The sequence below is a fragment of the Malania oleifera genome, chromosome 12, assembly GCF_029873635.1.
Source record: "Malania oleifera isolate guangnan ecotype guangnan chromosome 12, ASM2987363v1, whole genome shotgun sequence".
Lineage (NCBI taxonomy): Eukaryota > Viridiplantae > Streptophyta > Magnoliopsida > Santalales > Ximeniaceae > Malania > Malania oleifera.
The window spans coordinates 49,533,351-49,677,529 of record NC_080428.1 but is presented as its reverse complement, the minus strand read 5'-3'; the positions used below and the strand labels follow the sequence as shown (position 1 = coordinate 49,677,529).

Here is a 144,179-nt window from a genome sequence, read left to right as displayed (position 1 = left end):
CTTTCATCTCCTCGGATTTGGTGTCGTACTATAATGTCTAAAATAGTAAAAAAAAAAACTTTACATTTGGAAGAAAAAATTTTAGATTTAAATTTGTATAGATTCAAATAAATCTTAATGTAAAATTACATCAATTTTTAATAAAAGTTTTACATTAATATTAATTTAATTCTTAGAATTTAAATTTTTTTTTAAAAAAAAACACTACTAAAAAGAGAATAATGTTTTTTCTATGGAGAGATTAGTAATTTTGTACGCTAGTAAAGAGTCTTTTCCTTTGCAAATATCACCTTTTTTTTTAAATGATTCAACGGTTTGTCCGTGACCGGTAAACCTGACGACTTACCAATCGCGGAGAATAAATTTCTTTTACACAAAAAATTAAATTTAAAAGTAAAACAATAGCGCGTGACTGCAACGTCATTACAAAAGAAAAACACAAGCAAACTGTGGTCTCTCTCTCTCTCTGCTTAACCGCGCCAGTGGCGCCACTGTAGGCTAAAGTAAATCTCTCTCTCTCTCTCTCTCTCTCTCTCTCTCTCTCTCTCCACAATTTTCGCCGTCCTCCCTGGCGACAAGCGACTAGGCGGTCACCCTCTCGTTCTCCTCCTCACGGAGTTACAGGTATCTTTTTGATTTTTTTTTGATTTTTTGGATGATCGCTGGCATGTGATTATTCATGATTTTGATGAAACATCAAGAACTTGGAGCAAGCTGTTTGGATTTCTTTTTTTATGCTAAGTCTGGATTTTTGTGTAGGAGGTTCTTGTTGATTTTTGTTCCTTTTTTGGTGAAAAAAATTGTGGGACTGAGCGCCTTCTTGGGTATGGATGCAGTTGGTTTTTTTTAGTTTCAGTGGACCTGTTTTATTTTTATTTTTATTTTTATTTTCCCGATCGGACGTTAAGATCCCATTTGAACTTTTTGATATAATCGAGTTTTCGACTGATTGCTTTGGAGAGCGGAAAATGTTCTTGAAGAAGTTTTTCGGTATAAACAGCTAATCCTTTGGTAATTCTACGTTTTTATGTAAATAAATAATTCTGCTTATTTCATTAGTGAATTTTATTTAATTATTCCCACTTCAACGAGTATTAGGAATTTGACTCATTTTCTAAGGTTTTTTTTTTGGTCAAATTATTTGGTATCATGCGTTATCCCGTGTTTGGTAGCTGAGAAACCTGAGATAAAGGAAAGTAATTCCAAGTGCTGCAGTTTCTGCTCCTCAGGTGTGAAATTGTAATTCATATTAAGCCGATTACTTCATTTTTTGGGGCGTCTAACGGGAAAAATTAAGGTGTTGTATTTTCTTTTTGTTTATTTTCCTTCACTTTCTCAGCAACCAAATAAAAGTCCATACCCATGACTGTAAGTACTTCTGTTATCAAGTGTTTTCACTTTTCATTTTAGTGCGTGGTGTTTTGGGGCAAAAATTGCTCTGTTTTCTATTTAAATTTATTTTTAGATCAATTGTTCATGTGTTGTTTCTCCCCTCGCTTAAGCAGGCAATTGGGTATTTAGATCATTTTCACAAATATATGTGTGTGTGTGTGTGTGTGTGTGTGTGTGTATTCAGATTTTAGTGGAGAATTGGGATTGGGAAGGATCTGTAATTATCTTCAGTTGTCAAATTTCTCTCTTTGCAGATTTCGCTTTGTTGTTGAATTCAAATAATAGTCGAAGTATAAAAAAACCTAGCTCACTGTAAAATCCAATGGCGGAAAAGAAGCTGAATTTTAATGCACCACTTATGTCTGTGAGGCGTTTTTCATCACCACAGCATACTTCTGATAGGGAGAACAAGAGAACAACAGAAAGGTTGCCACCCAGCAGGCAACATTCTCTTCCTTCACGTAAACCAGGCTTGAAACTGGAAGAGTTGACAGAACCAGCTGCCGTTCCATTTACATGGGAGCAGATTCCTGGAAAACCAAAGAGTGGGAGCAGATTCCTGTCCAGTCCCCGCAAAGAACGTTCAATTACTCCAACGCTACCACCGGGGAGGGCTTTAGAAATTGTGCAGCAACATTTAGAGAGAGAAACTGAAGATCAAAATGTATTGACATCCCGAAAGGAAGCATTTCCCTCAAATGTCAGTATGTCAAAATTGGAGGGCTCAAAAGAGCAAAACAATGAGGGTGATTCTGACATGGAGAGTTGTGATGCTTATTCTGATGCACTCGACACACTGTCACCTGCAGAATCATGCTCCTTGAATTGTAGTGTTAGCGGTTTGAGCGGGTCTGATGGTCCAGATGTGAAGCCTTCTGGATCCTTTTCTACAGACCCACAAACCATGGACTTCATGATGAGACGCTTCTTGCCTGCAGCCAAGGCAATGACACTAGAGCCACCTCAGTATGCTTCAAGGAAGCAACTTGTCCCGCCTGTGGAAAAGGTGATCGGTGGAGATAGGACACCTCCACTGAATCAATATGGATCTAATATCGTATCACTGTATCATCAGGATGTAGGACAAGAACAGAGTGAAGATGAGGATAATGATTATGATGTTTCTGGACAGAGATCGGCTAAATCCTGTGGGCTAATTCCCCAATTTTGGTTGAAGAATTCTTTGGCCCTTTTAAATCCAGTGCCAGGGGTGAAATCTAGGCTCCATGTTCCAAAAGCTGCACATATAAGAGATAAGAGTCAAAATTTCCACAAGGTAGTTGGAGAAATTTTATTTATTTCAATTTTTATTTTTAATCTAAAATTGTTGCTATATTAGAAGGGATTGTAGTTCTTTGCTGACAATCCTTTTGCCATGCAGCATGCTTGGAATCCTGCTTATAAGCGCAGCTTAGATCATGAAGCCCAATCAGCCAAGCTGGCTGAGATTGAACATAAGCTTAATACTAAATCCAATCAACTTAATTACTCTAACATTTCAAGGGCAAGAACTGGATCATCACCCTATAGGCACTTGGGGGTTGGTGTTGTAGCTCCTTACAAAAATGAAGCACCTCCAACTTACACTGATGCTAGAGTGGGGCTTCTTAATGCATCTAAAGAAGTTGAGGATTTCAAAGCTGACAGATTGAACTTGTATGGTGAAGGTTGTAATGACTTTGAAGAAGTGTGTAGCCATCAAAGTAATACATTTGGTTCTAGTTCATTTAATCCTCCAGTTGAGAAAACATTGTACATAGATTCTATAGATATGGTTGGAAGTCCACATTGTTATTCAAGTTCTTCCGATACCAAGGGTTTGATTTGCTCTGCTGATGAGGATTCTAAGGCTTGGGAGGAAAGCAAAGGGATGAAAAAGACTACTGCTGCAATGTCTCCTATTCAAGATATTGAATGTATGAGTGCTACAGAGGAAAAGAGGGGCACACTGAATCCTAAAGTCTCTAGGCTTGTTGATATGCATCGATCTTCATCCTTGGATGGGTCACATCTTGGTGGCCAAACAAAAATAATGGAGGGCAGGCAGGATGGTGGTCCTGAACAGGAATCTAGGTCCTTGGAATGCTTGAAAGGACCTGCCGGTGGAGACCATAAGAGTAGCAAGCAGGTTCCAGAAGCAGCTGATCAAGAATGCACTAATGTCAGTTATTTCCAGTCTGTAATTCCTCCACCTCTACCTAAATCACCATCTGAGTCTTGGCTCGGACGAACACTGCCTTCAATTTCCACCAAGAATTCATTTTCGAATTCACATCTTGGAACCCAGTTCCATCTCAGAAAGCAGGCTCCCAAGACACCCCCGGCTGGTTCCAAGTGGGAAACCATCGTAAAATCTTCAAAATCACATTATGATCATGCACGCTATTCTGAGGTAAATTCATCAGTCCTCAATTTCTAATTTTTTATGATAGAAGGTGTGCTTGCTTGTACAGAACCAAAATGAACATTTGTTTTCACTGGCAGGAACTGATTTCTCATGTTTCCCAGCAATCCAAAACTTAAAAAAGTACAAAATGTCCCTTACAAAGTACGTGGACTTTTGCACATACATCGGGAATTTTTGTTCTGGTATAGTTAAATGGTAAATAAAAATTTCCAGCCTATTTTAAGTCAGTTTTTGTTTAGGCCTTGCACCCGTTTTTACTCATTTGTTATATTAAGTCTGTGGAATGTGGTGTGCTCATTTCCCTTTTTACAAGCACAAGTTTGCAATGAACTGTTAATACCTTGTCTTTACAATGGCAATGAGGTGATTGCCAATTCGGCTGGAATTTAATCTCTTGTAATGTTCATTCATTTTGGAATATCAGTTATGCAATTGAGGCAGATCCTACAAGTTTGTTAGTCTGCTAAATTTCTTGTACATTTAAATTGAGGTGGCTGTGCAAGATGAATTTGTGTTCAATTGGATGTTTTCACCTTGTGTGGCACCTTTTTTGCTCAACTGCTGTGTCATGAGGCCGAAGGCCTCCTGTCTGGGGTTGCTTTGTATAAAGAAACTGAATATACTTCCAGATTATCAAGATGAAGTTGCAAAAGGAAATTGTAAATTTTACATATGCCCAGCCAGCTTTATATACAAGTGATGGCTAACGAATAAAACAATTTCTGTTAAAAAAAAACTGTTATAGATATTTTTACTAAAGCTACCAATGGTTATAAGAATTATATCACAGGCAGTAGTTCTTCGTCTTCCATGCTCTGTTCTTGAGTTACTGATTTTTCTTTCACTGAGCTTAACACCCCAACATTTCCAGTAATATCAGCATTAGTGATTGGCTCATTAAGTTTAACACCCCCCCTCAAGAGCAAAGCTCTTGCTGCTTGATCATCCAAAGTACAATTCGGATATTCAACTTGATGAGCAAAGATATTAATCAAACCCAGCTTCTTGATCATTCTAATATGGTTGTCTACGCCAAGTGCCTTAGTAAAAATATCAGCCAACTGATTTTTAGATGCAAAATGAAAAGTTTTGATCGTACCATCTAGAACTCTGTTTCTAACAATATGACAATCCTCTTCTATATGTTTTGATCGTACATGAAATACTGGATTTGCAGCTATATGCAAAGCTGCCTGGTTGTCACAGTAAAGTAGAACTAATTTTTCATGCTTAACTTGTAAATCTCTTAGTAAAAATAAAATCCAAGTAATTTCACAGGTAGTGCATGCCATAGATCTATATTCAGCTTCAGCTGAAGATCTTGATACCATTGATTGCTTCTTTGATCTCCAAGAAATCAAAGCATCTCCAAGAAAAAATACAATATCCAGTAAGAGACTTCCTTGTATCTGGACATCCAGCCCAATCAGCATCACAATATGCCTTCCAACTGTAAATCTGAACCACTAGGAAATAAAATTCATTGTCCATGTGTCCCCTTGATGTATTGCAGAATTCTTGTTGCAGCTTGCATATGAGGAACTCTCGGTTTGGCCAAAAACTGACTTATCCTATTCACAGCATATGTAATATCTGGTCTGCTGAGTGTTAAGTACATTAATTTTCCTATGAGCCTTCTATACTTGCCTGAATTTGATAGAAGTTCACCATTGTCCTTTGACAATTTTAATTGTTGCTCCATTGGAGACTTAGCAGGTTTACAACCCATCATACATGTTTCCTTTAAAATGTCTAAAGCAAACTTTCTTTGATTTAAGCTTATTCCCTTTTTTCCTCTAGCAATTTCAAGTCCTAAGAAGAACTTAAGTGATCCAAGATCTTTAATTCCAAATTTAGCATCCAGAACAGACTTTAAATTTGCTACACAAATGGGATCATTTCCTGTTATGATCATGTCATCCACATAAACCAATAAAGCTGTGAATAAAGAACCTTTGGCATGAACAAAAAGAAAATTATCAGCAGTCGATTGAACGAAACCAAGCTGCTAAATAATAGATGACAATTTCGTATACCATTATCTTGAAGCTTGTCTCAGACCATAAAGAGATTTAAGCAACCTGCAGACAACAGTATTAGATGATTGTGAAGAAGAAGAAGCAATTGAAGGCCCCCCCTTACTGTGAAAACCAAGAGGCAATGACATATATACTTCTTCATGTAAATCCCCATGTAAAAAAAGCATTGTTTATATCTAATTGGTGAAGAGGCCAACACCTGGCAGCTGCTAAAGTAAGAAGTACTTGAACAGTTACTGTCTTAGCAACTGGAGAAAATGTTTTAAGAAAATTAATGCCTTCCTGTTGTGTATACCCTTTAGCCACAAGTCTAGCCTTGTACCTTTCCACTGTTCCATCAGAATTCAGTTTAATCTTATATACCCACTTACAGCCAATAGGAATTTTTCCAAGAGATAATGTGGTAAGTTCCCAAGTTTCATTCTGTTCAAGAGCCTGAATTTCCTTGTCCATTGCTGATCTCCATAAAGGATTTTTAACAGCTTGAAAGAAAAATTGTGGCTCTTGAGGTAAAGAATTAACTGCCAGTAGATATGAATAATAGGGAGATTCTAAATGGGAATAAGTGAGTCCATCAACCACATCATAAGCTGCACCAGAAACATGAGTTGCAACACAAGCATAATCCTGCAAATATGTTGGTTTAGTAGATTGTCGAGATGATCTTCTGATAGGTGTTGATGGTGATTCATGAGCTGATGTAGAAACAAGTATTGAAATGATAGGAATAGGAATTGTAGGCACAAGCAAAGAAGGAACTGTAGTAGATACCTCAGAATCCTAAACTGGAGCAGAATTTAAACAAGGAATATACTCATCTTGGATAGGAATAGGAGTGACAAAAAATTCATTTCCTGAGCTGGAAGATGCAAGATTATTAATTTCAGTAACTGAACCGAAAGGATTTGAAATTGAAGCTTTACCTTTAATGTAAGGAAATATGTTTTCATGAAAAACCACATCTCTGGATATGAAAACTGAATTTGTAGACAAGTCTAAGACTTTGTAACCTTTTATGCCAAAAGGATAGCCTAGAAAGATACATCTCCTTGCTCTTGTTGCAAATTTAGGTCTGTTATGTGCTAATGTAGAAGCATAACAAAGGCAACCAAAAATTCTTAGATGATCATAAGAAGGAGGACTACCATAAAGAACCTCATAAGGAGTTTTGTGTGATAGAGGTGTACTGGGAATCCTATTGATCAGATATACAGCAGTTAAAACACAATGTCCCCAAAGATGTAAAGGTAAATGTGAATTGAACATAAGTGACCTAACTACATTTAAGATATGTTGATGTTTCCTTTCTACAATTGCATTTTGTTGAGGAGTCTCAACATAGCTTAAATGATGCAAAATGCCCCTTTTAGCAAAAAAATCACTCATGATGAATTCAGTTCCATTATCAGTTTGAATTATCTTCACTCTTCTAGAAAATTGAGTTTCAACCATGGTACAAAATTGTTTTAATATGGATTGAGTTTGTGATTTGTGCTTTAACAAGTAAACCCGTGTACATCTAGAATGATCATCCACTATAGTGAGGAAGTATTTGCAAGAATCAATAGTAGATATAGAAAATGTACCCCACAAATCACAATGAATCAAGTCAAAACAATTCAGGGAAGTATGTAAACTTTTATTAAAAGGCAATTGTTTTTGTTTGGCAAGAGGACAAACATCACAAAAGAAATCTTCACTTGAATCACAAATTTGTACATTATTTGACTTGAGTAAAGACAACTTGGTATTGGAAGGATGTCCCAACCTCAAATGCCATATATGTGGTAGAGTTTTATTAACAGAAGAAACAGATGGAATAAAAGAACAGAATTGCTATCTTCCAGCAGGTATAAGCCATTGCACTCTTTACCCCGACCAAGTGTGTTCTAGTGAGCAAGGTCTTGGATGAAACACAAATTACCAAAGAACATAAGGCAATAAGAACCAGATTTGGTAAGTTGACTAACTGATATAAGATTGAAGTTAAAGGATGGAACACAAAGAACATCATATAAGATGAGATTTTTTTTAATTTTGACAGTCCCAATATGTGTGACTAAAGCTAACTCACCATTTGGCAAATTTACATAAGTATTTATCGTGGCTATTACAGTGGTGAAACAAGACACAGAATGTACCATGTGGTCAGTAGCACCTATGTCTATGACCCAATCAGTGGTCTTGAAGCAGGTTGGATTAACTAGTTTGGCTGAAAAAATGGAATGTGTTAAATTTGGATTTAAGATAGGATTAGAAACAACACCTGACATAGTTTCAAGGTAATTATTAGCTTGAAAATGTGGTTTAGTATCCATCACACCAGCAATAGAAAAATCATCAGCAGATGAACACACATCAACAGCTCTAGAAGCCAAATTTTGCAATCCATTACCAGTACTCATATTGGCTGCACGATAATTTTTACCACAATTATTCCCAGTTTTGAGGAAACCTAGCAATTGCTCACATTGAACTTTAGAAATAGGACATTGAACTGACACATTTTCAGTTGCTGCTCCTGGATTGCAAGTAACTTGATTAACACTTGATCTTCCTTTTGATTTATATCCTGGTGGATAACCATGTAACTTGTAACATTTATCAATTGTATGTCCAAGCATGTTGCAGTGAGTGCATAATAGTCTCTCCCTTTTGTTATTTCCTTTGTTCCAAGAATTTCCAGAATTACTTCCCTTTGAATTGGCATACATTGCTACTGAGTCAGACTTGGCAGTGTAATATCCTCAATGTTTTACATTCTTGTGAGATTCTTCTTGAAGAACCAAAGCATAAATCTTGCTAACTGAGGGAAAAGGCTCCTGCATCATAATTTGAGTTCTTATAGTCTCAAAATTCTCATTCAAACCCATCAAAAATCTCATAGCATAAGTCTTGTCATGAGAAGCATTTAAGGTTTTGATTGCTCCACAAGTACACTCTGGTAATGGCTCCAGATTTAGCAATTGATCCCACAATTTCTTGAATCTTGTGAAGTATTCTGTAATTGTCCTCTGATTTTGAGATATATTAGAGATCTCTTTCTGAAGATTGTAGAGTTTGGGACCACTACCTTGTGAGAAAAGTTTCTGCAATTCAAGCCACATCTCTCCGGAAGTTTGACAATACATCATGCTGCTAGATACATCAACGTGCATGGAATTGATCATCCATGAAATCACCATCGTGTTATAGCTTAACCAATCTTCATAGAAGGGAGATTCTGAATCTGGCTCAACAATTTTGCCATTAATGAAACCTATTTTCTTCTTTGCAGTGAGAGCTAAGATCATAGCCCTGGACCAAGAATGATATGGTTGTGTAACCAAGATGTTGCCTGGATTTTCATTCGAATTGAGAAAATATGGTTTGTAAGATTTGAATAACTGGTTTCAACATTTGGATTACTCGATTCAGGAAATGCCATGAATGACCTTCGAGAATTCAGTTGAAGAAAAAACAATTAGAAATAAGGAAGAAGAGAAAAATCAAGAAATGGAAGAACAGTTCGCAGCGCTCTGATACCATATAAAGAAACTGAATATACTTCCAGATTATCAAGATGAAGTTGCAAAAGGAAATTGTAAATTTTACATATGCCCAGCCAGTTTTATATACAAGTGCTGGCTAACGAATAAAACAATTTCTGCTAAAAAAAACTGTTATAGGTATTTTTACTAAAGCTACCAATGGTTATAAGAATTATATCACAGGCAGTAGTTCTTCATCTTCCATGCTCTGTTCTTGAATTACTGATTTTTCTTTCACTGAGCTTAACACCCCAGCATTAGCAGCATTTCCAGTAATATCAGCATTAGTGATTGACTCATTAAGTTTAACAGTTTGCGTAATGTGTGAACTTAACCATATGTTTTTAATATGGTAGTTCCCACAATGCTGGTAATGAATTACGAAGAGAGCAATCCCAAGTGGTATCATAAGCACATTTGGCCAATCTCCTGCAAAAAATTCTATGATTATCTTTTGATAGTCTTTTGGTCAATGATAAGGCCATCTGCAATCACCCCTTCAAATTTAGGATAAGTTTGCTTTTTGTGTACTGGGAGGAAGTGCACAACTTTGTGTAGAACCACATTGAGATAGATGTTGGCAGCAGACCCTTTGTTAGAATCACAACAAAAAATGTTATGCAAATTTATATCTGCTACAACATCAATCAAAATAATCATTTGTTAATGCTCATGGACAAAAAAACCTACCTTCCGTTTTGGGTATGTGGCTATGGATATTTTCTATTTATTCTCTACCAAGCATCTTCTAGGCTCAGTTTGGTGCTTCAAAATTGAAATAGGGAAAGGAAATTACTTATTAGAGAATATCTACACTTTCCATTTTTCAATTATTGTATAATTATTATAGAGGAGATATTTAGGAGTAATTTGGGATCTTATTCCTTGACTCATGTATATATATGTATACCATTGTAATGTTGAATAATAATATAGAAAAATGTCTTTCTCCAAATTTAACATGGTATCAGAGCCTAACCACGCTGCTGCCGCAACCCTAATCTCATGTAACCCCTGCTTCTCTTGCTTGCCGTCGTCTTCATCATCAACGACCCTAAACCATATTCATCCGCTGGCCTCTGTTCCCATCACCGATCTCTCTGCTTCCCGACGACTGTCACCACCCTCAAACTCCATCACTGTCGGTTCTCGTCACCCAACTCTGACGACATCTTCGACGTCATTCTCCTCAACGTCGTCGCCATTCTCTCTCTCTCTCTCTCTCTCTCTCTCTCTCTCTTCCTCTGTTTTTAAATCTTTTTTCTCAGTTTTTTTACTCCTGCATCATAGTTATTCCTCAGTATTTCTTGATTTTCGACCGCGTAGTCTCTCTCTGTTTGATTATCGTTTTCGGCTCATTATTGTTCATGCTCAGTTTCCCTCCGGCGTTGCGGCTCTCTCAGTTCTCCCTCTCAGTTATCGTTGTTTCCAACGATCCACCTTCACTTATGTTTCGGTTGGTCTCCGACGTTGTCTCCGGCGTGTTTCAGACTCACATGCACGTGGTCCTCTCTCGGCTACATCTCTGTTTTCTAGAATCTTTCCACAGTTCTCTCTCAGCTCTCTCGCGGAGTAGTCGCCAACGTCATCGCTCTGATCATCTCCTTCAGGTGTCTCAGTTCATCTTAGTCTCCAGCAACTTCTAGGTAGTCTCTTGCCAGACCTGCCTTCTTTGGCCTCATCTTAGTGCACCGTTCAATCTCCGACGTCATCTTAGTAGGTTCTTGATTTTCTGGTAGTGTTTTTCCAGCGTCGTCTCTCTCTCCTTCTGATTGTCGTCTTCACAGTGTTCGCTGTCTCTGTCTTCTCTGGTAGGTCTCAAACCTTGGATCGTCTTCATTCTTCATCATCGTATATGTTCTCTGACATTCTCAGATTAAGCAATCGTTGAATTTGTCTTTCAGTTCTTACGATGAGATTATCAAATCGAAGGTTTATAATTTTTTTTGGCTATCCCAAAGATCGGATCTAACCCGATTCGGCTGTTTGATTCATGTGAACTAATCTGATGTTATGTCCAACTTCACATCTAGTTCTTCAATGGCTGCAAATACTGTCACAAGTTCTTTAACTTCTGCTAAGATTGTTGTCTCTGCTCTCACTAGCGAACAATATCGTCAACTTTTGAATCTTTTATCGCCCTTGAACACCAACTTTGCCAATTTTACTAGTAACCTTGCTTCTTGTCGTTCTGCTTCATTTTCTAATACTGAATGGATTGTCGCCTCTATTTTCCACTCTTAGCGTGTTTCTGATGCTACTCTTTGGCATCAACGTCTTGGTCACCATTCTATTTCATGTATTTCGAAAATTTTAAATATTTCTTGTTCTCATTTGCCTTGTGATGTTTGTGCTAGAGTAAAACACTCGTTTACCTTTTTCTTTGAATACAAATAAGAGCATATTTTATTTTAATCGAATTTATTGTGATATATGAGGTAGTTATCCTACAGCTCACTTTCTGGTGCACATTATTTTTTAACAATCGTGGATGATTACTCGCGTGTTATGTGGGTCTATCTTATGCACATGAAATCTTATACTTTCACTTGCCTTAAAAATTTTTGCGCCATGATTAAAAATCAATTCAATTGCACTATTAAGCATATGCACACTAATAATGGTAGAGAATTTCTATCCATTCAAGTTCAAACTTTTTTCCATGATCAAGATATTTTTCACTAGCGCACATGTGTGGATACACCTCAACAGAATGGTGTTGCTGAGTGTAAACATTGCCTACATTTTCAAGCTAATCTTCTCATCTCTTTTTGGGGTGAATGTATTCTCATAGCCACTTATTTAATTAACTGCACTCCTTCACCCAGCCTCAATTATAAGTTCCCTTATGAACTTCATTTTCAGAAACTATCATCATATACACACTTGCGAGTGTTTGGGTGGTTGTGTTATGCCCAAACCGCTCACCAACATCGTGATAACTTCTCTTCTCGTGCTCTTCGATGTGTTTTCTTAGGTTATCATGTTCATCATAAGGCTTATCGTGTATACGATCTTGAAAACAAAAAAAGTTTTATCTCCCGTGATGTTACTTTTGAAGAAAATATTTTTCCCTATCATCTCATATCTCTAACTCTTACATCTTCTTCAGTCCTTCCCCTTCCTATTCCTGATATACACACTTCCTACACTTTACCTACCCAACCAACCACACCTACCCCTAGCCTCTTATCTCTCCCTCCTCCTCCTTTGGTATCCTCATCGACACCCTCACCCTCACCCCCTTTCCCACCACCCCCTCCACCCATCTCGTCACGACCCAAACGCGTTGTCATACATCTGTATTACTTGGATGATTATATCTGCCCTCTTTTACCAAAGTTCTCCTCGGCTTCACAAGTTTCAAGATCTTCCTCAGGTACGATTCATTGTCTATCCTCTTTTTTATCTTATCATCGTTTTTTTAATCAACATTTGAATTTTCTTTCTGTTATGTCCTAACATCCCGAACTTACCTCATATTCTCAAGCTGTGCTACATCCACATTGGCGTGATGCCATGACTTCTGAAAACCAAGCTTTAGAAACCAATCATACATGAGTTCTTCAACACCTTCCACTTGGAAAAAAATCAATTGGTTGTAAATGGGTGTTCAAAACAAAAAATTCGGGCCGATGGATCCATAGAGTGACACAAAGCTCGCTTGGTGGCCAAGGGCTACACTCAGGTAGAAGGTTTGGATTATCATGACACTTTTGCTCCTATTGCTAAATTAGTTACTGTTAGGTGTGTTCTTGCAGTGATTGCAACTCGGAATTGACATCTCCTTCAATTGGACGTCAACAATGCTTTTCTCCATGGTGACCATAATTATATGACCCCCTCCACTAGGTTATTGCAAACAGGGGGAGACTCGTGTTTGTCGTCTTCAAGAATCACTTTATGACCTTAAGCAAGCTTCTCGCAATTGGTTCTCTAAATTATCTTTTGTTTTACTTGCTGAGGGTTTCACCCAATCTCACGCTGATCACACTCTCTTCACCTGCTCTCGGGGTTAGTCTTTTACTCTCATTCTTGTTTATGTTGATGACATTCTCATGACAGACAATTATCTCTCCAATATTAACACTTTCAAAGCCATGCTTGCTCAAAAATTCAAACTCAAGGATCTTGGCAAATTGAAATATTTCCTTGGCCTCGAATTTGCTCGCTCTCCCATTGGCATATTTTTTAATCGACGAAAATATGCTCTTGACATCATCACTGATAGCGGTCATCTTGGTGCTCGTCCTGTCAACTTTCCCATGGAACGAAATCTCATACTCAATAATACTGATGGTGATCTTCTCTCCAATCCAAGCTCGTTTCGGCGACTCGTTGGACGTTTGATATATCTCATCATCACTTGTTCCGACATTGTATTTCCAGTCAACATTCTCAGTCAATTTATGTACCAGTCCAAACAACCACATTATGATGCTGCTGTACCTATTCTTCGATACATTAAGGCATCTCCAGGCCAAGCTTTATTTTTTCCTACTGTCAATACTCTTCAAGTCTCAACCTATTTTGATTCGGATTGAGCTAGTTGTCCCCTCATGCGCCGCTCCACCATTGGTTTTTTCATTCAGCTGGGCACTAGTCTAATTTTCTGGCGCACTAAGAAACAAACTATAGTCTCTCGCTCCTCCGCTGAAGTTGAGTACCGGGCACTTGCTTCTACTACCTGTGAACTTATATGAATCAAAACTCTTTTAAATGATCTTGGTGTACCGCATTCCCAACTTATACTCTTATATTGTGACAACCAAGCGGTTCTTCAAATTACTTAGAATCTTGTTTTCTACGAATGTACAAAACATATAGAAATCGATTGTCATATTGTTCGTGAAAAGTTACGGGCCGGCCTCTTCTTCACTAAGCATATTCCGACCCACAGTTAGCTTGTCAATATCTTCACCAAAGCTTTAGGTCGCGAAGATTTCCAAAACTTATCACGCAAGTTGGGCATTACGGGTCTCCATGCTCCAACTTGAGGGGGAGCATTAGAGAAATATCTACACTTTCCATTTTTCAATTATTGTATAATTATTATAGAGCAAATATTTAGGAGTAATATGGGATCTTGTTCCTTGACTCATGTGTATATATACACCCTTGTAATGTTGAATAATAATATAGAAAAATGTCTTTCTCCAAATTTAACATTACTAAATACCAAGGAACCAAGTTCCATCATGTTTGGATGGTGAGGAAAATGAACAAGAAAATAAAACATATTATAAATCAATGGAGCACAATTATTTTTTTTCCTTCTATATATTAACGTCTGTCTCATTTATTTTAAGTCATGTTAATTCTTGATCCCCATAATGATTTCAATTTTATAAGAGCACTGAAGCCCGAAGGTAAATTATAAAGGAAAAAAAAAAGAGGAACAAAGTATGGTTGCACATTCTGGAAGTTTATTCCATGGCAACCAAACTTCTCGCTTGAAGATGAAGCAACACATGCTTCTTAAAATTTTTTGCATTTGATTATAAGCACCTTTATCTTCCCAGCCCAATTATGTTTTGTGCTTTCTATAAAGATGAAGAAATAGCTTCCCTTCCAGCATTGTCTTGGGAGAGTTCCTTACCTTTATTCTTATGTTAAGACTGTTTCTTTCTTATGTTGCATCTGCTTGTGTGTTAATGCTACATTCTTCCCTAACCCATGGACTGAAGTCCTGCACTACTATTATTTTCACCAAATTTGATTTATTCTCAATAATCTGTTCGACTTTTGCCGAGTAACCTGCCTCGACTATTTTCGTTATCTTCTAGTGACGTGTTTGAAAGATTCTAGCATCACGTTTGATTTTCGAAATAGAATGGACTACGATTGCAATAGAAATGAAAATTTAAATGATGAGTTTGAAGAAATCAAGTGACAGGCTCAATTCTACTCCATCCTATACACTAAATTTTCAAATATGAGCATTAAGGTATAGTTGTAATCTATATTAGTTCAGTACATGAACATGTTAGTATATAGATTTATACAACAATTGACAATAAATTATTGTAATCCAATATACTTGTAAGCCAAATCTGACATTTAAAAACAATAACATCAAAAGGGGGAAAAAAGGAAAAGAAAATTATACAGTACCCAAAATAGTGAGAAATAAAAGCAAGCAAAGTATTAAAAAATGGTGACGGGTCAAAAGTATTATACGGAAGCATATATTGTGTGCTTCAAAGGTAATATCTATTTGATTCACAGCAATAAAAAATATGAGGTTAAGTGCAATCTAAGGAAAGTTTAGAAGTTTAAAACTTGAACTTTAAATTTGAATTTGTATTTATTTGAACAAAAAGTATTGTAAAAATTAGGTTGAGTTCTATCTAAATTTATACAAATTTAAATTTCATGCCAAAAATTATTTCGTACCGTAAAAAATTATTGTTGAAAAAAATTGACTTATGCTATTATTCTACATGTGGGGGGCGGATACTAGCCCATTCCATCTCATTTCTATTGCAATGAACAAAAAGACTAAACACTAACCCCATGTTTGGAGAAGTATTAGATTTGAAGTTTTATTAAATTCAGATAAGATGATGTATAAAATTGTATTGAAATTTATCCAAATTCACTCAAATCCAAATTTAAGGTCTGAAATCCATATTCCCAAACACTACCTAAGTTTTCAAATCTTTCATGAACCAAATTGAAATGACTTAGCAAAATATAACATTAGGGATTAAAAGGAGGTGAAAGAGACAAATAGATAGAAAATTCTTCATTTCTCAGTTGCTGTTAGAGTGAGTCTAAAGGGCTTGTCTAGGTAGGAGTTTCGGATCATAAAAAAAAAATAGTAAAAAATTATGCATGATCTGATAGAATCAAAGAGAAGCAAAAGATTGGGAAAAGAAAAAAGTTTTCATTGAATCATTGGAGTTTTACAAGAGATAAAGATGACTTATATAGCCTATAAGAAAAAGGGAAAAGACTATTCTACCCTGATATAATACAAATAATTATTATCACTAACATCCCCTCTCAAACCCATGATGTAGCAACAAGAAGCATCGAGAAATTGTCAACCAAAAAACAAAAACGTTAGACGGTGTGGGACTTCGTAAAGAATTCAGTAACCTGTATGGAGGATTATAATTTTTATGTTGTGGTTTGTGTATTTAAGTTGAAGGATATTAATGGGTAAAGTGAGAAGAAATCTCAACGGGTTATTACCTGTCCAAAGAAACTTGATTTATGATTAATACAATTCTAGTGTGGAACGTGCGGGGTTTAGGCACGTCTAAAAACCGTTTACAAAAGTTAATAAGGAAATTTTCGCCTTTTATTTTGGTTCTTTTAGAGCCATTTTCTGATGAAAGTTTGATGTTGCAATGGGTTGACTTTCTAAATTTTTTGAATTTTTGTGCGAATGCATCAGTGGGGGGTAAACTTTGGATGTTTTGGGAAGAGGAAGTGCATTTTGAGTTACAACATATGTTTGATCAAGTTATTTTGGGTATTTTTAGTTCCATCGACCAGAATTTCTTAGTTTCATTTGTTTATGCTAAATGTCATCAAACTGATCGCCAAGAACTTTAGAATGATTTGGAGTTTGTAAAGAGGAATGATTTCCCTTGGTTAGTGGCGGAAGATTTTAATATCATCTGTTTAGATTCAGAATGTATTGGTGGTTATACGAGACCGTTATCGGCTATGGAGGAATTTAATACTTGCTTGGATGACTGTAGTCTTATGGATTTGGTTGTTTCTAGCAACAACATGTTTTGGTATAATGGTCATAGTGGACATTCTTGGAGTTGGACAAAATTGGATAGGGTCCTCTATAATTTGACTCTTCTCCAATCTTTGCCAAATATTTATTTTGAATATGGAAATAGGAGGACTTCATATCATAACCCATTAATTATTTGGTTTCATAGAGATTTGCATCGGTATGGTCCTTCTCCCTTCAGGTATCAGAATATGTGGAACACTCATCAGTCTTTTAAGTCTTGCGTGGAGGAAGCCTGGAGGGAGGAATTCCTTAGCACAAGTTTAGTTAGACTTGCTGCTAAATTGAAGCATACGAAAGTTGCAATCCGAAACTGGAACTAGCAGGTATTTGGACATGTGCATTATAACATTAAAAAACTGGAGGAAAGTATGGAGGTTCTAGAGGCTCAACTTTAGGAAGGGTATTCACCAAAAATTGAGGAAGATTTCTTCCTTTCTAAACTCGAGTTGGAAGCATGGGAAAAGAGGGAGGAGATTCGTATTTCTCAGCAAGCCAAAAAGAAGTGGTTGGAGGCGAGAGATAATAATACAAAATTCTTTCATACATTTGCAAACCAATAGAGGAAGAAGGCTATGATTCATTTATTGAAGCTTCCGAATGGAGAAGTGTTGGATTTTATGGAGGTTGTTCATGAGGGTGTTGTAAGGTATTTTCAAACTTTATTAATGGGTGTAGGACCTAGTCGAACAGCTTACCTTGATGATATTATATCTCCTATGGTTTCTAAAGAGGAGAATATTGCTCTATGTCGTGCACCATCCGAGGTGGAGGTAAGGGATGCTATTCTTTCTATCCCGAGAAATAGTAGCCCAGGTTTGAATGGTTTTGGTTCGACTTTTTTCCATGATTGTTAGGATATTGTAAAAGAAGAGGTAATCGATGCAGCTAGAGATTTTTTTACTGGGTCTCCTTTTCCTAGATTTTATTCTGCATCTTACATTGTTCTAATCCTAAAAGTTTAGAATCCCCAAAGTTTTGACAAGTTTAGGCCTATTAGTCTTTGTAGTGTTATCTAAAATAATTTTTCAAAAATTATTGTTGCAAGGATGACAGGTTTATTGTCTCCATTGATTTCTCCGGAGCAGGGAGCTTTCATTCCCAATAGAAGTATTTTGAAAATATTACATTGGCACAAGAAATGATTCATTCACTGCATAAAAAGTCTAATGGTGGTAACGTAATGATCAAAGTTAACATGGCTAAGGCATATGATAGGGTCGATTGAGATTTTTTAAACTTGGTTATGAAAATCTTTGGTTTCTCCTAGAGCTTCTGTGGTTTAGTGGGGGAATGTGTTTCCTCTCCTTGGTTGAATGACACTTATAAAGGTTTCTTTAAACCTTCTTGAGGGCTTCACCAAGAAGACCCTCTATCTCCTTATTTGTTTATTATTTTTCAAGAAGTTCTTTCTCAGCTTCTAAAGAAAAATTTTATGAAGAATAAGATAGGGGCTTGCTATCATCCTCGTGGGGCACCTTGTTAGGAACCTATGAGCATCTAGATCAAAGTGACACCAAGAATTTTACGTGGATCAGTCAATAACGACTTATGTCTACGGAGCACACACCAAAATTTACTATCTCGCCGGAAAATATTACAATTCTCTCTTTCTCTCTCTTTTTCTTCCTCTCAGCTCTCTCTGAGCTTCTCTGCTCTCTCTGCACTATTCTGTGCTGTGTTGTGCTATACACTTTCCACAACACTCTTTATATAGGCTTGGAATTTACATCATAATCAATACAAATCAATTACAAATTGGAAGTTTAAAACAGAGAGATTAATGGAGAATAAAAGCACGCGTTTTCTGACTCAGCAACGCGCTGTCTCTTGGCTGTCTTCTGTCTCCATATTTAACAATCTCCCACTTGGAGACAGAGATGCCTCCTCAACCAGTATCATGAATAAATGATGTGCTCATAATATGTGTCTTCAAGCATGAAGACCAACTGAAGTTGAACACAACTTCAGCTTCTCTATAGTCACCATCTTCCTGTCTGCTCGATTCCTGCGGACTAATCTGATGGTTGTCATCTTCACAACTGGTGTAAAAATTTCGGTGTAGTCAATCCCTTCCTTCTGCTCAAAGCCTTTGACTACCAACTGAGACTTGTACCTTCTGGAGCCATCATGCTCCTCTTTAATTCTATACACTCACTTGTTGTGAAGGCCTTTAGGTAACTTCCACATTCTGTTGGAGGTGAGGGACTTCATCTCATCCTTCATCGCAAGCTCCCACTTGCTCGTATCTGCCACCTGATATGCTTCATCATAGCATTCGGGCTCTCCTCCATCTATAGGAAGTAAGTAATCAATATACCTTCTATCTGGTATATGAGATTGAGTAGATCTTCTAAGCTCCGGTGCTGGAGTAGGAGACGGTGGTGCGACGATCTGCTCCACTGATTCCTCCACCTGAGGATTCTCGGTATTCTGCTGATGTGTCTCGACACATTCTGAGTGGACCAGTTCTAGTCCCTTCTTCTTTGGGGCATGGGTGTTTATATGGAAACTAACCCTATTCTGTTTCCTGACTATATAATCCTCACACATGTCAACCTGCACTGACTGTAGACCACTCAATTTTTCCTTTAAGTGCATCACCTTGAGTCCCTTCTCGTTCATCTGACCAAGTCGTTGGTGCCAGATGTTGCTGTCGTCATTTTCTACAGCAGTTGAAATAGACATGGAGACATTGGAGGTTAGAAAAAGTGTTCCGCTTTTCTTACCTCACGCAATCGTTGGTACACCCTTTGAAACTTTCCATTCATCGCCAATGAATTTCGTTGTGTATCCCTCATCTGCCAGCTGACCAATTGAGATCAAATTATTTCTTAGGTCTAGAATATACCTGACATCCTTTAGCTTCCATACTGACCCGTTTATATTGATCTTGACAACTCTCTTTCCGGTTACGTCGCAAGATTGATCGTTGCCAAGGTATACCTTACCAAAATTACCTGGTGTGTACTCCTCTAGGCAATCTCTGCAGCATGTGGCATGAAATGAGGCTCCGGATTCTAAGACCCAAGACTCCTGCTTGCTTTCCCAAAAGCAGATTAACATCTCATCATTCTCGGAAGCAATATTTGCTTCTGTCTTTGCCCTCGTCTCGAATTCTTTCTTTTGACTCTTGCATTGGTTCTTGTAATGACCAGTCTTTCCACAGTTCCAGCACTCAATAACTTTTGTACTCTAGGAACCTGTGTCCTAAGTACCTCTGGGATTTCCATATTTTGACCGTCTGGGCCTATATCTGCCTCGGTTGTTTGATCGTCCATGCCTATTTCCTTTGCCTCGACTCTCCATGTTCAAGGCTAAACTTGAATTGGAGCTATGGTTCAGCTGCATTCTTATTTCCTCTGTCAAAATCATGCTGATGACCTCATCGTATACAAGCTTCGATTTTCCTACGGAGCTACTGATGTCAGTGACGACACCATTCCAATTTTCAGGCAATAGGCTGAGAATCAGTAGAGCCCGAATCTCATTATCAAACGTTATCCCGACTGAGGCGAGTTGATTAGACAACTCATTGAAATTATTCAGATGCTTGCTGAAACTCTCACCTGCAAACATGTTCATCGTAAATAGTCTTTTCATGAGATGTACCTTGTTTGCGGTTGAAGGTTGCTCGTACATATTAGAGAGCGCATCCATCAGAGACTTGGTGGATGTTATATACTTGATATTAAACGCCACAGATTTCGACAACGTCATTCTGATGGCTCCAAGGGCTTTTCGATCAAGCAACTCCCACTTGTCCTCGTTCATGGATGTTGGCTTACTCTTCAACGGTAAGTGTAACATCCAATGAATATCTGCATCTTTCAAAAACCGAAATTATTTCCACTGAATATTTTGATTTTTGAGCTCTTTTCATTCGACATCTTGATTTGCTAATCTAGAGATGGAATTATCTTAAATGGATATCGTGGTTGGATCCGAAATGATCAAAAACCCTAGAAATGGTTCAAGTTGCTCAAAAAACGGACCCAAAACGATTCCGATAAGCTCAGTCAAAGTTTTAGTCAAACCTGGTCAAATTGGTCAAGCTTGCTGACGTGGCAACTGCTGATGTGGCAATGGGGTATAGCACAACACAACACAGAATAGTGCAGAGAGAGCTGAGAGGAAGAGAGAGAGAGAGAGAAAGAGAGAATTGCAATATTTTCCGGTGAGATAGTAAATTTTGGTGTGTGCTCTGTTCGAGCTCTGATGGACACCCTTCTCTTCTTCTCGGCGAGCTGAATGCGATGGTTGTCTCAAAGCACAGTTTTGATCTACTGGATAGAGTTCTGAATTTTGGGATCACTTCCAATCTGGCTTTTCTGTTCCAACCGGGCTCTGATACCACTTGTTAGGAACCTGTGAGCATCCAAATCAAAGTGACACCAAGAAATTTACGTGGTTCGGTCAATAACGACCTACGTCCACGGAGCACACACCAAAATTTACTATCTCGTCGAAAAATATTACAACTCTCTCTTTCTCTCTCTCTCTCTCTCTCTATTCCTCTCAGCTCTCTCTGAGCTTCTCTGCTCTCTCTGCACTATTCTGTGCTGTGTTGTGCTATACACTTTCCACAACCCTCTTTATATAGGCTTGAAATTTACATCATAATCAATACAAATTAATTACAAATTGGAAGTTTAAAATAGAGAGATTAATGGAGAATAAAAGCACGTGTTTTCTGACTCAGCAACGCGTTGTCTCCTGACTGTCTTCTGGTTCCATCTCTAACACGCCTTTGGTATCTCACCTACTCTATGAGGATGACATTCTTATTTTTGCCAATGGTAAGAGAAGTTCCATTCGAATGCTTATCAAGACTCTTAAGAATTATGAGGATTGATCTTGTTAAATGATAAATAAAGACAAGTCAAGGATGACTGGCTTTGCAGAAGGAGGGTTCCTTGCTACATACTTGGGTGTTCTTTTGGTATCGGATCGTCTTATGAACCGTATTTTAGAGCCTCTAGTTGCTAAATTGAGGAAAAAGATAGTGGGTTAGAAATTTAAGCTTTTGTCTCAAGGGGGCTTCTTAACTTTAATTAAGCATGTATTATCATCAATGACAATTCATCAATTGGCGGTAATTGACATTCCTAATATTGTCTTCACAAAGATAAATTCTTTGTTATCGAATTTTTTTTTGGAGTGGAGTAAATGATAAAAGGAAAAGAAAATGGTATTCCTGGCCTACTATATGTAAGCTTGTTTGTGAGGGTGGTTTGGATATTAGAGATTTTGAGGAAGTAAAAAAATCATTGCATATGAAGTTTATGTGGAGATTCTTAACTATGGATAATCTGTGGGCTCAATTCTTTAAAGCCAAGTATTTGAATAATAGACAACACTTGAGAAAAATGAAGCCAGATAAAGGAACCAGATTTTGGAGATCGATTGCATGTGTGATACCTGAAGTATTAGAGCATGTTCATGTTCAAATTAAAGAAGGATCGGCCTCTTTCTGGTTTGATCGATGGTTAGCCTCTAGTCCCCTTTGTGCTAAGGTTCAAGAAATCAGAAACCATAAGCTACGAACACGAGATTGTTGGGATAGAGATGGGTGGAATGTTGATTTATTAGTGGATCTATTGGGTAAAGAACAAGCTGAGGAAGTAATGAACTCTACTATTTCTTGCAAGAAGGGTCCAGATACAGTACTTTGGGAACCTTCAATAGATGAGAAATTTACCACGGCAAGTGCTTGGGAAATTATAAGGGAGCGTAAAGAGGAATTCTTAGTCTCAAAATAGATCTAGCATCCTATGTTGCCAAAATGGGTGTCAATTTGTATATGTAAGTCTTGGTTCTCTTGTCATCCGATTGATACTCGTATTCAAGAAGTAGGTGTTCAGATTGTTGTTCAAATGCCAAGATTGAATCTTTAGACCATGTGTTTTGCACAGGATCTTTTGCTCAGGAAGTAAGGAAATAAGCAGCAGTGGCGTTGGGTGTTAGTTGTATGGCAACGAATACATGGAAAGATAGAGTTAATTTTTGGTTTAGTTGTGCAAGACGTGCCTTACAGTTAGGCATTTTGGTAGGTCTCATACCTAGTCTCATCATTTGGAGACTTTGGACTCGTCGATGTAGAGTCAGGATGGAATCAATTCATGATTCGATGAGAACTGTGTGACTTGATATTAAATATTGGATGAGACCCATTTCAAACAAGTTAACTAAATGTGCACTTACTTCTTGCATGGATATTGCAGTCCTTCGTGCTTTGAATATTCAAGCAAAAAATGTGAGGGTTTGTTTTTCTCGTGTAGTCAGATGGTGTAAACTTGGGATAGGTTGGGTTAAATTGAATGTGGATGGAAGCTGTAGAGGTAACCCAGGTAATTGTGATGGTGTAGGCGTGATAAGAGATGAAAGGGGATTATTTAAAACAGTTTTTTCCTCATTACTAGGTTATGGAACCAAAAATATGGCTGAATTGAAAGCGATTATTATAGGGATTAATTTGTGCAAAGATCTTGGATTTTTTCAAGTGGAGATTGCTTGTGACTCAACTTTGTTGGTACAGTGGATTAATTCTGGGAAGTGTTCGGTTTGGAACTTATGAGAATTGTGGGAAGAGCTTGTGTTAGCATTAAGAGACATACATTACAAAGTGGAACATGTTTACAGAGAGGCGAATCAAGGTGCGGATTTCTTTACCAAGTAGGGTGAATTTGGTATATCTCGATCATATAGTTGTCAGGATGATCTTCCACAGCAAGTCAGGAGAATGATTCGATTGGATTTGTTGGGATTCCTTCCTTGCGCTCGTGATGCTTTGTGTTGGTAGTTGTGAAGGTTGCAAAGGATGGTTTATTTCTCGAGATCTTCCAGAGTTCTGTTTGTTTTCCACTTATAGTTGTATAGTTCTTATTTATTTGTCTGGTTGTCGGTTATTAGTTTATTGGTATTGAATAAGTTGGTTAAGTTAGTTTTTAAATCTTGCGGTTTGATTTTGTTAATCCCCAAGTCTCAAGGTTGTAACTATGGTATTCCTCCACCATATGTGAGAGTTTTTAATAAACTTTGGACGGGCCACTAAGTGTTGGACTACCGGCTCTTAAAAAAAAAAAAACACTTATCTCAATTATGTGCAAATATTTTTTAAAGCTCTTGTTTGCTACCATAATTGCTGAGCCATGAAAGGATTATAATCTTTTTGTTGTGGTTTATGTATTTATGGATTTTTAACTCATCTCAATCATGTGCAAATATTTTTTAAAGCTTCTGTTTGCTACCATAATTGCTGAATCAGAAATGGAAGGTTGAGATGGATGAATGCAAAAGTTGGGAGGCTATTAAATACATAGTTTTGAATTATTATTGAATATATAATTATTATTTTCCAAGTTAACTATTAAGTAAATTTATTTTAATTATTTATATTTTTAATTGATATAATTAAAGACTCATATTTATTAATTTTTGTAGTGATAAACCTTGTATGTGTTCCTAAGAAAATAAATTTGTCCATTTTTTGGGTCTCAAAGAAATGTGGAAAAATAGGCTTGTAAGAACTCTTGAATAGGATTAGATAAATTTCTTTCAAAACGTAGTCACATTTGTTTTTTTAAATTAGATCTGGTTAACATGTGCCATGGATTTGAATCATGGCGCCTGGTCAACTATTTCTACACTGCGCTGACTCCTAAATCGAAACAATTCGTTCATACTATATGTTCAAGATATTTCTTCGACAAGGAGCCTCATGAAGCATTGGATTTTCTAGATCATTTAGCTGATTATGCTTAGCAGTGGAACATTAGGATTGACAAGAAACAAATTGCAGATCAACCATTAAGAGCAATACATGGTGGAGAGTGGAATGAACTGAAAAATGATTTTTTTGTTGAAGCACGTCTGGCTGAACTCACCAGAAGAGTGGAGGCTATAGAGATGGAAAAGGAGAATAGTACAGAGCAATTTTGGAATCAACCTTCCTAGTCCTATGCAACTTCTTATCAGTCGTCATATCATCAAGCTACCTTTCAGCATCAGTATTAGCCGCAATAGATCTCTCAAAGCTATGCACCTTCAGGATTTCAATCTAATGCAGCACCTGCTCCGCCGAAGAATTCTTTTAAGGATGCCTTTCAGCAGTTCATGCAGATTCAAATCACAACTAAAAATCAGTACACTCAGGCCATAAATGAATTACAAGACACCATTAATGCGATGAACACGCAATTGGATATTTTAGAAAAAGGGGAATTACCAGTAGAACATCAATCTAATCCTCAAGAATACCAGCACTAACAACAACAAATACATAATGTTTCTTTTGAGACAGCGGATGCCGTTATTACTTTGGGAAGTGGAAAAAAAGTTCCCCAACCTTAGATATTCACTGACAGACCAGCAGTTGTCCCGACACCTAAAGTTACAATTGAGATAGCTGAGGTTAAAGAAAAATCAGAGGAAGTAAGCCCAGAATTGAAAAGATCAGTTAATGTGGATACCGAGACCAGTAAGGAGTACCAACCTGTGGTACCTTACCCTCAAAGATTGATAGTCATGGAACCATCATTCCCTACTAGATTAAATGTCAATGAGTACAATGTTGAAGCAAATCCCCGTAGTGGTAAGGTGATGGGTACACCCGATAAAGAGGGTGAGCAGACTGATAAGAATTTAACTTTCAAGGAACCAAGTAAAACTTTTAATGTTAATGCTTCTAACGAACTAAAGGTAACTGTTTTGACACCTTTGCCTCAAAGACCAGTTCGTAAAGAAGTGAAATCCGTAGAAAAGATACTGAATAAAGATCCTTTCTTGTTAAAACAAGGAAGGCAGTCTACACATGTTTTGTCTGGTACCCTAGAACGTATTGATTTATTTGAGTCTAACTTTTGTGCAGGTAACAAGACAGATTCGTTGTGGCGACTCAAATTCGGAGACTCGCCGGTTCAATTTATAGACCTACACCCACCAGATGAAATTCTTCCAGAGCTTCTACCAGATAGACTGTGATGTTTTTTTTTTCCCTTCTTTTCATTTTGTTTTACCTTATTTTATTTTTAGTTAATTGTCAGGTACATTTTTCTATAGTTTCAGTTTTTCTTTTCAATTACTTCTCCACCTAGGTATGCTCTACTTTTGCCGTGCACTTCTTTTCTATCTCTCTTATGCTTTTAAATTGAGAATAATGTTTCACTTTAGTTGGGGGGGGTGATAATTTTCATATGACACTGTGCGCGTCTACTTGCTGGGTTTCGTATTAATTAATAAAAAAATAAAAAAAATATATAAAATATAAAATATAAAAAAAAAGACCTGGAGTCTATTAGAAGTATCACTGGTTTTCCATTGGGGGATTTTCCTTTTCGGTACCTCGGTATTCCTTTAGCAGCCACAAGGCTTAAAGCTATGCATTTTTCTCCTCTCATCAACAAAATTGGCAATCTGATTAACTCTTGGCCAGGACACACTCTTTCGTATGCAGGTAAGCTGGAGCTGTTAAATTCAGTTGTTCAGGGAGCGAAGTGTTTTTGGCTCTCAATCTTGTCAATACCTAGTTCAGTGTTGGCCCATGTTATTAAACTCAGTAGGGTTTTCCTATGGGGTGGTAAGAAGAAACCTTTAACTGCTTGGAGTGAAGTTTGCTTACCCAAAAAGGAAGGTGGCTTGGGAGTGATGGATCTCAACAGTTGGAACTTTGCCTTACTCACTAGAACCTTATGGAACATCCAAGACAAAAAAGATTTATTATGGTCTAAGTGAGTAAACTATTTCTATTTAAGAGCTGGCAGTTTGTGCGAGGCTACGGCTAAACACGATGACTCTCCCCTATTTGAAAAAACTTATTGAGATGAAGAATAGATTGATAATTCAGTGTGGAGATAGAAGGAATTCTGAAGAAATGTTATAGAATTGGGATGATGGACAACATTTCCATTGTTCTGAAGCTTATCAGTTCTGGAGATCTAAGGGGAATATCGTACCACGGCAAAAGCTGATTTGGAAAAATCCTTGTGACCCGAAGCTCTCATTTATGTTATGGCTGGCTGCTAAGGGTAAATTGTTGACTTGTGATAGATATAACATGGAGGAGCTTGATGACACTTGTGTGCTGTGTGGAGTTAAAAAGGAGACAACTGACCATTTATTCTTCCAGTGTAGAATATCTACTACTGTGAGGGGCTAGTTAAAGAGTTGGTTAGGGCTAACCAGGGTGTTGTCTACAATTAAGGCTAGTATCAAATGGCTTATCAATGAAGCCAAAGGCACATGAGTACAGGCAGTGGCTAAAAGAGCATGTTTTGCCATTACCCTTTTTATTGGTTATGGCACTTCCTCAATAAAAGGAGGTTTGAAGGAGTAGTTACCCATCTGGATGCTATTATAAGGGTGTTCCAAACTCACACTTATAGAATAGTTTACAATAAATTTCCCTTCCTTTGTACTTGAGTAGTAGTTGTATTGGCTAATTAGCCCCTGTGTATGCCCAGGTTTGGTTGTATTTTGGATGTCTTTTGATGGCTTTGTTTGCCTGTAAGATGTACATACTTTTCTCTGGTTGTGTATGTGCTTTGGGCTCCTTCCCTGGGTTTGCCCAGAGTACTTATACATATCCATTTGATCTATATAATTATAATTTTCATATCCTAAAAGAAAGAGTAATGAATCTATGCATCTTTGAGACTATTAGGTGTGAGGTATATAGAGTGGATTAGTAAAACGAAGGAGACCTTGACAGCTTGTTTTCAAATTAGCTTTTTATTTTTTGTTTACTTCTTGATTGGTTGTTCTAGTAAGACTATTTGTATCTTGTATTCCTTTGAGATTAATATATTAATCTTATCTTCTAAAAAAAATAACAAATAATTTTTTGGCATAAAAGTAATTTTAACTCTTTTTTTTTAAACCTTATTATCTCGAGTTGTTTTTTATGGAAACATTAAAAAAAAAAAAAAAACATAAATACTAATGGGTGGGTAAAATTTACGGTTTTAAACTCAAGTGACTTTTGGAAAGTTGGTTGAGTATTTACAAAAAAAACAAAAAACAAAAAAACAAAAAGCAATAGAATACTTTTGGAAAGTTAGTTCTATGCTCAATTTTGATAGCACCATATTACCTACATACATTGCCCAAACAAAAAAGAAAAAGAAGGAGAACTGACTTTTGGAAAGTTGGTTCGATGTGACTAATAGCCCATTGATGCACCGTGCACATCTTGTGCACAAAAAAAATAGAAAAAAAGTAACTAGAACCGACTTTCCAAAAGTAGGTTCTAGTACGCCACACAACATGGCCTCCCCCCTCTACACAGTCCCTTCCCTACCCCACTTGCGCCCTCCCTCCCGCATGCCCCCTCCCCCTGCATGCCCCCCTTCCCCAACCCCAATTTATTCCCCCCATTTCCTTCTCCCTCCCCCTTGTACTTCTATTTTCTTCTTCCATTCTCTTGCAGCTTCCCCACCACCTTCACAAATTTTAGCATTTCCTTTGATTTTATACATTAATATTACGGCATATGATTATGCATCAAAGTTGCATAATTATGTGTTTAAATGCGTTAATTAGTTATTGCAATTTTAATAAATGCCTATTTATGTGCAATATTTTAATATTGTGCTCAATTGATAATATTAAGATAGTTATGCTATCTTTGTCGTAAATTTACGAACATTCGTGTTTAATTATTGTAGGGCAATTTTCAGGAATAAAGGGTGACGACCCAAGCATTTTAAAGTAATGAAAGTGGAATGCACATGGAGGAGCAACACTTGAAGCCAAAAACGAGAGCATGGGCCTAATTTAATAAAAACATGCATGAAGGCCAATGTCATGCGTAGTGGGCTGCTTTTAGAGGATTCTTTTTGGAAGGGCATGCATCAGCATAATTTTTAATTGTCTTTGGGGATAAAAAAAGGCAACATAGGGCAGCACATATACTAGAAGAAATAAATAAATAAAGGCTACATGTGTGTGGGGCTGGGCCAACATAAATAATTTAAGGAAGTGATGGTCGTGCATGTGTGTGGGGCTGGCCAGCATTAATAATTAAAGGGCTGGCTGGCCGTGCAAGTGTGTGGGCTGCAAGAGAGTAGTTGTGCAAGAAGAAAAACAAGTCTCATGGGCCTTACAAAGAAGGCCCATGCGCATGAAGGAAGCAATACACGGCTAGGGTAGATTTTGTGGAGGAAAATTGGGGTTTTTATGCGTGTGCAGCCGTGAGTTTGGGAGGTTTGGTGGCCGTGAGTTGAGGGCAGCGCATTCTAGGATTAGAAGCAGCCGGACCTATAGAGATATTCCTCCATTTGGCCATAGCCTCTTCTCTTCTTCTCTTCTCTCCTCCTCTCATCTCCTTTCTCCTAGTTTTTGTTCCTGTGTTCTTTACTTTGACAGTTATTTTGTGAGTGCAATTGAAGGAAGTTTGCAGCTGCGGATTGAAGGATTCTTAGACCAGCTGAACCTAAGAAGGAAGCCCCTCCATTCGGCATACTACACTCTCTTCTCTCCTCTCCTCTCATTCGTCCATCTTTTGTTCTTTGGTTATTTAATTTAATGTTTATTTCAATACCTTGTATGGATTCGATGCTCGATTGAGTTTATTTTGTTTAAGTTAATGTGGGATTAAGTTACTTTATGGTTGAATGTTTATTAGATTAATGAAGTTCTTATTTTTAGTTCTTTGTTTGAATGTTTAAACGTAGGGTTATTTTGTTCATTTAATTTCGTTATTGTTTATCTTATTATTCGAGTGAATCATTGAATGAGTTATATTTGTTGTGTTGGGTTTGCGTGGTTTGTTAAGCTTAATTTGTGTTTATGGGATGTTTTAAAACACAAAGGAGATTAAGATTTAGTTTAGTAATAAGGTTGCACACAGGGTGTTTGATAGAATGTACTTTAGAGCATGAACATTATTTTTGACCATTTATTGTTATAAATAGTGGATTAGATGATGTTGTTGAATGTGGTTTAATTCCTCGAAGAAAGGATAATCATTATTCATTCAACATATGTCCTCAATTTCTTATAATTTAAGGACAAAACTAGTGTTGGTGACAAGGACATCAGTGTGTGAATTTTGAACTTGTTACGTAACTATGTCTTGTGTCTTACTTAGGTTTATAAACATGTTGTGTTTTAATTTCATTTAGTCCATTGAGTAGATAATTTACCATCTCATACAAAAGTTACGAAAAGAACCATCTTCGGATCATGTCCGAAAATCCCATTCCATTGTAAATAACATGTTAGTTGGTCATAGAGTTTAATTTCCTTCATTTTTGGATAATAGTTAAATTTGGAATGCACATGCATCGTTCCTTATGGAGATGATTTAGGGGCTTTCTTAATTAATACTTGTCGACATGGAATTCGGTCCAACCGATCCTTCTGTCTTGACGTTGGGGGCCCTTCATCCCTCCTACAAGGCATGGGAGGATGATCATTCTGACACCTTTAAAGGGCGTCAATATGCGCACACATTAGATATGCAGTGACATGTTGATGCTAGAATCATTCCATGGATTCAACGAGCAGAGTTCTATTCACTGTACAAATTTAGTACATTTGGCTTAACCACCATTTAATTAACGCATTGTTAGAGCGTTGGAGGCCTGAAACACACACGTTTCACTTTCCCTGTGGCGAGGCGACGATAACACTACAAGATGTCACAATCATTATAAGTTTACCTTTAGATGACGATGTTGTTACGAGGATGACACAATAGGACTAGCTTAGCCTGTGTTATAGACTACTTGGATGCAATCCCTTCACTCGCTGGAGTAGACGATCTAGATCCTCCATGACAATATCATGGATGGACAGCAACCTATCAAGGCTTGCTAATAATGCATCAGAGGAGGAATTAATACAATACAATCAAGCATACATTTTACGACTCATATGAGGCTTGTTGTTCGTGAACAAGTTGTAATACTGTGTTATTGATGTTCCTACCTCTACTCAGCGACCTGGACATGACATTCAGGTATAGCTGGGGGTAGCATTGTACTTGCATGGCTCTATAGAGAGATGTGTTAGGTTGGTCGTGGGGAGCATACTCAGTTGGAGGTCTGTTGTTCCTTCTGCAAGTTTGGGCATGGGAGCACAAGCCCTTTCTTGCTCCTATTAGACTTGGCCTACCACATCTTCCTGCTAATGTCGACGATAGGCCGTACCCACTTGCGGTCAGGTTAGTATGTGTTTTACTTTCCATACATTTCCAAAATTTAAAATGTTGTTATATTAGTAAATAACAATAAGCTTTATCTAACTTTATATGAATATAATATATTACAGATGGCGAACTTCATTTCTTACCTCGCATATTCCTATGCATACTCTGCGGTCATATTGATATGACATTGATATGATGCATGAGGACCAAGTAATATAGCTTCATTTTCATTGGAATCATAAAATTTGATTACATAAAATTCAATATTGTTCTATCGTTTGTTAGCAGTTTATATCAATACTATACATAGTGGATGTGTACGCTAACTACCGCATATCTATTTCAATGGAGTACAAGTTTGGTTTATTCGCACTCTCCTGATTTGCTTTCAATTCATGGAATGACACTTGCCAGACCGAGTACTACAACAGTTCCGGCTAAGGTAGCAAATCCCCTATCCACCTCAGATAATGTACAACCCCGAAGGGAATTATGAGGATCTGCACAACTGTGACCAGTATGGGAATTATCATACTAACTGGCGTACATACTATAGTCATACCTTGCAGATGTGGCAATGGTGACTGGACCATGCCATCCACATACTGACTGAACTTCCACTTCCTAGGCCTACACCTCTATGGGCCGAGGATGGATATAGTTAGTGGTACCCGTCTATCACTATTCACTGTATTAACCGGACTGCCAGTGTGCATATGACACTAGTGAGTGAATAAATTATTCAATGCATACGCCATGCATTTTTCTTCGCTTTATAGAAGGGAGAGACCATTGTCTTGAGAGTGAAAAGCAAGCACAAATGATAGAAAGGAGAGTCCCTCGCACGAATTACTATAAAATGGTGAGATCATTAGTGAAAGAATTGTGGTGTAACATGTATCCCCCTTGTTCTGGTCATGGAATAGATGAAATAAATCCAAAAATATTTTCAATAACTTACTAATATTTTTATAACATTCTGTTACAAGAGCATATGATAAGGGAGATTAAGTTATTTAACTGTGTCTTGATATGTGCGACTATACCGATTGCAACGGCATGTATGCAGTTTATGGCTGATGAAACTCATCGGTCAGTTCACAGGTCTGCCTATGCCACAAAATGTTGAATAAGATGATGTCGCTGCAACTACTGAGCAAGCATCGCATAGGAGACGTTGTGCTGGATCTTATTGGAGCCGTAGGGGGGTCACGCTCGAGGTGAGGGGAAGCACACTGACCTAATCGGCATAGTGCACAGAGGTTGATGGGGGAACATTGGCACAACAGTTTATACTTGCGCATACCTCCCCCTAGAATGCTTCGACTTCTTCTTCCCATATGCCATATAGGACGTATCAGGATCCATATGGGGCATCCAGCAGTACACCATGTGTGTTGGAGCCACCACAATCCATTCCATCTTGCCCACCCCCAATCTACTGGGGACAACAACAATACCAGCAATTCCTGATTTCATCACCGATCCCATTCAATATGTTCAGAGGTCAGGGGTTGCATGATGCTGACTTGCAGCAAAAAATATATCCCACAAACATCACAAGTTAACATGGGTGCAGATGGATGTGGGAGACGAAAACGTGTTCAAGGCGTCCACTCATAGTAGTAGGAACGACGTCAACAACCGCAAAGACAGAGGAGACCGCGACCATGTGGGGCTTGATTATATTTTTTGGTTCATTATTGTATATTTTCTAAGATATTATTATATATCGATATGCTTATTTTTTTGTACAGTCTTTTTGTATACTAATTTGATTATTATTTTCAATTAATCAATAAAGAGACCATACCTTACCTTATTTATATCGAGAACTCATGCAAGTAAATTATTATTATTATTATTAAGAAAATGCACCCAAAATTTCAAGGCAATGTATTTACCCTTTCGCACTTCTTTATGTAGCCTCTCTTGTGATCTCTTGTAGTTACTCATGTTGGGCTTTTGTGGAGCCTAGTTGTGTCTTAATTTGGATGACGACCTGACCTCTGTTTAATTAGAGATTTCTATCCTAAGGCTTAGTCCATGGAGCGAAGGCTTGTTTTTGGAGCCCATTCGGAACGGAACCCTAGGCGCAACATATAAAAAGGGTGCTTTCGGGTGATTAGGGCTAGAGTGGTTGTATCCGCGAGAGAGAGCGTGAGCGAGAGAATTGTATCGCCACACTCTCTGTGCTTTCTTCCTGATAATATTGAAATCCCTGCAACTCCGTGGACGTAGGCAAAATTGCCGAACCACGTAAATATTGTCTTGTGCGTGTGATTGAATTTTTCTTTGGCGTTATTCTTTCTCTATTTGTTTCTCACAGGTTTCCGAAATTTGTTCGTATATTCCTAACAACTGGTATCAGAGCCTAGGGTTAGGTTCGAGTGGGAGCAATGGCAGAGGAAGTAGGAAGGGCGTCTGGAATAGAAAAGTTTGACGGAACAGACTTTGGATTCTGGAGGATGTAGATCGAGGATTATCTCTATGGGAAGAAGTTACATCTACCGCTTCTAGGAGAAAAACCTGCTACTATGAAGGACGAGGAATGGACACTCCTTGACAGACAGGTACTGGGAGTTATAAGATTAACTCTGTCCAGTTCTGTTGCACACAACGTCGTGAAGGAGAAAACTACAGCAGATTTGATGAAGGCTCTATCTGGTATGTATGAAAAACCATCAGCAAATAACAAGGTACATCTGATGAAGAAATTATTTAATTTAAAGATGACAGAAAACGCATCTGTAGCACAACATCTGAATGAGTTCAATACTATCACAAATCAATTATCGTCGGTAGAAATTGATTTTGATGATGAGATTCGTGCACTGATCGTTTTGGCTTCGTTGCCAAACAGTTGGGAGGCAATGAGGATGGCAGTAAGCAATTCTACTGGAAAGGAAAAACTGAAGTATAATGATATACGGGATTTAATTCTGGCTGAGGAGATTCGCAGAAGAGATGCAGGCGAAACCTCAGGATCCGGCTCTGCCCTAAATCTTGAGACCAGAGGCAGAGGTAATGACCGAAATTTAGATCGGGGTAGATCAAAATCCAGAAACTATAATCGAAACAGAAGTAAGTCTAGACCTGGCCAAAAGGGACAATGCTGGAACTGCAGGAAAATAGGTCACTTTAGGAGACAATGCAAAAGTCTTAAGAAGAAGAGTGAGGATGATTCCGCTAATGCTGTAACAGAAGAGGTACAGGATGCACTACTTCTTGCAGTAGACAGTACACTTGATGATTGGGTTTTGGACTCAGGAGCTTCATTTCATACTACTTCACACCATGAAATCATACAGAATTATGTAGCAGGAGATTTTGGTAAGGTATATTTGGCTGATGGTATAGCCTTGGATGTTGTGGGTATGGGAAACGTCCGGATGTCACTACCAAATGGGTCTGTTTGGTTACTAGAGAAGGTACGACATATTCCTGACCTGAGAAGGAATTTACGACTAGGGAACTAACTGAATTTCCAGTAGGGAAGAAGGCTCTGCATAACAAGTGGGTATACAGAATAAAGAACGAACATGATGGTAGCAAGCGCTACAAAGCCAGATTAGTTGTCAAAGGGTTTCAGCAAAAGGAAGGCATTGACTTTACAGAAATATTTTCTCCAGTTGTGAAGATATCAACAATTAGACTGGTACTGGGAATGGTGGCTGCAGAAAATCTACATCTTGAGCAGTTAGATGTGAAAACAGCATTCCTTCACGATGACTTGGAGGAAGACATCTACATGATTCAGCCAGAAGGGTTCATTGTCCAGGGACAAGAGAATTTAGTCTGCAAACTGAAAAAGAGCTTGTATGGTCTAAAACAAGCTCCAAGACAGTGGTATAAGAAGTTTGATAGCTTTATGCATAAAATTGAGTTCAAGAGATGTGAAGCTGATCACTGTTGTTATGTTAAGTTCTTTGACAATTCTTATATCATTTTACTGCTATATGTAGATGATATGCTTATTGCAGGGTCTAGCATTGAGGAGATTAATAATCTGAAGAAGCAATTGTCATAACAGTTTGCAATGAAGGATTTGGGAGCTGCAAAGCAAATCCTTGGAATGAGAATTATTAGAGACAAGGCTACTGGTACATTGAAGCTTTCACAGTCAGAGTATGTGAAAAAAATTCTCAGCAGATTCAACATGAATGAATCTAAACCAGTGAGCACACCCTTGGGGAGTTATTTCAAACTAAGCAAGGAACAGTCACCGAAGATAGAAGAAGAAAGGGACCATATGACCAAGGTGCCCTATGCTTCAGCTATTGGAAGCTTGATGTATGCTATGCTGTGTACAAGGCCAGACATTGCACATGCAGTGGGAGTCGGGAGCAGATTCATGAGTAGGCCAGGAAAGCAGCATTGGGAGGCAGTAAAGTAGATTCTGAGATATTTGAGGAGTTCATCAGATACATGTCTTTGCTTCACTGGTGCAAGTTTGAAACTGCAGGGTTATGTAGACGCTGATTTTGCTGGTGATAATGATAGTAGAAAGAGTACTACTGGATTTGTATTTACTTTGGGTGGTACAGCTATATCTTGGGCTTCTAATTTGCAAAAGATTGTTACTTTGTCTACTACAGAAGCTGAGTATGTTGCAGCAACTGAAGCTGGAAAGGAGATGATTTGGCTACATGGTTTCTTAGAGGAACTGGGTAAGAAGCAGAAGACGGGCATTCTACACAGTGACAGTCAGAGTGCAATTTTTCTTGCCAAAAATTCAGCTTTTCATTCAAAGTCGAAACACATACAAACAAAATACCACTTTATCCGTTACCTTGTTGAAGATAAGCTGGTAATACTTGAAAAGATATGTGGATCTAAGAACCCAGCAGACATGTTGACTAAGGGTGTTACTATTGAGAAACTGAAGCTGTGTGCAGCTTCAGTTGGTCTTCTAGCTTAAGGAGAGGAGGTTGAGTTGCAAGGATGAGGGATTGTTTTTCAGGAGGATTGCAGTTGATATTGGTGATTGAACTAGTCTCCAAGTGGGAGATTTGTTGGGCTTTTGTGGAGCCTAGTTGTGTCTTAATTTGGATGACGACCTGACCTCTGTTTAATTAGAGATTTCTATCCTAAGGCTTAGTCCATGGAGCGAAGGCTTGTTTTTGGAGCCCATTCGGAACGGAACCCTAGGCGCAACATATAAAAAGGGTGCTTTCGGGTGATTAGGGTTAGAGTGGTTGTATCCGCGAGAGAGAGCGTGAGCAAGAGAATTGTATCGCCACACTCTCTGTGCTTTCTTCCTGATAATATTGAAATCCCTGCAACTCCGTGGACGTAGGCAAAATTGCCGAACCACGTAAATATTGTCTTGTGCGTGTGATTGAATTTTTCTTTGGCGTTATTCTTTATCTATTTGTTTCTCACAGGTTTCGGGAATTTGTTCGTATATTCCTAACAACTCAGGGGTTTTAACTGCCCACCCATTTTTTTAGCTACTATGGTTGGTGGTTTTAGTGAGCCTCTCTAGCGTCTCACATTACCCATTTATGAACAATGAACTTAGAAAATAATAATAATTTAAATAGTAAAATGGACCCACATTTCAAAAGATAAAGTTGAAAAAAATAATAATTAGAGCAGCTTCATAATCATATAACAGTGGGAGAGTTTACAAAATAACTAGTTAATTTCTATAAATGTCACTTTTGAACTAAGGTTCCTTTGGCTTAGAGCATAAAAAATAGTTCAATAAAATAACATTCTTGGGAATCTCAATTAAAATGTTAATTGCCATAAATATTTATATTTTTAATAGGTATTTTAAAGATAATTTATATATTTAATTAACATTAATTTATATTTTTTCAAGTTAAAAATATTTAAAATTTATGCTAATTTAAAATTTTACTTTTATTTATGTTAACTTTGGTGCAATCCCAAGAGGGGGTGAATTGGTAATTAAAAACTTTATTCCCTAGGTCAATCCAATAATAACAATATTACACAAGTCTAAGGTCAATTTAGTGCATGTAAAATAAATCAATGTAAATATGCAACGGAATTTAAACTGCAATAGAAATTTAACCAAGCATGCACAATAAACCAATAAAGGAGACGATACCTAGAAATGTTATCGAGGTTCGGCAAACTGCCCACGTCCCCGCCTTGACTAACAAGCACAAGGATTACCACTATAGACTCACTTAACGGGTGAAGCGGCACCTAAACAATCAGGTCATTTAGCACAGGGCTAACCTCAACCTTTACAACCAGGTCAATTAACACAGGGCTGACCTCAACCTACACAGTCCTTCCGGGCTAGATTATCGCCCCCTCAGGCCACGCCTGAAAATACAATAGTAATATCTTAATCAAATGGTACAGTGATTATGTTTTCATGTAAAGCAGATATGTACCCAATACACACAGTATAATCAATACGCTACCAAAGTATAGGATTTGATAAGTTTAGTGTAGTCTAAATGTCTACTCTCAAATATTTATGCAAATATTGCAATCAATGTGTGAGAGTGTAAATGAAATAATCTTTGTGTCAAATAATGATTTCAATCACAATACACAAACAAAGATCACAAGCACACTTCAAATACCTCAATAAATAATTTTTCTCAATGTAAACCACAAGAGATATTCAAACAAAGGTTTGCAAAATTTATTTGATCTTTGTAATAAAATGATAATCTCAATCAAAAGGTATAACAAAGATCTTTAGCACGCAAGCAAATATCTCAAAATATTTCTCAAAGATAAGCACAAAAGATATTTGAAAAACGATTTGTAAAATATATTTGCAATCAAAACATAATATGAACTCTTGAGTATAGCAATGAAAATGCAAAACTTAGAAGCTCTAAGAAGTTTTTCTATGGAAGGCTTATTTACGAAGCCCCTTAGAAAAACTAGAAGCTTACTCTCTATGAAAAATAAATCTCAATCAGAACAAGTAAGAGAGAGTTTAAGCTTGATGAGATAAAACACAAGAATACTCTTACAAAGAAGTATTTCCAATATGAAAGTGTAAGAGGGGTAGTATATGGCTTAAATATGAGATTTTGGCTTTTTGAAAATCAGAGGATATTTCCTAATTATTATTACTAATCTCATGCTAATCTTTGCAAATGATGGGCTATATATAGAAGTTGGAAAAATTATAACTGTTAGGACATGTAGGGTATTATTATATTTGTTTTAAAATATTTTAACCCCATTAACCCCATTTAAAAATATTAACCACGATAAAAATATTGGGACAACCTGAGAGCACTGATCGACCAAAGGAAGTTCAGTTGACCAAATTGCTTTAAGTTAAGTCGATCGGGTATAAATTGAACTACAAGTTCAGTCGACCGGACATGGAGGTTCCAGGGCAATTTTTCTATTTAGCGTAGTTCGGTCGACCAGGAGGATTTGAACTACGTAGTTCGGTCGACCAGACAATTGAGTTCTACACGTGGAAACTTGGTCGACTAGGGCGTTGGCATGCAATTTGGGCACGGTCGACCGTAAGGTCAATTTGTTGATTCCTAGGGAGTTCAGTCGACCGGGTGGAAATGAACTGGCCGAGTACGGTCGACCGGGCTGTGGTCAAATAGTTGACCTGATCTCGGTTCGGTCAACCGGACAGTGGTCAAATAGTTGACTCGGTCCCGGTTCGGTTGACCAGGAGAAAATATGCTTTTAAGTTCGGTCAACCAAACATGTATTTTTCATACATTTCGGTTCTAAGTCTCTTATTCCTTAACCCTATTCATGATGATATATGTTTATGCATGCATATGAATCCTAAGGTTATTCTAGGTCTTTTTTATGACACCGAAAAAATCCGACGTCGGTCGACCGAAGGGTGTTTCCAAAGGTCCATCTATGGTCTTGAGCTTATTCACCCTACCATGTAGGTAAGACATTAATTATTACAGACCATTTTCCTATCTTACTATTACAGACCCAAAAAAATAAATATAAATTAGAATGAATAAACATTTTGAGTCTTCAGGTCTTCACTTCATGTGCCATGTGCGTGCACCATATGATACTTCTAATTGGTCCTACACACAAATTCATCAACCATTAAATATTAGAATATTTTTCATAATCAAAACAGGATATGACCAATAAGGTCAACAATTTAATTAAACAATTATTATTTTGAAGATAATTAGCATCACATTTTTTGGGAATCAAGTAAGATCCAAATTTATTGAAATTTTTTTTGGTAGTTTTGTATATTTTGAAATTTCATGTCCTATTTAGTACACAATAGTGATGAGTAGTGAATAATAAAGTCTTGTGAGAATAATTATGTTAGGACGAGTGAAAATTGACAATTTGAAAACACAAAGTTTATAATACTATCAACTATGTACTAAATGAATAAATAAATGTTATATAAATATTATAAATTTGGGAAGGAAGATGCAAATGTACTTAGTTTCTTTTTACCCAGTTCCAATATTAAGAAAATGGTATATCAGGTAGATCAATACATCACATATACAATACTAACAAATCATAGACAAATAGTATGCTACTAACATGTACAGAGATAAACAGATAAAATTAAACATACTATACACATTAAGTACACATCAATCTGATGATCTAGCTCCATCATGACATGTAGTTCTTCTTGGACACCAATTGCGGTTGTGACCTTCTTTATGGCAAAAACTGCACCACATTCTCCTACTGCCCTCTCGTACGTCCATTTCATTATGCAGTATGTAACTTTTCGGTCATCCTTTTTAACTGCCTAAGGAATTGTTGATTTCTGTATAATGTTGGTGTAACTGGATCTATCCAATATTCTTCCTGGAGGACAAGGATGAATTCCATCGCATACGTAGCACATTGCACATTTGTTGTGAAACAAGGGTCAACATAGAGACTATACCCTAATCTCCTCGAGCCACAGACAACTAACAAGTGTGAACAAGGGTAGTGTAGATTTTTCCACTTCCCACATGTACAATAACGTCCCTTTATATTAACAGTTTGAACATTCCGACCCTTATTTGGTTGGCGCAGTGCAGTTTGAATGCTAAACAATCCCCTTTCAATATTAAAGTTTATAACCTTATGTCTAGCATACGTCATTTCCCTCCTCTATATTTGAAACAACCAATGTGGGGTGTAACCATTCCTCGACTCTATCGCTTAGAGAGATGCCTATTGTCGAGCACTGAAGTACTATGCAATGCAATAAAATGTCATTTGTACAATGTATCAATGAATTGTAAGTTCCTTTCAGGATGACATTAAAACATTCAACTAGATTTGTGGTCATGCTTCCATACCTTCAACCACCATCATGGCATTACGTCCACATGTGAGGAGAGATCTCTTCAAAAAAAGATTTTGCAACCTACCTTTTGTTAGGATCCCTTCCATCAAATTATTGAATTTCCTAACTTGGTGTTCCCTACCAACTATTTCAATCATCCGCTTCAGCATGGTATTGTGCACCCTTTTATTGAAGTTACAAATGGCGTGACGCAAACAAAACCTATGATGTGCACGCAGCGGTTGTCAGTCAACATTATGACGAATGACACCAATAATACTGGGATGTCTATTTCATAAAAGGCACAAATTATCATGGTCAGTCACTCCATCTTGAATGCACTGAAGAAACCTTTGCAGACTTTCCTCCTCAACAATTGCGAACACCACAAAAAATATTTGTTGGTTTGCATCAGGGCCGTTGCAATTAGCAATTTACATTTATATTTCCCATATAAGTGTGTTTCATGGACACAAAGAATTGAAGGACAATGAGGAAATCCCTCAATTGATGCTGAAACTGACCAAAAAAAACATGTCAAAATAGCAAAGTTGTTAGCATTAGGAATTGATCTCCATACCCCCTTCACCTTTGTACCAAGATTTGATTCACACATAAGATGCATCCACTTTGGCAGCATTTGATATGAAATATACCAGTATCCAAAAGCCCTTGCAACTACCATTTGCTTCCTGAGTCATACCTATATAAGATACATGGTATTGGTACTTTGACCTTAGATGTGCTTGCAAAGATGCAATCGAAGCACCAGCATCACTCTTGATAATTTCTATGATTCCATTTGCAACAGAGGTTGACTTTGATTGCGGGTGGTCTTGAGAGAGAGTCTCATTGATGTATGTATGTGACCCTATGTACTGTGTAATTTCAAAGATCCCATGCTTTCTACATTGACAGACACACAACCTCCAAGTGCGGCTCTTATCTACATTGCACCTAACCACCTATGTTGTTAGGTTGGATTGCACCACCTTGAAGTTATGGTGTGTTTGCACATGGTGGACGGGCACAGAGTGGATCAAATCATCCTTTGTGTTGAAAATCATACCCTTACAAAATTTTGAGACACCATCCAATTGAGCACCCTTAAGGGAACTTTCAAATTAAGTTTTGACATGATTGGCTTCGACATCGATCACGTACTCTAATGGCGGCACATCGTGTACTCGTCTCTGACCCATATCTATATTCTCAAGAGGCATAATAACTTCTTCATGTTGAACCCCATAATCATTCGGTCCACCAACATTATTTACCACTACGTCTACCTCTTCTAAATCATCTTATTCCTCTAAATCACGACCACACTCAATATTAGGTTGCATTGGACGAATTGTGTATACCGCCCTCTCGTTCATAACAATGGATGGAATCATTTGGAATTCTGGTATAGACACTGCTCCAGCTGAACTTTGGTTATGCCCATACGCAGTTAATTGTTATGGTTTGTGATGAAAACTTCATCCTATATTGCAAATTAGTCTCCTTACGTCTAAACTCTATTGACAAGAATTCTGGTTGGAACGATGTACTAGGGATGTCATTAAAATCTAAATTTGTCGTCACCCGTGAAAGGTGATCAAATAGTCTGCTCATCTCAACAGTATCATATTCATTATATGATTATGGATAGAGAAATTCTTCCCTTTATATAGTTAGAGCTCCACCCATACTCCTACTTCTAGGAATGCATTTAACAAAAATCTCAACTATATACACGTCAAGATAAAAACTCTGCGCGTCCAACGCAATTAGGACATGTGCATCATCTTTTATTGGGACATTGATTCCACCACTCCTTCGTTGCGGATATATAGAACTCAATTCTAACATGTACTCATTCGGATCAATATCTAATACTTTATATATTTTCTATTTCAGGCTTTCTAACTTCATCATCCTTTTAACTCAAATAGCCTTCATTGGCCATGTGTTGTACTCAATACCGATTGAGCCATTTATAATCTCATCGTCAACGTATAATAAGACTGTAATTTTGTTAGTTGATGAACTTGACGCCAATCTGAAATTTCAATACAAATTAAGAAAGGGAGCAGTTGTAAGAGTAAATTTGCAACAAGTTAGCACAACACTTGAACATTTGAAGGTGGTGAGGGAGGCTGGAGGAGAAAGGAAGAAGAAGGGAAAAAAAAAAAAGAAGTAAAGAGAAAGGATGAATGAGAAGTGGGAGGGTAGCCCCTTTGTCCAACCTAATGATATAAGTAATAGCCTCTTCAGCCGGTGGAACTGCAAGAATGTCATCCTTAGGGTCGTTCAGCATACTAAACATATTGACAAACTTGATCCCTTTCTCAGTGGCCTAGGACACGGTATTCTATTTGACAGTGGAAGACTTTCCTTTCCCAACTCCTTAGTAGCATGCACTAAACTAAGATATTGCTCACTAAACGCCTGGTTTGTTTTAGGCTTCCAGACCTTGGGAGCAACACAATCATTCATAAAATGCCCCAATTTCTTGCACCCTGTGTAAATAGAAGGTTTCCATAAGTATTCGATGTCCACAATGTGCAAGGAGCCAGAGGGCATCTTGATGGAAATGCACTATAGAAGTTTTCTCTTCCTAACCACTTCTACACATATGCTGAAACTCTCCAAGTTTCTCATCAATTTGGTTCTTTTATCCATATACAGTAGAGCCCCAATGGCACTAGAAATGTAGCTTAACCCCTCTTTTGTCCAGTAGATAGAAGGAATTCCATAAATATTCACCCATTTTGGAATGCTCGAGAGCTGAAAGTCCTTATTCTCACAATCGAGGTTCCATTCAAATAGAAACATTGGGTTGTTGCCAACGAACCATGGCCCATTCTAAAGCACCCACTTCATTTTTTCTCTCTTGCTAAATTTGAAGATGTAAGATCTCGACGGAAAGGAGAAGATATCAATACCTTGGAACCTTCTCTAGATTTTCTCAACTACGGACTTCACAGATGAGAATGGTGGAGCTTTCCTAAGAAACTACCCTATAAGTGAATCGCTCAATTTCCTTTTACCAATTTCAAAGATTTCAAGAGGTGGAACAACGAGTGCCTTACCTTTGTGGACCTCAGTCCTAAAAAACTCCAAATCAGGGCTTATTCCCGACGAAGTAGAGAAGAGGCTACTCGATTTCACAGTCTCCCCTGCTTCCCGCCCTCTAGAACCCTATTTCTGATCGAACAACCTCCTCTCATCAATCCCAGCTTGTTCACTCAAGGAGCAAGATCCAAAACCGCCTTCCCCCTCCATCCACAAAATAGCAGCCAAGAAGAACCAAGATCAATTGGATGTTTAATGAAGAACGAAGACCACTACAACGATTAAGGGAAAGATCTTTCAAACCATCGGCGGAGAGCCCGATTGGCACACGATAGCCTCTCCTGCGTAACCTGCGCTGAGAGCATTGCAAATCCCTAATTCCCTATGTAATTCTAAATAGGGACTTAAAGATTTTTATTGTTATTGTTCTTTTTATTGTTTATAATTAAATTAGCAATGTTGTTAAGAAGGCAACTTACAGTCTTTATAACAAAGAATACATGGTACCAACATGGTTATACACTTATGCCCATTGGTTTTAGGCCTGGTTGCCTTGTTCTATATTTTTTTCATCCAAATATTCCAATTTTTAATTTCATGTTTAACTAGCTTAAGAATTGCACGAGTAAAAGGAATTAAAATATAGATAAATACAAACAAAAAAGAAATTAAGTTTCAAAAGATTCAGGAGTACCTATCTACATTTCTTTATCCATTGGATTCTCTCTCTCTCTCTCTTACCACTTTATTTTTATTCTTTTTAAAAAGAATATCGAGACTAATATCAATCACATGCAAAGAATTTGTACTAGATCTGTAAAAGAAAACTACATATATTATTTATTATTGAATGCACATGAATATATAACAACTTAACTAATATATATACCTTCGATATATTAATGAATAACATTGTTTTTAGTGTGATAAAAAACGGATTTCATGCCAAATGGTTAGCAAAAGAGACACCTCAATCCTTTGCAATGAACACTACGATTGACAAAGTGCTTACGATGATCTAACTTTTAGCCAGACTTGTTAACATGGTTAGATCCCAAGTACTTAGCCTCGTTAATGTAGCCTTAATTGCCACATTATTTTTTTTATAAAGCAACCAAAATTAAGCTTGAACATACATGTTGGTCGCTCACACTTATTTCCTCGAGGAATATGCAGGCAAAGAAAGAGAGAGCATTGTACTAATTTCCCCCATGTTGTGACGTCGGGCCTTCTTGCCATCGTTATCAACTCTTTCACTCATTCTCATTTGCAAATCAGGAAGACACTCCTTGCCTTTCAAACTTTTCTCTTGATTCAACTGCATTTTAATTTCAAAAATTAGTAATAAAAAAGTTATATAGACAAAAAAAAGTACTAAATGAAAAAAAAAAAAAAAAAAAAGTGAGAAACATGTAGTAATATATCTAAAACAATTTTAATCATAGTAACACTACCTCTTGAAATGAGTTCTCAAATTGTCGTTCAGAGCCACTACTAGAGGCAATGACACCATTGCAAGAATCATATTGAAATTCCCCAGTCTTGCTTTCTCTGTTCCCTTCAAATGGTTGCGAGTAGTGAGCTACCCCAGAATAAATTGGAGAATCGGTACTGTAAACTTGTCGCGGTAGAGGTAGCGAGCTACTAAAGGCCCCTGTAGTATTATTGCAAACCATCTGAGATGGAGGCCACCTTTTGTCTTCAAGAAATCTGCTAGGTCTTATTGGCGCATATGATCTCAGACTGGCATCCCTTACATGAATTTGGGTTCAAGTTAGTGACTTTTCTCATGTTTTGGAAGTGGTGGGAAGTGCTTGCTTTCCCACCCAAGCAAGTTAGGGATAAAGATCACTGGTCCAAAGAATAATAAAAAATCAATACAATAATGTTTCTAGCCTTTCTTAGAAAAAAAAAAAAAAAATCAATACAATAATGGGAGTTACAAAAATCAATCAAAAAAAAAAAAATCACATTAATATTTGCATAAACACTCTTGGAAAATGCACTAACCTAGAATCCACCAATTAATGAAAATGGGCATGCAAAAGGTTCACAGCTATAAAACCAAAGAGCACAAGACCACTAATAAGAAATACACAATATAGCTTCCAATTTAAAAAAATTGATGAATTCACATCTAATACACTTTTCAAAAACACCACCCTTGCATATGAAAAACATAAATAAATATTTTTATTTTTTTTTAAACCATGTGCTTTGACTAACAAAAGGAAAAAAAAAAAAAAAAAAAAACCTTGTCGGAAGCCTTGTTGCATAGGACTCCAAAGAAAACACATTTTTTCGTGTCTCCTACTCTCCTTATCAAACTTTTGTATTTGCTCCCACTTAAAGCAATATAGCTTGTAAGAAAGACCCATATTTAACATGAATTAAACATATGAATGCCCTATAAATCCAATATCAATCAATTGATTTTTTATTTCTATCACGTGCATAATATGGGAATAACTTAATTTTTTAGGTTAAGTTGAGTGTAGATTGTGTTGATGTGAAGATTATTAATTAGAAAAAAATGATGTTGTTGATTTCTTGTAATCTAACATGTGTTCACAACTTAGAAGTTGGTATTAAATAGATTCTTTATTAATGGTTCTCATATATATGTTGCACGAACATATATGATTAGGTTATTTGTCTTAATAACAAGAGTGGAGACTCTTAACAAATATGTGTGTGTACGGAATATGATTATGTAAGGCAACGACTACTAAATAGAATCACTAATATACTACTCTTATTCTCAACAATTTCAAGAAAAAGAGTAGTTCTACTTACATTGCACAAAAAGTCTTTATTGACCTAAGAATATTATTAAGTCTTATATACAGTTTGTATGATTTTAATATATATTGTTAACTGTGATAACTAATTGAAAGATACACAAAAAAATGCATGAAGATTTGTATACGTTCAATAAGAGATCCATGACTCTTATAGTAAGAGAGGATTTTTAAAACTACCTTACACTGATTTTAAAATTGGCTAGTAAAAATTTAGAAATTTATCAAATATACATATAGATTCATAAAAATAGATTTAGTTTTTGGAGATTTCCTAAACCATTTTAACAATCCAATAGTTAAAATAAGCAGACATGTGTCAGGGGTATGATAGTGACCTGAGTGGTAAAGGGAGCTCAAGGCTACAAATAAGTCGAGTTGAACCAAGTTAAGTCAAGTTTTACTGTGTTTAATCTTGTTTATTAAATTTTAGAACAAACTCAAACTAAGTTTGAATATACTTGTTCAATGGGATTGAGCCAAGTTGATTGAGCTTTATCATGCATGCTTAAATTTATTGATTAACAATAAGATTAGAGGTCGAGTAGTAGTTGAGCTAAGCTTGAATATACTTATGAAAGCTTGTTGATTAAATTATTAAATGTGTTTGATTCAAACTCGAGATTACTTATAATCTTTGGTTAAATTTAATAAGGTAATATTACTTGATAAATTTATGAAATAAACATACATGAACAAAAACACAAAGTAGTGTGGTCATACTATTATGTTCACATCCTTGTTTCCCAACTAGAATAGTGACTTCTAAGGTGAATGAGTTTGCAAATCCTAACTCCTAACAGTTAACTTGGTATTCAAAATGGATTAGGATTAGATTTAACCATATTAGAAATTAAGGAATGGGAAAAAAGTGAAAAATGAATCCAAAAAAGAGTCAAATTATATGTGTTATAAATTGATCTCTTTATCAACATTCATATTTGGGTCTTTAAAAATTGATTCCACTAAAAGGTTTCTAAATAGGCTTAATCAAAGCCTATAAGGAAGTCCTAATAAGCTTATAAATTTATGTTCATGAGCGTAAATGATTCGAGTTTTGTCTTACTTAAACTTAACTCGTTTAATAAATAAGTCTAAAATAAGCTTAGGAATCTTTCATTAATGAAAATGATTAATTTTGAACAAGCCCTCATTGAGCAAAGCAACCAACATATTGACCAATAAATTGGCTTATTAGCAGCATTAAAGGTTATGATAGTTCTTTGTCCTTCGGTTAAAATAAAAATTTGTTGATCAAGGTCTTATGTACAAGAGTTGCATCTTCTTGTTTTATTACATTAAAATATGCATGATGATAAGATACATAAATAACGAATTTAATCTAATTAAGGGGCCACAATTCATATATGTTGATTTGTCAAGTTCAAGTATAGTACTCTAAACTTATTGAACATGAGAATCCCAACTAATTCCCATGCTGCACACTTTCTCCTTAACCAACCCCTCAAAAAGGGGCATAGAAAACTCCTATAATTGAATCAAGCTAGATTAATAGTCCTATAGTAACGAGACTATCAGCTTTTGTCTTCTTTCTAGGTGGTTAATCTTGACAAATAGGAAGCATTGTATGTGATCTTCTATAGAGTTTTTCATATGCAAAGACAAATGAGGTAAATCTTAATCTTTATTTGGTTGATTTCATGAACTTAATTTTTTTTACTTTTGATTTATAAAATTATATCACCTTTTATTTGAACACTTACATGAAAATGAACACAACTTTTAATGTAGTGTATGCCACTTTTATGGAGCTAGACCAAACTAAAAGGTAAGTTCAACAATCTCATCTTCTAAACCCATGAGGTGGTCCATTTCTAAGTGAATCCGGCGCCCAACACCAAGACTCAACAAGTATCAACACTCACAAGTTCCTTCAAAGTCTCAATTTTTCTTTTATAAGAATCTTGGTCATCATACTCTATGGTAGGGGTGAGCATAATTCGGGGAAAACCGAATTAACCGACCGAAATTGGTCGGTTCGGTGCGGTTAAAAAAACCGGTTCGGTCGGTTCGGTTATGCATTTCAATTTTTCGGGGAATCGGGTTTCGGTTCGGTGAATAGAAAATATTAATTCGGTTAACCGATTAACCGAATTAATAATTAATTAAATTTTAACTTTAAATTAGTAAATAAAAATCCTGTTATTCTATTATCTATATTTCTAATTTTCCATTCCCTTCCACAGTCTCACTCCCAGTCTCACACTCTCAGACCCTCAGTGCTCTCAGAAGTCAGAAGGCCCTCCCTCTGTCCCTCATTGTCTCTCCCTCGCTCACCCGAGCTCAATCTACCACAGGTCGCACTTCGCACCACCATCTTCACGCGACGGCGATGCTATCGCCTGCGCCCATCGCCATCGTCGTCGCTGGTAGAGCAGTTCGCGCACAGAGCAGTTCACCGAGAATCACCCCGGCTCCTCCTCACTAGCATCAAGCTCGCCCGAGCCCAATCGTCTCCCTAACCAACCACCTTTCCTCCACATCAATCTCCACTTCTCAGTTCTCCGGTTCTCCCTCTTCGCGAATCGCCTCTTCTTGGCTTCGCCTGAGCCCCTCTTCCAGTCTTCCCAGTTCGTGACCCGTCCCGATCCCGAATCCCTCTTTGATCAACTCTTCCCTCTCGTGGGCGTGGTGATGGATCTACACTCAGGACTTCAAGGCTTCAACCTTCCCCCACCTTCCCTTGTTTCAGTTTGGATATAGATACACATACAGTGATACACCTTCCCTCCTTCCTAGTTTCGGTTAAAATGGTTAACCGAATTACCCAAAAAATAAATTCGGTCGGGTTCGGTTCGGTTTAGTCAAACGGTTCAGTCGGTTCGGTCAACAGTATTTTTTAACCAAAATTTTTGGTTAATTCGGTTAATTAACCGAATTTGGCCGAACCGACCGTTTGCTCACCCCTACTCTATGGATTGTGATCCATTGAAATTTTTACAAGCTTCACCTATTGTTTCTCTAATCTATCATAAATTTAATGGAATTGAACATCTATATGCTTGGTTTTAACATGAAAAGCTGCATTTTTTCCAACAAAAATTTTATTGATCCTAATAGCAAACCACAAATTCTTTACCTAAAATCCAATTCTTGTAACAATCCCTTTAGTCATAATATTTATTTATAAGCTTCAATAGATACTAAATACTTTGCCCTAGTAGTGGAAAGAGCAACTCACTTTAACAAATTAACTGCCATGAAAATGCTTCCCTCCAAAAGTTAAATCTCTGAAAGTATCTTCTAGAGCCAAGGTAGCCAATCATATCAAAATCATTTTAACCCATATAAAGTGGCTTTTTACATCCAAGGCACAAGCATAATCCATATATGCCTTTCATATATATATATATTCTCCATTTTATTGCTATTGTACTCTATATATAGGTGTGCAAAGAATATACATTCCATACGCTAATTCTTGTCTTGTACAAACTATAATATATGCATGCACACACACACACACACACACACACATACATATAAACCCTTATGATGCAAAAGTAGCTAAGAATATTCTTCATCTCATTATTTTCTATCTTATAAAGGATTTTTCTTTGAAATCAACTTGAAGTTTACTCTGAAGTGATGTTCATATCCATTTAGCTTTGTTTATATGTTGAACTTATTAACCACTCTCTCAATCTATTTTGTTTTTGAATCATAACTTTCTTACATTTTTTTTGTTTATGGTGTGACTCTTATACTTTATGGGTTTATAAACAAAGAGAAGAAAAACATATGGATGTGTTCTTGGTGTAAAGCAGCAGCAGGGACTCGTCGACGAGTGTCATGTCCTTGTTGAAGAGTAGATCCCGAGAGCAAGCAAAAACTCAGAGTTTTTGAGATACCAAGAAACTCACGATCGTCAATGAGTGGCTAGACTAGTCGACGAGTGTCCTTCTTTGTCTTATCGACGAATCCCCTGTTCTCGTCAATGAGTGTTTTTGGGCTACGAGCAATTTTTTGAATTTTGAATTTGAACATTAAGGTGGTTGGGTCATTGGAGGGAAACCTTTGAGAGACTGTTATATATGTCATTATACGCGTGTATTGACAGTGAAAGTGATCATTTATCAACTGTATTGTGTACTTTGAAATTTCCTTAGTGAAATTATTGTACCATTACTTCTATGAATGTAGGCTTTGCCAAACCACATAAATCTTGTTGTTGTGCTTGTTATTTCTTGTTAACTGGTTGTGATTGATTTGCTTATTATGTTTTTATTCCATTGCACATCCTATATCATATCCTTATTTACAACAAATTAGTATCATAGCGATTGTTGTTATGACATCGGGATCATCTTTTGCAAAATTTTACATTTTCAAATTCGATGGAATGAAAAATTTTGGTTTATGGAAGAGGAGAGTCAAGGATATTCTTGTGCAACAAGGAATGACTAAAGCTTTACTTGACAATCAACCAGAAGGAATGGATTAGGCAACATAGGGAGATTTGAAAGCAAAGGTTGCTTCTACAATATGCTTGTGTTTGGCCGATGAAGTTCTCTATCATGTGATGGAGGAGGATTCTCCAGCGGTTATATGGCGAAAGTTAGAAAGCCGGTACATGTCCAAATCACTAAAAAATAAACCTTTTCTTAAGCAACGTCTTTATTGGCTTAAGATGGTTGAAGGATCAAACTTAATCAATAAATTAATGCATTTAATCAAATCATAAGTGATTTGATGAGAGTTGATGTTAAGTTTGATGAAGATGATAAGGCTTTGATGTTGCTAAACTCCTTGTCATCGACTCATACCTATGAAAATCTGGTTACCAATCTTACGTGGGGAAAAGAGACTCTTGATTTAGAAGAAGTACCAAGTGTCTTACTGAATTTTCATCAAAGGCTGAAAATATATGATGAAGGAGAAGGACTTGTGGTGAAAGGTAATAATGAGCGTGGCAAAGGAAAGTTCAAAAGTGGGTCAAATCAGAAATTTTGCACTCAATCTAAGAAGAAAAAGGAAATTCGGTGTTATAAATGCGGTAAAAAGGGGCATGTGAAACCGGAGTGTATGGATTGGAAGAAGGGAAATGCTGAAAAGCATGAGGGGATTTCAAAGTCAGCGAATTTGGTTCAAGAAGGAGGTTCAGTTTGCAGTGATGGTGAAGTTCTTTCAGTTTCATCGAGGTCGGATAATTTTATGGACTCTTGGATACTTGATTCGACATGTTCTTACCACATGACTCCAAACAAAGAGTGGTTCAATACTTAAAGGTTAATGAATTCAGGTTCAGTTCTTATGGGTAATGATGTTTCTTGCAAGATTATTGGCATAGAAAGTGTTAAGATAAAAATGTTTCATGGTGTTGTGAGAACCTTAAGCAATATAAGACATATACCGGAGTTGAGGAAGAGTTTAATATCACTTGGCACTTTGGATTGTAATGGTTCCAATTACAAGTTCGAATATGGAGTTATGAAAGTATGGAAAGGAAATCTGATGGTGATGAAAGGACAAAAGTTAGATGGGAATATCTACACATTGCAGGGAACTACTGTTGTAGGTGGAGTTGTAGCCATAGATGCTGAATCTGATGAGACCGCCTTGTGGCATATTGATCTTGGGCATATGGGAAAACATGGTATGAAAGAATTAAACAAGAGGAAACTTTTGAACGGTTTGAAATCATGTCACCTAGTCTTTTGCAAGATTTGTGTTCTTGGAATACAAAATAGGGTAAAATTTAAATCAGCTACACATAAGACGAAAGGTATTCTTGATTATGTACATTCTGATATTTTGGGCTCGATTAGAGTTGCATCAAAGGGTGGATATGTGTATTATGTAAGTTTTATTAATGATTACTCATGAAAAGTCTAGGTATACTTCATACAGTATAAGTATAATACGTTTGCTAGGTTCAAGACTTGGAAGGCTGAAGTGGAAAACCAGACAGAGAGGAGAATCAAATACTTAAGGTTGGACAATAGGACCGAGTATGCTGAATCTTCATTTATGGAGTTTTGTGTGCAGCAAGGCATTAAGAGACACTTTACCATTCAACGAACACCTTAACAAAACAGTGTGGCTGAAAGGATGAACCGGACTCTGACTGAGAGAGCTCAGTGTCTCAAGCTTAATGTAGGCCTATCGAAGAACTTATGGGCCGAGGCAGTTAGTATGACTTGTTTTTTGATAAACTGATCACTAAAGGCATCACTAGAGAGTAAAGTGGCAAAATATATAATGACCCCAAAAATAATATACATGTAAGTGTAAAAAAAATTATTAATTTATTATTGAATTAATTAAATAATATAATATATTAATATAATATAATATATATATATATATATATATATATAAATGAAGAACGAACATTATTCCTGGGTCCCAATTCTACTATTTAAAGATTTAATCGAAAAAATTTCTTATTTTGCACGCCGTAGGCACCACTCTAGAGTTAGTGTAAGTGGACTAGATAAATATGCAGAGACCTAAAGAATTTTTAATATTTAAATAATAAAAGATGGAAAAGGAAATTTTAAAGGTGTCACAGCAAGTTCTCGTCGACAAACGCTAAGCGTTCATTGACGAAGCGGCTTATTGGGAACGTCGACGTAGACACGTGTCTTGTCTACGAGAAACTACAGAGAGGACTATTTTGCTGGGCTTGAAGTTCATCGATGATGAATAATTGTTCGTCAACGAACATTGCACTTGGCCTTGTCGACGAAGTGATGTGTCTCATCGATGAAGTCAGGTGTATAAATAGCTAAAAGTCAAATTTTTAGCAAGAAAATAGCATGCAAATCTTTCTTCTCTCTCTCACTTTGGTCTTTCCACCTTCTCTCTAGGATTTTGGGCAGGTTCTTCGCCGGTTCGATGATCCGAAGCTACCCCGTCACTTCTGGGAAGATTCTCTTCACATTTGCTAGAGTGATTTGTAGGTCACGCTAACTTGGGAACCATCCCAAAATTTGGGTAAGTTAGTTAATTTTAGTTTTATAAGTTTGTTTGTATTTCTGGACTGGGGAGAATATGTAGGGAAGATAATACTAAAATTTTGTTGGGAAAATATCAATTTCAAGGTGTTGAGCTGGGAAACACACAGGTGTAAGTTGGGTGTTTTGTGGGCTTCCCAGTAAGTCAGGTAAGGGGATAAATTAAGTCAACTTTCTTATGTAAATATATTTCTCATTTTATAGCATTTAATTTTAGGTAAATATGTATATTGTAGAATTATGTTTGGGAATACTGCTATTGATCAGGGATATGGTTTTAATGTATTTTATTAGAAATATAATTTTAGAACAAATTTTATGTTCTAAATGTTATCCTTTCTATGTGACATGAGTAACATTTACCATGGAAATAGTGTTAATGGAATATTAAGTTTTCTCATAATAATTATGTATTACTGTTTTTAGGAAAATATTAAAAATGATACAGGAATTTCAAACTATGAAAGTTATATGATATGCCGGCGTAAGGGCCGTGGATTTTATATGATATACTGGCGTATGGGCCGTGGTTTTTATATGACATGCTATGTTGGCATAAGGGTCGTGATTTACAAGATACAGAATGCCGACATAAGGTCCGTGAATTTTATATGATATGTTATGCAAAATTTTATGAAAGTATTATCATGACAGCTATTATTATGAAATAATCATGTATCATTATTTAGAAATATACTATATGTTATCAAAACCCGGATGACTTGGTTTAGGCTTTTAAAAAGTACGGTAATGTAGCTACATGTTCACAATCAAGTATATGTTAGTGCTACCACATGTCGTAAGGGACTGTGGGAGATCGGCAGTCGATGTGGTTTTATGGTAGTGCAGGCATCCCTCTACCATCCAAACAAGGAGGGGCAGCCCCATCATACTTACAAACTTATGTTGATCTAACGTGGTCGACCAGCCATTGCTAGGTCCCACCTTCGGACCCACAACCTAGTCATGTGGGGGTAAGACATGACACCAGCCAACTATCCATCCAGGGTGTTATTTCTTGTATAGTTATATATGATGATTTTATGTATAGAAACTCAATATATTATACCATGTTATGATAAATTATGTTTTAAACGGATATGATTCAAATAGTTTTTTTAGATAAGATTTATGTACTGTTATATGTATAACACGGAAATACTTATATTGTCACACACTAATGTTAGTTTATTTCCCTTACTGAGAGGTGTTTCACCCTAACTATATAAATATTTCAGGAAAACCAAGTAGAGGAGTAGATAGAGCTCCACGACAGTAGAGTCTGACTGAGCTACCCTGTCAGAAAGGTGAGTTGATGAGCTAGGGTTAGATTTATATTTGGGAAGTGACCCTAGGCTACTTTTGGTCTTTTTTTTGGATGATTGTATATATATAACAGTTTTAGTAGGACTCTGGTATTGTGGTTGGTTGCATGGTATGTTGTAATTTACGTTTCCTTCTACTTAAGTATCTGAGTTGTATTTTGGATATATCCCTGGAACCTATGGGTTCAGGTTGATTATGTTATTCAGTGGTATAGGATTATTATATTGAATGTTATCATGAAAACAAATTTCAAATTGGTAAATTAGGTAGGTCGTTACAGTTTGGTATCAGAGCAGAAACGATACTAGAGTATAGGAAAAGGATTTAAGGTTTTGTTCTACAGTCTAGAGGCAAGACTTCCGTGGTGGTTTCTGTATCTTTCCTGGGGTGACGATTTCAGGAAAGTCATAGTAAACTATTATCAAGTTGTGTTTCTATAGTGTAGGACTGAATCTTGAAATAAGATAAGGATGTCAAGATAGGGGATTTTGGTTAGACGTGTAAATTATAAGAATAGGGTCCTTGAGCCATGTTTATTTTCTTTTCAAGATGGACCCTAGAGGAGGTAGTGCCCATGTGAGCGGTTGTAACGGTGCAAGGCCCTCGAGTGCAAGCGGGGCTGATTCTGATGTGGTATTACGCAGTGTGGCTCAGCAGGTTATGGTTCAGATGGCTAGAAGCTCCATAGAGCAGGGAGGTCCGTCTGAAGGCAATGGGTGCATGATAGAGAAATTTACCAAGATGAATCCTTCAGCATTTTCAGGAGGAGTTGATCCTGCAGCCGCCGAAAATTAAATGTAGGAGATCGAGAAAGTTTTGGCAGTTTTGTAATGTATGAAGGAGCAAAGGGTCCTTTTCGCCACCTATAAACTGACAGGGGAGGTTGAGAGGTGGTGGACTGTTGTGAAACTTCTAGAGCAGCAGAGGACGACGCCGATAGTTATTACATAGGACCGATTTAAAGAATTATTCTTTGACAGATATTTCCCAGCCACTGTCAGGGAAACTAAAGTGGAAAAGTTCTTGAATCTGAAGTAGGGATCTAAGTAGGGTCAATGGAGGAGAGGAAACTATGGTAGAGGATAGGGGCAGGAGACTGGAGGTCGTGAGTTGTAGGCAGTGCAGAATTTTCCTGTCTATCAAACTTGTGGAAAGAGACACTTAGGAGAGTGTCGAATAGGAAGAGTCGTCTGCTATTGCTGTGGTAGGTAGGGACATCTGGTGCGAGATTGCCCAATACCACCTGGTACCGCTCATGCTCCCAGACCGTACCGGGGAGGCTATCAGGCACCCTATGGAGGCCAACAGAGGAATGTAGCTCTAGCGAGGGTATATGCTTTGACGCCTGGAGATGCTGAGACAGCCGGCGATATGGTGACAGGTATGATTAACATGCTTTCTTTTAAAGTTATTGTATTATTTAATTCAGAAGCCAAACACTCGTTCGTGTCTATGGGGTGTATTAGATTATGTGGAACAGAACACAGTTGTTAGATACCGAACTGTTAGTAACTACACCGACAGGGTCGGTAGTGAGGTGTAGTAGAGTGCTCTGAGGCTGTCCAATTGATATTCAGGGAAAAGTCTTGCAAGCTGATTTGCTAGTATTGGATATGCATGGGTTCAATGTAATTTTTGGTATGGACTGGTTGGCAACTAATTACGCCAGTATAGACTGTCATTCAAAAGAAATAATATTCAGACCTCCGGAAAGACCAGAATTCGGGTTCATAGGGCCACGTGTGCAATCCCCGCCTCAGTTAGTATCAGCTATGCAAGCGATGAGACTACTCCTGGATGGTTGTCAGGGGTTTATGACCTTTGCAAAGGAGGTGTCAGAGAATGAATTGAAACTGGGCACTACACCAATGGTTAAGGAATTTCTAGACGTTTTTCCCAGAAGATCAACCTGGGTTACCTCTTGACCACGAGGTAGATTTTACTATTGATCTACTTCCTAAGACGGCACCGATCTCTAAAGCTCCTTACAGAATGGCTCCAGCAGAATTAGGAGAGTTAAAGGGTCAATTGCAAAACTTGCTGGATAAGGGTTTTATTCGGACCAGTGTATCACCGTGGAGAGCTTCAGTGTCATTTGTAAAGAAGAATCATGGGTCTATGAGGATGTGTATAGACTATAGGGAAATTAATAAGGTGACAATCAAGAACGGGTATCCTCTACCCCATATAGACGATTTATTTGTCCAATTTCAGGGTACGCGGGTCTATTCCAAGATTGACCTCAGATCAGCAGGCTACCATCATGTGAAAGTAAAAGCAGAAGATGTCTCAAAGATAGCTTTCAGGACCAGGTATGGACATTATGAATTTCTAGTTATGTCATTTGGTCTGACGAATGCTCCTATTGTGCTCATGGACTTGATCAATAGAGTCTTTCACTAGTATTTGGACCAGTTGACACAAAAGATGGATAATAAAAAAGGCTATGAAGATCATTAACAAGGTAGATTCTTTGCAAAAGGATGGTAATAAGAAGTTACAAAACCTATTCACTCATATTGAAGCACAGAGAGCATCATAGAATAATCTTGTAGACAAGCCATGAACCTCAAAATTTTATCTTGGAATGTTAGGGATCTAAATAAATGGGAGAAAAGAGCTAAAATCAAATAAATGTAGGGATTTGGAAGTCAGACATTATCTGTTTGCACAAAAAAAAAAAAAAAGCTTAGCTATATTGTAAGGAATCTAATCAAATTAGTTTAGAAAGAAAATTCAATGGATTGGGCCAAACATAGAATGTAAAGGGGCTTCAAGTGGCATTTTAGTTGCATGGAAATCGAATTTTTTTTCCCACATAAAGAGAACTTAAGGGGCAAATTTTCCATTTCTTTAGTATATCATAACATAGATACAAGTTGGGAGTGGCTTCTTATAGTTGTATATAGCCCTTAGCATGCACAATATAAGAAATAATTTTGGATTGAATTATCAAACATGAAGAAGGTAAACTTACTTTGGTCTATTTGCGGGGATTCTAATGAAATTAGATTTCTTTTTGAAAGAGTACGTTGAAGCGAAATCTCTAAGTATATGAACATTTTTCTAATTTCATTTCCCAATGGGAGTTAGTCGATTTTCCTCTAAATGGGGCAAATTTCACTTGATCAAACAATCAAGACTACCTAACTATGTCAAAGTTGGATAGATTTTTTCATTGCAAGTGATTTGTTAGAGGTGTTTCCTCATGTTTGTCAAAAAGCCCTTACTAGGCATGTCAAATCGTGGGGTAAGTTTCCTTTCATATTTGATAATAGTTGGTTTATGATTAAAGGATTCTCAAGGAAGATTGAAGAGTGGTGGAAGACCCTTGAATTTAAAGGTTCAAGAACTTTCTTTTTTACTCAAAAACTGAAGGGTTTGAAATTTCAAACAACAAAATGGAGAAAGGAAATTTTAAAAGGAAAGCTACAACATATTAATGGGAGGGAGGCAATTAGATAAATGGATTAAAAGGAAGAAGGCTCTCTATGTAGTCATGATAAAGCTCTGAAAAAGGAAGCATCTAAGAAGTTGCTTCATTTTTTAGATATAGAAGAAGCCTCTTGGAGACTAAAATCTCATGAGTTGTGGCTTAAAGAGGGAGATAAAAACACCAGGGTACTTTCACAATGTGGCCTCAATGCCTAGAAGGAGGAATTTTCTTTCAAGGTTAACTATTAAAGATAAGGAGTGTCTGGGCTTTGAAGATTTCAAAACGGGAGCCACAAACATTTAAAAGAAGTTATGTCGCTGATTATCTCCAAGAAACAAATGGCCTTTGTAACTGAAAGGCAAATCCTAAATGCCTCTCTTTTAGCCAATGAAAGCATAGACTTTTTGAGGAAGAAAAAATTGGAAAGCTTCTTATGTAATTTAGATACGGAGAAAGTGTTTTTTCATGTCAACTAGGGTTGTCTATGGGTTTTGGAGCAAAATGGAGGAGTTGGATAAAATGGTGCATCCCCACTGCTTTCTTTTCGATTGTGATTAATAGTGAGGATACAGGTTTTTTCCACAGATCTAAGGGACTAAGGTAGAATGACCCTTTATCCCCCTTTCTTTTTCTCATCATGCAAGCTCTTACATAGATTATTGGCAAGGCAATTGACTGTAGAATTTTGAAGGGAGTAAACATTTACAATCACGTTGAATCATGCATTAGACTTATCACATTTATTATTTTCTAATGACACATTGATTTTCTATAGAAATTCTATTTTTGAGTTTGGAAATTTAAGAGCCCTTATGTTATATTTCGAAGTCATAGCAGGGCTAAAAGTCAACTTGTCCAAGAGTAACATCTTTCCAATTGGAGTTTCGAACACTACAGCTTAGGTTGCAAGTATCCTAATTAGAATGCATACTAGGATCTTTTCCAACTATGCACTTAGGACTGCTTTTAGGGTTTTAAGCAAACTCATTCTCCATGATCTAGGACCCAATTATGGAAGGAATGAAATTCAAGTTGGCGTCTTAGAAAGCAAAATTTCTCTTTCTTGGAGGTAGCTAGGTTAACTCTGATCAACTTAGTTCTTTCCAATATGCCCATTTATTATATGTTTATTTTATTCATGCCCAAGAAAGTTACGCACTTGACAATAAATTTGCAGATAAATTTTTTTTGGAAAGGATCTTCAAATAATTTCAAATATCCACTTGTCAAATGGAGCTTGATAACAGCTTCAAAAATTCAAGGAGGCTTAGGCTTAAAAAATTTGAAGCTTATGAGAGAAGCTTTATTGGGTAAGTGGGTCTGAAGATTTTGCAGGGAAGATAATGTTTTATGGAAATCTATTATCTACATCAAGTACGGAAACAATTTCATAGACTGGAATCCAGAAATGCCTTCTATTATTTAAGGTTGGGGTTTGTGGAATAATATTGTTAAAATCAAGTCCAAAGTTTGGGATCACATCATGATAAAGGTCAGCAATGGAAGTAGATCAATGAAATTTCTAGCTGGATAATTGATCAAGGAAGAGCTCTTTTAAGAGATGTTCTCATATCAGTTTCATTTGGCCCATAAAAAGGCAGCAAAAGTGTTGGAAATTTTTAGAAACATTAACAACAAATTTTACTAGGATATCTCTTTTGTAAAACAAGCTAAAGGTAAGGAAATCAACCAAGTGATAGGCCTTCTCAAATTATTTTATGAAAAACACATTTCAGGGGGGGGGGGGGAGTGGACTCTTGCACATGGGAACTTTCCAAATCCTAGATTTTTTCAGTGGCTAGTTTATATGCCTACTTGAATCTAAAGAGATTTCAAGCCAAATCCCGAATGCCCTTTAAGATGTTGTGGAACCCCTTCATTCCCCCAAAAATTGATGTATCTCTTTAGTTAGATATTAACAAGAAGATCCTCATAGTTGATAATTTGCAGAAAAAAGAATGGAAACTAGCTTCCATGTGTTGTCTATGCAAAAAAGGAAAATGAAGGAGTCGACAATCTCCTTTTACGTACACTGTCATTTTAGCAAGCAAATTTGAGCATCGGTGTGGCAAGGGTTAAACCTCCATCTGGTTATGCCAAAAGATTTGGATTCCTCGTTACGTAGCTGGATGTATTCCACTATCAAAGGGTTTCTTAGAAATTACAAATTTGCAATCTCAACCACCATTTGTAATTTCAAATTTGTAAATTTGAAATTTCTCAGAAATTTCAACAAAATTCAATCTCACCCCCCCCCCCCCTTTTTTCTTTAGAGAATGAATTGTTTTTAGAAATTATATTAAGTGCCTTCGTAAGGGAGGATCAATAAACCCAAGAAAATATTTTGTAAGCTTATGTTAATGTTATGATGGAGCATCATTGTAGGCAAATGGTGCAAATGTGAACAATTAAAGTTGAATAGTAAATTTCCTTGTGGCATTCTTAAGGAATGGGCATAGGGAAGTTCATGAGGATTAGAGCACTATATATAAATGCATGGTTTGTCACTCTCTCCTAACAAATGTCTTTTAAATTCTTTATTGTATGCATCTATATGCGGATTGCAAAATTAGTTAGCTTGTGAACTTACTTGAGCCAACTAATAGATCACTTGGGAACTTTATCAAACATTTTGTAAGTACTATCAATAGGTATAATATGACTTCATAAAAAGTGCTTTCTCACACAAAGGAAAAACTCATGAAGTACCAACCTAGAATCTACTAATTAATGATAATGGCTTACAATAGATAAAATTTCAGGAACCTATGAACACCCTTGACCTCTACAAGAAATACACAAAACAACTTCTAACCTTAAAACTTGACAATTTCACTTTGGATGAGATAAATTTTCTATGAAAAAACCCTCGTAGATAAGAACTAATTTTCTACAAAAAAAAAAAAAAAAACCCTTATAGATAAGAACTATGGAGACGAAATCATTTTATCTTGAATTCCAACTAATGAAAACACTAACGTGAAATTCCTCATTTGAGTGCAGAATTCCAAAGACAACAGTTATATATGTTTCTTTATCTAACACTCCTTAACTTGTGTGTGTACTCACCAAAATAACATGGCCTCTTGCTACAAGTACTCATGCCCTGTTAACATCCTAGCTAACTCTAAGCCCTTAATTAACATGTTGTAGTGGACCACTTCTCAAGGGTGAAGTTGTGTGGCTAACTCATTTTAATTAACACACTATAACTAAATATAATTTCATTTTTGGAGACGTTTTTGGACTTATTTTAACTAAAGTAGGATTAGAGAAAATTGAAGCATTGGAATATTAAGCAAGAAACTGCATTGAGTAGCTAGTATTTAAGAGAACTCAAAAAGAAAATTAGGAGGAGAAAAACACGGAGTTTAGTTCATGTTACCCTTTGAATGTCCTAATAACCTTTTGTTTGAGAGCATGAAATTTAAACATTAAGTTCAAAATTTTTAGAATTCAACATTAACTAATATTTTAAAGAAAAAAAATAAGCATGTGGCAACGAAACTATAAAAATAAATTAGGATATGGTGCAACCAAAAAGCACAAAAAAATAAATAAATAACACTTGGCAGCAAAAAAAAAAATAATAATTAATGAATATACAAGTGTGTGTGTGTGTGTGTGTGTGTGTGTGTGTGTGAGAGAGAGAGAGAGAGAGAGAGAGAGAGAGAGAGAGAGAGAGAGAGGAGGATTGCATGATAAGTTTTTTTTTTTTTGTGGAGGGGAATGAAGTTGGTGGTTACCTGGAAGAGAGAGCTGTGAAATTATCAAAGGGTGGTTGGGAGTGGGGACTAAGCATTGGACTACTGTGAAGGTGATTTTGGTGATGATACGGAGTTCCGTCTATGACAATCCTTCCATTCTCTATTCTGAAGTACTGCTGATAAGGACTGGCTGCCTGCTGGAGAATCCCATGTACACTGTGTTCCATTCCCTGTGCTGCTCCGCCTGATCTGCTTCCTTGGCTTAACACTGCCACCAAAAGAGATATTTAACCCATAATGCAGCTTTGTTATGAATCTTAATATTTTTTTGAAAAGATAAATTCATTAAGAGAAGGAAAGCCAAGCAAGAAGCTTGGGCCCTCCGAAACGGTTAGGTTATGAATCTTAATTTTGAAAAACCCTAGTTAGGGTTTATCTTGTTCTTAGTTATGTTCTCGAGAAAGCTACTAACAAAGTCAAAAATGTTTGGTGGGTTTATGCAGAACAGGTGTCAGAGCAGTTGCAAATTATAAATATTCATAATTTTTTGTTTCATTTATAGTTCATCATTCAATTTCTACTATATATCATTATATCCAAAAATTCTTATTCATTTATGGAGTTGGCTAATATTAATATTTTACATATTAATTGCTAGCTCTCTAGTCTGGAACTTTTTTGGTTGAACAAGCTGTAATTCTGTTCATTTAAACAAAACAAAAAATGCATTACAAAAATTTTATAGAGTTTCTTTCAAATTTACACAAATTCAAATTTAAGGTATAAAATCTATGCTCCCAAGTTTAAGATTCTCACTCAAAGTTAATATTTCTAAATTTAATATTTCAGAAAGTTAGAGGGATTCTTGTGGATTTGGGAGTTCTGCAATATGGTGTTTTAATTCTCAGACAGTGGCTGCAAAGCCACAAATATTCATCAATGCCGCTGAAGATGGATGCCATAACTCTACCTTGCCCAGACTCATCCAGCTTCTTACTTCGATACATCTGCTTGGGAAATAATTGCATAATTAGACAAACAGAAAAATACATGTGAGAGAGAGATTTAAATAAAATGCAGTTTGAGTAGCTGGGTACCTGCAAATGACTTTTTACATGAGCAATGCTTAATCCTCTCATATTCATCAACTGAAGAACTAATTTGGGAGTTGCTCCTGTATATATATACCAATCCAATTAATGAGCATAAACACCCACTGACGATTTAATAAGCTAGGAAGCAGCCCTCATGTTCTACATGCATCATATACAATTAACTTGTGAGGGACAGTAAAATTGTTTTTGAAAAAACAACCAAAAAATCAATCAAGACTGAAAATTTTTGCAGTATTACAGAATCTTCAACTTAAAAGTTGGATCAACCCATTAGCTGGATACGCTCCTGTAATTACATTATGACTTAATAAGCTCTCTCACCTACAAATCTTGAGTTTAAAAATATGAATTAAGTATTGTCATATGTGTCTCGTTTTACTTTGTGTAGAAGTTATACATAAGAAAATGTAAGAAGGATTGACATTCTACTCTAGGTTTGAACTCTATATCTCAACCAAAATTAAAGTTTAGGCCAGTAGATGAAAGCTCAAGAATAAGTATCTAACATTTATGCATGCAGTAGTTTTATCTTATTATCGCCACACTATATATCGGTAAAACATGTAAATTTGGAACATATTAATTTGGGGGTTTGAGATGGGGGATTTACTTTTTCTTTTTATAATCCGCCCGCAATAGACCTCCCAATGGCCTCAAAAAAAAAGAACTGAACTTAGTACTCAAACTATATTTCAAAGCTTGAGGTTCAAAGTTTCGAGCCTCAAACTTGACAACTGTGTTATCGAGATCAATTATGCAAAATTTAATGTACATTTATATTGCATTTTATTTGTGCACTTCGAACAAACATACATTCTAAGTTATAAAAAAAAAAAATTATAATGTAAAAATAGAAAGATGGAACTTACTCTCTTGTCCACCAAGCCTTTCAACAGCATGCACAAAAGCAAGATGAAGATCAGGAGTCCACCTTAGTCTAGGCATTTTGGATCGAACGTACTGCCTCACTGCAGTAGTCCTCCCATGATCATCATCATCCCCATTTCCCCCTAATTCCCCACATGTACTGTTTTCCGAATTATTTCCTTCATTTCCCGAAGCGTTTCCTTCCATTGCGAATTTTTCGTCATCTTCATCATTATCTTCTTTGCTATTAATGCAGCAAGCATCTTCGTTCAAGTCGAAAGAGGAGCACTTGAGCGACTGTGATGAAGACACCATCGACGATGTATTCTCACGCTGCTCTACGCTTCTGTCACAGCTCTTTTCTTCTTCATGCTTCTCTAACACTACGTCGCTCATGGCGGCTGACTACTACCTACTCTATCTATGCTACCTTCAGCTGTATATATGCGTTTATATGTATCACTTCTAAATTCTGCAGGCAGTTAAAATATTGATGCCTGATGAAAGAATTGAAATGGGTACGTGGGAAATTAATTAAGATGTGGAAAGATATGAACAAAACCAAAATATGTATTTGAGGGATTTGGGTTCAATTATATATTCTATGCATATGCAACCACATGTCATGAACAAACAAATATTTAGGGCGAAAAAATATAATAAATGCTGAATAAATTTATAAACGGTACAGGCTTCACAGTCCTTGTTTGCAGATCGCAGATCTAAAAGAAATATATATTATAAAGTTTTCAGATGTTAATGTAGAGATTATGATCAATTTCAATATTAGTACTGTTTACTACTGCTAAAAAAAATATATTAGCACTGTCCTTTCGATGAAAATACTTAAACAATGAACTGCAAAGCAAATGTGCAATTATATACATGATTGAAAATTGGGTAAATTGGACAAGAGAGGAATAAAGTTTTATCTTATTCTTGTTGTGGGATTGATCTTTTATTTTTCATGTTACAGGGATTAAACTTGGAAATTTTTACAATCATATATAGGACTAGCAGAAATCTTTGTGAGTACTGAGACATCATGAAATAGTTGTTTATTACATGACTGAGGACTAAAGTAATATTATCCCTCTTTCATTTCAAGCTAGATCTAAGTTTCTAATTACCCAGTTTTAAATTTTGTTTCATGACATCATAGATTTTATAATCTGCTAGGCAAATGTGGATAATAAATATGCACCACTATAAGGAAATTTTCATTTCAGCTAGGGCAATTAAGATCAATTAATTTGAATTGAGGCACACATTTTCTTCCACTCAATAAAATTGCTTCAATGGTATTAAAATTTGAGCTGCTCCCATGGCTTTGATCTAAAGGCGTTGGGACTGTTGGTGCATAATGGCTAGCTAGCTAAAGAAACTTATTGCAGATCAATGCATGGTGTTTTTTAGGACTATATTTATTATTAGACCTTTTTCATCATGAATAATTGTATCCTCCACCTATATCTAAATGGAACTAGCTAGCAGCGTAGCAGTTAGAATTCAACTCAAATAAAAGAGAAAAGGATAAACCTTAAGGTACGTAGTAGTGGATGGACTTTAATTAAAATAACTAAAAGAAGGAAATTTTAGCAAGGAAAAAAAATTGAAAAGAAAAAAGGGGGGGTAGGTTATAAGGAATACAAATATGTCATGAGTTACCTTCAATGATTGCAACCACTATGCTGCCAGCTTCTATATTGCAGTCATTTTCTTTTGAACGCCTGCAGATCGATTTATTTGGTGAAGAAGCCAAAAGAAGAATCTGACATTGAAAGGTTTAACAGTTTTAATTAAATCTGCTTCTTTATGGCAATTCTAGGTGAGTTCATGATTAAATGGGTAATATTTTATGCAGAATGAATTAAAGTTCCACTTGAAAAGACATATAGTCATGGATTGCGGTGTGTGTGTGTGTGTGTGTGCGTGTGTGTGTATCTAAGAGAGAGAGAGAGAGGGCTTAAAATTTTCAGAAGCATCGTAGTTTTTTTCTTTTAATTAAAGCATTTAGTTCTTAGTTACCCGGCTATAAAATTAACTAGGAAATCAACTAATCTAACATTGTCAAACTGAATGGAATTTTCTCGCTAATTAATGCTCGATCGTTTAAACAAGTCCTACGACACTAGTCACGTACGTTTCATTAATCTCCAAAGTTCATTGGCAAAATATTACTCCAACCATGTGGGGAAAGAAAAGAATTATACTCATCAGAACCAATTTCTATTTGGACATCATAACAAAATAAAAGAACAAAATCTTAATAGCATACATACAAAATGCAAAACCACGGATGATGAAGAGATGGAATCAGTCCGTCACTCCAATTAGTTTTCCATGGGATATTGATTCGAACAGGCTGCCGAACATCGATCTGTTCCTAACCAGGAAGCACAATAAGCTGCAAAATCCATAAACCCTTTTGCTGGTAATTAAATAGCTTAAGAATTGTAAACAACTGATCAAAATGGAGAGAGAGAGAGAGAGAGAGAGAGAGAGAGAGAGAGAGAGAGAGAGAGAGAGAGAACAAACTGATATAATAGATTTTCTCTGGGCGTTGGGAGCTTTTGTTGAAACAAGCTATATATGGTGGAATATATTCAAGAAGCTGGTCGAGCTGTGTATGTGGAGAGAGAGAGAGAGAGAGAGAACAAACTGATATAATAGATTTTCTCTGGGCGTTGGGAGCTTTTGTTGAAACAAGCTATATATGGTGGAATATATTCAAGAAGCTGGTCGAGCTGTGTATGTGGCAATAATAGTCATAAGAGAGTACTTGAGAGATACTCCAACGAATGAAGTTTCAAGAGAGAGGCAAGGTGAAAAATCAGGAGGAAGCAAGGAAGCTGCAATAATAATTTTAGCAATATTATGGATGGCATCGATCCCTAGCTAGCTAGCTTGGACTGTTAAATATCATGTGACTCATCTTCCCCTCTAGATCTCCTTCCACCCTTCTTCTTTATTTTGACAGTTGTCCCCCTTCCTCACCACCATCTAAACCCAACCTCTCTCTCTCTCTCTCTTTCTCTCTCTCTCGTGATTATCTTTATTGTTTGACCTGTGTTAGAGACTCCTCGATCTCATTGTTAGTAATGATCTACTAATTCTATATTGATCATTTCCTTTTTTTTGAAAGTTTAACGTCTGATCAGAATGGGTTCTAAAGTGGGACCCATTCCCTTCATTTAGAACAACCCGTCAACTTCTCCCCCCACCTAAAACAAAGACTTTCCCCACCCTTATCATTCACTGTTACTTTTCCTCTGCCCATGTTCATATATATATTTATAAATTGGTATTCTCCACAGATATAGTTCGTGATGCATGTGTTCTTGTCATGACCTTAAGCGCCAATGGCCTGATTTGGAGGCTGATTGATGACAAAAATTTGTATAAAAAACTGATCAGATGAGGGAATTCCCAGTTATGGGTATTTTATATAATTATAATCATAATCTTGATCATCGAAGTTACTCAAGAATATTGGTGGTACTCGCGTATTCAAAAGACATGCACGGTGTGACCGTGTCATTTTCTGAGTATCTTAATGAAATCTGTATACGAAAGGAGAATATTGTATTCAATTCATGTACATACATGCATATATATATATATATATATATATATATATATATATATATATGTCTACCATTAGTTCATTGCAAATAGTTAAGCTGAGATGCAAAATTTGACTTCAACTTCCTGACTTTTGTCCTCTCTCTCTCTCTCTCTCTCTCTCTCTCTCTCTCTCTCTCTCTCTCTCTCTCTCTCGTGCATTCGCCACATGAAAGAAACAGGGAAAAAGGACTGAGGAAAGAACAACTTTAAGATTGTAATGTATTTTTATTCTACATTTCAACAAATTCTAAAGATGGCAGTTGAACAATGTAGAAGCAGCGGCTGGTCAAACTAAATGGCTTTAGTTTAGGCAAGCGTGCATGTACATAGCCAGGGACCATTTGATTTTAAATTCAAAAATTAGAGCAACGAAAAACTAAAAATTAGGAATAGAAACTAAAAATTACAAATTAGCAACATATTTGGTTAACATTTATAAAATTAATATTAATTAAAAACCGTTCACTTTCATCTTTAAATCAAATAATATTATAAAAATATTATTGAAATAATAAAATTACAAATAATTCATATTAAAAAATTACTATAATAAAAATAAAATTTATTAGAATTATTTTACTTAACTATTCTACTTTCAAATTTTACTTTACAATAAAAAAATTTTTGGACATTACAATTGAAAAATGGTAAAAGTATTTTGTAATTGGCTTTATTATTCTTTTTTAAAACTTATGCATATTTTTCTTATAATTGTATTTAAATTCATATGATCATTTGATTTTAACTTTAATTTTAATTTAAAAGTGTATAAAATGAAGAATTTAATAAAAAAAAAACTATTTCTAGATATTAAAATTTCTAGCAACAGGTTGCAAAAAAAACTAAAAACTATAAAATTTTATTTTTAATTTTTTTAGTAAATAGCTAAAAAAACCGAAAATAGAAACATAAAATTAACAACATAAATAAATACGTTTTTATAATTTATTTCTTCATTGTGGAAAAATAGAAACAAAAAATAGCAACGATACCAAACAAACCCTAACCTACTCACAAATAACCAAATTTTCCATTTTAAACCCTAGCATCTGTGCCTAAACGGACCCAAGAATTGAGGGAAGCTAGCTAGGGAGCCTCTCCTAGCTATGATACTTGTGCCAAATTGCACTTTATACACTTTTGTAGTAGCTAAATATGTAACTAGCTCGCTTTCTACTTGATTTCATATTGATTCGTCTCTATAGTTAATAATTAGTGTAGTTAAAAGTTTGGTTACCTTCAGGTTTTTGGAAATTGTGTTTAGTTGAGTTTAATTTACATAAGATGTATTTTCTCATAAAATACTCTCTCTTTCCTCGTGTTTTGACTAAAAGAACAAGCATTCCTAATATTTAAAATGTGAGTCTGATTCTACTTCACATTTAAATATAATTAATTAAGGACAAAGGGTATTTTTCTTAAGGAGTGTACAATGACATTGTTTTCTTGGTTTCAACCTTGTGACTCGGTCACAAAGCTTAACATTAATCCAAGACCCACCACCATCTAGTAAATAGCTTGTATATCATGTAAAATTAAAGTCAATCTCTGTATTGCTTAACTTGTAGTAACATTTAATTAAATTGTAAAAGAACTCAGAAAAGAAAAAAAAAAAGTACAATGACAAATACTCAGGTATATTTTGCACTTTTATGCATATTCTTCACAAGTGCATCTTCTAAAAGTCATGGAAGTAAGGTATGAACGTGTGTGCGCGCGCGCGTGTGTGTGTGTGTGTATGTATTATCATGCTATAATGGAGGTAAATAAATAGAGGTATAAGTTTCATTTTATTTATATGTAGGGAAAGGTTGGTGTTTTTTTAACATTAAGAGAGACCTATATCTTTTTGAAAAATTATTAGATTTTATTTGTAATTGTTAATTATAATAGTAAATAAATTGTGTGTATGTGTATATGTGTAACGACCTGCCTATTTTACCATATCTTTTTTTTCCACATAATAATCCTGCTAAACTGTCATAATTATGATATACCTGAACCCATGGGTACTAGTGATATATCTATCATACAATTCTGATACCTAAGCAGCGAAAAATATAAAATTACATACATGTCATAAAACACCAGAAATTATACCAGATTTTCACTAAATCTGTCATGTATATACGGTCATCCACAAAAGGACCCGAAAAGTATCCTATGGTCATAATCACAAAAACCCATCTAACCCTATCTCGCCTATTGACCCTTCTGATAGGGTAGTTTGGTCAACTCCTACCGCTGTGGAGATTTATCCGCCCTTCTACCTAGATTTCTTGAAATGTTTGTATGGTTGAGGTGAGACACCTCTCAGTAAGGGATCGAGATAAACTAATATTAGTGTGTGGCAACATGAGTATTTTTCGTGATATACATGTAATAGTACATAATTCATAACTGGTAAAAACAGTTGTATCATATATGAATAAAACATGATTTATCATAACATAACTTAAAATACTAAATTTCTATACTTGGAAAATCATCTTGTATAACCATATCATACTTGAAATAATATCCAGGATAGATAGATAGTTAGCTATTGTCATGTCTTATCTCCCACATGACAAGGTTGTGCGGCCTGAAGGTGAGACCTAGCAATGGCTGGTCGACCATACTAAGTCAAACATAGGTGTGTAAGTACGATGGGCATATTCCACCTATGCCGAACTACTAGGGGAACTACGAACTCGCATAAAGTCACATCGACTGTCATCTCCCACACTCTACATAAGATGTGTGGTAGTACTAACGTAAACGTGAACATATAGCTACGATACCGTGCTTCGTGAAACTAAACTAAACTATCAGGGTTGTGATAACATATAATACATTTCATCATATTGAACATAACAGTTTCATATTTTAGAGTAAAATATGACATGATAATATTTTCTTGAAAGTTGACTTAACATACATAATTACGACATTTTTGTCATCATATCATAACGTAAAAATCATGACACCGACACCGACATAACATGACATACTTGTACATGAAATTCTTGCACTTGTTAACATAATATTCTTAAAACCATAGTTCTTGTACTGTTTTATGGTTTTCCTGAAAACTGTTATAACATGCTTATCTTGGAAAAATCATAATATTTCAATATAACATAATTTTGATGGAAATATTATACTCATGTCACACAAATGTAAATAGCCTCGTAAACTCATACTAAACTAAGCTATTAGGGTTGTGATAAAATATAATATATTTCATGATATTGAACATAACAATTTCATATTTCAGAGTAAAACATGACATGATAATATTTTCTTGAAACTTAACATACATAATTACAGCATTTACGTCGTCATATCATAACGTAAAAATCATGACACAGGCACCGACATAACATGACATACATGTACATGAAATTCTTGCACTTGTTAACATAATATTCTTAAAACCATAGTTCTTGTACTATTTTTATGGTTTTCCTAAAAACTGCTATAACATGCTTATCTTGGAAAAATCATAATATTTCAATATAACATAATTTTGATGGAAATATTATACTCATGTCACACAAATGTAAATAGCCTCATAAACTCGTAATTTATTCTAAAATCATATTTTCTTATAAAATGTATTAAAATCATTTCCATGTTCAAGAGCAGTATTCCTGAACATAATTCTATAACACACATATTTTCCTGAAAATAAATATTGTATAATAATAAATAATTTCATGAAAAATGTTGACTAAATTTATCCCCTCACCTGACTTACTGAGAAGCCTACAAAAATAACAAAACCTACTCTCGTGGTGTTCTCAGTTCAACACCCTGAAATTATATTTTTCCCAAAAAAACTTTAGTATTATTCTATCTAAAGTATTTTCCTCAATCCAGAAACACCAAATACCTTATAAAACTTAAAATAACCAACTTACCCAAATTTTTGGATGGTGCTCAAGTTGGCCTAACCAACGAACTAGTCTAGCAAACTTGAAGAGAATCTTCCTAGGAGTAGCGTGGCAGCTTTCGATCGTCAAACCGGCAAAGGACAAAGCCAGAAACCTAGAGAGAAGTCAAACAGCGAATTTTAGAGAGAGAAAATGAGGTTGCATGTAGGTTTCTCGCAGGAAAATGTGATTTTTGACCTTATATAGAGTGTTGTCCACATGGCCTCGTTGACGAGTCACATTGCCTCATCAACGAGTCCAAGGAGGTTTGTAGTTGAGCACTGCCCCTCGTTAATGAGTTTCAAGCCTTGAGAATAACCCTATCAGTGAATTCTCGTCGACAAGACATGTGTCCATGTCGACGTGCCAAGAAGTCTGTTCGTCGACAAGCACTCTGCATTCGTTAACGAGCACTCTACATTCGTCAACGAGACCCTACTCAATCCCCCTTTTGAAAAATCATTTGCTCTTCTTTCTTTTATTTACTTAATTACTATAATTCTTCGAGTCTCTACATTCACCCCTCCTTATAAAATTTCGTCCTCGAAATTTACTGTTTGTATTGAACACCATCCTTTGAGGAAAACAGCTACTTATTTTATTATTTACCCTCACTTGTGGCAGAGAAATACCGTGGTTACATTCAGGGTTCTGGGAGATTACAGATACATAAAAAAAAAAATCTATCAAACCAAAAATACTACCTACTAACAGAAAGTTATTACATGTACTAACTAACCTGCACAAAAGAAACTTAACATACTTACGTGCATCTTTTCCTGACTACTGTTAGTCCTCACTAAATATGTGTGAGTATTTCTGTTGTATTTCTTCCTCAAGCTCCTATGAAACTTCTTCCACCGCATGATTCCTCCATAGAACTTTCACTAATGGAATTCTCTTATTACGCAATTCATGTTATTTCTTGTCTAAGATCTGCACTAGTATCCCCTTATAAGCCCGTGATTCTCTAAACTATATCTCTGCATAACTAACCATGTGAGAGGGATCTGGGATGTGTTTCCTTAGCATAGAAACATGAAATACATCGTGTATTCTAGATAAAACTGGTGGTAAAGTTAGCTGGTAGGCAACTGACCCCACTCTTTCAAGTATCTCGCAAGGGCCAATAAACCTAAATCTCAGCTTACCCCTCCTCCCAAACCTTATAGTACCTTTTAATGGCGCTATTTTTAGAAATACATGGTCTCCTCCTACTTCGAATTCCAATTTCCGATGGCGATTATCTGCATAGATTTTCTGCTGACTTTAAGCTACACTGATTCTTTCTCTAATAAGCCAGACTTTATCGTATGCCTGTTGCACTATTTCTGGTCCCAAAACTCGTCTCTCACCTATCTCATCCCAGTATAGAGGAGAACGACATCTCCTACCATATAACGTCTCATAAGTTTTCATGCTGATCTAATAGTTGTTATTGTATGCAAACTCTACCAGTGACAGATATTGGGTCCAACTACCCACAAAATCTAGCACACATGCCAGTAGCATATCTTCTTATATCTGAATCGTCCTCTCTGACTGCCCGTCCTTTTTAGGATGAAATGTCGTTCTGAATGACAACTAAGACCCCAGAGCCTTCTACAAACTCCTCCAAAATCGTGACGTGAAACGTGAGTCTCGATCTAAAACTATAGACACTGGCACATCATGTGATCATACTATCTCTTGAATATATATATATATATATATATATATTTATACCAGTCTGTCCATGGGGTAGTTGACTTTGATAGGGATAAAGTGAGTGGTCTTTGTCAGTCGATCTATGAGCAACCAAATAGCATTCTGTCACTGTCGTACCGGCGGTTATCCTATTACAAAATCCATAAAAATGTGATCTCATTTCCACTCTGAACGTAAAGTGGATGTAGTTGACCCGCCGGCCTTTGGTGCTCAATCTTTACCTGCTAACACGTCAAACACTGCTGCACAAATTCAATAATCTCTCTCTTCATACTGCTCCACTAGAAAGACTCTTGCAGTTCCCTATACATTTTAATGCTGTCAGGATGTACCATATACAGGAATTTGTGAGCCTCCTCAAGGATCGCCTCTCTAATATCCTCATCTGCAGGCACGCATAATCTAGTATGGAACCTTAGAGCTCCGTCATCTAAAATACTGAACTCTTCCCCCTGTCCTTCTTGTACCTTCTCTATCAACTCCATCAACTATGCATCATTTTTATGGGCTACTATAATCCTTTCCTGTAGGGTAGGCTACACCACCAGGTTGGCAATAAATGTCTGCTGGTCACTCTCTACTAACTCCACGCCAAGCCTCTCCAAGTCCATTTGGATCGGATGCCGAATTTCTGCTAACAATACTGCTATCATGGATTTTGGCCTAGCCCATCAACCACCATATTTGCTTTACTTATATAGTAACTAATGGTGCAGTCATAATCCTTAATGAGCTCTAACCATCTTCTTTGCTGCATATTCAATTCCTTCTGCGTAAAGAAGTACTTTAAACTTGTATGATCTAAAAATATTTCACATCTCTCTCTGTACAGATAATACCTCCAATTCTTCAATGCATAAACCACTGCAGCCAATTCAAGATCATGAGTGAGATAATTCTTTTCATATTCTTTCAATTGTCTAGAGTCATATGCTACTACTCTGCTCTGCTGCATTAATACACATCCAAGCCCTCTCAAATATTTTCACAATAGATCACGTAGCAATCACCTCTCGATGGAATTGTTATCGGTGCTGTGACGAGCTTCTGCTTCAATTCTTGGAAGCTCTGCTCACAACTTTCATCCCATTCAAACCTGGCATTCTTTCTGGTTAGTCATGTCAAAGGCCCTAATAATGCTGAGAATCTTTCTACAAACCGTCGATAATATCCCGCCAATCCCAAGAAACTCCTAATTTCCAGAACATTTCTCGGCCTGGCCCAATTCACCACTGCCTCTATCTTGTTAGGATCTACTGAAATTCCATCCTCCGATATAACATGCCCCAGAAATGCAACTTTCTCTAACCAAAATTCACTTTTACTAAAGTTGGCATATAATTTTTTTTTCCCTGAGCATCTGAAGAACTAGCCTTAAATGCGACTCATGCTCCTCAAAACTCCTTGAGTAGACCAATATGTCATCAATGAAAACCACAATGAATTGGTCTAAATACTAATGAAGGATTCTATTCATCAAATCCATGAATACAGCAGGAGCATTCCTCAGACCAAATGGCATAACTAAGAATTCATAATGTCCATACCTGGCCCTGAAAGTTGTCTTCGAAACGTCTTATACTCTAACTTTCACCTGGTGATAACCTGACCTGAGGTCGATCTTGGAATAGAACTATGTATCCTAAAACTGATCAAATAAGTCATCTATACGAGGTAGAGGATACTTGTTCTTAATTGTTACTTTGTTTATTTCTCTATAATCTATGCACATCCTCATAGACCCGTCTTTCTTTTTCATAAATAATACTGGAGCACCCCAGAGCGATACACTAGGTCTAGTAAATCCTTTATTCAATAAATCCTGCAACTGATCCTTTAATTCTGCCAATTCTACTGGAGCCATTTGATAAGGAGCTTTAGAGATCGGCGTCGTCCCTGGAAGTAAGTCAATAGCAAAATCTATCTCGCGGTCGGGACGCAATCCAGGTAGTTCTTCTGGAAAAAAATTTGGAAACTCCTTAACCACTAGTGTACTGACAAGTTTCAATTCATTTTCTGTCACCTCCTTTACATAGGCCATAAACCCCTAACATCCATTCAGAAGTAGTCTTCTCGTTTGCATGGCTAACACTAACTGAGGTGGGGATTGCACCTGCGATCCCACAAATATGAATTTTGGCTTTCCTGGTGGTATGAAAATCACCTCTTTCAGATGACAGCTGATACTAGCATGGTTAGTAGCCAGCCAGTCCATACCCAGTATTACATCGAATTCATGCGAATCTAGCACAATTAGGTCAACTAGTAATACTTTCCCCTAAATTTCTATTGGGTAACCCCTGAGCACCCTACGACACCTCACCACTAACCTTGTCGGTGTTGCTACTGACAATTCAACATATAATAATTGTATTTCAACACCCGAAAATTTAACATATCCTGCAAACAAAAAAGAGTGGGTGGCATTTGTATCAAATAAAACAATAGTTTGATATGATAAAGCAGTAAAGGTACCTATCACGACGTCGTCTACGACCTCCGCGTCTCCCGGCGTCAAAGCATAAACCCTCGTCAGGGCTACATTTGTAAGAACCCGAGAAATATAAAATGGATTTCTGAAGATTTCGTCGACAAAGCCAGATCTCGTCGATGAAGGCAGCAGAATTTTCGTCGACGAGGCTGCCGACATCCACGACGAAATCCTTGATTTTTCGTCAACGAAGGTACTTTTCATCGACGAAAATCGGATGGGTCAAAGGTTTAAAAAAGGGATATTTGGTTTCTTCTTCACTAAGTTTCTCTCTCTCTCTCTCTCTCTCTCTAAACTCTCTCTACTCTCTCTCTCTCTAGATTTCCTCGCTGGTCGTTGATAGAATCGAAAATCTGAGGTTACCACGAGGATCGTGGAGGGATTCTCTACAACTTCTGTGGATCGGAATCTCAGTTTGAGCGTTTTTGAGTTTCGGGCCAAAATCGAGGTAAGGCTCGCTTTTCATTTCTGATTCGGTGTATGTATAGTAGTACGGATCGTAAGCATGTTTAGTACTATGATTTGTAGATTTCAAAGTCTCGGTCGTAGTTTTGAGGGCCGTAGAGTTCATGGTTTGGTTTCGGGTTGAGGTAAGGGGATTCTGTTTATATCAGTTCATTTTCGAAATCAGGATCGGTAAGCCTATAGGCTACGATCGTATGTATGTTTTGACTACTTATTTGGGGAAATCTATCAGGTAAAAACACGGGATTTTTTTGTTACAATTTTTGAAAAAATTGGGGATTTCGGGTATCATCTCTTATTTGATTGGAAAACCGTTTATGTTGTTTAAACTATATTATTGAGGTGACCGTAATCCATATTTGTATAAACTGTATACTTGAAATTGTAAAAGATATGATTTGCCGTAAACCAAATAAGTGTGGTACGTGTGTATGTTTGTAAATGTTCCGAATATTTGTGAAAAACAGCTATGTGGCGGCTTATTACCGTACGCTAAAATGTATAAGAACGTGAGTTCCAAAATGATTCTAGGTTTTGTGAAAAACGGTTAGGGGCGACTAATTACCGTACGCTGTGCCCTGTAATGGCTAACTACTGTGGACAAGAGTGGCTGGCTCTATATCCAGGGTGCGAAATATCACCAAGAGTGGCTAGCTCTATATCTAGGGTGCGAAATATCACCGAGAGTGGCTGGCTCTATATCCAGGGTGCGAAATATCACCAAAAGTGACCAGCTCTATATCCGAGGTGCGAAATATCATCAGTATGATTCGGTTGGTCACCGAGTGTAGCAACGGACCACAGTGGGCCTAGGTTGACGTAGCGTAGTTTGCAAATGGTAACGTAATCGGGGTTAGACCAGGTGACCTTGTGTAGTTGCATATGTAGCAATGAATTCACTATTGGGCCTGAGTCGGAAACCTTCGTAGTTTAATGTGTTGGAACGTAACCGCTGTGAGACTAGGTGACTTGTGCAGTTGTGAGTAGTGTGACGACACTGACCATATGTATGTATGTATGTATTTGAGTATCGTATGAATTGGAATGGATTTTGTGGAAATACTGGAACTGTATGAAATTGTATGGAAATGTATGGAACTTGTTTTGAAACTGTACGTATGTATTTCAAACTGTATCGTATGTATGTGTTATGAAGTATGAAAATGACACTGGTATGCCACACACTGATATAACATGTTTTCTCCCTTACTGAGAGGTGTCTCACCCCGAATATATATACAAATATTTTTTAGGTCCTTCGGGTAGCCGAAACTAGCATCCTAGCATCCGGAAGCGGGGGGTGAGTTTAGCTACTATTAGTACCTGATAGGTACGAATTTTGTAACCGGATTGTCCTGATGGATTTTGTAGACACCCGTGGTATGTATGGTATTTATAGGTATGTTTAACCCTGTATGGTATAGACTCTGGTATGGTACAGTTTGATGTAAAGAAAGATCGTATTCCGCTGCGTATATTGATGAGTATGGACATGTATTGTATGTATGTATATAGGGCATCTGTTACCCCACGGGGTCGAACCCTCTTGTGTATGGTATCATGTATGTTTTATATTGATACAGAGACAGGTTAGGTCACTTAATTCCACCCTGGGTCCCATTTCAGGGTTCGGGGTGTGACAACATTCCTCTGCTGACCTCCACAAGGCACCTGATAACCTACTCGGTGTGGTCTAGGAGCAGGTGTGGTACTCGATGGTATAGGACAATCTCGCACTATATGTCCTGGTACACTGCAGCGATAGTAGACTCCTCTTCCTACTCGACACTCTCCTAAGTTTCTCTTTCCACATGTCTAATAAGCTGGGTAGACCTATATACCCAGAGTCTTACAATTGTCTCCTACCTCTGTCCCCTGCCATAGTTGCCTCTCCTCCATTGGCTTAGACTAGATCCCTGCTGATAACCTGAAGGCGTGGACGTCTTCTTCTGTCCCTACTCCTCTGCACCCATCCGCTCACCGACCTCAACCACAACTGCTCTGTCTACCAATTTAGCAAAGTCTTGCACTTTCAATACTGCTACCTACTTATAAATTTCTCGTCTCGGACCCCTTTCAAATTGTCTCGCCTTCTTTGCTTCATCGGGTATGATGTACAAGGTGAAATGGGACAACTCTATAAACCTCGCCGCATACTTCTGGACTGTTTTTTGTCCCTACTTCAAATTCATGAATTCCTCCACTTTGGCCTCCTTGATAGTGTCCAAAAAGTATTTGTTGAAGAAAAAATCTTTAAAACAACACCAGGTTATAGCTATAGGCACCGCCCTCTATTCCTCCAATAGTTTCACTGCAGTCCACCATCTTTCGGCCTCTCCTATCAGCATATAGGTGGCAAATAATACCTTCTACTCTTCAGTGCACTGTAATACTACCAATACTTTCTCTATTTCCTACATCCAATTTTCGATGACTGCAGGATCAGCTCCTCCTGAAAATGTCAAAGGATTCATCTTGGTGAATTTCTCTATCGTGCACCCATGGCCTGCAAACGGGCCTCCCTGCTCTTCGGTACTTCGTGCGATCTCAGTCATGATCTGCTAAGCTACACTACGTAACACTGCATCTGAATCAGCCCCGCCTGCGCCCGAGGGCCCTACACCTTCGCTATCGCTCGCATGAGCACTGCCACCACCAGAGTCCATCCTGAAAAGACAATAAACATGAGTTAGGGACCCACCCTTATAATTTACGTATCTAACCAAAACTCTTAGTATCCCTTCTGTCTTGACATCCTTTGCTTAATTCAAGATTCGGTCCTACACTTTGGAAACACAACTCGGCATTAGTTTACTATGGCTTTATTGAAATCATCACCCTAGGAAAGACATAGAAATCACCACGGAAGTCCTGCCTCCAACGGCAGAACTAAACCTCAAATCATTTTCCTATACTCTGGTATTGTTTCTGCTGCACTCAAGAGTCTACAGAACCTAGCAACCTAGGCTCTGATACCAAATTGTAACGATCTGCCTATTTTACCATATATATTTTTTCCACATAATAACATACATAATAATCCTTCTAAACTGTCATAATCATGATCAACCTAGACCCATGGGTACCAGGGATATATCTGTCATACAACTCTGATACCTAAACAGTGAAAAACAAAAAATTACATACATGCCATAAAATACCAAAAACCACACCAAAGTTCCACTAAATCTATCATATATATACAATCATCCACAAAAAGACCCAAAAAGTATCCTATGGTCATAATCACAAAAACCCATCTAACCTTATCTCACCTATTTTCCCTTCTGACAGGGTAGTTTGGTCAACTCTTACCGCTGCGGAGCTTTATCCACCATTCTACCTGGATTTCTTGAAATGTTTGTATGGCTGGGGTGAGACACCTCTCAGTAAGGGAGATAAACTAATATCAATGTGTGACAACATGAATATTTTTCGAGATATACATGTAATCAGTACATAATTCATAACTGGAAAAAACAATTGTATCATATATGAATAAAACATGATTTATCATAACATAACTTAACATTCTAAATTTCTATAATTGGAAAATCATCTTGTATAATCATATCATATTTGAATTAATACCCATGATAGATAGATAGTTAGTTGTTATCATGTCTTACCCCCCACGTGATAGGGTTGTGCGGCCTGAAGGTGGGACCTAGCAATGACTGGGCAACCATGCTAAGTCAAACATAGGTGTATAAGTACGATGGGCATGTTCCACCTGTGCCAGACTACAAGGGAAACTACAACACTCCCATGAAACCACATCGACTGCCATCTCCCACACTCTACATAAGATGTGTGGTAGCACTAATGTAAACGTAAACATATAGCTACAATACCGTACTTCGTGAAACTAAACTAAGTTATCCGGGTTGTGATAACATATAATACATTTCATGATATTGAACATAGTAGTTTCATATTTCAGAGTAAAACATGACATGATAATATTTTCTTGAAACTTGACTTAACATGCATAATTACGGCATTTATGCCGTCATATCATAACATAAAAATCATGACACCGGCGCCAGCATAACAAGACATACTTGTACATAAAATTCTTGTACTTGTTAACATAATAATCTTAAAACTATAGTTCTTGTACTATTTTTATGATTTTCCTGAAAACTGCTACAACATGCTTATCTTGGAAAAATCTTAATATTTCAATATAACATAATTTTGATGGAAATATTATACTCGTGCCACACAAATGTAAATAGCCTCGTAAACTCATAATTTGTTCTGAAATCATATTTTCTTATAAAATGTGTTAAAATCATTTTCATGTTCAACAGTAGTATTCTCAAACATAGTTCTATAACATACATATTTTCCTGAAAATAAATGTTGTATAATAATAAATAATTCCATGAAAAATGTTGACTTAATTTATCCCCTTACCTGACTTACTGAGAAACCTACAAAAATAACCAAACCTACTCTTGTGATGTTCCCAACCAACACCCTAAAATTACATTTTCCCCAACAAAACTTCAGTATTATTCTATCTAAAATATTTTCCTCAGTCTAGAAATACCAGATACCTTATAAAATTTAAAATAACCAACTTACCCAAATTTTGGGATTGTACCCAAATTGGCCTAACCAACGAACTACTCCAGCAGACACGAAGAGAATCTTCCCAAGAGTAGCGTGGCGGCATCCGATTGTCAAATCGGCGAAGGACGAAGCAAGAAACCTAGAGAGAAGTCCGACGGCAAATTTTAGAGAGAGAAAGTGAGGTTGCATGTAGGTTTCTCATAGGAAAATGTGATTTTTGGCCTTATATAGAGTGTTGTCGGTATGGCCTCGTTGACAAGCCACGGCACCTCGTCGACGAGTCTAAGAAGGAGGTTCGTAGACGAGCACCGCCCTTTGTCGACGAGTTTCAAACCCTGAGAATAACCCTCTCGGTGAATTCTCATCGATGAGATATGTGTCCACATCGACGTGCCCAAGAAGAGTGTTTGTCGATGAACACTCTACACTCGTCGACAAGACCTTGCTCAATCCCCCTTTTGAAAAATCATTTTTTCTCTTTTCTTTTATTTACTTAATTACTATAATTTTTAGAATCTCTATAATATGTGTTTGTGTGTGTATATGTGTGTGTGTGTGTGTGTATATATATATATATATGAACTGCCCTAAAAAAAAACTTTAGCATCCAATCCTGGAAGCAAACAACCAAATCAGTTAAGAAATTTTTAACAAAATATTAAAAACCAACTATTTTGTCTTTTACCATTATAAACAAATTGTGGCTGAACAAATATCGTACAAACCCCGATTATTTTAGAGACTTATTTTTAAATAATACAAGGTGAATATTAATCAATACTTGGTGAGAGGGAAGGTGGGAATGATGGAAGCAAAGAGGGGCTCGTCTCCCTTAAGATAGCTGCAACCACATATTGTTGCACAGCTCAACACCTATCCACATAGCCGGATGACGCTCTCAATTAACATTTCATTCTTAATTTGTTTATCCTCTTTCCCTAGCTAACCTCCAAAGGTTCTCTTTCCAAAGCTTACTAGAAAGAATGTGGACTGTTTTATCTTCCCATGACAAATAGCTAGGGTCTCTCCTGTGGTCCTCCTGTTCATGATATTTTTCTTTCTTTGTATATTTTTAAAAACTTTTCTTAGGTAAATATCCTTTTCATCATGGCCTCCGGTGAAGATGAGGAATCAATACGTTCATCAAGGACCAGGGCTAGCTGGAAAAAAAAAAATTCAAAACTGGCTCAATCTGTGAGTGACAAATATTCAAAAGGATTAAAGTAGAGATTGAATGGGACAAACTACGTGGGTGAGAAGGAAAAAATGAGGAGCCCTACATACCTAGAAATCACTTGATTTTTGTCTTCTCGTGTGCATGAAGAGTTGACGTTTCATTACTTTTTTACTTTCATAAGAATCTTTCAATGCATTTGCCTTCCTTCTGTATATTCTTTATTTCATGGATAAGGACCTCCAACCTCTCATAATTCACCACATATATACCAGAATATCAAAATAATCATAATCATGGGAAACAATTGAAAGTGAATCATGCTTTCAAACTGCATTGACTAATTTTTTAAATCAACCATTTTGTCTTTTACATAATTTTTTCTTGTTATTTCACATGAATGTTTCTTGTATATATATTTTTCTAGATCGATCTTTTGATTTCATTTGCAGGTCTTCAATTAACTAATCATTAACAGAATCGAGCATCGCCAAACCAGAGTGAACCCACATCCGTCTTCCCTGAAATATTGTTACATTTGAATCCGGAACGGCTGTCTAAACATGAACAAGAAAAAAAAAAATAATTAAATAATAGATTTTTTTTGTGGGTGGGGGAGGGGGGTTGTTTAAATGTCTTATATTATAACTGATCTTATTTTCATGCGAATGCATGTACAAAAATATTTACATATTTTACATCAAATTCTATTTGCGTTGGGCTTCAACCAGCCACTGGGACTATACTACTATCTCTCAAACTGCAAGTACTCCTTGTCAAAATCAGCTCATGGTAAAACAAAGCCAATTTAACCGGAAGAAAAAAAAAAATAAAAAATAAACCAAGTCTGTGATACAATCCATACCAGATAGAGCAGTGCTTAGGTGTAGACAGCATGCATTCCATTCCTGCAATCAACGTACTTGGCAGCAGCCTTTGACTTCGCTGCATTTTGATTTACACCAAACAGATAGCTTTTCTGATGATGCCCATATGGAGCCAACATGATGCTAATGGAACATCAAGCATTTCTAGGTTATCCACTCTCTACCCATCCGCAGGGGTGTGACATGCAAGAAATGGTCGCTGCATCATTCTCCTAAATAATCTTCTTGTTCTCACCAGGTATACATTGTATAGTGTCGAGTGATAAAATTTCAGGACGAGGAATTTTTTATGTGTGGCGCCCATCAGCCACGATCTTTAGGCCAGAAAAAATACTATCACACTAAGAGCATCAACACAATTTTCACAACCTCTTCCGGACATCCTAGCTGTTTGCATTTGCACATCAAGAGCATCTTTCCAAGCGGGGGATACAATTGGAATTCAACCTTTTCTCCAGCCAAGATCAGTCAGGCCCCAAGATCCACAACTGGCAGGTAGAATTTAAAATGTTATCTTGTGAGGAAGCATCCATGAATTGAAAATCCAGCATGTTCTCCACGTTGAGAGATTTGAGCGACAAGACAACATTGCTTAGGCATGTCCTTTTGGATCTCTAGCACAGGAAATGGCAGCAGTTTATCGAGGAATGCATTCTCTGCATACAACCGATAACATGCACCAGGTCCAGTTCGACCAGCACATACAGCATATGTTGGTCCCCCTAGAATGTGGACCAACATAATAGCCTGCTTCACTGCAGCTTCAACATAATCTTCACATGGAATTCTACAATACACAATATTCACAGGATTGTTCTCCCTAGAATGTGGAAAATTGGTGCACTGCAAAGAATCATATAAATTAGTTAAAGTTGAGCAAATAGACAAAGTAGAGTTGGAGAACTAGAGAAATTAGATGTGCTCACTTTTGAGCAGGCTGGTCCAGCCCAGCTGGATATTACAAATAAAAAAAGGTCGTCTCCCAAAGAAATTTGAAAAGATCTGTGCATATAGAGTTGCCAAGATAACAATGAGCAAATCACGCCTCTGAGCAACTATTTTTTACAGTATCCCAAAAGCAGATCAAGGCTTAGAGATCTTCCATGCACTTCATCCATGAGTCGCAAGTGAAGTAAATAATTTAGCTTCAACAGAAAATGAACAGTCAACATTCACAGAGACAGACATGTAAAGAGTGTAATAACTTCCCATACTGATACTTCTCAAGATCAGTCTTTCATCATTTCCAGCAGTAGTACTGCATCAGTCATATACTAGAAAATTGCAAATGCAAAGGTTCAGCATATAATAATATCAAGGTCAAGACGGATGCACTAAAACATAAAAATAAACACAAGTTTAGCATATGCACTAGTTATTTTAAATAGCCATTCTAAACAGAAAAACTCAACCGAAAAAACATGGGCAACAAAAGCCTATCAAAAGTTTAACAAGATCCATTTCCAGTTGAAGAAAAAACAAAAACAAACCAAAAAAAAATCACCTTTGGCCCAGTTAATATTCGAAACAAATAGCATAACCAACGTTATCACCTAGCTCTGTCTCTGTCTCTTCACTGACTCTTTTTGCAACACTCATAGCTGCCACTCTTCATGGCTGAGGGCAACCCAGTATACGCAGCTTCATGCAGGTACTGTCAATAAAATTCACATATCAGACATCAGTACATGCCTTAAAAATGATGCATGCTTTAGGCAAACTTAAAACTAAGAACCCATTTTCTTTAAAAAAAAACATCAAAATAAATGTTGCAAATCATGAATGATCCTGATTCAATTGAGTTGTCTTTATGAGAAACTCTTTCTCCAACAACAATGACCGGTTGATTTTCTTGAACTACTTAATATACAAAGAAAATAGAAGAACAAAATCCAAGTCAAGGACTTCAAATTTCAGAAGACGGTCAACTCACAGCAAGATAAAATTTAAGGGTTGTTAAAAGCATTCATATACAGTTTCAAAAATGGCTAAGACAGAGAACACAAGCACTAAAGTAATTGATAAGGCCATAAACCTTTTGAGTGGTTATTCATGTGATCGAAGGGATGGTTTTAATCAATGCTTTAAATGGCTCAATCGAGGCTTGCCCTGAGCCTCGCCTCAAGATGAAGCATGCCTAGAATGCCTCAAGACTCAGTCTAAAATACCGACTCAGTCTAAAATACCAAAATTTCCAAATACCTCAATGCATTCTACACTGAGGCTTACACATTTACAGAAAAGGCACAACCTTCTACGCCTTTTTATTTAAGGCTCACACATTTTGGGTGTGTGAATCTCAAGTTAGATTTGGCCACATAATTTTAGCTACAAGCATGGTTTTAAATAAAGGCTGCGACCGTTACGTAACGCCGTTATGTAACGGTTTTTTGGGTTACCGATACCGTTACACACCGCGAAATCGGTGGGAAGAAAAATCACGGCCGTAGCGGCCGTTACGGACCACGAATGTTACGTAAAGGCCTCTACGGCCGTTACGTAACCGCTACAGGACTGTTACACCAAAAAAAATATTTTATTTTTTAACTTTTTTTCTCACTTTTTCTCTCTTTTCATATATCATTCTCAATATACCAAGTGGCAAGAGGGGGAAATGATTATGATGAGGATGACAAAGATACAAAATTTACTCTTTCTTTAAATACTCACAATAGATGCATTAATTAACAATTTCAAAACACTAACTTGTTAGGAAAATAAATTTTTTTGATAATATTAGTAATGTGATATTTATGTTCTTTACTTTTCAACTTCAACCTTCTTTCTTTTCTGGCTATTTTATATTTATATTATTCATATGTCTTATGTGTCTAATAGATTAATGGAGTGTATAATGTATTTTGTTTTATTAATTAATTTAGCTCACATAAGAATTTATCACAGATAAGAACAATGAGAAGTATAAATACACACGCACACATGCGCGTAATTTCTATCAATGGTGGTTTAAAACAAATGCAAACTTGTTGCCCTTACCAAATAACTTAATTACTCAAACTAAAGGATCCAAAATACACTAAAACTCTTTCTAAGAATGGCTAAAAGCTTAAAACATGCAAGTACACTAATATACACAAGGTTGTGCATGCTTCAAAAAAATTCACAGCCGTTACACCCGCTTCCCGTTATGTAACATCCGCTACTCCCGCTTCCCCTTACACCCCTTACAATTACGTTACGCTACCCGCTGTCGCGATTTAAAACCATGGCTACAAGTTTACATGAGAGGAATGTCGTAACACAAGTTGATTTCTAATACTCTTGAACCTTGAAATTTCCCAATTAAGTGTGAGTTGCATCTTAGATCTTAAAGAAAATTTGAATTTTGTAACATTATAGCTATAATTTTGTAAACATTATAGCTTTCTCTTGGCATGATTTACTTAATGAGTTTAGGTTAGTATTTTGAATGACCAACAAGTAGTTTACAAATTCTAAGTGATTTTTTTTACATTTTACTGGTAATTTTTTTAATTTTGACTTCCTTTTTAAAGATATATGTATTTATTACATATTATCTAAAAATAAAATTCTCAAAGGGCTTTTGCCTTGCCACCTAAAGGCTTAGGCCTCACATTTGAAAGGTTAAAACACCTCACCTTGTGTGTGTGTGTGTGTTTTTTTTTTTTTTTTTTTAACTTTTTTGGATTAGAGAATTTATTAATGAGTGAAACAAAGTACAATGAAAGAGGCCAAGGTCTCCTCAAATAACAAAGAGTAACTACAAGAAAAATTACAAAAGAGCTGTCCTCCAATCCCTTTGAACGCTGGGCAGTGATAACCCCAAAAGAATCCAAAGGAATGAACCCAAAAGCTAAGAACAGCACTCTATCCCATAGCAAACAAGGAGTTGTACAACTCTTTCTTGCATTCCTCTCAGTCCAAAAATTCCAATAGATAGCAAAAACTGCACCTATACATGACAAGCAACCTTTCCACTTGAGCCAAAATCCCAATGCCTAACAAGCAAGAGATTTCCCATGTTCCAAGGCACCACCTAGGCTTCGACCAAGCAAGAGAATAGAGCATTCCAAAGATGAGTAGCCACCGAACAGTGTAGGAAAAGATGAGCTTTCTTGGGACTCATGGCACATCAAGCACATGTAAGGACTGAGAGACATGTCGAGCATTGTTGTCATAACAGTCTGTAACAAATTATGCCATATTAATCCTGCTCAGAGTCACAATCCAAATGAAGGTTCATATCTTCAAAGGAACCTCAACCTTCTAAATGACGTGGCTCCAAGGAAAAATTTTGGGAGAAGGGGTTTTCAAGAGGTGTAAGAAAAAAGATTTTGAAGAAAATAAACCCATAGAATCGCCCTTCCAAACCCTCTCATCATCCTTGATACAACACAACAAGCAAGTTGGTAGCTCATCCACTTCTCTTTAAAACATTGGTCTTAATATTCCCATATAAAAGAATATGCAGACAGCTGTAATAAAAGAGGACGATAAAAATTCAATCCACCTAGATAGGATTCCATTTCCCCCAACAAGTGCCCACTATCTCATGCAAAAACAAAAAAAATCATAACATTGACAGCAAACAAATCATTCCACAACTCTAGCATATAAATGAGGAAAACAAAAATCCACTCATTCAATGTCAGCATAAACTATTCAACACCCTCTCGGCTACCACCCATACAGATACTTTCAGTAGTTAGAAATTTATTGGGGAAAAAGACACAAACTTCCCCTGAGGTTTGGTAAAAAGACATAGAGCTCCCTTGAGGCTTCAAAAATTCCATTGACCTCCCCTAAGATTTCAAAAATGACATATACCTTTCATGAGATTTGCCAAAAGGACACAAATCTCCTCTCAAAAGACTTTATTTTTTTTTTTTTTACAAAATATAAGGGAAGATTTGTATCTTTTTGACAAACCACAAGAGAGGTCCTTAGAATTCTTGAAACCTCAAGGGAGGTACTTGGAATTTTTGAAACCTCATGGGAGGTCAGTGTCTTCTAACCAATTTATTGTGGTCACCATCCATCAATTTCCATAATAGAAGGAGCAGTTCAGCAATCTCAACAAGCAATAGTTTTATCACTTATCACAAAGCAAACATCCATATGGCAGAAGAAACACAAACCTGCAACAACTCATCTCACACCGAATATGTGGGCAGATATTGGCATTGCTCTGTGATGGTTTTTGACTTTGCAAAGTTACTTACAGCATCCCCTTCTTCAAATGCAAGGCAAACCTTGCAACCTCCATAAAACCAACTACACCCTTTTCACCTATGACAGCAGTATCCACATCAATCTAGCATTAAGATGAAAAGATTTTAGACCCTGATTGATAGCACATTGTCAAAGAGGTGAAACATCATCCAGAGTGGAAAAAAGGAGGGCACGCCCGCTCTACAGTTTTCTCCACACCAAGGATGTCACAATCTTTCAGCCAGCAAGTTTCCAAAAGCATTGTCATTATGATTTGTGATTTGTTCATGCTTTTCGTTTCATGCATTCCCTTACTAAAGTTGATCATTTGCATGAAATTACAGCCATATCCAATGTGAGATCTTTGGTTGGCATTATTGCACTGCTTGATAGGTAAAAACAACTTCACCATCCAGGAAAAGAAGATTTTATTTCTGAAAAAAACAAAAACCACAAAAGTTTAGCCAGAGTACAAAGTAATCTTCCACATGAGCAAATGCAAGTCAAAATATTTTTAACTGATCATCACTAAGCCTTGTACAAGAAGAATAACCTTGCGCTCTTACTCATCAAATTTATATGCAGTTTAGTGCCTCTAACAGCTCCAGATGGCAATAGCTGTGCATTTTCCCACGGAGCACAATCAACAGTTTGCAGAGACAACTTTTGCCTTTGAGAAACTGTCATCTTAGTTCCATCTCTGCGAACCTGTGTTAATATGATGAATTGATGATTTTGAGAAAGATGACATGAAGAAATAATTAATTCCTAAAAGTTTAGGGAAATCTTTTTGAGATGAGAAAAGAAATTTTATTAGAGGGAAGAGAAAGAAGTACAGAAGCACATATTGAAAGAGAATATGGCATTCTCCTAAAAAAGGAAAAATGGAAAAGATAAGAATCCAAGTCTAGGAACATCTATTAAGAAAACTTCATTTAAGAACCAAGATTACAACTTCATGTCTCGTCAACATTTCTTCACACTTATATAATACTACATCTCATTTATGCACTTAAAAAGTACAGAATTCTTGTTCCAAAAATAAAATCGATTATCCCAATTTGAAAACAAAAAATGGCAATGCCAGACAGGAGTGGCAACAAACAATTGCACACCTACTAGTGTTCACAGAAAAAGCAGTGAGACAACTAGGAACCCAGACAAAATATTTTAAAATAAAAAAATAAAAAAGTCAAACAACTAGGATATACCACATACCAGTCTCTTCTCCAACTCTGCTTCCTTCTTCTGGAAAGAAGCCACATCTCCAAGAAATAATGAATGATCCTCATTTTTTTTTTTTTAAATAATAATAATAACTTTCATCATCATACCCGCACAATAAGAATAGTGACAAAAATTTCTTGACAACAAAAGATAAATTATAAATTTTATAATATGAGATTCAGGAGGGAACTTAAGTCTGCTACCCATTAATGCAGAAGAAAAATCTCCAAAGAATTTTATAGTAGTGCTAATTGAGCACAAAATTATGCAAACCGGTGTTGTCATAATCTGAAGAACAACACTTCATGCAGCCAAGGCTGGTCTTCTCCAGAAATCATCCACCAAATTTGGCTAAAACATCGTTAGGTATTGGCATAAGGCCAATTGATGCAGCCCACACTTGTTTTTGTTTTGCTTAGTTTTTTTTTCAGTCTGGGGGGTTGGTGGAAGGTGTTGGGCAATGAGGAGGAATTCAGAATGAAATAATGAAATCAAATGACTGACAATACATGAACTGCAATACTTGAGTTGAAGATCTGAAGGCACATCATATATATTGTAAGCTCAAAGCCAATCAATGAAGAATAAAATGTCTATTACTAAACTTACCATAAGCCATAGAACTATACTTTATCTCTCTTGCACAGTTTCAGTGATCACATTAGTAAGTTCTTCTGCAAAAGAAGCCATATGTGCCTTCCATCCTGCACCAAATAAAAAATGATGAAATTAGCAGCAATATAACAGCTAGATTTTTTTTCATAACAAAAGAAGATATCATTAATAGATACAAGAGGGAGAATGAGAAATCTACTGAGACAAACTGAGACATTCCAAGACTAAACAAAAAACCAAAAAAAAATATGCCTAAGAAAAAAATCATCCAATCAACATGTTCCTCCAATCTCTTTGAAACTCCTAAAGGCTTGCCTCTTTAAAAAATCCATACCCAACACACCATAAAGAGGCAAAATACCCCTTTTTTTTCCCCAAACCAGCATCTGGTTTAATTTTTTCTCAGAAAATATCCAAGTATTATGATCCATTCATAAACCCCATAATACTTAGAAAAAACCACACTTCCATAAAGTTGGCCTGTCCTTTCTTCTACCAAAGCCTACAAAGGATATTTCTAAAAAATATTCCACCGAGGGAGGACAAACCCAGCTCTCTCCCATAACGCCAAAAAGCATATTCCAAATACTCCAAGCAAATTTGCATTGCAAAATAAGGTGAGAAGTTGTCTCAAAGTTCTTGTAACAGAGCACACATACATCAGGAGAGAGAGCCTTCATAGGTCTTCTAATTTGCAACAAGTTATTAGTATTTATCTTATTAAGCACAACCATCCAAGTGAAAGCCTTTATTTTAGGGGGAACCTTAGCCTTCCAAATAGTAGAGTATAGCAAGAAAGAAGAGTTAAAACGAATCAAAAATTCAAAAAAAAAAAATTGCAAGAAAACAAACTTGATTAATCCAAAGACCATGAACAAATCTCCCTCCCCAAAGAAAGGTTACTCCTACTCAATAAAGATAACGAGGATGACAATCCCACCATCTCCCTATCGTTCAAAGGCCTCCCAAAATGAAGATTCCATGAAACCAAAGGACTATTAAATTCACCAACAAAAAAAGAAATCGCTTTATTTTGTTTAGAACTTAAACGAAAGAGACAAGGGAAAGAAGTAGAAAATGGTGCATTTCCCAGCCAAGGGTCTTTCCAAAAACAAATATAAGAACCCCTCCCCACCTCAAATTTAGTGTGAGGGATGAAAAAAGGATAGATCTGAGAAATGGATCTCCACAGACTCCCCAAAAAGCGTCTTAAATTAACATTGGTATCCCACCCATTCTCATCCATCCCAAACTTACTTCTCATTACTTTATTCTAGAGGGATGATTCTTCTAGAGGGAAGTGTCATAGCCATTTCACTAGAAGAGCAGTGTGTTTAGACACCGACTTGCCAAGACCCAACCCCCACCCCCTCCTTTTTAGATCTACAAACCTCATTCAAACTCGCTAAATGGTCCCTGTGACTCCTCCCACCGGACCACGAAAACTCTCTTATGATCCTCTCAAGCTTGCTAGCAATCCCCACCAGAATCTTAAAGAAGGACAAGAAATATAACAGGATGCTAGCAAGACAAGCCTGAATCAAAGTAATTCTACCCCAAGAGAGAAGAGGACTCCCTTCCACCCATATAATCTCTTCTTCACCCTTTCCACTACCAGATTTCAAAAATCTGCAGCTCTAGGGTTACCCCCCCAAAGGGACACCTAAGTATGTCAAAGGTCAATCCAAAATACTACACCTCACAACTAGATTATAAACATGCACAGCCAATTAAGACTCAAGAAGAATGTTAATATAATATGTTTGCATAAACGCTCTAATCAGCATCTGAAAAATGGGCAATAACTCACCAACTCTGAAAGATGCATTAATGGCACGTGCATGTGCATGTGTGTGCGCACAAGCCGAAGGGAATTTTTTGGGCTTTAATATTAAAATGCAGTACATATTATACGTGAAAAGATTGTAAGTTCTGCATAAGAAAAGTAGGCTGATGGGTTCTCTCATCATGTCTTGAGCCTAAAGATTTACAAGTAGATCCAGCAGCATGAATTGGAATTAGACAGGGAACGATACCAAGGAGAAATGGACCAACCATAAAAGTTTAAATACTGAATTGAAGTTATATTCCTAACGTCAGACAGATATAACAGCCAATTGAGGTATCAAAAAAATCAAATTTGCATTCACAGAAGTTCAAATATAAATACATGCCACCAGGCATTAGAATGAGGACTATAGCCATCCAGCCACGAGAAAACTAGTAAGAAAATCACTCAGTTTTCCAGCAAACTGTCGACGATTTCAATAAACCATTCGACGGTTGCTCTGATGGATTAAGACAAAATGGTTACTATGATTAAACCATCGACGGTTACACCTGTGGCTGAATTGCCAAGAATCCTAACAGTTGAAGATTTGCTAATATCCAATTGTAAGCAACGATCCGGGATTCCTCAGTTGTATCACTTGAATAGTTGTTTTGTATTTGATAGTCTAGGATCTCTTTGAATTGATATTTAAATATTTGTGAATGTGTAACAAACATACCTGTTGGCCTAATAAGGCTTAATCCCGTTTTGATGATAACAAATCAAGGTTACTTAACATGGTTGTTTAAGTTGAGTTTCAGAGTTTAAGTGTTTGTATGAAATCAAGTATGCTTGAAGAGCTTAAATGACGTTTATACTTAAAGCCATAAGCTATGATGGATATAAAGCTTCAAGTCATGAGGATATGAAGGTTATTGAAGATGTACTTAAAGCTTGGAAGGATACTAGAAGCTTCACCACATGAAGACTTTGACTTTTAGATAGTTTTATCTTGTGAAAGTCTCATGTAAGTACTTCAAATTTCAATATTGTAGATTGAAGCTCTTAGGAAATACTATGACTTAGAGACCTATTTTTATACATGAAAAATATTTTCATTAAGTCTCAAATAAGTTTTCCAAGTTATGCATTGGAACCAAACTTTGAAAAACAAAGAGTGACCAGGTGGTCAGGCGATTGATGATTTATCATTAGACGACTGATATGCTATTGGTTTTGTTAATAAACGAACAGTATAGGAACAGGCAACTGACCTATTGGAACCAGTCGACTGACCCAGTACTGACTTTCAGAATACACTATTTTTAGAAGAGCTCAGACGACTGACCCCTCATATCTAGTCGATTGACATCTATGTTTTAAACTTTTAACAGCGCTAATATTGTTTCCAAAAATTGATTATTTGGTTTCCAAACTCAAAGGAAACTTGGTAAAAACGGTAAGAAACCTTTTTGCACTATATATATTTTATATTTTCACAAATTAGGTTAACACACAACATAGATACAATTCAAATTTTTGAGTTATACTGCTGAAAGTTCACCTAAAAGAATTGTTGTGCTCTTGCTGAATTTTTACATGAAATTCTGATTCAATGTCTCAAAGTCGTCACTCAATAATCAGAATACTAGTGATATAATCTCAAGCTTCAACTTCTATTTTGATTTTCATTGATGTATATTGATTCAAATTTGTACAAATCTGCTCTAACTGAGAGTATTCCATTGTACGAACAAAATTGTTTCTTGTTTTTATTTTTGACGATTCAGGGGATTTGAATTGTTGCCTAGCGAGAGGGTTGTTCTCGTTAGAGAGGCGGCTCCACCTTGAACGGAGAGAGGCTTGCTTCACCTGGTAACAAAGTGGAAAGGAAATCCTCAAAGCAGTTTGCTTGAGGTAAGGACGTAGGCTGCTGGCCGAACCTTGTAAAAATCTAGTGTTTAGCTCTTCTTCCCTTAACTCTTTACATTTTTGCAAGATTATAATTTGTGTGTATGTTTATTTAATCATTGAGAACTTGCTGGATATTGGGAATTTTCTGAATATTTGATTTTGGTTGTGATTGATCAAAGTTATATCCTAGAGATTGGTTGTATGTTTATGTTGTTAAATTGAAAATTCAGACAAGTATAAATCACTGAATTGTTGAGTAAAAAGTTGAGGTAAAGGGTTATTGATTGATTATTTAATTGAAGCATATGTGCTAAGATAATCATAGTTGTAATACTGAATTTCTATCTTGAAAATATTATTGAAGTATTGCTGAAAATTTGAGTTTGAGTTCGGATTATAATTTTAATATTCATATTAATATTCATATTCACATTCATATCTAGGACTCCCGATTGGTATGGTACATTCGCTGCTTAGATATCTTGATTGTGTGATTGTCGAAGTTTAAAATAACTAAGGGTTAAAGTTAACAGAAATTCAGCAAATAAATTTTTAAACCCCCCAATTCACCCCCCCCCCCCCCCTCTCTTGGGAATACATCCTAATTTCAATTGGTATCAGAGCCCTAGGTTGTAGTAAATCTTAACTAAGTAGCTACATAAAGATCCCTATGGCACACCTAGGTGTATCTTGGTGAAAGCCAATCTTCATCTAGACCTCCTATCTTCTGCAGTGTGAACTACACCTTCTGGAAACAACAAATGAATGAGGATATTCTTACAAACCATGGATTGGAAGGTCTGGAAAGTAGTCACACATGGTGACCTTATTCCCACTAAAATTGTAGACAATAAAGAAATCCCTAAGGAAGAAAAGGAATTGAATGACAATGATATGAAGATGCTGCAAATAAATTCAAGTGCAATGAATGCACTATATTGTGCCTTAGATGCTACCGAATTCAATAGAATCATGGGATATAAATCAGCTAAGGAAATCTAGGATAAGCTTGAAGTAACCTATGAGAGAACCGCAGATGTTAGGGATAGTAGGATTGACATGCTCACCAGCAAGTATGAAGCCTTTAGGATAAACCCTGAGGAGTCTATCACTAGTATGTATACTAGGTTCACCCACGTAATAAATTCTCTCAATGCACTAGGTAAGAACTACTCTACCTACGAGATGATTAGGAAAACCCTTAGAGAACTTCCTCCCGTTTGGAAACCTAAGGCCACTGCCATAACTAAAGGCAGAAATCTGAAAAATACTTCCCTAGATGAATTGATAGGATCGCTTCTCATGTATGAGATGGTGATAAATGAAAGAACTACTAAAGGTAGTAAACAAAAGAAGTCAATAGCTCTTAAAGCTGCAAAAGAGAGAGCTCAAGTGAGGAAGAGGACAATGAATTAGATGATGATGATATAGCCCACTAAACAACTAGGAAAATTCTTCAAAAAGAATAAGAAATTTGCTCGAAAATTCAAAGGATCAAAAACTGACAAGGGCGAAACAAGCAAGAAAGAAACAAAGAATGAACCCCTGACTTGCTATAACTGTAAGAAAGTAGGACATATAAAGTCTGATTGTCCACAGCTCAAGAAAGATGTCAAGAAGAAGAAAAAGAAAATAATGAAAGCAACTACTTGGGACGACTTTAACTCAAGTAACTCATAAAGTGAATCAAGTGATCAAGACATAGCGAACCTTTGTTTCATGGCAAGAGACAACGAGGTAAATTCTTATTCTAGCTCATTTGAAGAATCTAGTGATGAATCCTGTAGTGACTCATGTTAGAGCATGCCTTCATATAGAGAAATTCAAGCTCAACTATTCTCATTGCATAAAAGGTTCATAAAAGCATCCAAGAGAAACATCACACAAAGAAAACAAAATGAAACATTAATGAACCAACTAGAGTCATCAAAATCAGCTGAAAAAGAAAAAGACTCAAATATTGATGAACTCATGAGTAAAGTCAACAAAATATCTCAAGAACTAGTAAAGTTGCAAGTGAATGGTAAAAGTATAAAAGACTCAAAAATGTGTAGTTTTGAAAGTAAAATTAAGGATCAAGCTAAAATCATCTACAACTTCACTAAAGGAAAAGAAAATTTTGATGAACTTGTTGGATCGCAAAGAATGTCCTTGGATAAAGAAGAAATAGGATTCAATGGAGTTGAGAACACAAAGAAAAAGAACCTCTACATGGAGTACTTTGTAGAAGCTTCAAAAAATTACGCAGGCACATCCTCAACAAATGCATATGAACATACTACGTGTTTCTTATGTAAGAAGAAGGGAGACATAAAGTTTGAATATCCATTCAAGAGAAAAAATGTCAAAATCAAAAATGAATGGAGAGTCAAAAATGAAACTAAAACAAACACAAAAATGCCTAAGAAGGTTTGGGTAGCAAAAGTAACATCTTGAATCCTTTCTTGTAGGTATGTTTTAGGTCCACTCCATCAAAAGACAAATGGTACTTGGATAGTGGATGCTCAAGGCATATGACCGAAGACAAGTCCAAGTTTATGTCTTTGATGCTAAAGGATGGTGGACATGTCACCTTCAGAGACAATGCTAAAGGCAAAATTATCGGCATCGATAAAGTCAGTAAGGATCCTTCCTTGGAAATTGATGATGTTTTATTGGTAGAAGGATTAAAACATAATTTGCTTAGCATTAGTCAATTGAGTGATAAAGGTTTTGATGTAATATTCAAACAAGACAAATGCATGGTTGAACATAAAGAAAAGCATGACACCTTGTTTATTGCTAATCGAGTTGATGATGTATACTGCATAAATTTTAAAAACCTGATATCTCAAGAAGTCAAATGCTTCACAGCCTTGAATGAAACCAGCTAGCTGTGGCATAGAAGACTAGGACATGCTAGTATAGACTTGTTGTCCAAATTAGCTAAAAAAAACTTAGTCAAGGGTCTATCTAGCACTAAGTTTGTAAAGGACAAGGTATGTGATGCGTGTCAACTTGGGAAGCAAACCAAGGCAAGTTTTAAGAAGAAGAAACACATCTCTACTAGTAGGCCTCTAGAACTTATTCATCTAGACTTGTTTGGTCCCACCAGAACACAAAGCTTAGGAGGAAAGCAATACGCATTCTCATAGTTGATGACTACTCCAAGTTTACCTGGGTACTTTTCTTATCCTCCAAGGACGAAGTGTGTAAGATGTTTATCAACTTATGCAAAAAGCTTTAAAATGAAAAAGGGTATGGCGTTCTAAACATTAGAAGTGACAGAGGTAGAGAATTCAAAAATAAAGATGTTGAAAACTTTTGTAATGAACATGGAATAGCTCACAATTTCTTAGCACCTTGTACACCTCAACAAAATAGAGTTGTTGAAAGAAAGAATAGGTCACTTCAGGAGATGGCAAGGACCATGCTGAACGAGCATAACCTGCCTAAATATTTTTAGGCTGGAGCAATGAACACCGCGTGTTATTTAATGAACAGAGTCTCCCTTAGGACCAGCCTAGATGAGACCCCATATGAACTTTGGAAGGGTAGAAAACCAAATATATCTTACTTCCATGTATTTCAACGTAAGTGCTTTGTCTTAAATGATAAAGAGGACCTAGGAAAATTTGATGCTAAATTAGATGAAGGAATCTTCCTAGGATATGTTGTGAATGGAAAAGCCTTTAGAGTCAATCAACAACAAAAGGACCCTTTCAGTTGTAGAATCAGTTCATGTAGCATTTGATGAGGCTAATCCATTTTCTTCCAAACCTACTGATGTTGAGGAAGTTGAAGTTAGAAAAGGTTTAGAAGACCTAACAATTCAAGAAATAAAAAACGAGAGTATTGAAATCTGTACACCTTTAAATAATGACTCTCATGATCAGTCTGAATAGCCTAGGGAGTGGAAGCTCGTAAGGAATCATCTGAAAGACCAAATTATAGGTGAACCCTCACAAGGAGTGTCCACTAGATCATCTTTAAAGAATTTTTGCAATCATTGTGCGTTCCTATCTCAAGAGGAACCTAAGAACATAAACGAAGCATTAAATGATGATTCATGGATAATAGCCATGCAAGAAGAGTTAAATCAATTTGAGAGAAATAAAGTGTGGAAGTTAGTTCCTAGACCCGCTGATCACTCAATAATCAGCACTAAATGGGATTTTAGGAATAAGAAGAATGAAAACGGCATTGTAGTCTGTACCAAGGCCAGACTGGTAGGTCAAGTTTACAATCAGGAAGAAGGTCTAGACTATGATGAGACCTTTACTCCCATAGCTAGAATGGAAGCAATCAGAATGCTACTAGCCTATGCATCTCATAAAAACTTTAAACTTTATCAAATGAAAGTGAAGAGTGCATTTTTGAATGGATTCATAAATGAAGAGGTATATGTAGCACAACCCCTTGGGTTCGAGGACTTTTATTTTCCTGATCATGTGTTTAGACTAAAAGGCTCTATTTGGTTTAAAACAAGCTCCTAGAGCTTGGTACAAACGGTTAAGTGGCTTCTTGTTAGAAAATGCCTTTTTTTGAGGGAAAATGGATAGCACCCTATTTATACAATCTAAAAATAATGATATGCTCATCATACAAATCTATGTTGATGACATTACCTTTGGTGCTACAAATGAGGATTTATGCAAAGACTTCGCTAGATGCATGCAAGACGAGTTTGAGATGAGCATGATGGGCGAGTTGACATATTTCCTTAGTCTTCAAATCAAGCAAGCTAAGAATGGCACATTCATTAATCAATCAAAGTACATAAAAGACCTACTCAAGAAATTTGATATAGAAGGTGGCAAGCCATTGGGGACTCCAATGAGCACTTATATTACTCTTGACAAAGATGAGCAAGGAAAGCCGGTAGATATGAAATACTACTGAGACATGATAGGTAGCCTGCTTTATTTTACGGCTAGTAGACCTAACATCATGTTCAGTGTCTACATGTGTGCTCGTTTTCAAGCAGCTCCTAAAGAATCTCACCAAATAGTTATCAAGAGGATCTTGAGGTATTTGATAGGTACTATTGACTTAGGCATATGGTATCCTAAAGATACAGCCTTTGAAATGATTAGCTATTCGGATGCAAATTATGTCGGATGTAAGATAGACCGAAAAAGTACGAGTGGTACTTGTCACTTCTTTGGACAATCTCTGGTATCTTAGTTTTCCAAGAAACAAAACTCCATGGCATTGTCTACTGCTAAAGCTGAATACGTAGCAGCAGGTAGTTGTTGTGCACAAACTCTATACATGAAACAACAACTCTAGGATTTCAATTTGGAATATTCGTCTATACCGATTAAATGTGATAACACCAACACCATAAATATTTCCAAAAATCCCATTTCTCACTCTAGGACTAAGCACATTGACATTCGACATCATTTCCTTAGAGATCATGTGCAAAAGGAAGATATCATTCTTGAATTCGTAGATAAACCTCTTTTAGAGGATAGGTTCGTCTCTATACGACGAGAATTAGGCTTGTTACATAGTAGAAAGGTGATTTGAGAAAGAAAAGTTACTAAAAATAAGTGCTCGAGTTAAATGAATATGTAAGTCAAAAGTACTGGAGGTCAGGCGACTGACAACTTACCCACAGTCAACTGAACTTGCACTAACTTACTCGTATTTCAAGATCAGGCGACTGACTCCTTGAGTGCAGTCGACTAACTCGCTATTGACTTGTGAATTTTTGAAGAAATACACAGGTCAGGTGACTGACTCTTCGAAGGCAGTCGACCGACCCGCGGCGGTATATATATTTACTGTTCATAAACCCTAATTTTTTCACACCTCAGTCTACTGACCCTATTTCTCCACTCTCCCAAAGTCTCTCTCCTTCGTCTCCAAGTCCTATTTCAAGAAGATTCCACCAATTAAACTTCAAAAGATCCTTCAATCTTTTACTCTACTCTTGTTTTTGAGGATTCCACTGATTATTTTTGCCAAAAATCATGCCAAGAACCAAGCAAACGGTGAACCAAGGCTTTACCTTCGGAAAAGATGATTCTAACAACATCGAGAGATGTTTGATGACACTTCACGCCAAGCAAATTTATCGAGAACACATTTGAGCTACCAAACCCATATTCGATCTAGACGCCAAATTTTTTAGAGAAGATTTTACAAATATTTTGCCATTGTTTAATGCCTTAGGTTGGGAAAGGTTTATCACCCACCAAGCAAAAGGAGTATATCCCAATCTAGTTAAGTTATTTTATGCCAATATGGTAAAGGGAGAAACCTTGACCTCCACTCAGATCATGAACAAATCCGTTGCTATCAGTCCTTAAACCTTACTGTTAGACTAAGAATCCAAGAAGGAGAATTTGAGTGTCCACTCATTGGACAATCTAGGATAATGGACCAAGATTTCACTCCAAAGGATTTTTTACCATTAGTTATGACCGAAGCACCCATGTATTTTGGCCATCCACCCTTGTATCATCTGCTTAATCTATAAGCCCAAATTTTGCAAAAACTCATCACTTACAACATATTGCCTAGGGTAGGGTCATATGATCATATCTCCTATCTCAATTGTTTTGTGATGTGGTTTCTATTAAAGGGTAAGAAACTTGATTTACCTAGCCTAATATTAAAATGGATGATTTCGAGAGAGGAAGCTCGAAGGGTAATTCTTCCATATGGAGGAATTTTAAACCTCATTTTTTATCATGTGGGCGTTACCACTCCATCCACACTTCTCATCAAAAGAACCCAATATGATATGTTTTCCTCTACTCCGGTTAAGCTAATGGGTTACGTTAAGTATGAAGGTCATGGATGGTTGCCTAGCAGAAGGGCACGTACAAAACCACCACCAGCTCCAGCACAGCAACAAGCACAAGAACCCCAGCACGCTGCACCACCTGCGGATGATATGCCCTCCTGGTTTGTCACTTATCTACAGCAGCTAAATGATTTCCGTGGTGAAGTGTGTGCTGGTTTCAGCTCACTTCAGACAAGCTTCACTAGACTTTATCAGCGGCTTGGACGCATTGAGAGCTACATGCCAGGATCTTCTTCATCACGAGGGAAAGCTCCCATGGAAACGAGCTCCATAAATGACGATGATGATGATGAGGAGGAGGGCTCTGAAACTGATGGTGGCGATGAAGATTAGCTCTATTCTATTTTTTTAACATATTTTGGGTTGTAATATTTGCATTGATACAACTCTTGACACTGCTCTTTTCTTTTCTTTTCTTTTCTTTTTGCTACTTCTTTCTTTCTTGTTTATTCTAGATATGTTACTTTGCAAGCTATTTCAGACTATATTGATTATCATTTGCATGTTGAATGATGAATTTCTGAAATGAACATTGTGAAGGACGCTTGCCTTGAGAATTGCATGCTGTATTTGGACCTTGTTCTTTAGAACTAAATACTGACTTATGGTCCCCAGTTGATCTGCATGTTATTTCTTCTTAGTTAACCCTTTTTGATGAAGCCAAAAAGGGGAGATGCATAGCAAAATTGAGAATTGAGTTTGAGAATTGAGCATATTGAGCATCATAGCATGATATTAGGTCATTATATGCATATTACATATACATGGACTTATACATGATTTGAATATTCAAACTTTTGAGAAGTATACCTTATAAATGAAATTATGATCTTATTGAATATGAAATGCATAAAAATAAAAATAAAATATTAATAATAATAATACCATGATATACCATGATATATGTTGACATTGCTGAAAGCTTGATATATTCTGATATGAGTTTTGAAATTTCTTCAATTCATGTTGTGACTTGTTAAGGATATGCTTATTGTAAGGGGGAGCCTTATTAAGGCTTTCTCATTTTTGCTCCTTGTTTGTTATCATCAAAAAAGGGGTGATTGTTGGCCTAAAAAGGCTTAATCTCGTTTTGATGATAACAAATCAAGGTTACTTAACATGGTTGTTTAAGTTGAGTTTCAGGGTCTAAGTGTTTGTATGAAATCAAGTGAGTCTGCTTGAAGAGCTTAAATAATGTTTATACTTAAAGCCATAAGCTATGATGGATATAAAGCTTCAAGTCATAAGGATATGAAGGTTATTGAAGATTTACTTAAAGCTTAGAAGGATACTAGAAGCTTCACCACATGAAGACTTCATGTAAGTACTTCAAATTTCAATATTGTTGATTGAAGCTCTTAGGAAATACTATGACTTAGAGACCTATTTTTATACATGAAAAAATATTTTCATAAGGTCTCAAATAAGTTTTCCAAGTTATGCATTTAAATTTTGGAACCAAACTTTGAAAAACAAAGAATGGCCAGGTGGTCAGGCGACTGATGATTTATCATCAAGCGACTGAGATGCTACTGGTTTTGTTAATAAACAAACAGTATAGGAACAGGTAACTAACCTATTGGAACCAACCGACTGACCCAACACTAACTTTCAGAATGCGCTATTTTTAAAAGAACTCAAGTGACTGACCCCTCGTGTCCAGTCGACTGACATCTATGTTTTAAACTTTTAACAGCGCTGATATTGTTTCCAAAAATTGATTATTTGGTTTCCAAACTCAGAGAAAACTTGGGGAAAACAGTAAGAAACCTTTTTGCACTATATATACTTTATATTTTCGCAAATTAGGTTAACACACAACATACATACAATTCAAATTTTTGAGTTATACTGCTGAAAGTTCTCCTGAAAGAATTGTTGTGCTCTTGCTGAATTTTTACACGAAATTCTGATTCAATCTCTCAAAGTCGTCACTCAATAATCAGAATACTAGTGATATAATCTCAAGCTTCAACTTCTATTTTGATTTTCATTGATGTATATTGATTCAAATTTGTACAAATCTGCTCCAACTGAGGGTATTCCATTGTACGAACAAAATTGTTTCTTGTTTTTATTTTTGACGATTCAGGGGATTTGAATTGTTGCCTAGCGAGAGGGTTGTTCTCGTTAGAGAGGCGGCTCCACCTTGAACGGAGAGAGGCTTGCTTCACCTGGTAACAAAGTGGAAAGGAAATCCTCAAAGCGGTTTGCTTGAGGTAAGGACGTAGGCTGCTGGCCGAACCTTGTAAAAATCTAGTGTTTAGCTCTTCTTCCCTTAACTCTTTACATTTTTGCAAGATTATAATTTGTGTGTATGTTTATTTAATCATTGAGAACTTGCTGGATATTGGGAATTTTCTGAATATTTGATTTTGGTTGTGATTAATCAAAGTTATATCCTAGAGATTGGTTGTATGTTTATGTTGTTAAATTGAAAATTCAGGCAAGTATAAATCGCTGAACTGTTGAGTAAAAAGCTGAGGTAAAGGGTTGTTAATTAATTATTTAATTGAAGCATATGTGCTAAGATAATCATAGTTGTAATACTGAATTTCTATCTTGAAAATACTATTAAAGTATTGCTGAAAATTTAAGTTTGAGTTCGGATTATAATTTCAATATTCATATTCATATTCATATTCATATTCATATCTAGGACTCCCGATTAGTATAGTACGATTGCTGCTTAGATATCTTGATTGTGTGATTGTGGAAGTTTAAAATAACTAAGGGTTAAAGTTAATAGATTAAATAACCCAATTCATCCCCCTCTTGGGAATACATCCTAATTTCAATACCTTGTACAAGTCCTATATATAGGACATTCTACATCAAATGAAATGTGTCCTGCATTTTCCATATGGTATCAGAGCTCTTTCTCTAACGAGTTTTTTTTTCCCTTTCCTAATGGCCGTTTCTTCTGAATCCGTCGTTGTCACTGCCCTCGACACTCCCGACAATGGCAACTCCTCTCTTATTGCCATCAATGTCAGCTCCCAGCTTCCCTTGAAGCTTACCCCTTCCAACTTCCCATCTTGGTGCACCCAACTGATGTCATTGTTCATTGGCTATGACCTTCAGGGCTATCTTGACGGTACAATCGTTTGTCCGTCACAAACCCTTTCTCCCAGCACCTCCTCTGCCAGTTCATCTTCTGCAAGTGTCTCCAATTCGGCTTTTTGGCATCGGCTTCGGCAAGACAAGTTGATCCTTCACACCATCCTTGCATTTGTCTCCGAGCCGGTCATGTCGCTCATTGCCGCTTCCACCATTGCTCATGATGCTTGGTCCAAGTTGCAACAATTGTACTCCAATCGTTCATGCACTCATGTTATGCAACTTAAGGAGGAGTTGATTCTCATTCAACGAGAGTCCTGCTCGGTCTTGAAGTATCTCCACGCCATCAAGGTATTAGTTGATGAACTTGCTATGATCGACTCTCCCATCTCAACAGATGACATTACTTTGTATGTCCTCAATGGTCTTGGCCCTGAGTTCCATGAGATTACACAGTGCCTATTCAGGCACGTGAGACTTCTCTTACGTTTGAAGAGCTTCATGATATGCTGGTTGGCCATGAAAGTTACTCACGACGTGTTGATGCATCCAATGTTGTCTTGGTTGCCACTGTGAACTCCACTCAGCGCCGCACTCGCGCCTCCACTTTCAGCCGCAACCAATGTTCCAGCCCTAGTTCCTCTAGTCAGCGTCGCCCCAACTCTGGTCACAATACTCGTAGGGAGCAATCTGGCAAGTCCCGAATCATTAGTCAGCTTCTGACAAAGTCGGCCACTCAACCAAGACTTGTTACTTGGCTTCAGGAGTGAAGTCTATTAATTGTGCCGCTACCAATGCATCCACCGACAAAAAGTGGCTGGTGGATTCCGTTGCTTCTCACAACATCACCTCCGATCTTGCCAATCTCTCTGTTCACTCGGAGTATAATGGCACGGATGAAGTTATCATTGGCGATGGCTCAAGTTTGCAAGTCACACAAGTTGGCTCTATGCCTTTTCCCTCTTCCTCGAAGCCTTTTAAATTGACTAATACTCTTTGTGTTCCTAATATTCACAAAAATCTAATCTCCGTTCATAATTTCACTCGTAGCAATGATGTCTATCCTGAGTTTCACCCATTTTATTTTCTTGTGAAGGATCGGAGCACGGGGGCAACTCTACTTCGCAGTAAATGTCAAGATGGTGCCTATCCAATGCCAATGGCGTCTTCCACTAAAGCGTCTTCTGTTTTAGCACTTGCTAGTGAACGAACAACAGCTGACACCTAGCATAGACGACTTGGGCATCCGTCAAATAAAGTATTTGATTTTGTAATTCGTCCTTTTTTCTCTACCAATTGTAGTGTCTAGTGTCTCTTCATCTTCCAATTGTAATGCTTGTCAATGCAATAAAAGTCACAAGTTGCCTTTTTCTTCCACTTCTCTTGTTAGCACTCATCCACTTGAATACATTTATACTGATGTTTAGGGGCCTACAAATTCCACTTCACTTGATGGGTTTTGGTTTTATGTCTTGTTTGTTGATCACTTTACTATATACTGTTGGTTGTTTCCCGTTCGACGAAAAAGTGATGTTTACAACATTTTTCTGTCAATTGAAAGGGCTACTTGAAAAACAGTTTGGTTTTCACATCAAACACTTATACTCTGATAATGGGGGCGAATTTCAAGCTCTTCGTCATTTTCTCTCCTCTAATTTCATTAGCCGTCTTACCACTACTCCTCATACACCTGAGCAAAATGGTACAATACAAGTGAAAGTCGGCATTGGCACATTGTCGAAACCGGTCTCACCCTATTGAGTCAAGCAAGTCTCCCTCCTTCCTATTAGTCTTATGTGTTTCAGGTGGCGGTTTATTTAATAAATCGTATACCCACTCCTATTTTGAAAAATAAAAGTCCTTTCGAATGTTTGTTTGGTCGTCGCCCTGATTACAAAAGTTGCGTATTTTTTGTTGTCATGGCTCAAACCTTATGCCACCGGTAAACTTCAACCAAAATCTACGCCTTATCTCTTTCTCAGTTACTCGAGTTCTCAAAGTGCCTATAAGTGTATGGACCTTGTTACCTCTCACCTTTACGTGTGTAGGCATGTGGTTTTTGATGAATGTCTTTTTCCCTTTTCTTCCTCTGCTCACGTTGATGTGCCTTCTCTATCAGTTTCAGGTGCTATGACAAAGGATCTTGCCATTCCAGTGGTGCCTTCCATTGGACAGATACCCTCCTCTCCTACCACCGTGACGGACAACACTCCTGCAGCTCCAGCTTCTCATTCCTGGTCTTCATCACCCTTCCCTGCATCTTTGACCCAGTCCACCCGTACTCATGGTATCATTAACCGGTCTATGAATAATATTCATAGACCCAAACAAATTTACCTTGCCACTCGACACCCTCTTCCTCAACCTATTGAGCCTACATGTGTGTCTCAAGCCTTGAAAGATCCCAAGTGGAGGCATGCTATGTCCGAAGAGTTCACTGCGTCGATTAAACATGGTACATGGGAGCTAGTTCCACTACGCTCTACAATCAAACTCGTTGGCCACAAATGGGTTTTCCGTATTCAACGGAATCTTGATGGTAGTATTTCTCATTATAAAACCCGGTTAGTGGCCAAAGGTTTTCATCAACGGCCTAGCTTTGACTATAATGAGACGTTCGGCCCTGTTGTGAAGACAGTAACTATTCGGGTTGTCCTCTCCATTGCTGTTTAGAAAAATTGGCCCCTTTGCAGCTGGATGTTAATAATGCGTTTCTCAATGGCCGCCTTCAGGAGGATGTATTCATGGTTCAACCTCCGTGTTTTATTGATCCTAATCTGCCTTCTTATGTTTGCAGGTTAAAGCGGTCTCTATATGGCTTGAAACAAGCATCTCGTGCTTGGTATCAAGAACTGAGTACGTGTCTCCTTCAACTCAGTTTTCAACAGTCTAAATCCGATTCTTCTCTGTTTATCTACACGAGTGCTGATATTATTCTCTATTTTTTGGTATATGTGAATGATCTCTTAATAACTTGGAGTAACTCTGCTGCTATTTCTAAGGTTATTCAATAGCTCGATCATCAGTTTTCTCTGGAGGATCTTAGTCCCTTGCATTTCTTTCTTGGTGTTGAGGTGATTTCAGTTCCCCATGGACTATTCCTCTCCCAACAAAAGTATACTCGGAATCTTCTTTCTCGCACTAAGATGGATGGTACTAAGGCAGCAATGACTCCATTTGCCACAAAGGATCTTCTTCAGCTCCACGATGGCTCTTCTCTTACTAATCCGACTGAATTCCTCCGAGTTATAGGAGCTCTTTAATATCTCTCTCTAACTCAGCCTGACATTGTCTTCTCGATCAATAAACTGACTCAGTTCATGCATAAACCATCTCAACCCCATTGGAACGCTGCCAAGCATATTCTATGGTACTTGAAGGGTACTCTTCATCATGGCATCCTCCTCAAGCGCACTAGGAATCTCACTCTTAAAGGATTTTCGAATGTTGATTGGGCCGGTGATAGGGATACCAAATCCTCCACCTTTCCCTATCTTATTTTTCTAGGTGATTGTCCCATTTCATGGAACACGCGCAAGCAGCGTGCTGTGGCTCGTTCCTCCATTAAGGCGGAATATTAGGCTCTTGCTTCAGCCACCTCCGAGTTTGTTTGGATTCACTCATTGTTTCAAGAACCTGGTATTCCGATTCCTAAGCCCCCACATCTATTTTGTGATTATATTGGTGCTACCCAGTTGAGTCTTAATCCTGTTATGCATTCACGAATGAAGCATATTGTTATTGATCTTCATTTCGTTCGTGATCTGGTTACAAAAGGTTTGCTGCAAGTCTCTCATGTTAGCACCCATGATCAACTTGCCGACCTCTTAACTAAGGCTCTATCCCATCACAAATTTCACTTTCCAAGCTCCAAGTTAACTGATGGCATGCCTATCTTGCGGGGACGTATTAAGGAAATTACTCAGTTTTCCAGCAAACCATCGATGGTTTCAATAATCCATTCGACAGTTGCTTCGACGGATTAAGACTGAATGGTTACTGTGATTAAACCGTCGATGGTTTCACCAAACCGTCGACGGTTACACCTGTTGCTAAATTGCTGAGAATCCTAGTAGTTGAATATTTGCTAATATCCGATTGTATGCGGCAATTTGGGATTCCTCAGTTATATCACTTGAATAGTTGTTTGTATTTGATAGTCTAGGATCTCTTTGATTTGATATTTAAATATTTTTGAATGTGTAACAAACTTACCTTGTACAAGTCCTATATATAGGACATTCTACATCAAATGAAATGCGTCCTGCATTTTCTATAGAAACTAATGCTGCATCGGGTAAGGCCCTATTTAAGGTTAAAGGAGGTGAAGGTCGACAGCACCTAATCGTATAAGAGTAATTACGACAACATGGTTTATCTCCTCATTACCATGTGTCGTTACCACACCCAGACAGGCCTAAGATTTGCACATTTTGAAAACGAGAAGTGGAGTTAAGCTATTCTACTATTGTATGTAATACATAACAAATATACCAAAAACAAGTGATAAATATAAACATATCAAAAGAATAATCAAAAAATATATTTAAAAAAAAAAAAAAACAGATAATATAACATGCTATGCTAGGTATCAAAAAATAGATAAACCAAATTGGCAAGAGCTTCACAAAGTTTGAGATAGAAAACCCAAAAATTCTGAAACAATGATTCTTTCCCTTATTTCACCCAAAGGAATTTTCTTTGTTTCGTTGGTCATTTTTTGGAATTTCTATTTTGGGTTGAGTGTGTGTAGCGGAAATCAGCAATGCTCACGAAAATGGATCACTAGGGAAAAGAAAGAATTACATCCTATTACCCTCTGCATCTAACGAAAAGAAAATAAAATGGTCACCAGGGGAAAAAAAAAGAATTACATCTTATTACCCTAAAGAAAATTTTTTTAGCAAAAAAACTAAACAAAAAAGAGAAATAGTGGTGCACACCAGGTGTCTGCCTTCTACCTTCATTTCAAATTCTCTTTCTTCCATAATCTCCACCATACTCCCGCTCATGTTGACCACTTGCTTTTCTTCCATTATGCCCCTCTTCACTCTCAAACACTGAATTTCTGTCTTAGCCTCCTGCCTTTATGTTTAGTATCATCTCGTCTCTTAGTTGCATGGTCCCTCATTTCATACCTAGGACTCCTAGACCAAACACTCTGGGAAAATTGACTTTCACTAGGTGTGGGAGGATCCTTCAGGTCAGAAGCAAAGTTAGGAAGATATATACAATAATTTGCAGCAAATAACTACCCTAGCTTTAGCTCTATAAGACCCTGCAAGTTGAAAGATAAATAGTATAAGCAAAGTGTTCGAGGAAGATAACAACAACAATTTTCATTGTCAAATTAAAAAAAAAAAAAAAAAAGCGCAGCCCGGTGCACAAAGCTCCCGCGTATGCGGGGTCCAATGAAGGGAAGGACCACAATGGGTCTATAGTATGCAGCCTTACCTTGCATTTTTGCAAGAGACTGTTTCCACACCTCGAACCCATGACCTCCAAGTCACACGGCGACAACCTTACCATTGCACCTAAGCTCCCCTTCTCACTGTTAAATTAAAATATAAAAAAATAAATATGATTATTTTAACTATATAAGATATTGCAACATGAATACTAGAAGCAAAGTGAACAATACTAAAAGGCCATGACAATTGTAGCATCAAAATATAATCAGATTAACCAAAAGACACAGCTTTCAAACCCAACCCTTCACTTTGTACTAAACAAATATCGGGCAAATGGTGTCTGAAGTCATCTTAAAGTGATTATAAGCACGAAAGGTTAGTAGCAAACCACAACTCATTTCAACCACATGATAAAAAAGTCAACTAAGTGCATAGAATCGGAAAATTTCCAAACCCATGAAACACAAAGTCTAAGATTCCATCATATAATGTTTCAATAGTTCATAACCATGAATTAGAATTTCAGACAACATACACATGAGGTTAAGTTTTATAAGGCTTATTTTCCCTGTGTTTCAATATTGCTGCCAATCAATATATGCATATATGTGTCTGTTGCATAACTTGCATCATAATATCACTGAAATTCTTTAAGAAAGCATAAAAAAATCCTGAAGTCAGCATATGTTTTAGAAGGACAGAGGTATGATCCACAAACAAAGTCAAACTTTTCGTCTTAGACCAGGGAACACCATATGGATGCCCTGTATGATAAGGATATGGTATGAATTATTTACCCTGGACTAGACAACACAATATGGATACCTCCCATGAACTAATGATATGTTGTGCTATGAATAACCAACCAATTTTATATTTGAACATAGATGGCAAAGATTTTGTTTTCAAGTGTCGATGCTGAGTTTTGGGCCCACATGCCAACGATAGATGACTAAATTAAAAAGAAAAAGCAAAAGAAGGGAGACCGGTCGACCAGATCACCTTTCTGCCAAAGCCGGTTGGCCAGCCCATTTAGAGCGTTCAACTGCCTAAGCTTTTGCTGAATTTTATTTTGAAAACTGAACTAAGTTCGGAACTTTATTTTTATTTTTAAAAAAGGTAAAAAAAATTGAAGTAAAAACCTTTTAAAAAAATTGAGTTTGGGAGTATATTTGTGCATAGGGGAGGCAAATAAATAATTTTTCAAAAGAAATTATTTAATTGGCACCCTATCGACACTCATTAGTGACCGATTGACCAGGTGCAATTTTTCAACATTTTACCAATCTAATAAAAGATGCAAAAATCAACGGCTTTAGTAAAGTTTGCGCTAGGCATCAATAGTCAATTTTTTATCAAACAAACTTTGACCTAAATGAAGACATCAAAACCAAAGAAAATAAAGAAAAAGAAGCAAAAATTGCACTAGGGGCAGTTAACCGGTCCCTTCGAGTAGTCAATTGGCCCTCCCTCCTTTTATTTTTGTTAGCGCCATCTCATAGGCGATTGACCGATCTACCGGAAATTTGAATTTTTTTTTTACTTGTCTTCATGCAATTGGCTAGAGATTTTCGACCTACCACATGTCCCATTGATGCCACATGTCAACCTTCGATATTGGCAATCAATGGTTGGTAGTTATCAATAATTATTTTCAAACTTGAATTTTTGAAATTCAAATTCAAAAATGGCTTTCCCTTCCTTCCATCACAGTTCTATGGAAGGACCTCCTTGAAGAGACTTTAGGGCACGTCCAAGTGGGGTAAAGTGAGGATTTCAAGGCATTTTCGTGGGTTTCAAGAGGGGTTTTCATTTGAAGGAGAGAAAGAAAAGAAATCACAATCCTATTCTTTAGAAAGAGACTTTGGGGGTGTGATTCAAAGTGAGAGGTCTTCCACTTGATCCACAGGGAGTTTTTCTTCAAAGAGGTCAATTTCAAAACCTTTACTTCATTCATTTCCAATCATTACATCAATTTTGACATGTTGAAGCATGATTGTGTTTCTTTGAATGTTATAATTTATACTTCATGATTTTTCTACTTTCCTATGTCAAAAATGCGTGTTAGATGTTGTAGAATATGTTTGTAGCATAACTGCATAGGAAAAAGCATGCTAGAATGTCAAAATATGTTGTTTGTGTTGAATTTCTTCTTCACGTGGTCAACCAGCCTATGCAAGTAGTCGACTGGCCACTCTTCATTTTGAATATGTAGTCATTGGCTACAAGCGGTCGACCGGCCCTTGCATTTGTTCAACCGCTAACTCCCGAGAGTGCTCATTTTGCACCCTCTCTTGCGATTTCAAGTGCCTTAGTGTCTCTACACATAGTATACCATCTCTAATTGATAATGATTGATCTTTTCTTCGGAGTTTTCATGGTTTCTCTACAAAAAATAAATATTTTCATCAAAAACAAATGGATTTGCACGAGTTTTTCTCAAAAATATCGATGTTTTTGCAAAAGTTTTCATGATACTTATAGTCATACACATCCATGAAGTGGTGTTTGGGTGTTATCCAATCTTTCCAAATGATGGTCAAGTCGGCTTTTTGGTTCCTTCCGAAAATTCACACTGTTTTCAAATGATTTTATGGTTTTCCTTCAAAATAAACCAAAATGTATTTAAGAAAATTTAACTTTTTAATAAACCATTCATGATATGGCTGTTAAATGGATTCAAAAGTCTCTTTTCTAGAAGATAACTCAAGGGATTTCAAGTTGGGTTTTATGGTTTTCCTCCCAAAAAAATCAAAATCATACAAATGCCAAATGTTTTCATAAATAACCCAAAAAATGTTTTTAAACTTGAATTAAAAATGTTTCTTGGGAAATACAAATGGCTTGATTCCTCTTTTGAGGATATATAGGCAGTCTACTTTGTAGATACATCTACACCAAACAAAAAACCTAAATCTCCCCTTCATTTCTTCTTCATTTTTCTTTGTTGTTTGTGTATTGTATATGTTAAGTATGTTTGTTTGATTAGGTATTAAAGTAGTAGAACTTTTCACAAGTTCTATGAAAATCTTTTCAAAAAGAGTAAAGATTAAGCATTTTCAAAATGAGTTGTACACACACACACACACAAGGTAAGTACAATACCATTCATGAGAATGGGTATTTTAGGGTGCTAAGGCTTTTAATTCTCAAGAAAGAGAATTTAAAGTGCTACCTTCCCTATGCACAATTACACTCCTGAGCCTAATCTTTTCAAAAGGCTTTCCTGTATTGTGCCTTTTTAAAAAATAAAATAAAGTGACAACTCCGTTTTCAAAGATAAAAAAGGACAAGTTAGACACATCAATGGTTTGGTGGTCTATACTTGTTTGATTTTAAAAAGGTCACCAAATGTTGGTAACCCAAACGAATCCTCAGAACCCGATGCCAACACTAGGTTTTGAATGTTTGGTCAGAAATTGACTATGGACATCAAGCATCAACAGCCAATGGTTGTTGATTCCTAATCTAGGGGAAACTCTGGTCAGGTAGGAATTTTTACTTGCTAATATTAGCTACCATGTAGAACATTGATAGTTAAGCCAACAATGGGATTGTGGATGAAAGGCAGCAGTCAACTATTAAGTAGATTTCACAACAGGGACATTTAGTTCACTTTAAATAATTTTTTTGGAGAAAATAAAATATATTAACGACATAGAAACAAGGTACAAAGGGGGGAGAACAAGATGTCCTCCACAAGAACAAAAGAAAATATATAAACAATTACAAAAGAGGTACCCTCCAATCCCTTTGCTGGTCAGGCATTGATATCCCTAGAAAAATCCGAAAGAATGTGCCCAAAATGAGGCAAGAAACCTAACTCTATCCCGTAGCAAACTAGAAGAAGTTGTGCGGTCCATCAAGATTCTCAAATTCCTCTTGAAAGCACCTCCATAAAGCCCTACCCTTTCTAGATTAAAATCCAGAAAGCACAGTTGTAGGAAAATCTACATGACCCATGGAGCCAAGGAAGAGGTGTGTACTTGTTTCATTGGAGTCATGACGCATGGTGCACATATCAAGATTCATGGCCTTAGAGAGTGTTCAACACTGAAGTAGGTCGTGTGTATTAAGCCTATTGTGAGACAAAATCAAGCTCTTAAAAGGAACCTTAGTCTTCCAAATGATGTGGCTCTAAGGAAAATGACTAGGAAAAAAATTGGAGAAAGAGTTTTAAGGAGGAGAAGGAAAAAGGATTTGGCGAACAAAAGACCACAAGAATCCCCCTCCCAAACTAATCTCATCTCCCCTATTAGACAAAACAAAAGGCAATGTGAAGCATGGTGATGAGCTCATCAACCTCTCTTTCATTGAGATTTCTAAACAAAATGGGAATTTCAAGAAAGAGAGCACCCCACCCCCCAAACAGAAAAAAAAAAAAAAAAAAGGGAAAAGAAAAGAAAGAGCTACTAGGTGCATTGTAAAAAACAGACATCTTAAAAAGACGGCACCATCAACTCCAACAAACTCTCACCAACCCAAACATCCTCCCAAAACCAAACCCTATTGCCACTACCCACTCCAGTGAGAGAAAAATATATATATATATGAGCAATCTAAAACAAACCTCCAAAGGCTTGCATGAAAAACAATGCCATTTCCTCTAGTACCCGCCCATATGGATGGGCCCCATACTTCTTACCACCTTGTGCAATGGGTGAATTAACTTCTTAGGGGAACCTCAATCGCCATTTTCCAATTAGAGAGATTTTTTTTAGAAACTACATTGCCAACTGCCAAGGCCTAGACTCCCTTCCAATTTGGGTCCCTTGACATTCACTCAACTAACCAGGTGATCTCTCTTATTCTCCCCAAAACTGTACTAAAGAAAGTCAAGTGTCAACCTCTCAAGAATCCTAGCGACACTCTTGGGAACTCTAAAAAGATATAAAGAATAAATGGGTATGCTAGATAGAGAGGTGCTAACGACCTCCAAGAGATAAGTACACCCTCTTCCACCCCTTTAACCTCCTTACAACCCTCTAGATCACAGGCACCCAAAAGGTCACAAAATTAGAATTGCCTCGAGGAAAGACCAAGATAAGAAATAAAAATGAAAGCTTATATAGCTGAAAATAAATATGAATTCTCAAAAAATCAATTACAATTTCATGAATGCCCTCTATGTTAAGAAGCATTGATTTCGATTCTTGGATTTGACATTGCATTGAGTTTGGACAAATTTAACAATAAAACCATATTGAGTTTCATTGAATTCCATGCAAATACAAATCAAACTCGAGCTCTGTGCTCACGAAAAAGCATTGACAGTAGTCACATAGACACGAAATGCATCAAAATCACATAAAAACACACATGCAGTTTATGTGAACTTTGAAATTACAACCTGAAATTGTCATAGATCATGCAAGTAATTAGTCTCCACCTTCAAATGTTTTGCAAACACACACATTATTAATTTATTCCAACATATTATAACACTGTATTAAATTTAAACAACTGAAAAATAAATATGAATTCTAAAAAAATCAATTACAAATTTATAAATACTTTTTCCCTATGTTTGGAAAGGCCTTGGATTTGGATTTGTATTGAATTTGGATAAGATGTAATACAAAATTGTGTTAAATTTTGTCAAATCCACCCAAATCCAAATCCAAGATCTGAAATCCATGCTTCCAAACGCAATGTTTGGGTTTGGAGCATTGATTTCAATTCTTGAATTTGAAATTGTCTTTAAGTTTGGTCAAATTTTACAATAAACTATTATTGAGTTTCATTAAATTCCACACAAATATAAATCCTTGACTAACCCTCTACTCCAGAACAAATCATTAACAATAGTTACATAGACACAAGATACACCAAAATCATGCAAAAGTACACATGTAGTTTATGTCAACTTTGAAACAACAACTTGAATGGTAGATCATGCAAGTAATAAGTCTCCGCCTTCAAATGTTTTGCAAACACTTACATAATTAATTTATTCCACCCCTTCCCCGAACCCCGCATATGTGGGAGCTTTGTGCGCCGGGCTGCCCTTTTTTTTATATATTATAACTCTATTTTAAAATTTTTCATTTGATAAGACAATATCAAATCTTTATTTTCTTCATTTTGAATTTAATTATTGATAATTATGAGTAAATATATTCCAAGATCTAAATTTATTAGTGTCGTTAACACATCATATGTTCCACATTGAAAGCTTAACAAAATAAATAAATATAAATAAAGGTATACTTCCATTAATAAAATAACAAATCTAATAATGAGGTAGATCGTAGATATATATATATATAAGTAGCCATAGAAATTTTTTATTCAATTATCATTAGCTGTTACAGAAATTATATTACAAATCTATGAGATGGTTTCAAAATATTAGTCCTTCTATTTATGATGTAGTTTGAAAACAATAATCATGAATAAAGTTATGTTTCCACTAATAAAATTATAAATCTAATTAGGATGGTAGACATGAATTATATTAGCAGTTTGATTAATTTCTAATAATTATTAGCAATTATAGAAATTTTTATTCAATTATCATTGGCTGTTACAAATGTTAATTACAAATTTATGGGGCAACTCAAAATATTAACAATTTTATTAATATGTTAGTTCCATAATATTAATCAATTTCTTAAATTACAAATTCATAAAGCAGCTTCAAATTTCTCAAAGCAGATTTTTTAAAAAATCAACAAAATACTTGAGGTTTCCACCAAATCAGGGTCTACGGAAAATGTTTGAAATATAAAGAAAATGTTGACGGCTTTTTTAGAGACAAAGAGAGCCAAAGAAATGCAAAACACGTGACATTCTAACTCAAATAGAGAGAGAGAGAGAGAGAGAGACAAGAGTTGTTTTGGCACCACAAAGATTTGGGCACTACTGAGATTTGCATGCACACGAGAGAGAGAGAGAGAGAGAGAGGAGGGGAGGCAGCAGAGAAAAAGAGAGGTAATTGCATCCATGATCCAACCCATAATATGCAGTCTGTGACAGTATCTGCATTAGTTTTTGAGAAAAAAAAAAAAATAGAACCATAATTTTAACTTCATCAAAACAAAAAAGGAGCTTAAAAATTAGCCTCTTTCTTGTCAAGGAAATTGGATGAGATGGTGTGAAAAATAAGCTCAGAAAGTATTAAGAACTAGGCTGCTACCAATGAATTTCAACCTGTTCTAGGTCCATTCTGGTTTATTAAAGGGGGGGGCAGCCCGGTGCACAAAGCTCCCGCATATGCGGGGTCCAAGGAAGGGGCGGACCACAGTGGATCTATAGTACGCAGCCTTACCTTGCATTTTTGCAAGAGGCTGTTTCCACATCCTTACCATAATCAACATCAAAGATAAACTGTAGAGATAAACTGCAAAAGTAACTTGGCTTATTTCCTCCCACATCCTTACCATAACTCTACCAGATTTACCACAACGAAGCTATAAACCACTAATAAGATTGAATCAAATCATCATGCTAATATCAATAATGAATTACATGAAGGGCCAGATGATTTTTATTTATCTTTGTGCACTCAGAGGATTGCATTAACTAAACCAGATTCAACCCACACTTGGCTAGTATAATGTGGTCAGTGTACTGCCCTTCCTTGAAAGTGCTCTCACTTTTTTCCAGACAATTTATCAAGCATAAGTTTTATGTTGATTCCACCATGACATGATTTTTCTTTGTTTCACATTTTAAATTTCTAAAACATAATTTTATTTTAAATTTATATGTTTAATACCTTCTTCACTAACTATTAGAACTTTTGAGAACCTCATCAAAGTCCAGAGGTTTTAGGATGAGTAGGAATAAGATAAAATACATGAAATGTAATTTCAGTGACGGAAGGAGGGGTAGTGGAGAGATGATTAAACTAGATAATCAAAACTTGATAATCAAGAAATTATTAGCACTAATACATTTCGATATCTTGGGTCTATTATGCAAGCAAAAGGGGAAATTGAAGAAGATAAAATATATTAAATTAAAGCAGGTTTGGCAAAATGGAGGAGTGCATCAAGCATGTTGTGTGATCATAGAATACCCTTAAAATTAAAAAGTTTTATAAGACAGCTATAAGGCCGGCTATGCTTTATGGTTCAGGTTTCAGAATGTTGAGCAACTAAGAAATAACATGTACAAAAAGTAAAAGTTGTCGAAATGCGAATGTTAAGGCAGATGAGTGGTATAATATTAAAAGATAAACTAAGAAATAAGCATATATGCAATAGTTTAAGCATAGCACCAATCGAAGACTAGATAAGGGAGGGGTGACTTAGATGGTTTGGGCATTTAAAACGTAAGCCGAGTAGAGCACCTGTGAGAAGCAGTGAGTTAGTTATTATTTTTAACATGAAAAGGGATAGGGGTAGGCCTAAAATAACTTGCAATAAGGTAATGCAGAAGGATTTAATAGCCCTTAATCTAGTAGAGGAAAATGCTCTCAATCGGATAAATTGGAGAAAAAGAATTCATATAGCTGACTCCACCTCCTGGGACTTGAGGCTTGTTGTTTTTGTTGTCGTATATCTTTTTACACAATACTCAATTCATTACATTTCTAGACAAATAGAAGAGGTTAGATGGATCGTGCCTAAAAAATGAAAAAGAAAGAGAAAAAAGAGAGGGGGAGGGCTGAATCAATAGCAATACTAATTGCCAACCTAAAGAAACGCAATCATTATCAGTACAGAATATATCATGCTTGAATAATAAAGAGAAATAGAGGCTGAGAGAGGAAGGAGGCAATAGAGAAACTGAAATACTGAATCAATAGCATAATTGATAGGGGTATTGCTCAGTGTTCCTTCATCTAGAAATTAACTTTACAGACTACAGAGTCACAAACATAAACAACGACACTTCAACCATAATCAGTTTAGAATGGACCATGCTTGAATAATAAAGAAACGTAGAGAAAGAAAGAGGGTAGGTGGAGGCAGTAACGAATATGAACCAATAGCATAAATGACAATGGTATTGTCTGGGGTTCCTTCACTCACACATGTACAAAAACACATACAACACACAGAGAGAGAGGATCCTTGATACAGTTTTCAAACTCTAAGAGAACTTTCTCTCAGTAATTTCATCAAACAGTTGGGGAATAATATTTGCTAAATCAGTTCCCTAAAATTTCTTCTGATGATGGTTACAGATTAATATCCTCTGCATATTTCCAACAACTAACATCCAAAAGACGCAAAATGAACCCAGAAAATCAGAATTACTGATTACCAAAAATTCAGATCTCTAATTTCAAAGAGCTCATAGAAAAACTCATGTATTTTGAGAGAAATCAGAAGACAAAAATAAATTGAAAAAAAAAAATGAAACCGTGGGAGTAAATATGTGTGAGCTTTCCAAGAGGGGAAAAAATTAAAGAAGCAAGGAGGAGAAATTAAAGAAATAAAAGTCAAAAAATTGAGCAAACCGAGTTGTAACGGTAGCGACGCCGTTGGTGAAGGAAAGATTCGCGGCAGTGATCGACTCTTTGAGTCTAGACGCGACCTTGAACGGGCTGGCAACTGAATTGGTTCGTATCTAGTTGAAATGCAGATGCAGGTGCGTGCAGCGACTGTGCCTCCGACGGCGCAGAGCCCAACGACTGGAATGGATAACGGCTACGACGGCGAGAGAGCGAGAGGAGCCGCAAGGAGAAAGGAGGCTGAGTTTGTGCACTTGCACGTCACGTGTATTGTACGCATAAAATATATTAGATTTATATTTGAAATTTAAAAATGAATTTTGAGTAGAAACATTTTTTTATTATCCAATTTTTTTTTATTTTTTAAAAATAATTATAAAAAATAAATAAATAAAATTAAAGGCACTGTTATATGTAGTCATAGGATATTAAAAAATAGACCGAACTTAGGGAATTCCCTATACTTAGAAGATATTTTATATTTGAAGTAACAAAAAAGATGAATCATTTTTTAATGAAAATATTTTCTTTTATTGCTAATGAATAATAAATATTTAAAATATGTAAAAAAAGTAAATAATTAAAAAATAAAAATGAAAATCATGGTATTTAATTACAACATTTAGTTTCGACTTTAATTGAGATAAAATTGTAAGTGTTTCTTTCAATAATTCACAATAAACACATTTTTCATAATAGAAATAAAGCAGTCAATGAAAAATAATTAATATCAGTAGAAGGTTCACACTATGCACAGCAAAACAATAACATTTAAAAAACATCTATAAATTAATAATGGCCATGGAATATTCATTTTGGCATTCATAATAAATTAAGTAAAAAATTATGAAATATAATTATTTTGATTGTAATATTAGAGTAAAATGAATTTAATGAAAAATTACAAAAAATTATTGTGGTAATTTAATATTTCAATGTAATAATGTTACCCAAAGAAAACAACACTCTCTTATTGTTAATTTTAGATATTGAAACTATATTAGGCTTATTAATATATATTTGATTAACAGAATTTTATTTTCTTAAAAATATAATCTTTAAAAATAAAGTAGAATACTTAACATTTATATGCACATGAATAGTATTGAATCAATGTATTGGAAGATAATATTTTAAGTGTAAATGAAAATTGTTGTTGCTTGAAAGTCGAACAACCTTCACGAATCGTTCCTTGATTATGACCACCTGAAAAGAAACAAATAATAATGGCTTGGAGAACCCAGGGTGTACCCTGGAGGATTAATCTGATGCTTAAGTAAGGGACTAATGAGAGACTTTTAATTGAAACAGTAGAAAAAGTGAGTATAAGTGAGATGCTTACCTCCTCCTAAAATCCATTTTTGTAGTGGTGGAGGTCAACCCTCCTTTAGCTTGACATTCATGAGGTACCTTTATGTCAAAGACGTTATAAGCAACTCATGGGTTGCAAGTAACTCATGGGCGGTTATGTAAGTCATCAATTGCAATCTCCGTAATTGCACCAGGGATTATTGATTGTTTAGTGGGAGTTATGCGAGACATCAATAGTAGCTCTCTTGTAATCGTACCATTAAGCTTAGAGAGGTTATAGGTAACTTAAGGGCGATTACGTGAGACATAAAATGTTTCCTATCAAATTTGGGTGTATCAATTGCCCCCACCCCCTTCCCCCCAAAACTCTCGAATATTTGAAATAAATTTCTTTTATTCGAGAGTTGTAATTTGAATCGGAACCCGAGTGATTTAGATTAACCGGCTCAATCTGAGTCAATGTGTTTACTTTCGGGCTCACTTCAAGTCGAATTCTACACTACTCGACTCAATCCAAGCTGGAAAGTATGCTCTAAAAAACGTATTTTGACCAATCTAGCCTTATCCGAGTAGTGTTCGTTAGATAAGGCATTACAGGTGAGTCGTGTTCACTCCTTTGTGCCCCATGAGTTGTGTTCATAAAGTGGGCAAGTCTTCAGAGCCACATGAGTTGTACTCAATCAAAGGTGGTTTCGCTTACAACTAGCTCAATTCGAGCTGGTTCTCACATCAATCGGCTCCGTCCAAGTAAACACCAGCTCCATCCTAGTCGAGTCTAGCATGAACACTAGCTCAATCCAAGCCAGTTTCTCCCTGAATTGGCTTTGACCAAGTTGATCAGTATATTTACTTGATCTGTTTTATACTTTTGCTCGATTCGATAAGGATGCTTTGCGATTTTTTAGATTCAACTTTATCTGCCTCATGAGTTGTGCTCAATAGTTCAGACTGGTCTTCAGGCCTCATGTGCTATGCTCATCATTTGGGCCAATTTTTTGGGCCTTATGAGTCATGCTCATTATCTGAGCCAGCTTTCGGGCCTCATGAGGTATGCACATCAATTGGGCCAGTTTTCGAGGCTCATGAGCAATGCTCATCTATTGGGCTAATCTTTGGGTCTCATGAGTTGTGCTCATTAGTTGGGCCACTCTACTGAGCAATTATTAGTCTTTGTTTTGCCTCATGAGTTGTGCTCGTCAAGTGGGCTGGTTTTTGGGCCTTATGAGTGGTGCTCATCTGTTAAGCCAGTCTTCAGGCCTCATGAGTTGTGCTCATCAGTTGGGCTACTTGGTTGAGCATTGCTCAGTCTTTGTTTTGTCTCATGAGTTGTTCTCATCAAGTGGGTTGATCTTCGGGCCTCATGAGCGGTGCTCATCAATTGGGTCCTTCCTTTTCAAGTTGGTTCAACTCCTTCTCGCGATCATCACCTCTTCTAGGTTGATGTATTTCTGGGCACGTGCTATCAGCTCTCCTATATTGATCGAGGACTTCTTCCCTAGTGAACTTAGGAAATCTTCTGGCTAGAGAGTCATTGTGAGGGCTATTATTTCCACTAAGTGATCTAAGTTTCGAATTTTCCAGGGTTGCATTGATGAAATGAGGCATTAATTTCTTTAACGTTTCCCTTTCTCCTTGAACAAGGCTCATCAGATGAGCCGAAGTTTTTGCTATCTTCCAACTGCTAATGAAGTGTCCAGCAAACTCCTTGTTCACTTTTTGAGTCTAATCCCTATTTTGATTATGACAAATCACAGCATCTCATTTGTGCATTGAGTGTTTGAATAGGTTTATGTTTTTGGAAGCATAGATGATCATGAAAAATGGAAGCCAAAGAAGTACCTTAAAGCTCACATCAATTTGCATATTCCATGATCATCAACAGAGTAAAGCATGAAGACTTATGTTACTTTTTAGTTGTAATTGTAATTAGGTTTAAATGTGCATGCATAACTCATGATTTAATTTGAAGCTCACCTATGACGTTAGATTGACCTTAGGAACTCTAATTTTTCATGAAAACCCTTTTATTTAAAATGCTAAACTTATACAAAAGGTTTAAAATGAGTTTGAACTTAAAAGAAGACAAAAATACTTTTTTTATTAAAGGGTCAGTCGACCGGTGTTATAGGCTCAGTCGACCGGACAGTGTAAATGGCCAAAATTCAATTTTATAAAAGGCCTAATCAACCAGCCTTCTAAGCCCAGTCGACTTGTGCATTCTGTTGACTTTTTGAGTCTGTCTCCTGTTTTGATTATGAAAAACCACAGTATCTCATCTGTGTGCTAAGTATATGAACATGTTTACTTTTCTAAGCACAGGTGACAGATGAGAGATGGAAGCCGAGAAGCACGTAAATGAGCACATCTTTCAACATATTCCATGTAATTGCAAAGGAGCGGTGCATGAAGATTGACTTCAATTTCAAGTTGTATTGTATTTTTATATTTCATTTTATCATTCGAGTCTGTAATTATAATCCTTGGTCTGTAATAATTAATGCATATCATCCATGTAGGACTATAAGTTCAAAGAACTTAGACTGACCTTAGGACCCTCACTTCTACATGAAAATTGCCCTATTGTCTTAAAGTTAATAATCATATGAATATGGACAATCTTATAAAAAGAAAAGGACCGAAATGCCCAAATTAACATGTTCAGTCGATCGAACCCTAATACTCAGGGCTCTTCGATCGACCAAACTTCCCTAGGGTTAACAATTTGATCCTTCGGTCGACCGACTTTAAAATGAGCTACAATGCTCTGGTCGACCGAACTGACACTTGGGAGATCCCAACGTCTTGGTCGACCGAACCTTTAGTAGAAAATTGACCTGATCGACCGAATACCCAAGTTCGGTCAACTGAACTCATGTATGGTCAATCGAACCTCGGAGGGTTCAGAATCGTCTTTGGACGATCAACTGAACCTATAGTTCAAAAATCCCCCGGTCGACCGAACTTAGTGAGATGGTCGACCGAACCTTAAAAATGGTCAACCGATCCTCTCGGGTTGTCAAAATTTTTACCAAGTTAAATGGGGTTAATTTTCTTAAATAGTTTTAAAACAAATTTAATAATTACCCCTATGTCCCCAATGGTCAAAATTTTGGGCATCTCTATATATATGTCCTCATTTGCCTTGATTAAGAAGAGATTAGGGATTTTGATTAGCTAAATTTTCTCTAAATTTTTAAGAGTTATTTCTTCACATCCAAATCCTAATACTCCTCACTTTTACTATTCCCTTGCAAAATCTTTTTGAGTGAGTATATCTTGAGAGATCCTACAAAACTATAACTCTCATTGTGTTTAGTTGTGTGATTGATTTTTGATTGAGAGTTTAGCATAAAGTTTTTCCCCTCGGTTTAATTAATAATCTTTGTGCAGGGAAAACTTGGTAGCTTGTTAGTCTTAGCATTTGTATTGCAAGACTCCTAAGTTTGTATTTTGATTTGTAAAACAAAATATTTTTACAAGCTTTCACTACAAATATCTCTTGTGCTAGATTGTTGAGAAAATTATTTTATAAGATATTTTTTTATTACACTTGTTGGAGATCTTTGAAACCATACTTGTGATTGATATGCTTTGGTTTATTGTTTCAAATATTAGCTTGATTATACACTCTTGTGCTTGATTGAATATTGATATAAGATTGAGTATTTAGCACATGTATTGCACTGAGCTTATTATTCCTATCTGTTTGCGGTGCATTGATTATATTGTGCATATTGGTACATATCTGCTTAGTGTAAGAAGTACATTTGTTTATACACAAAGTTTAATTGTTGTATTCTAGGCGTGAGCCTAAAGAGGGAGACTAATCCTGTTGAATAGTCCCAGATTGGCTTAGACCCGGTTAGGAAAGTTAGGTGCACCATCCTGGTAAGGTGTGTTTGTAGGTTGAGGTCAACCACGTTAATTGACCTGGTTGTATACGATGTCGTTCCACCCTTGAAGTGAGCCTTTAGTGGAATCCACTTGCTTGTGAGTTTGAGGTGCAGACGTAGGTAGTATTGGTCAAACCCTGATAACATATCGTGCGTGTACTTTATATTTCCGCAATTTATTTTCCGCATATGTATGTTTTATGTTTAAATCATTATATGTTGTACATGTAATGTTTAAGTTTATGATTATATAGAAAAACCCTAAGTTTGTGTAATACTGTTGCTGGTTAATTAGACCTAGGAGATAAATTTTTAAATACCCAATTCACCCCCTCTTGGGATTACACCGAATTCAACACATTCAAAGGCTAAATTTGAAATTTCAAAGGCCCGGTAGACCGGCCTCTTGGCCTGGTTGACCGACCTTCATAAGGAAGGATGATCTAGTAGACCGAAGCGTGCCCTCTTGGGATTTTGAATTTCAAGGCATATAATGGTCATAATTTTTGAAATAACAGTTAGATTTTGTTTTTGCCTATAAATATCAACCCTAAACACTTAGAGAAGGTTGGAGAATCACCTTGAACATCTTTTGATTCTCCCTCATATTTTTATACCCATTTTGAGCATCAAATTCTTATTTCTCGTACTCTTCTTGAAAATCATTTTTGGAGAAAATCTTTTTGGGGGTTTATTTGAAAAGGCTTGAGCTTATATTGTCTTTCATATATATTGCTTGAAGGTCTTTTCTTTTATTATTGTTGTATTTTTTTCAAAGATCAAATTTCTCCTATTTTTTTATTTTGAAAATTCTTTTTAGAGAAAATTTTTTGAGTTATTAAGTAAGCCTTGAGCATATATTTCACTTTCATATATATGTATATGTATATATATTGCTTGAGAGCTTTCTTGCAATTTTACTTTTCAAAGGTCAATCATTTTGAGAAAGAAAACCATAGTTTCTCCTTTTCTTTTTCTTTTTTGAAAGTATTTTTTTTTAAGAAAACTTTTTTGGGTTATTCAAAAAAATATTTGAGCATATATTCATTGATATATACTTGCTCAAAAAGCTTCTTGAGAAAGGTTAGAGCGTTTATTTACACTCATACTTTGCTTGGAAGCCTCTTTGTATTTAAATTTTAAAAGGTCAATCTTAAAGAGAAAATCATTTTCCAAATTCTCACTCTTAATTGTAAAATATTTTTGAGAGGATTTTCCGTACTCTACTGAGTTTCATTTTATAAATCATTTGAGAGTGCATTTAGAGTATTTTCAATTGTACAAATCAACTTTTGTAGAAGCATTTTATTGTATGCAAAAGAAGTTGTTTACTAAGTTTAAGAAATGTGAATTCTAGCTGAAGCAAGTCATTTTTCTCGGGCATGTGATCTTCAGGGACAGCATACTAGTAGATCCAAGTAAGATAGAAGCAATGGTGAATTGGGTAAGATCGGAAAACGTACAAGAGATCAGGAGTTTCCTAGGTCTGACAGGGTACTACCGGCATTTTGTGGATGATTTTTCTAGATTATCAGGTCCACCGACACGACTCACAAGGAAAAATGTAAAATTTGAATGGATCGATGATTGTGAGCAGAGCTTCCAGAAGTTGAAGCAGCTGCTGGTCACTACACCGGTATTATCTATTCCATCAGGAAAGGATGGATTTGTTATATACAGTGACGTGTCCCAAAAGGGACTCGAGTGTGTGTTAATGCAGCACGTGAGGGTTATTGCATACGCTTCTTAGCAACTTAAGAAATATGAAAAGAACTACCTGGTACATGATTTGAAATTAGCTACTGTGGTGTATGCCCTAAAGATTTGGAGGCATTATCTATATAGTGGGAAGTGTGAGATTTTCACTGACCATAAAAGTTTGAAGTATTTCTTTACCCAGAAAGAATTGAATATGAGGCAAAGGAGATGGCTAAAGCTCATTAAAGACTATGATTGCACTAACAGCTACCACCCAAGGAAAACAAACATGGTGGCTGATGCTCTGAGTCGGAAATTAGTGGGGGCAGCATTGTCAGCACTGACAATCCAGCATCCGATCCAAATAGATTTGGAGAGGCTCGGTGTGGAGATAGTAGATGGTGATCACCAGGCATTTATTGCCAACTTGATACTACAGCCTACCCTGCAGGAAAATATTAAAGCTGCTTAGAGGAATGATGCAAAATTAGTAGAGCTGATGGATAAAGTCCAAGATGGACAAGGAGAGGAGTTTAGTATTTCAGATGATGGAGCTCTAAAGTTTCGTACTAGATTGTGCGTACCTGCAGATGTTGAGATTAAAAAGGCTATCCTAGAGGAGGCGCACAGATCTCTTTACATAGTGCATCCTGGCAGCACTAAGATATATCGGGACCTCCGAGAGTCATTCTAGTGGAGCGGAATGAAGAGGGAGATAACCGAATTTGTGGAGCAGTGTTTGAGGTGCCAGTAGGTAAAGATTCAGCACTAGAGATCGGCAGGACAATTGCAGCCACTCCACATCCCTAAATGAAATTCGGATCATATATCCATGGATTTCTACAGGGTTAGCGTTGCATGGACAGAATGCCATTTGGGTAGTTGTAGACCGATTGATGAAGACTGCCCACTTTATTCCTATTAAAGTCAACTACTCTATGAGCAGGCTGGTATAGTTATACATTTAAGAGGTAGTTCGACTCCATGGAGTGTCGGTATCTATAGTTTCAAATCGAGACCCACATTTCACATTATGAATTTGGTGGAGTTTGCAGGAAGCTTTGGAGTCTCAAGTATCATTCAGCACAACCTTTAATCTTCAGACTGATGGGCAGACGGAGAGGACGATCGAGATACTAGAGGATATGCTACGAGCATGTGTGCTAGACTTCAGGGGTATTTGGACCAAGTTTATGTCGTCAATTGAATTCGTGTATAATAATAGCTACCAGGTTAGTATTGGTATGGCACCTTATGAGACATTATATGGTAGAAGGTGCCTCTCTCCACTATATTGGGATGAAATGGGTGAAATGCGAGTTCTAGGGCCAGAGTTGGTACAACAGGCATATGATAAAATCCGACTTATTAGAGACAGGATTAGTGCAACCCAGACACAGATACTTGCCGCCGAAAGTTGGAGTTTGAAGTAGGAGACCATGTGTTTTTAAGAGTAGCACCTATGAGAGGAGTTATGAGGTTCGGGAGGAAGGGTAAGCTGAGCCTTAGGTACATTGGCTCATTCGAAATACTTGAGAGAGTGGGTCCAACTGCCTAAAGATTAGCTTTACCACTAGCATTATCCAAGATTCATGACATATTCCATGTTTTTATGTTAAGGAAATACGTCATAGATCCCTCCCACGTGATCTACTATGAGGAGTTAGAGCTTAGAGATACTTTAGTATATGAAGAAATACCAGTGCAGATTCTGGATAGGAAGGAGCAGGAGTTGTGCACCAAGAAAATTTCATTAGTAAAAGTCTTGTGGAGGAATCACACAGTGGAGGAAGCTTTGTGGGAGTTCGAGGAGGAGATACGACAAAAGTACCCACATATGTTCAACGGGGATCAGTATTAGTCAGAAAAGGAAGGTAATAGTTCATATCAAGTAAGTATTGTTCGATTTTGTTTTATACAGTGCAGGATAATTAATGTATATAGTTATGTTTTGGTTTATAACATATAGTTGGTTTTGGGAGAATTTTGGTTTGTTATTGTAATATCTTAGAACCGTAAATGTAACCACGATATTCCTCCGTTATAAGTGAGGGTAATTAATAAAATAAGTAACGAATTTTTCCTCAAGGGATGGTGTATAACATAGATAGAAAATTTCGAGGATGAAATTTTTATAAGGAGAGGGAATGTAAAGACCCGAAAAAATAATAACAATTAAATAATAATAAGGAAAATGGAGTTAAATGGGAGAAAAGAAATTCAAAAGAAGGGCAAAATCAGGGTTCGTCGACGAAATCCTAGGTTTCATCGACGAACTTACTTGTATGGTTCATGGATGAGTACCTGAGTTTCATCGACGAAGAGATACCGAGAGGGGAATTTCATACCTTAATGGTTAGTCAATGATCTCGCTACCTTCGTCAATGAAATCCCTTATTGGGTTCATCGACAAGGCCACGTGTCTCATCGACGAAGCCACGTGGTCAACCATCTATATATACATGACAATTAGTTTTTGGCGAGAGAAAAATAGTACCTCTCTCATTCTCTCTCTAAAATTTAGTCTGGACACCCTTCTCTCTATGATCCTTACTTCATTAAAGCCTGATTTGACGATCAGGAAGTACCATAAGGTTCGTGGGGAGATTCTCTACAAGATTGCCAGAGCAGATTGTTGGTTTGGAGTTCTTGGGCACTATCCCAAAATTAGGGTAAGTGAGTTATTTTAAGGTTTTCATGATTATTAGGTATTTTTGGACCTAGGATTTGTGTTAGACAAAAATATACTGAAGTTTGAATTGATTAAATTGGGGTTGATGTGAAATATAGGGTTTGGTGCAAACACCGCAGGCACGAGATAAGGATCCTAGTGGATACTTTCTCAGGAACTCAGGTAAAGATGATAATAGTTTATAGTCTAGGAAATTATGAATATGCGGTTCGGAAAAGATGTGAATTGGATAATTATTCTGGGAAATTCTGTTGATTGACTGGGAAAAATATATATGAATAATTTCAGGGTTTTGGAATCACGAACACCGTAGGTGTGAATTAGTAAATAATAAACGAGTCTCAGTTAGTTAGGTAAGGAAAATACGTTATGCTAGTTAAATTAGAGATTTTTACCAGTAAAATATAGTATATGACTATAGGTTTCCAGAGAAAGATTTTGAATAATTCAGAGTAAGAAATTATACAGTTTTACAGATTATATTTAATGAGTTTTAATTCTACACAACTTTCACAGAACTACGACTATATAGTTTTTACAGAATCATGATATACAGATTATACAGTTTTATTTACAGAGCTATGACCATACAGTGTTTTACAAAATTATAGTTTACATGGTTATACAGAACTATGATGTACAATTTTCACAGTACCATGATATTCAAATTATAGAACCATGATATATAGATATTACAGAACCATAACATATAGATATTACATCTTACACAGATCAGTTTATTACAGCGTTATGGTTAACACAGTTTTACAGAATCATGGTTATTATAATTGAAACAAAATCATGGTAAAACAATAAGATATATATATATATATATATATATAGATATAATGTTATATAATATCAAACCCTAATGGACCAAATCAAATTACAAAGCACGATACCGTAACTATTATAGTTCAGAGTGCAACCACACATCTCAGATAGAGTGTCGAATTTATGAGTAGTCGATTGTGCCTTGGGAAAGACAAAGACTCCCTGGTAGTTCAGGTTGAGGTGGCTAGTCTAACGATAGAGGTTTTTAGTTGACTTATCCTGGTAGGCCAGCTAGTGTTAAGTCTAGCCCACAGGCCGTACAACCCTGTCATGAGGAGTTAAATCATGACATACAGTTATCCATCCAGGAAAGTTTTCACAGTTAAATATATGTATATAGATTTTTAGAAAATAGAAAGTATATATATATATAGTAGCTAAAAGTATGATTAAGTAGAAAGTTAATAAACACTTGTACTTTAAGTGACATAAGATTGAGTTATGATGTATCTTATCTTTATATGTTATCCCAGTTACAACCTGATTAATAAATATATTGCTCACGTAGACTCATTTGTCACACACTGGTAATAACATATATATTTTATTTTACTGAGAGTTATCTCATCCCAGTATTTATAAACATTTCAAGTGATCTAGTTAGACGAGCAGATCAGGCTCGGAGATAGAGGAATCCCTTGTACTGCCCTATCTATAGGGTAAGTGATTTTGGGAGATGTATTTTTGAGTAGTTCCTAGGGGATCTAGTGGATGATTTTGGAGATATGTGTATGTATATTTGGAAATATAATTTATACTTTCTTCTGCATAGGTGTTTTGTTTCTAAGAACAGGAATTCTCGGTGTCCACTTTGGGACTGAGACATTATTAGTTGATTTTATAAGGGGTATTAGAATAATATAATTTTACAGTCTATATATAGAAAAAAAATTGTATGAATTTTTGGGTCGTTACAATTTCAGGTGTCTTATATTACAAAAACTATGGGTAAACGAAATTTTATTATTGCCTTAAATTTAAATACAATAAAAATACAAATACAACAACAATACAATAAAAAAATACAATAAAAAAGGAGAATTAAAGTTCTTCATGTTGGCACCTATACACACACACAATTCAAATTCAAATTAAAAAAAATCATAATTTAAAACTGATTCAGCTACTTAATATTGATTTAGTAAATTTAAATTTGGTTAATCAAATTTAAGTTAGCAAATTAGTTTTAATTTTGATTTGTTGATTTGAATTTGATTAGTTAATTAAATTACTCCTTGAGTCCTATAAATAGGAGTTTCATACAAGTAACAAACACACAAGATTCATATAATGAGAGACACACAACATTGGCATCAGAGGAGTAGGTAGTGTGTGAAAAATTCAGTGAGAAAAGTTTGCATATTCAATGAGAATTTTAGTGAATTCACATACAAGTGGTGTGTGAACTACGGAAAGAAAAGCACAATGGCATTCTGACAGTAGAGGAAGCATTCAGAGAGGAAAGCAAGGGCATTCAGTAAAGCAATTCATGCACAGAAATATTTAGGAAAACAATACAGAAAGGAGACATTTCAGTAGTGGATATTAATAAATTATTGGTTGCATGTTCAAAGGTTCTGGAAATCATAGTCCAAATTTCAATTTGCAAAGAAGGGGATTTGAATAGTTGGTGAGGTTCGAAGATTAAAGGTAAGTTCTATCTTAATTAGGCTTTTGTGTTTAAATTACATGAAATTAGATACAGGACAGATCCAACCCGTTTGGCTAAATTTGGTGACCCGGAGCACATAACCCATTCCACCCAAACAATGAGCTAAGCCCAAAATTCAAACACTCACCCATTGAGATTCAGTGAGTTGATTCATTGGGTCACCCCGAGTTAACCCAGTGAGTTGACTCACCCCAAATCTGATCCGGTCCAAAGTCCAAATGCAAGATCTTCCAAAGTCTAAATGCAAGATAAAAGAAAAATGATACTTATCTTGGCTTTTGAAGCAGATTAGAAGGTTGTTTGTGGGATCTGATTCCTTGTGTAGTTCAGATTTGTAATAGGAATAGGAAATTTGGTGAGAAAATCTGAGAGAAGAAAAAATACATATTGAGAAAAGTCGAGAGAAGAAGTAGAAGAAAAAGAAAATAAAAAAATTGGCAGTTCCGTGAGAAAAATAAAAAAAATGAAAAAAATAATAGGAGGATCGGAGGAAAGAGGAATTCGAAAGGGAGAAAAATCCGAGAGAGAGAGAGAGAGAGAGAGAGAGAGAGGGAAAAGAAAGGAGAAGAAAAGAAGGGAGAAAAAGAGAAAGGAGAAGGAAAAGAGGAAGAAGCAATGGGAAGGGAGAAAAAGAGAAAGGAGAAGGAAAAGAGGAAGAAGCAATGGGGGAAGGAAAATCAGAGAGAGAGAGAGAGAGAGAGAGAGGGAGAAAAGAAAGAGAGTGTGGGTTTTTTAATTTTATTTTCATATTTTTATTTATTTATTTATTTTATTTATTTATTTATTTTATTATTCGACTTAGTATTTTAAATTATTTTTTAAAAATTTTAAAATTGGAGGAAAATAATAGAAAAATAAAAAAAATAAAAAAAATAAAAAATAAAATAAAAAAAATAGAGGAAAATTTGGAAAAATATTTTTGAAGCCAATAAGAATATTTTGAGTTATTTTGACTTAGAATAAAAAAAACAAAAAATAAAAATATAAAAAATGAGGAAAATGTTTTTTTTAAAAACCCTGAGAAAATTTTAGAAAAATTTTACAAATATTTTAAAAAATTTAGGAATGTTTTAAAAGATTATTTTTTTGATGATTTTACTTGCTTTTGGTGTGGGTGTGTCCCAATGATTTCAAAAATGGTAAAGAGATATTTCAGATATCACCTGTATTAGCTCTAAGGGGGGTTTATCTAACAAGATCCTTTCATTTGGAGGTCTTATTAGATGTTCCTTAATCGCACTTCGATTTTTATTTTCCTTTTAATTTATTTTATTTGTTTACTTTTATCTATTTATTTATTTATTTATTTTAAAGAAGTTAATTAAATACTATCAAATTCAATTTTGGGATAATTCATAATTAATATGGCACTGTTCGTAGAACGGGTGTGTAGGGAGTGCTAGTACCTTCCCCTCGTATAATCGAACTCCCGATCTCGATTCTAGTAATGCAAACTGAGACTACTCATTTCTTGGCCTAGGAATAATCTAGAGACCAATCAATGGGTAATAAATATGTGTTTTAACCGCACCAAGGTAAATAATAGGTTAGTGACGACTTCATTCAATTTTTAATATCTATTATCTCTCGCCATTCCGGACCCTTCTTGGGACGTTGCGACAATTACAATTATTGTAACCCATTATGTCCAAGGCATTAATATAGAACAAATATCTCATTTCTATTCATTTTTCATTTTCCAAAATTTTCAAAATCTTAAATTTTAATAAAATTGAGAATTAAGCCAAATTTACATAAAATCTTTTGGGTGCATGGTTTTCAAGGGGTTAATAAAAGATTGTTTGTTTTCAATTTACTTAATTTAAGTATTTAATGATACTTACTAAACTAGGTATATTCACCAATTTATGCTCATTCTCATTTGTTGCAATTAACATTATCTTTCTATTTAATATTTTTTCAGTCTTATATTCCCACGATATTCCAATTTAGAACACAATATTTACCTCACCTCAAGAAAATTAATAAGGAGTACTATTGCATCCTCCTATGGCATTCATTGTCAAATTCATTAATTATAGTTTTTTTTTTTCATTCATTTCAATTTATGTGCAACTCAAATACAATCCGAGAACTCATTATGCCACAAATCCAAACACCTATGAAATAACACATCCTATAGAATCAACAAGAAGTGAATTAAGCAAACATGCATACCATTCAATCAAAGCAAACCAAAAACTCATCTCAAAATTAAATGAAATCAAAACCAATTTAATTAATATCCCATGCTCACATAATAAGAATAAACCACATGTACAACTTATCAGATTATACCTACCTTTAAAACCCCTTTTCTATGTATTTTCTACTCTTTAAACTCATTTTAATGTCATACCTAAGTCCTAAAGTAGTCCTAAAACTCTAATAAAATACTAGAAAACAAATAGAAAATTTTGGCATTTTATTTAAGTTTTTAAATTTTAAAAGATATATAACCAATTAAGAGCAAATATAAATGAGGAAAAATTCAAATATATAAATTAAATTAACTAAACATTAACTAAATAACCATAATAAATCATAAGTTAAAAGGGGGAACACAAAACCATTTTATTTTAGGCCAAACCATTTTAAACTACTCAAAATAACAAACTTATAATTAAAATAAATTAAATCAAAGAAAATATAAAGTAAAAATGAAAAATTTTATAAAATTTATTCCAAAATAAAAAAAAGGAGTTTTTTTAAAAACTTTTTCCCAAAAGAATTTTCAATAATTTAAAACTTTTTTTTAACTGATATTAGCATATTAAAAGAGAAGAAAAAAAACAATTAAATAGATAAATAAAAAAGAAACCCATCGCAAGGGGATTGGTTGACCGATCTAGAGCTATTTTAAAACAACCATGTGCCTCAGATGAGAGTGCGGGAAAACTAAATCTAAGGGAAATCCGGTCATCTTTATGCCTAAAACGTCGAAACTCTAGTGAGCACCCATCCTTACAGTAACTTGCCAATTGTCCCTGACCCCTTTTTTTTTTTGTATCGGAGCTCAAACTCTCTGACCTCGGCAACCTCCTTTGTAGCTATAATAATACCTAACACTCACTACTATCTTTGTACAACCCTTTTATGCCATTGCCTCCGATAATAGCGAGACACTTTATTTTGACTTTTTGAAAGTGTTTTGTCCTTCAAGTCGTGGTCTATCGACCCTAGACCCTCCTCTAAGTTCATAGACAAGCCTATTCACTCCTTAAACACATCTAAATCACCCTGTTTCAATAGGAATCGCCACTACCAACGATAAAGGCATTGAACCTCAAATTCCTTTTATTTGTGGATGTTTTGGCCAACTAAACTCATTGTTGACACCATTAAACCTGCTTTAACCATACCTTTCCTCTCAAACACAACCATGCAAAAGTAAAGTAGGTATTTTCTTCTTCTTTTTTTATGTCTTCGCTTTGAAGCTCACAAAAATCGAATCTCGCATGCCTTCTACTTGCGCTTATTGTACTTTAAGACCAGAACAGGTTTTACCCAACTATGAATAGATTCACAAGATTAAAACACACAAGAACTATGACATTCATAATTTTAAATAATAAAAGAACCTATTTTACACCATGAATGGAGGAAAAATTGAAACTTGGTTCCATCATGTTATGTGGATGATAGTGCAACGAGTTATCAAAGATTACAAAAGAGGCATTCAAAGACCATACCTCGTATCTTTTTTACCACTTACGAATTTTCCTCTTCCTCTCTCTTTCTTATTCTTGAAGCACTATCTTTTTTTGTATCTTTAACTTCTCTTTTTCGAATAAACGTGTCTCCTTTCTTCAAATAAACACATGCAGCCTCTTGTGAGTGTGCATGCATGTCTCTTTAAGGGGCTTTAGCCTTCCTTTTACAAAGAAATAAGATAATAGAAGTTTTCCTAATAGAGCTCTTTCTAAAGATATTCTTTTAAAACAAGAAAATTCCTTCCTTGTCCTATAAAGGCATTTAAAAACTTGTTTTCTCCTATCCCAAGAAAGAAAAGCTAACTTAATTGAGGATGGCTCCATATTTAATTCAATTAAAGCAATTAAATCGCCAAAAGTTGAAGTTGAGCACCTCAATTTTGAATTGCACACAAAACAACTTAGGTTAAGATGAAAAAACATCAATTAATTTTACCTAACCAATTACTATCTCTTGTTATTCAATAATTGAGAAACCTCACATGGGACAAAATTGGGTATCTACAATTATTATTATTTATTTTTAGAGCAAAGTTAAGTTTCATCATAGAGCCCAATAGATTTGGATATGACAAGTGTTTCTTTGTTGCCTGTTTTTTTTTTCCTTATTTGTTATAGACATTACACTTCAGTTTTTGAAATACTACATCTGTCATGTTTTTATTTTGGTTTGTTTTATAGGGTTTTTTTTTTAAAAAAAAAAATTTAAATAGAGTAATATAAAGTTAATACCCAAAACTCACCAAAAAATACCACAAAATCATACAAACATATTGATGCTACCATTCCAAGCCTTCCATTGTACATTCGAACTCAAAATGATAGCCTATAGTAGTTACAAGCATAGACTTGTATATAATAACATCATGGAGGTATACGATGCCTCCAAGAAGTAGTTTTGTTATGTTTTTCTATTTTTTTCCTATTGCTACCAAAAATAATTTTTTTGGATGTTTTCTCCTTTCATATGCTTTCTAAAATATAGTGGATAGGAATGGAAATGTGCAGTTTAGTTGGTGTTTAGTGTACTTACTAGGCATTGGTAACTTCCGGGGGAATCAAGGACTTCTGGCACACCAAGCTCGTCCTTGTGGGAGGAGGATTCATTTGTGTTGAAGGTACTCAAAGAGTTGTTTTCTAAAATAGAAACCCTTTCACATAGAGATAACTAAGATATTTTGGAATCTATTATGAAAAAATAATAGAAATAACTAAAGACATTCTAATTTGATCTATGCAAACTACCCTATCCTTAGGCTTTATAGTTGTCAAATTGACAATAGTTAACAAAAACAGTAGGATGGTTTATATGGATGCCATTATCTCTTAGTAAGTAATCTCAAACTATTAAGAACCAAAGATAAAATAGTAGCATTTATCTAGTCGCAATTTTTTTTTTTAAAGTCACATAACGGAAAAAAATAAAGTCATATAAATTAATAAATTTTGAGTTATCGATTGTATATTATTTAAAAATTGTAGTAATTTTACATTCCATAGAATTTTGTAACCTTTAGTTTAATAAATTTTGCAATTTTACTAATTTTTTATTCAGAAAGTTTACAATCATAGATCACTGTAATAATTCATAAAATTTCTTTGCCAATTAATCAAATTTTCAAAACATATATCGCAAGGGAATCGGGGTCTGATATCTTTTGGGATTTTTTGCAAATAAAATCAAATTGTTACAAACAACCAAATTCCTTAAAAGAATAAACAACCAAATTTTACATTCATACAATAACATTTCTAGTCTTAGCAAAGACTAAGAAATTTTACATCATTGAAATTAGGTGTTTAATTGTTTATGTAGTAGGGGTTGTTTGTTTGATACTTCTATCATACATGATTTATAATCATTATGCTAATTCCCTAACAACTTACTTTAGTGATAGCATCTTTCATAGGCTTTGCTATATCCTTCACAATACACCCAAAAATTCACATATTTAATATTAACGAACAAACTCAAGTTAGAATATGCTCTCACCAATTATTTTAATAGCATACTTGGTATAGTATCATTGTTGTACAAGAGGGTGTGGAAGCCACATTGTTGAATTTTGTTCTAGCAGTGCTCCTTTCCCTTTGATCTCAACCCTACATAAACAAAACAATTATAAATGAAGCTAATGATTCTTATAGTAAATATTACATGGCTGAAAATTTTCCATGAATGAAAGTAATGTGGGAGTTTTAACATGCAAATATTAGACTGCAAAGTAAATTTTATCAAAACAATTAAATAGCTACACACACATATTTTATAAATCATAGTTAAGCCTCTCGCCAAAGTTGCTCACAGAAGATTTAATCTCAATTAATGAGAAGTGTTAACAAAAACCCAAGGTAAACACTATGTTTTTCTAGTTTCCACTGAAAAAGTGAAATGTTCCTAAGGATTCAACTAGTGACACTCTCCTCATTTGTTGTTGATTGTAAATATTTCCATCCCATTTAATAGAGCATCATACTTCGCTATCTTTGTTCAAAAGAGAGATGGAAGTGGAGGTAAAAGAATTTGAGACTTCGGGTTGATTGAAAAATATATAGGTAAAATTTAAGTAAGAAAAGTGAGGAGTCATGTAAATGAGGAAAAATGAATAGATGGAGAGATGAGGGAGAGGGAGGGGCTAGATATGACACTTTAGGGTCATATGAAATGATAGAGAGGGAAGGAGGAAGAAGAAGCATCAGACAAGACGGACAATAAGAATTGGAAAAAGGTGGAGGAAGATGAGAGGTTGCATAGAAGAGGAGATATGTGCCAGGGTATGATTGAAGCTTCAAATTTGTCACCTAGGACTATCAAATATTGGCCTTTTGAGCTTTTAGAAGTAGTTTAATATGTATAATTAGTTTTCCTTTCACATAATACACACACACACACACATACATATATATATATACACAAAATTATATATGACATTATTTTGATAATTTGATGTCACTAGTTTGTTTACTATGTTAGTCCATCAATTAAGTAGCTTGACTAATTCGATGGCTTCACTAGGATGATCATCAGTTTGGTTTTTTTTTTTTTTTCTAAAAAAAAACATGCAAAAGAAATTATAGAAAACAAAGGAGAATAAAAGTAGAGATAAAATTATGCATGTAATGCTTTATATTCAAAATGTGAAAAGAAAACTTGCCTCTCAACTTTGCCAAATTATAATTTTATTCATTGATTTCATTGCAAAAAATGAATTTTTTAAAGAAAAAATTTCTTTCTTTTCTTGAAATGCTAATTTTTTAGAGCCAAGAGATCCTTTTATATATATATATATATATATACCTAAAATATATCAACCACTGAGTCAAAAGGAAACTAAAGCCCAGCATTGATGAGGGCGGTCATCACCTAAGTCAATTGCTCGAACAGAGCAATTGGCTCCTTCCCAATAATGACCAGAGCAATCCATGCTGACGTTGTAATGGTCAAAGTGATCTATGTCGAGTGCCATAATTGTAAATCTCTCAAGGGTCAAACCTCGCCACTATAAAAGGGGGTATTGCTGAGAGACAGAGGTATCTCATTCAAACCCATATTTACTGTTGCCTACATGCAACCTCTCTAAAGTAGTCCTTTAGTTATGCATCAGAGTGATCCCCAGAGTACACCCCGGGTCTTCTAAGCCACTCTCATTTCTTTCTTTTTCAGGTAGCTGAGATCTAAAAATTCATTGGAGATCCTTCGACATTTTATCCCGCAATAGTTGGCGCTGTCTGTGGGAACACTTCTAAGAGGTTTCATCTTATTTTCGACCCTCGATCCTTGAGTCATGGCGATAACCAACAATTCAAGGTCAGAATCCACTGGGGGTGATCAATCACCCCAATCCATTCACTCCACTCCTAGAGACCATTTGAGAGTAACAAGACGGGAGTTCCTTACCTTCCAAAAGAGAATGGAGGACATGGCAGCCTCCTAGAAGAAGATGGAGGACATGTTCAACATGATCCTACCGCAAAGGGGTCATGGAGAGCTTATTCCTCACCATCAACCAGTAGACCCTGAATCACACAAAAAAGTGGCAAGCCCAAAGGAGAGCAATGAAAAAACTAACCCCGCAAAGCAGGTGGAAGACGCGAACAGCATGGGAATCACTGAACAACGATCGAACGAGCTAGAGGAAAGGATCAAGAAGATTGACCAAATAGAAAAAAATGATGAAAGAGGGTCGAATCAACCTCACTTGGGGAGAGACCTCACTGAAGTCCTCGGATCCACCCTTCACCAAAGAAGTGATGCAAGTCCCGCTGCCAAGAAAATTCAAAATGCCAACCTTTGAAAGGTAGGAAGGCTCGACCGATCCAGTTGATCACTGGATACCTTTAAGGTATTGATGCAATTGCAAGGCGCACCTAATGCCATCATGTGTCGTGCATTTGCTGCCACCTTTAAAGGTAATGACAGGGCATGGTACTAGAACTTGAAGCCTAGATTGATCAACTCCTTCTCTGAGATGGAACAGCAATTTACTGGCCATTTCATCAATAACCGCAGGATAGCCAAAACCTTAGCCCATCTGATGAGCTTGGTCCAAGGAGAAAGGGAGACATTGAAAAAGTTTATACATCGCTTCGTCACGACAACCTTAGAAATCCGCAACTTGGATCACGGAGTGACACTGGCGACCCTAACCACGACCCTCCAACCGGGAAACTTCCTATACTCGTTAGGAAAGAGACCCCCAGCTAACATGGGATAACTGATGGCAAGGGCACAAAAATATATTAACTTGGAGGAGGTGATGGATACAAGGAGAGACCGGTCTGAGTTGAAAATAAAAGGTGCAAAAGACATCGGCGAAACTTCTAGAGCAGGGAAAAGACAGGAGAGCAGCAAGCTACAAAGCAGTTGTAGTGGCCTGAAGAATAATGGTATTTAAATAATAAAGAGGGAGGGAAATGGAAACAGAAACAGAAGGAGGCAGCAAGCTTCGCGTTCATCGACGACGTTGCACTTTGGGTGTAATAACCCAGGAATTTAATCAAAGACTCATCGACGAATACAGGGGATTCGTCGACGAGGATAACATAGGGTCTCATGGACAAGGGTTTGTTTCGTCGACGAGAAGATACCGAGACGCTGTTTTCTAAATTCTGAAATTTGTCGATGAGGAGATGGTGTTCGTTGACGAACCTTTTTCGTGACCTTGTCGACGAGATGACGTGGCTCATCGATGAAGGTCGTAGTATAAATAGTGTTAAACTCAATTTTATTCGCAGAAAATTCACCAAAATTCTTCCCTTTCTTCTCCCCTACGGATACTCCTCCCTTTCTCCTTGATTTCGGCTCCGTTAAATGTCATATCGGCGATCTGAGGCCACCACAACGCTCCTGGGGAAGTTCTCCCTAAGTCTGTCGAAGCAGATCGTTGGTAGGATGAAGTTGGATTTCATCCTAGATTCAGGGTAAGACCTTTTTGTCAAAATTTGGTTTTCCAATAATTGTAGGAAATGTAGTAGTTGAAGAAATAGTAATATTTTGTTATGAGAAATACTGTTTTCAGGGTGTTGAGTGGAGAACCCTACGGGTGTAGGACCTGTCATAGTAGGGGATTTTAGCAGGAATTAGGTAAGGGAAATATGTTATGCTAGGCAAACCTACTTTGATTCAGTATAAATTATATGTTTTTCAGCAAATTATTATTCAGATTATTTATGTAGTTTCATAGTTTGATAAAATTAATGTTTAATTGTGTGACATGAGTTTATTATTCCCAGTACACGGTTTCCATAATTTTCAGAATACCATGATTTCAACACACGTACAGAAACATGAAATTTACAGTATTTTTCATAATATTATGATGTACTTATTTCAAAACCATAGCGTTCAGTTCATACTGTTAATCAGGAAATTCATTTATCCAGTTATGTAAACATTTCAGATATCCAGTTATTACTGTTTATTCAGCTCAAAATATATAATGTTATGGTTATTTTAGCTATTGCAAAATCATGGTAAAAACAGTATTTTAGAAATATCAGTTATGTATATAGTATCAGACCTTGATGGACCACATTCAGCAGCAGGGCACAGTACCATAGCTATATTTAATTCAGAGTGCAACCCCTATTTAGATAATAGGTGGTATTCAGAAGTCGATTGTGCCTATGTTGTGGACAGACTCCCTATCAGATATGGGTTGAGGGGAGTAATCTGACTATTGGAGTTCAGTTGACTTACCCTGGTCGGCCAGCGAGGCTAGGTCCCACCTTCGGGCTGCACAACCCTATCATGAGGGGTTAATTCATGACTTCAGTTATCCATCCAGGGAATTTTCACAATTATTATTTATATATATTATAATCAAATTTATAGACGACAGTTATACTTATAAGTATTATCAGTATTATGAATAGAACATTCTGAAAAATCAATTTATGTTAAGCTACGTAAGCATGTTTTATATGATAACAGGTATACACGTTTTCTCAGTTTTGTTACATATGGTATTATTTTGTTTAGATCAGATTTTCCAAGTATATGACTCACTTGCTACACCCTAGTAATAGCATGTTTCTTCTTAGTGAGCATTGCCTCATCCCATTTAACTTATATTTTTCAGGTAATCCAGCGAGGCGAGCAGATCAGGCTCGCAGATAGAGGGGTTTCAGTGCTGCCTGTTGTTAGAGTGAGTATTTTGGGGAAGGTTTTCCTTGTATAGTTCTAGTCTCAGATGAGGTATATTTTGGGAGATACAGTTGTGTATTTATACTGTGGGAGTACGTTAGCATTCTGGTAGTGTACATTATGGTATTATATTCGCATACGATTGTGATTTTATGATTTTAGCTTCTCGCTGCTTAAGTTGATGGTTTTATATTAATTAGAAAATAACGGAGCAGTGGAATTTCATTGTATTTATTAGTAAAAAAAAAAATTTAGGTTGTTACAGTAGCTCCAGGGGGTTTGGACACATAAATAAGTTTCAGTCCTATACTCCCCTAAACGCACCTCAAACCAACGAGCTCATGCATATAAGAGAGAGGGATATGTTTCATGGCCTAAACCTATGTGTACACCCTCGCATAAGCAAAATATGTCGAAGTTGTGTTAGTTCCATAGTGAGCACGGACATGATACAAAGGAGTGCATTCACCTCAAAAATGAAATTGAGGCCCTGATAAAAAGAGGGCATCTATCAGGGTTCATGAAAAGGGGAGACCTCCGAAGAGAAGTTTGCGAACAGAGAAAACCTAATTTTTAAGAGAAGGGGGAACAGATTGTCGGAGAGTTTGCCGTGATCTTTGGTGGACTTCCTAGCAGCGGAGATAGCGGAAGTGCCCAGAAAAGGTATGCCAAACTAGTGCTTTAACATAGGGAAAGGAGCCAAACTACAAGAAATGGAGGCAAGAAGACACTATCACCTTCAATAGAGAAGACGAGGAGGGGGTGCAATAGCCTCATGATGATGCCCTGGTGGTGTTGCTACCGATGGCCAACTACAAAATAAAAAGAGTGCTGATAGTCAATGGGAGCTCGACCGACATAATATTCTGATCAGTATTATAGGGGATGAAAATCAGGAGAGAACGCCTGAAATCTATTTCCACCCCGTTGGTTGGACTTGGAGGAGACACGGTCCATCCAATGGGTACAATAACACTCCCCATGACGATGGGGACATCTCCACAACAACTCACTCTGATAACGGATTTCCTGGTGGTTGATCGGCTATCAGTCTATAACATCATATTGGGCTGCCCAACGTTCAATGCAGCATGAGCTATAATTTCCACCTATCACTGGAAGGTGAAACCATACCCCCCACGGAGCTGAGGTGATCAGAGGAGACCAAACGATAGCTCAAAATTGCTACGTAGTGGCGATGAAAGGCAAGAACGAGACACGAGAGACCCTAACCGTCGAGGATCCGGAGGTAAGGGGAGCATATCCGCAAATCAACAAGCTAGACAAAGACCTTATAAGCATCCCAATAAATGGCGATCAGGTGAAGTGTGTACAAATTGGGAGTCGCTTATCATATGTTTTGAAAGTGAAAGTGAACAAACTACTAGGTGAGTATGCAGATATCTTTGTCTGGTCGACCGATGATATGTCAAGGATTGACCCTACGATCATGGAGCACAGATTACAGGTAGATCCAAACCATAAGCCTGTGAAGCAAAAGAAGACGAGCTTCGCAATGGAACGAGTCAAGGTGATAGATGAAGAGGTAACAAAACATATAAAAACCAATTTTGTCAGGGATGTCAGTTATTCGGAATGGCTCAGCAATGTGGTCTTAATAAAAAAGCCAAATAGAAAGTGGCGGACCTGCATTGACTTCACGGATTTGAACAAGACATGCCTGAAAGATAGCTTCCCCCTTCCATGGATCAACCAACTAGCAGATTCAACATCTGGACATGAGCTCCTTAGTTTTATGGACGCATACTCAGGATATAACCAAATCTGTATGCACCCTAGAGACGAGGAGAAAATATCGTTCATCACCGAAAAGGGGCTCTACTGCTACAAGGTGATGCCCTTCGGGTTAAAGAATGCGGGAACGACATATCAGAGGTTGGTGAATATGATATTTAAAGATTTACTAGGAAAAATAATGGAGGCATACGTTGATCACATGCTTGTTAAAAGCCTGAAAGCGGAGGAGCATTACAAAGATTTAGAGGGGGCATTCGAGCTACTACGCAAGTACAAAATGAAGTTAAATCTTGCTAAATGCGTGTTTGGTGTCTCTACAGGAAAGTTTCTAGGGTTCATGGTGACACACATGGGAATAAAAGCTAACCCTGACAAGATACAGATGCTATTGGAAATGAAAACCCCCCTAACGAAGAAGGCGATCCAAGTACTAACCGAAAGGATTTCTTCACTCTATAGGTATGTCTCTTGTTCGGGAGATAAGAACCTACTGTTCTTCAAGGCTTTGCAGATAACGGGAGGATTCGAGTGGGGGGAGGAACTAGGCAAGACCTTCGAGCAACGTAAGCAGTACCTTGGTTCCCCACCCCTATTGATGAAGGCGAAGATAGGAGAGGACCTTTACTTGTACATAACCTCTACTCCACATGCGGTCAGCTCAGTCCTAGTTAAATAATAGGGAAAGCAACACAAGCCCATCTACTACATGAGCAAAGTGCAATGTGGGGTTGAGATCAACTACACATCAGCAGAAAAGGCAGCCTTTGCCATCATCTGTGTAGCCCGAAAGTTGAGATCTTACTTTTAAGCGCACAAGGTAATTGTGCTAACCAACTTACCGTTAAGGCAGATCCTCTAGTGGTCGGAGACTTCGGGGAGAATGGTGAGGTGGTCAGTTGAGTTAGGGGAATTCAACATAGACTACAAGCTAATGCCTGCAATTAAAGCTCAGGTGCTAGCTGATTTCATGGTAGAACAGTCCTACGAAAGAATAGAGGAGCCAAGTGCTTGGGTACTACACGTGGATGGGTCATCAAATGGAACCGTAGAAGGAGTAGGGTTAATCCTTACGGTGCCAGACGACTTGAAAATTTTGTATGCACTGCGGTTGGATCTCACAACAATTAACAACGATGCTGAATACAAAGCCTTGTTGGCAGGTCTATGCCTAACAAAATCGTTTAGGGTAGCTCGAATTCACATTTCAAGTGATTCTCAGCTTGTGGTCGAACAAATGAAGGGAGAATTTGAGGCTAGGGATCAGAAGATGAAGAAATACCTGGTAAAGGCACAAGAGTACATCAGAACATTTGCTCAATTCGATATAGAGCACATACCTCGAGCGGAGAATGCAAAGGCTGATGCACTAGCAAGATTGGCCTTAGCCTCAAAGCCAGATTGGGAGAACGCAATTTACTTGGAAAGAATTGGGAAGCCTTCTCACAAGGAGGTCCACGTCAATGTGGTGGTAGTAGAAGTTAACGAAGAAGACTGGAGGACCTCCTTAATACATTACCTTCGAGACAAATCCTTACCAGACGACAAGAAGTAGTTCATAAAGGTGAGAAGGAAGGTAGCCAAGTACACACTCATAAACCAAGAGTTGTACAGACGATCTCTGATGTTGCTATACCTGCGGTGCTTAGGCATCAAAGAAGGATAATATGTGTTAAAGGAGATTCATGAAGGGATATGCGGAAATCACTTGACTAGCAGAGCCTTAGCTCACAGGCTCTACGACAAGGGTTCTATTAGCCCACCATGAGGAAAAATGTAATCGAGATGATTAAACGATGTGAGAGATGCCAGAGGTGCGCTAGCATACCACACTTGCAAGCCAATATTCTCTCCCCTTTAATGAGTCCATGTCCCTTCGCCCAATGGGAA

At 36.5% G+C, this 144,179-nt stretch overlaps 2 protein-coding genes and 1 long non-coding RNA gene across 15 annotated transcripts; 1 reads left to right on the top strand and 2 right to left on the bottom strand.

Moving 5' to 3' along the window:
- Positions 1-419: 419 nt before the first annotated feature.
- LOC131145188 (uncharacterized) lies at positions 420-4,267 on the top strand. 5 transcript variants are annotated; one of them, XM_058094319.1, is made up of 7 exons: positions 461-624; positions 760-1,011; positions 1,173-1,229; positions 1,340-1,368; positions 1,647-2,668; positions 2,774-3,784; positions 3,877-4,267. In XM_058094319.1, exons 5-7 carry the CDS (start codon positions 1,715-1,717, stop codon positions 3,913-3,915), a joined length of 2,004 nt encoding a protein of 667 aa, XP_057950302.1. In that variant the 5' UTR covers positions 461-624; positions 760-1,011; positions 1,173-1,229; positions 1,340-1,368; positions 1,647-1,714; the 3' UTR covers positions 3,916-4,267. The 5 variants fall into 5 exon arrangements, with proteins under 5 accessions (XP_057950303.1, XP_057950302.1, XP_057950304.1 ...); XM_058094321.1 differs by having other exon boundaries at positions 1,120-1,229; XM_058094318.1 differs by lacking the exons at positions 1,173-1,229; positions 1,340-1,368.
- A 40,484-nt stretch (positions 4,268-44,751) lies between these two features.
- Positions 44,752-64,226, bottom strand: LOC131143914 (uncharacterized). The gene is made up of 6 exons (XM_058092269.1): positions 63,833-64,226; positions 62,946-63,022; positions 62,759-62,855; positions 61,888-62,116; positions 45,053-45,350; positions 44,752-44,916 (listed from the first exon to the last, which is right to left on the bottom strand). The coding sequence occupies exons 1-6, from the start codon at positions 64,224-64,226 to the stop codon at positions 44,752-44,754; spliced, it is 1,260 nt and encodes a 419-aa protein (XP_057948252.1).
- An 18,190-nt stretch (positions 64,227-82,416) lies between these two features.
- LOC131145102 (uncharacterized) lies at positions 82,417-118,342 on the bottom strand. Of its 9 annotated transcripts, none has more exons than XR_009133980.1 (9): positions 118,082-118,330; positions 108,713-108,809; positions 108,220-108,536; positions 89,709-89,803; positions 88,426-88,580; positions 87,800-88,306; positions 84,184-84,333; positions 83,606-83,953; positions 82,417-83,522 (listed from the first exon to the last, which is right to left on the bottom strand). It is a non-coding gene; the product is annotated as an uncharacterized LOC131145102 (long non-coding RNA). The 9 variants fall into 9 exon arrangements; XR_009133979.1 differs by having other exon boundaries at positions 88,439-88,580; XR_009133984.1 differs by having other exon boundaries at positions 83,606-84,333; positions 118,082-118,342.
- Positions 118,343-144,179: the final 25,837 nt, after the last annotated feature.

Excerpts from the sequence above, each read along its gene's own strand:
- LOC131143914 (XM_058092269.1), bottom strand. The coding sequence starts at position 64,226 with ATGAGCGACGTAGTGTTAGAGAAGCATGAAGAAGAAAAGAGCTGTGAC. Across the intron at positions 62,856-62,945 it reads ATGTAAAAAGTCATTTGCAG|ATGTATCGAAGTAAGAAGCT; the intron begins GTACCCAGCTAC and ends TTTCCCAAGCAG. Across the intron at positions 62,117-62,758 it reads TTTGTGGCTTTGCAGCCACT|TGTTAAGCCAAGGAAGCAGA; the intron begins GTCTGAGAATTA and ends TTTTGGTGGCAG.
- LOC131145188 (XM_058094320.1), top strand. The coding sequence starts at position 1,715 with ATGGCGGAAAAGAAGCTGAATTTTAATGCACCACTTATGTCTGTGAGG. Across the intron at positions 2,669-2,773 it reads AGAGTCAAAATTTCCACAAG|CATGCTTGGAATCCTGCTTA; the intron begins GTAGTTGGAGAA and ends TTTGCCATGCAG. Across the intron at positions 3,785-3,876 it reads ATCATGCACGCTATTCTGAG|GAACTGATTTCTCATGTTTC; the intron begins GTAAATTCATCA and ends TTTCACTGGCAG.